At 42.6% G+C, this 144,179-nt stretch overlaps 4 protein-coding genes across 10 annotated transcripts; 2 read left to right on the top strand and 2 right to left on the bottom strand.

Moving 5' to 3' along the window:
* Positions 1-11,877: 11,877 nt before the first annotated feature.
* On the bottom strand, positions 11,878-52,682 carry LOC139532235 (gamma-aminobutyric acid receptor subunit gamma-3-like). Of its 2 annotated transcripts, none has more exons than XM_071329608.1 (9): positions 51,857-52,682; positions 51,117-51,268; positions 41,224-41,291; positions 33,236-33,456; positions 31,245-31,327; positions 20,576-20,713; positions 18,187-18,339; positions 14,773-14,981; positions 11,878-13,659 (listed from the first exon to the last, which is right to left on the bottom strand). In XM_071329608.1, the coding sequence occupies exons 1-9, from the start codon at positions 51,907-51,909 to the stop codon at positions 13,348-13,350; spliced, it is 1,389 nt and encodes a 462-aa protein (XP_071185709.1). In that variant the 5' UTR covers positions 51,910-52,682; the 3' UTR covers positions 11,878-13,347. The 2 variants fall into 2 exon arrangements, with proteins under 2 accessions (XP_071185709.1, XP_071185710.1); XM_071329609.1 differs by having other exon boundaries at positions 11,878-13,629; positions 51,857-52,680.
* A 1,341-nt stretch (positions 52,683-54,023) lies between these two features.
* LOC139532242 (gamma-aminobutyric acid receptor subunit alpha-5-like) lies at positions 54,024-84,100 on the bottom strand. 2 transcript variants are annotated; one of them, XM_071329617.1, is made up of 11 exons: positions 83,094-84,100; positions 82,383-82,467; positions 82,074-82,198; positions 80,512-80,579; positions 77,490-77,710; positions 72,977-73,059; positions 64,685-64,891; positions 62,360-62,503; positions 59,478-59,630; positions 57,248-57,459; positions 54,024-56,951 (listed from the first exon to the last, which is right to left on the bottom strand). In XM_071329617.1, exons 1-11 carry the CDS (start codon positions 83,110-83,112, stop codon positions 56,646-56,648), a joined length of 1,623 nt encoding a protein of 540 aa, XP_071185718.1. In that variant the 5' UTR covers positions 83,113-84,100; the 3' UTR covers positions 54,024-56,645. The 2 variants fall into 2 exon arrangements, with proteins under 2 accessions (XP_071185718.1, XP_071185719.1); XM_071329618.1 differs by lacking the exon at positions 64,685-64,891 and having other exon boundaries at positions 83,094-84,094.
* A 642-nt stretch (positions 84,101-84,742) lies between these two features.
* LOC139532243 (gamma-aminobutyric acid receptor subunit beta-3-like) lies at positions 84,743-115,904 on the top strand. 4 transcript variants are annotated; one of them, XM_071329621.1, is made up of 10 exons: positions 84,743-84,839; positions 85,515-85,606; positions 85,745-85,812; positions 97,364-97,584; positions 102,817-102,899; positions 104,758-104,895; positions 107,330-107,482; positions 111,045-111,292; positions 111,463-111,546; positions 112,191-115,904. In XM_071329621.1, exons 2-10 carry the CDS (start codon positions 85,534-85,536, stop codon positions 112,545-112,547), a joined length of 1,425 nt encoding a protein of 474 aa, XP_071185722.1. In that variant the 5' UTR covers positions 84,743-84,839; positions 85,515-85,533; the 3' UTR covers positions 112,548-115,904. The 4 variants fall into 4 exon arrangements, with proteins under 4 accessions (XP_071185722.1, XP_071185723.1, XP_071185720.1 ...); XM_071329619.1 differs by lacking the exon at positions 84,743-84,839 and adding an exon at positions 84,892-85,428; XM_071329622.1 differs by lacking the exons at positions 84,743-84,839; positions 111,463-111,546 and adding an exon at positions 84,886-85,428 and having other exon boundaries at positions 111,045-111,339; positions 112,061-115,904.
* A 16,245-nt stretch (positions 115,905-132,149) lies between these two features.
* LOC139532245 (NEDD4 family-interacting protein 2-like) lies at positions 132,150-140,466 on the top strand. Of its 2 annotated transcripts, none has more exons than XM_071329623.1 (8): positions 132,150-132,604; positions 135,917-136,097; positions 136,434-136,570; positions 136,960-137,047; positions 137,498-137,622; positions 138,598-138,664; positions 138,895-138,999; positions 139,243-140,466. In XM_071329623.1, exons 1-7 carry the CDS (start codon positions 132,575-132,577, stop codon positions 138,996-138,998), a joined length of 732 nt encoding a protein of 243 aa, XP_071185724.1. In that variant the 5' UTR covers positions 132,150-132,574; the 3' UTR covers position 138,999; positions 139,243-140,466. The 2 variants fall into 2 exon arrangements, with proteins under 2 accessions (XP_071185724.1, XP_071185725.1); XM_071329624.1 differs by having other exon boundaries at positions 132,331-132,604; positions 136,437-136,570.
* The last annotated feature ends 3,713 nt before the right edge of the window (positions 140,467-144,179 follow it).

Consider the following 144,179-nt stretch of genomic DNA (forward strand, 5'->3'; position numbering starts at 1 on the left):
AGGAGGTCATATTTTCGTTCCAGATATCACTCAGCAATATAATTCAAGAGTTTTATCTGTAGGAGTGAAGTAGAGAGTATTATACTGTATATGGGGATGTCTTTGAGAATTGAGGGTGTCAAAAGTATAGTGACCATAAGAGCATTCTGTGACTTTTCTTTATAAATCGATCCATCACTCATAGTTCTGATCTCCCTAGACAGCCCTCCAAGGCTGGACCTTCAGATGGACCTTCAAGCTACAATACAAAACACTGTCTAGGAACTGTTCTCCTATCCAATCTACCAAGTTAATTCCACACATATTTTCATAACTGCCAATTCTGTAAGAGTTTTTCTCTTAATCTCTCGATTTACTCGTTCCAATCCAGTCCCAATCACAGATGAAGATGCAGCTGTCAGTCAGTGCATAAATTGTAATCACCATCAGTAATATAGAGCATCGCTCAGTAAAATGCAATGAATTGCAATTTTGCTGTTGCTTTTCCGTCCGACTCTTTTCCTGAGATATTTAGTACAGTGTCCATTTTAAGACACCCTCAGCCTCAAGCCGAGTGAGGCAGAGGGTATCCTAAAATGGACACCGTAAAGGAGCTCTACTGCAAACAGATGCGGGGCTGTATGCATTTATCTTCTCTCAAACCAATCAATATGCCACTGTAACCCAAGGCCATGCTATCGGAAAATTGCCACCGCAAATCACAATACCAGGTAGCAGGAAACTCAACAGAAACTCACTTTATTGCATAGGCGGCAAAACAACAAATTACTTCTGTCTGTGCATGGGTTGGTCAACATGCCATCAATACCCTCGGGCTACAGACTGAGGTTTAAGGCATCTGAAATCCATCCCACTTTAGGCCTGGGATCCGTAGCAATCGACCCTTTGTGTGACCGCACCATCTTGCCTTGCTGTCGGCGACTGGTACTGGTTCCCATCGTATTTTAGTCCTATTATAGTGTCGCTCTGGAATCTCACCAACCGAACGTTTACACAGGTATATCTAAAGGGCATGTCACATTTCTACACTGGAGGGATATTGCGGAAGGTGCAAAGTCGGCATTTGTACCATAAAGTGGGGAACAAATAGCCCGGTCCCAGATTTGTTTGTATTGTACTCCTATGGCAATTGCTTAACAAATGTTTGGCATGACAATGAGAAGGAGTTGGCAATACAGCACACACAGATCTGGGACCAGGCTATGGAACAGATATTTTGTAAAAATAACTGCACTCTAATTTATGCAGTGAACATCTCCTGTGTATCTTTTTTTACATAATAGTGGCGCTGTAAACTACAGTATAAATCAGTGTTGTAGTGAAAACTGGGGACTTGGGATTCGACTCGTGACTCGACTCGTGACTCGGACTTGGACTCGAACACTGGGGACCTGGGACTCGACTCAGCCTCGAGGTTTAGTGACTTTACTACATCACTGATATAAATTGCTTGCAGCTGAAAATCAATCCGATCCATTCAACATACTGTAGAGCCAGCCAAGCTTGTCTTTTGATATGTGTCGAATGAGATTTTACACAGGTGACACTCAAGGCAGCTTGATTTGAAAAACGTTGATGATTGCCACGAGACAAAGAATTTTACAGGGCAGTGACAAGCAAACGAGTTGGTCCTTTATGTGTATAGCTAAATATCTATTTTCGCTGCTGATTCTCCTTTGAGCCCCGCCACCTGCGGCTGTTGTTTTCATGCAGGCGTCAGAGGCAGATCTCTTGTGGTTTCACAGCTTTGGTAGCATCAGCAGTGCCACTAGAAAAAGAGTAAAAGGAACAAATACATGGCTGATTGAGTTATAAATAGTCTTGACGGGGGTCTCTGCCTCATGAAGCGCCTTTGAAGCACAGAGAAAAGCAGAGTAAAAGCAGTATGCATTCAGAGTCACACAGAAATGTCTTATTCTACCTACCATATATGCTGTAACAGTCTTTTGAGTAAGAATACAGTAGAGTATTTTCGATCTTGTCTCATCGCTACGACTCCCCAACGGGCTCGGGAGGCAAAGGTCGAGTCATGCATCCTCCGAAACATGACCCGCCTAACCGAGCTCTCTTAACGCCCGCCCGCTTAATCCCGAAGCCAGCCACACAGACCCGGGATCAAACTCAGGTCTGTAGTTACGCCTCTAGTAATGCAATGGAGTGCCCTAGACCTCTGTGCTACTCGGGAGGCCCGAAGTGATCTCACTTCTAAGTGAGATCAATCATGAGAAGCAACAATCCATGAAGGTATTCATTTTATTTTGAGTATGACTGTGTTCTGGGGTAATGCATTTTAGATATCTCATTTGCAAACTGAGAGACGTGATATGATGTGACACACATAAAGTATGATACATAAACTGTAGGTGTTTAGTTATGATACATAAGCTATGTGTGTTAAGCTATGATACATACGCTGTGTGTGTTTAGCTATGATACATAAGCTGTGTGTGTTAAGCTGTGATACATAAGCTGTGTGTGTTTAGCTGTGATACATAAGCTGTGTGTGTTTAGTTATGATACATAAGCTGTGTGTGTTTAGCTGTGATACATAAGCTGTGTGTGTTTAGCTATGATACATAAGCTGTGTGTGTTTAGCTATGATACATAAGCTGTGTGTGTTTACAGGGATGCAAACTAGTCATGTTTTGGCAAAATTCGCTGTTTTGAATCCAAACTAGGTGATTTGTGTATTTCCGATGAGAAAATATTTTGGGGGGGTGGGGGAGGGGCTTTGGATCACTACTGGCTGTAAGCAAAAAGTGATGCGTGTTTCGAGCAATCCTGGCTGTATCAAGTTCAGCCAATTGTTCACATAACAACAGAATGCAGCACACGGCTGAAGAGAGAAGAGACAACCAATTTGCTACTTACAGCATCAGCGTGCGCTCTGGAAAGACAGCAGAGAGTGGAAAGGCAGTTTGCCAGTTACAGCAGTTAAGTTACGTCCCCTGAACAATAATGAAGAGGTAGGTGAGAAGCTTGACCATGGAGACGTGGGTGAGAAGGTGATGAAGCGTAATTCATGAGCTTTAACCGAAAAACAACTGGCATTTGGAAAGTTTGAGGTAAGGGAGAAAGTGTGGTGGAACAAGTATTGTTAGCATTGTTAAGTATCTTGCTAGCTGGATTGAATTCTTCATTAGCTAGCCAGATAAATGTTGAGCAACATTAGCTATCTTAACTGATCAACTAATTGAGTTTATGGTGTGAAAATTAGCTGGCTAATGAAGTCAGACTGCTAACGTTAGCTAGCTAACATTACAACATCAGATGGGCTGGGCCTGGCTTAAGCTGGATGCCACTATAGAGGTGAAAGGAACACCACACACTTTCCCTCTATCTCACTTTTTCAATACAGTGGATAAAAAGAGGTATGCCAGGTGTACTCTCTGCCTGAAAGAGATCAATTATGCCAACAAAGAGTATCATTCTCTGCTGGCACATTGTAGAACAGATGTCCACAGGCAGAAAGTGTACAATGTTATAATGTGCAGTGTAGCCCAAAGATATTGGTTTTGTTGTGTTCAACTTGACAGTAACACTTGTGTGTGAGTGAGCGGGGATTATTACATTTTTTACTCAGTAAACATTATTTTTGCACACATGTAGCCTTGTGCACTTGATCGATCCACTAAAATAGAGCAAAAATAGAATGCCTGTTTGTTTCATTCTATTTCTACTTTAAGATGTTTTTTCCCCCAAGTGCAATATTTAGATGTGTGTGGTCACGAGCATTCTATTACAAAGGCTGTTATGGCTAACTGCAATATTTATCACGTTTCAGGTATGACCCAGATGCAGACAGTGTTGAAGAAACAAAAGTTTATTTCTAATACAGGGGCAGGCAAACGACAGGTCAAAGGGCAGGCAGGGGTCAGTAATCCAGTGAGCTAGGGCAAGGTATAGAACGTCAGGAAGGCTCAGGGTCAGGGCAGGCAGAAGGGTCAAAACCGAAAAGGACTAGGAAACAGGAGCAAGAAACAGACAGGAGCAGGGGAACAAACGCTGGTAGGTCTCACGGACAAAACAAACTGGCAACAGACAAACAGAGAACACAGGTATAAATACACAGGGGATAATTGGGAAGATGGGCGACACATGGAGGGGGTGGAGACAAGCACAAAGACAGGTGAAACAGATCAGGGTGTGACAATATTAGTGTATTGTTTTTTCTCAAGACTTGAGTGTCATTTGCAGTAAAGTCTAGGCAACAAATAACATTGGATTGCTTTCTTAATTTTTTTAGCTGTGAGTTAGGTTCACATTACCCACTTCTTATTTTACACACAAAGACTGTTCATGTAGATAATATTATTTGTGGTTTAATTAGTTAAAACCTGCATTTCCCCCTAGCAGGATTTTTTTTGGCATGTTTCAGTTTGCATCCCTGGTTTAGCGCTTTTGTCTGGTTTTATAGGTATCGCCTGTAGGTATCGCCTTCTTCCCTGTCCTCTCTAGGAACCAATATGCACACAACACACATACACACACATTTGTTTTACTATCCAACAATTGATTCCCATTCCAAATATTTTTTCCCCTAACCCCAACCTTAACTCCAAACCCATAACCCTAAATCCTGCACCTAACCCCTAAGCCTAAAATAGTATTTTTCCTTGTGGGGACTGGCGAAATGTTCCAACTTTTCCTTGTTTTACTATTCTTGTGAAGACTTCTAGTCCCCACAAGGATAGTAAAACCGAACACACACACACACACTTAGAATCTCCAATTCCAGGAAAGGCCTTTGAGGAAACAGCTGGTCCATGCGATGATATAGCCTCGAGTCTCCCAACAGATTCCAGAAAACTAACAGGGTGATAACAGATGCAGGGCTAATGGTTCATTCTTCATCAACACTCTCCCCATTATTGGCCAATACAATTTAGAGATGATAATCATTGTGGGCACCTAATGTCCTTAGAGATATCAACATACTCCGTTTGGCGTGGTTCTCACTAGTTTGGTGTTGAGAGAGGGACATCTGAATGTTTGTACTGATGCATAGTTTATGTATATGGACAGACTGTGGGTTGATGTGGGCATTGATACCACATACTTTTGTAGTAGATATCAGGCAGATACCGCTGAAAACAGTACTGTAAATTGAAGTGCTACCCACAATATTGCCTTTATTGACAGAAACTCACATTGGAGCAAGTTAAATTTTTTTGTCATGTTCTTCTCACATTTTTCAGATTTGTTTTCATAGAACCTTAGTGTCGATAGTTCAGTTGGTGAATGTCAATGAATGTCAAGATTTGAAATGCATTACAGTAACTAGTTGACCCACATTGGAGATTGGCGGAAAAAATCTATGGCGTCTTCCCATTGAAGCATCAACAATGAATACTTTTTCCATGCGTGCAGCTCAGTAGCAAGCCTGGGTCAGATTTGGTCATACATTTCAGACCTGTTGGTGAATTTCGGTGAATGGAGGCCCTACTGTAGGTCAAGAATTTGACCTTAAGTCACATTTGTCAAGAAACAATTGGTCACAATGTTCATTAAGAAGAAGACACATTTGAGAGGAGCCAGAAAGGCCAATGAGAGCCTGTGGGAGGTTGACAAACACACAAAGTCAACGACACTTTGACAAATGATGAGTCTCAGCCTGCACGTTTTTGTGACATGTACACAAGTAGACATTAGGTGGCCAAACAGGAGAGCAATTTGCAAAAGGCAGCAACTCCGACAAGTGAGGAGGAAAATATTGATTGGAGGTGAGAACCGTATGGTGCCACATTTACACATGTGTCTCTTGAGAGGACAAAGGAGAGAGGCTTCCAAGTCTGGGTTTGCTTCAGCTTGTTGTTCTCACTGTGCTTCGACTCAACTTCTGCTTGTGTACACAATTTACAAAACGGCCTGACTGGCATGGCATTATTATAGATATGCCTTCGCAAACGAAGAGCTACAGTAGCAGAGTTATGGGGCAGATTCTAGTGGACTGACAGGTGTGCAGCATCTAATTTCTGCAGCTTAATGTTATGTTGTCGACAGCCTTGGAGTTACACTTGTTGGTTGAATTCACGTTTTTTGGAGCTGCAAGATATCTAACTTGTGTAACATTGTGAAATACAGCCATTCTCTCAGTTTATTTCTGTTTTGGGGCAGTTATGTATTAAACCTTTATGTTTTCATTATGCCATGTCAAAGTTGGATTATACCCAGCCTCTTTTTTTCCAACAGGCAAAGGGACACTCAATAACACTCACAGTGGCCATTTGGGTATCCAGGTGTCCTCAGGAAACAGAAGGTTATAAAGAGGAACGTATCTAGACAACCTTGCTACACGACTGCTTCTGAATGGGGGTGGCGTGAGGGGTCGGCAGGGGGGTGGGTGCAGAACTCAGTCCGGCTTTAAACTTACTCTTGAAAGTTGTCAAAGTAGAATGCACAAGGTGCAATTTCGAAGTTGGGTAGTGCATCATCAGTTCCTCTTGTCATGTTAGTCATCGCAGACCTTAGAGTGTTATAACTTTATAACTTGTCAAAATTGTCCAGATCAACTAGCCCATGTCAGCTGACATTTTGTATTTCGTTTTTTTTTGCCCTTAGATATTGTTGTAATTTTTTTGTCACTCAAATATCACATGAATACACATTGGACATGGCAAAATGTATAGAATTGCAAGAAAAGTTCAAAATGTTTGTTGCACCCCATGACAAAATGTGTAGAATTGCAGGAAATAAGCATTAAACCTGCAAAATTCTCCCCACCAACAAGAGGGATGTGAACAGTTTGTATCATGAACAGTGCGTATCATGAACAGTGCAAGGGGCGGCTCGGGATGTTCCCCAATGCTGGAAGGGGGGCCCCCAAGTGAAAAAGTTTGGGATCCCCTGCTGTAGGCGACACAGTAAAAGTTGGGATTGGCTCTATACTCCAGCATTTTGGATTTGAGCTCAAATGTTTCATATGAGGCAACAGTACAGAATGTCACCTTTTATTTTCATACATATCTGTTTAATGAAAAGCACTTAATGCAGGGGTAGGCCTTCCTGGATACTGGAGTGTCACAGGCACTTCATGTTTTTGACTTAACTGACCTAGAATACCAGGTGTGTTGAATTTAGTCAGTCATTGAACTGATCAATTAGCTCAGTTGGTCAGGCGTGGTGCCTAGTTAGAACAAAATCCTGCAGTACCTGCGGTACTCCAGGAACAGGGTTGGCTACCCCTGACTTAATGTATCTAGTCGCCCCCATGTGAAGAAGTCAAAGGTATTTGGACAAATTCACTTACGGTGTAATTAAGTATGACTCAGGGCCACTTTTTCCCATCTAACATGGTCATGGATTCTCGTAATCCTTTTGGGAGAGCAGCCAGGCATATGCACAGTCTTTTGTGTGCCCTTCATTTACTGCTAATTTGTAATTTGTAATTACAAATCAGTTATATGAGCAAAACACGATAGACTAATGTATTCTTTTTTTAGTGAGTTTGCCCTCAGCCCTGTTTCTGGTTTTCCAGGATGTAAATGATTTGTGTTTTTCTTGCTTTCCATGGGTTATGATTCAGTGTTTGGGAACAATACATGTTTGTGATCCATACGGGTAGTTTCTACTGAATTTATTAAAGTCACAATGGACTGGAACAAAATCTGTATGCAATCATGTATAAACAATGATTCATATGTACAGTGCATTCGGAAAGTATTCAGAGCCCTTTCAACATTTTGTTACATTACAGCCTTATTCTGAAATTGATTAAATCGTTTTGTTCCTCATCAATCTACTCACAATAGCCCATGATGACAAAGCAAAAACCGGTTTTTAGAAATGTTTGAATATTTATAGAAAATAAACAACTGAAATATCACATTTACATAAGTATTCAGACCCTTTACTCAGTACTTTGTTGAAGCTCATTTGGCAGCGATTACAGCCTCAAGTCCACTTGGTTATGACGCTACAAGCTTGGCACACCTGTATTTGGGGAGTTTCACGCATTCTTCTCTGCAGATCCTTTCAAGCTCTGTCAGGTTGGATAGGGAACGTTGCTGCACAGCTATTTTCAGGTCTCTCCAGAGATGTTCAATTGGGTTCAAGTCTGGGCTCTGGCTGGGCCACTCAAGGAAATTCAGAGACTTGTCCCGAAGCCACTCCTGCGTTGTCTTGGCTGTGTGCTTAGGGTCGTTGTCCTGTTGGAAGGTGGACCTTTGCCCCAGTCTGAGGTCCTGAGCGCTCTGGAGCAGGTTTTCCTCAAGGATCTGTCTGTACTTTGCTCTGTTCATCTTTCCCTCGATCCTGACTAGTGTCCCAGTCCTTGCCACTGAAAAAACATCTCCACAGCATGATCACCGTAGGGATGGTGCCAGGTTTCCTCCAGACGTAACGCTTGACATTCAGTCCAAAGAGTTCAATCTTAGTTTCAACAGACCAGAGAATCTTGTTTCTCATGGTCTGAGAGTCTTTAGGTGCCAAACTCCAAGCGGGCTGTCATATGCTTTTTACTGAGCAGTGGCTTCCGTCTGGCCACTCTACCATAATTGCCTGATTGGTGGAGTGCTGCAGAGATGGTTGTCCTTCTGGAAGGTTCTCCCATCTCCACAGAGGAACTCTAGAGCTCTGTCAGAATGACGATTGGGTTCTTGTTCACCTCCCTAACCAAGGCCCTTCTCCCCCGATTGCTCAGTTTGGGCGGACGGCCAGCTCTAGGAAGAGTCTTGGAGGTTCCAAATTTCTTTCATTTAAGAATGATGGAGGCCACTGTGTTCTTGGGGACCTTCAATGCTGCAGATATTTTTTTGGTACCCTTCCCCAGATCTGTGCTTCAACACAATCCTGTCTCGGCGCTCTACGGACAATTCCTTCGACCTCATGGCTTTGTTTTTGCTCTGACATGCACTGTCAATTTTGGGACCTTATAGGTGTGTGTTTTTTCAAATCATGTCCAATCGAAATTACCACAGGTGGACTCCATTCAGTTGTAGAAACATCTCAAGGATTATCAATGGAAACAAGATGCATCTGAGCTCAATTTCGAGTATATATAGCAAAGTGTCTGAAAATGACGTATTTCTGTTTCTTGTGTTAGCTAATCCAAGTTTATCATTTTAAAAGGCTAATTGATCATTAGAAAACCCTTTTGCAATTATGCTTGCACAGCTGAAAACTGTTGTTCTAATTAAAGAAGCAATAAAACTGGCCTTCTTTAGACTAGTTGAGTTTCTGGAGCATCAGCATTTGTAGGTTCGATTACAGGCTCAAAATGGCCAGAAACAAAGTAATTTCTTCTGAAACTCGTCAGTCTATTCTTGTTCTGAGAAATGAAGGCTATTCCATGCGAGAAATTGCCAAGAAACTGAAGATCTCGTACAATGCTGTTTACTACTCGCTTCACAGAACAGTGCAAACTGGTTCTAACCAGAATAGAAAGAGGAATGGGAGGCCCCGGTGCACAATTGAGCAAGAGGACAAGTACATCAAAGTGTCTCGTTTGAGAAAGAGATGCCTCACAAGTCCTCAACTGGCAGCTTCATTAAATAGTACCCACAAACACCAGTCTCAATGTCAACAGTGAAGAGACGACTCTGGGATGCTGGCCTTCTAGGCAGAGTTGCAAAGAAAAAGCCATATCTCAGACTGGAAAAAATTAAGAAGGGCAAAAGAACACAGACACTGGACAGAGGAACTCTAACACAACGTGCCATTGGAACACAGGAGGGATGGTTGCTGATAATGGGCCCTGTATGCCTATGTAGATATTCTATTAAAAATCAGCTATTAGTCATTTACAACATTACAATGTCTACACTGTATTTCTGATCAATTTGATGTTATTTTAATGGATTTTTTTTATTTTTTTTATTTTTTATTTTTTTTTACTTTTCTTTCAAAAACAAGGACATTTCTAAGTGACCCCAAACATTTGAATGGTAGTGTATACAGCTGTATGTCATAAAGTAGGTCAGCAGTAGCATCTGTGAGAGCCTGCTGTTCCAGGAGAATCTCCCTAAGTGGAGGAGGACGTCCCCAGTTAGTCTCCAGATCCAGCTTTAAATGTCCAACGCAGCCATTTTTATCTTAATATCAAATCGTTTCTGGGTGACAATTAAATACCTTACTGTGATTCTTCCAATTAAAATGGTCAAAAAGAAAGAAAAATAGCTTCTTATCAAAGGGAAATTTTGCTAGGACTGTCTGAGTGTGGAGGGGAAACTGAAATTAGCTGTTATTGGCAGAGAGGTTTCAAACTCTCTTTCTTATTGGTCTAATTTACCGCATAGTGATGTCACCATTGAAGGCTAAAACTCCATCCCACTAAAACAGGCTGAGATTTCAGGTCGTCTTCTCAAACAGCTTTAACACAAAAAGGGAATTCTCGTACTTTTCACAATTTCCCAGTATTATTCCAATCTCATAGCGTGGAAATGTATATAAAACATTAGAAAATCACATTTTTGACTGCACTGGACCTTTAACACCCACACAACCCCCATCATCTCATATCCCTACTCACACAAACACCCCTGGGATTTCCTGTCCAGGTGTCCTATCTCTCAGAAAATTGTATGCATGACTAAGTTAATTTGTTAAGTACTGTATGTGAGCATATTTACACCCCCCCCCCCCCTTTCAGTTGAATGGGATCTCTCTATTGTAGGCTACTATTTTGGCAAGGTTTTATTCCAGCTCTTTGATTGAGTTCTCGCTCAGCACTGCATCCACTTTTTGATAGCGTTCCACTGATTTCCTTCTCTTTGTATCATACTCAGTGTTGTCTCAATCTAGGTCAGCAAATATACAGTCAGTCTATCAGTGACGCACTTTTGCAGATCTCACCCAGGGGTATCAACATACCAGGGGTATCAATATACCAGGGGTATCAACATACCAGGGGTATCAATATACCAGGGGTATCAATATACCAGGGGTATCAACATACCAGGGGTATCAATATACCAGGGATATCAACATACCAGGGGTTTCAACATACCAGGGGTATCAATATACCAGGGGTATCAACATACCAGGGGTATCAATATACCAGGGATATCAACATACCAGGGGTATCAATATACCAGGGATATCAACATACCAGGGGTATCAATATACCAGGGGTATCAACATACCAGGGGTATCAATATACCAGGGGTATCAACATACCAGGGATATCAACATACCAGGGGTATCAACATACCAGGGGTATCAACATACCAGGGGTATCAATATACCAGGGGTATCAATATACCAGGGGTATCAACATACCAGGGGTATCAACATACCAGGGGTATCAATTACCAGGGGTATCAACATACCAGGGGTATCAATTACCAGGGGTATCAATATACCAGGGGTATCAACATACCAGGGGTATCAATTACCAGGGGTATCAACATACCAACATATCAATATTCTGTGATGAGCTCCAGGACCGCATTCAAAAAGTATCTCAGAGTAGGTGCTGATCTAGGATCAGGTGTCACTTGTTGTATATGATCTCATGTGATCTACAATGCTACTCTGAAATTTTGTGAATGCAGGCCCTGAACAATAACATTCGGTTATTTCTATATGGGGATGCTAATTGTATAATGATCTACTCTGCAATAGACATGAATCGTGTGTAGAGTTAATTTCCTTCTGTGGGAATAAAAGGGTCTGTTTTGGATTTCCTTAGCCTACTTCCTAATAAGTGTGATTATTGTGCATAATTTTGCCTCCTTACTTCGAAACAACAGGATGCAGTGTGAGGTTTGAAGTGGGCTATCAAAACCACGTCAGAGACAAAACCATTCCTACATGTTGAAATATATTTCCATCTAAATAACTCTAAAGTGTGTAAGAAAGATCACAGTTTGCTAATGATTCAAATGACCTACACACACGCACCTACACACATGCACACACACACACACACTCCAGACCTTAAGCAAAGATTGTTTTATTAATTTAAGCAATACCACAGACTGAATTCTCTAAAAAGCATAGCTGTACCTAGACAGTGGTTCTCTCAGATCTGCTGTAACAAAAGGGTGCGTTCCATCAGACATAGAAAATAGTGTTTGATTTATTGTAAATACATTATATCAAACTAAGACACTTATGAAGTGCAATATTTTGTATTGTTATACAGAGTTGAAAACCACTATTTGTTGTTGGTCTAAAGTATGATCTACATTCAACTATGAAAATAGCATGAAAACATCTCTCACATACACGTTCTCTTAAAACATAGAATACAGGATACTACCATACTTCTAAGTCAAACCACCGCAGAAACAACAGTGTCACTTACAGTACAGTAAATCAAACTATTTTAACTCCATAAACACACCTTCTACAATTATTTGTGGTGTCTGTTTTGGTGCAACAGCTACTGTATGATATAACATGAATTATACATGTTCTTGCTCAAGAAAATAGCAATAGTGTTGCTGGAGAGAAACCATACATTTTTTATTAGTACTGTACTGAATACTAGCACAATATATACAGTACTGTACTGACCCAAATGCTACCCTGGCCCTCAGCCTATGATGTATTGTCGGCCTGCTGTATGGAGATAAATGTATGTCCAGATTCTGTAAATTAATTAAACAACATCATCTATCTCCATACCAGTTTAGTTTGAAACCTCACCATACCTTGTCCTCAGACAATTCATTTAATTATCAAATAGTCTATTAATACTCTCTGGAAAACTCTATATGTTACAAAAGAAAACATTATTAGATACATTATTTTACAAAAGTAGTATTTTCATCTTTAAATTATTATGTTATGGTGTGTTGTAAGGTAAACTATGCATGTTCTTGTTGTATATCACCCTTGGTAGAAAACATCATTCACATGTTTATGATATAAATGTCTATTAATCTAAACCAAATCAATGTGATCAATGACCTAATATTTAAGACTCTGTTGATGCCTAAACTAAACCATATTGAGGTTCTATATATGTCAAATGGCTTGCAATGACTATGCAACTGACTAACTAATAGAAAGCAACAATAGAATCATTTCATAGTGCAGTCCACCCTAGCTTTTCATTGTTTTTAATGAACAGTATAACATAGGTTGAAATGACGTATGTGGGATAACCTATGTAGAAAAAACTTCAAAGCTTCTAGTCCCCTTATTGCACCTCTGTATAGGTGATGGCCCCTTCCTGAAGAAGGCACTATGGATGCTTCATTATCTCTTATCTGGCTAGCATCCTGGTGTTAGTGTCTCACAGCTGTCTATTGGCTGGCTACACTAACCCACCAACCAATCAAGTGTCAACGTGCACAAAGCTGCCACTGAGTGACATCTTATGTCTTGTGACATCTCCTCTCCCCATTTGAGTCTTTCCATATTTGTCCAAACGAATTCTATCAAATCCAACTGAAACTGCTAAAGGTAGAGATAAGAGACCCAGTAGACGATGTTGAACAGGAGGAACGACGTAGGGAAGAAGACTCTCGAGTAAGCGTCCAGCTCCTTAATGTCGACATGGATGCGTCCTTTCCTCCACCCTCCCCCTTTGCACTCCTCGTAACAGCAGAAGAAGCTCTGGCAGTCCTTCCCATCCAGACACTCGTACACGTCCTCATAGTCCTGCCAGTATGAGTAGTTGTTGTTCAATGGAACCACAGTCGTGGGGGACCTGGGCCCCATGTCTAGCATCGAGTAGGTCTGTGGGAGGGGACAGAGGAAGGCCATCTCCTTAGATGGGTAAGCGATAAAGGGAGAGAAAGAGAGGGAGTGTGAGAGAGGGTGAGAGAGTGAGGGTGGGAGGGGGGGCAAGAAATGTGATGAGGGGACAGAGGAAGGAAGGCCTCATAATTAGATACTGAGAGGGAGAGAGTGAGTCAGCAGGGAGGGGGCGGGGGGGACAACAAAAGCCAGACAGAAGACAAGAAATACATGTGGGCAAACAAGGGAGAAAGACAGATGGAAAGATGAAAAGAGACAGAGAGAAAGAGATGAAGAGAGAAAGAGATCTGATACGTTGTGAGTGGAGCTGTGCTGTCATGCATTAAAGCTCCGCAGCGGGCCGTGTCCTCCCACACCCAGCAGGACACTGTCATAGCCCAGGCAGGCAAAGAGGTAGAACCCCTCGGCTTAGTGCTCTACCGAAGCTAGGACTCACTCACTGGCTCGACAGCATTACACGACATGACATGATGACATGACACGCTATGACACGCCATTTACCAAGTACACTGTGTGACCGGTCGGCAGTGCAAGTGAATGGGTATATGGAGGATGGTGGATGGACCAGACCTCAACCCTCACCGGGTGGCAACCTCCCAATTTGCTACCATGCAGGTCAGAGCCACTGACTGTAATACTATCACAGCCCATGCACAGTGTGACTGATGCAAGAGGATGGAGATATGAAGGATGGACTAGACCTCCACCCACTGAGACCATAATCGCTACCATGGCTAGAACTATTGACTGTGACAACACAAACAACCTCGGTCCATGTCAATAACATCATTACACTGCATTGAGAAAAGTTACACCATTTCGTCATACGGAGGAAAGGTACACCATTACATCGTACGGAGGAAAGGTACACCATTACATCGTACGGAGGAAAGGTACACCATTACATCGTACGGAGGAAAGGTACACCATTACATCGTACGGAGGAAAGGTACACCATTACATCGTACGGAGGAAAGGTACACCATTACATCGTACGGAGGAAAGGTACACCATTACATCGTACGGAGGAAAGGTACACCATTACATCGTACGGAGGAAAGGTACACCATTACATCGTACGGAGGAAAGGTACACCATTACATCGTACGGAGGAAAGCTCACCAGTCTCTGCGTCTTGTTTGTCTTTTTGTAGCGGGGCTTCTGTGCCCTGTAGGCGTAGTAGTTTTGGATGGCGTACTCCATCATGGCCGCAAAGACGAACAAGAAGCACACAGTGACGAAGAGATCCATGGCCGTCACATAGGAGACCCTGGGTAGGGACGTCCTGGCCACTGTACTAAGGGTGGTCATTGTCAACACAGTGGTGATACCTGAAAGGACAAAGTCAGCATCATTACACAGATTTTTCACCTAGTCAGCTCAGGGAATCGAACCAGCAATCTTTCGGTTACTGGCCCAACACTCTTAACCTCCAGGCTACCTGCCACCCGGTACTAACTGTTTGATATCTGTCTTGGCAAAACGACGGCAATAGTTTTCTCTGGCAATAGTCTGAATATATTTAGCAAGTATGTTTTTAAGATATTTGATCAATTAACGAGGGTAGTTTGTGTCTCTAAGTAGTTTAACTTTAGAAATAAATGGACGTTTACATTAATACATTGTCAGCGCTTAAATATACTGAACAAAAATATGAACGCAACATGCAACAATTTCAAAGATTTTACTGAGTTACAGTTCATATAAGGAAATCAGTCAATTTAAATAAATTCATTAGGCCCTAATTTATGGATTTCACATGACTCAGCAGGGGTGCAGCCATAGGTGGGAGAGCATAGGCCCACACACTTGGCAGCCAGGCCCACCCACTGGGGAGCCAGGCACAGCCAATCAGAATGAGTTTTTCCCCACAGAAGGGTTTTATTACAGACAGAAATACTCCTCAGCACCACCCCTCAGAGGATCCCGTAAGTGAAGAAGTCGGATGTGGAGGTTCTAGACTGGCGTGGTTACACATGGTCTGCGGTTGTGAGGCCGGTTGGATGTACTGCCAAATTCTCGAAAACAACGTTTGAGGCAGATTATGGTAGAGCAATTAACATTAAATTATCTGGCAACAGCTCTGGTAGACATGCCTGCAGTCAGCATGCTAATTGCACTCTCCCTCAAAACTTGAGACATAAGTACACATTTAAAAGTGGCTTTTTGTTCTCCCCAGCACAAGGTGCACCTGTGTAATGATCATGCTGTTTAATCAGCTTCTTGATATGCCACACCTGTCAGGTGGATGGATTATCTTGGTAAAGGAGAAATGCTAACTAACAGGGATGTAAACCCATTTGTGCACCACATTTGAGAGAAATAAGCTTTTTGTGCCTATGGAACATTTCTGGGATCTTTTATTTCAGCTCATGAAACATGGGACCAACACTTTACATTTTGCATTTGTATTTTTTCTCAGTGTGGATATTGAAAAGTGAGCTGAATGTACCAGCTGAGATTTAGCATGTATAGAGCCTTTGATATAAAATGCTGGGTGTGACCCGCACACACACACACACACACACACACACACACACACACACACACACACACACACACACACACACACACACACACACACACACACACACACACACACACACACACACACACACACACACACACACACACACACTATATACAGTACACACACGCACGCACACACACACACACACACACACACACACACACTATATACAGTACACACACGCACGCACACACACACACACACACACATTCTCTCTCTCGCTCTTTTATGCACATCACCAGGAACCTCTCATTTGATGACTGAATGTTGTGCTGTTTTCAAGCAGTTACCATGGAGACAAGAAGGCCCATCTATTTTGAGCTGATATTTCATACTCAATCCCCCCCTTCCTTCCTTCCTTCAGACTCTACTGGCCACGGTGATTACCTTCACCTATTTCCCTTACCTTCTATACATACTTTGGCACTTAGTCAGCAGAGGTCCTTCATAACTTTCAAACAGGCAAGGTGTAAGAGCACCTTTAATTGGTTCCTCCAAATAAAATGGCAAAAAATGTAATGAATGAGAAAAAGGTATCGTTGTAAAAACACAAAATAGAACAGAAAATAAAATAGATACAAATAATGCATGTAGAAAGATGTCAGATGTCACTACATTAGGGACACAAAGACCCATAGATGTCATATGAACAGATACAACACATAGAAAATAATACAAATACAAAGAACATTGTACAAAGATATCAGTCTACAGTGCTGTTGTGACTCAGAGAGAGAAAGAAAGAAAGAGAGAAAGAGAGAAAAGAAAGTGACAAAAGAAGTGGGAGGGGTCACACTATATGAGTCACTGAACTGAGCATCCCTGTCAGGTATAGCCTGATAGTCATTACCATCTGTGGTGGCCCTTGTGAACCTGACTCTTTGGGAATGTCACCCACTACACCCCGTCACTGCCAAACACACTACACTCCCAGGGGGCACCTGCATGTCAGCACCTGCCTCCTCCTTAGCCCCCTACCACCACCACCAGCCACTCTGACATATCTCCTGCTCTTTGCAGTCAAACGCCCATTTTCCTTATCACTCCTCTTTCTTTTCAACCCGCTATCGATCAGCGGGAAGGCCCGGAAAAATCAACGCTGCGCTTTCATGCCCCAGAATAGATACTAAATAATTGATTTTATCAACGAGAATGGGATATTTCTCTTTACTCCTACAGTCAGCATCCTTGCCTGTTAGCTAGGGGAAAGACAAACATGTTTCCGGGCTTATCTTTGTACCGTGCCGTAACAGGTGTCAAGACAGTCGAGCGAGACTATTCGATGTGATTGGAGTGGATGGTTTGGTGATGAAACGGACTCGTTAATACACGTTCAGCTTTGACTTGTTTAACCACCATTGCAAATGTGCTTGTGTTGTCACTTAGTTAAAGGCCAGGTATAATGCTAATACTGTAATTTGGACTAAATGTGATATATTTGATCTTGAAGACAAAAAATGACCTGATCAAGGTCCGCTACAAGAGCTGCCTGGAGGAATTGAATCGTACTTACCGCAAAGTTCAACTCAAACTCCCAATCACCTTCAACAACATAATCCAGACGAATGTACATGCACTAATGGAAAGCATGCATCGGGGAAAAATCATGAATGAATTACAAACGTAAACAAAAAGGTAATTGTTAAGCCTTGATAAATTACAAGCACATCGCATAAACAAAATAAGACGGTTCAAGAATCTTGAAAGCAGAACATAACATTGCATAAACACATGCAGATTGTTCTCTAGTCTAAACAATAAAATATAGATTTTTCATGCAATCTTCCATTGTGGTACCAAGAGTTGGTAACCACCTTTTCAACAAACCAGCTTGAGATGTTTTTTCCTTTCAGAATAACACATGCAGTGGTAGTCATTGCTGAACACATACAGTACACTACATGAACACTGGTGGAACAGGTTTGATTGAACCCTTGGGTTTTCATCATCTACTTATTATAATATCAGTGTGTATCCTGCCAAATGGTATTCTTCAGATCAGGTACCTAGCGCTGTTCTGGCAGGGGCGGCATCGCTATTGATCCAGAAGGAGACCCAGGATAGCACCACGGTGAGGATACAGGGGATGTAGGTCTGGATGGTGAAATAACCCATTCTCCTGCTCAGGTCAAAGTACACTGTCATGACCACATAATCACCTGGGAGAGAGGGGGGGGGGGGGGGCGAGAGGGAGAGGGATAAAGAGGGGGGATGTATATGGAGTGAGGGTCGAGGAGGGGGAGGGAGCGAGGTAAGGAGGAAGAGAGGGAGGGAGGGGGAGAGTAGGGGGGGGGGGAGAAAGAGAAGAGATTGAGGGACAATCAGAGCGTCAGGTGGAACAAGAACAAGCCAGCATGGGGAGGGAGATGGGGGGGGGGGAGAAAGACAGAGAGAGATTGACGGAGAATCAGAGCGTCAGGTGGAACAAGAACAAGACAGCATGGGGAGAGAGGGATGGAGGGAGGGAAAGTAAGAGAGAGAGAGATAATCATGAGAGCTAGCATCAGGGGGAACCACAGAACAAGGCACCATACACAATGCTTCAGGGAGTCTACTTTGGTGGGTTTGGAAGAGGGATGCTGTAACAATAGAAAAAAAGGAGGCAGATATAACAGCGGTAGAACCAGAAGTCCCCGATGGCACGGTGGCATGGGAACTGTCCACTCGCCACTGTCCTCATTACCACGCTACAGCACAATACCTATTCATTTCATGCTGGATGAAAAACAAGAAGAAGAAATTTAACGCTTTGTTTTCAGAGTTTGTTGAGATGTAAATTAATGACATGCTATTTTTAGCTGCAGGAGCAAGCTAGCTAATCATCATGCAGCATGATGCAAGCTGGGAGTCAAGAAAAAGTGAAAACAAGATGAGAAACGTCTAATTTCCTTGAACAGAACTGAAGGAAGATCTGTGGAAGAACTCTAGCTTTCATGAGTTCTCCACTCAGAACTTGGTCTTGTATCACAGTGCACCATACGTAGAACACATCATTTATTGGATCACCTGAGTTTTCAAGACTTTATTTTCAATATGGAGATGAAATCATCGTTCTCCAAAACGAATAAAGTACAGCATGAACAATGTCACCTATGAAATTTGAGAATAGGGTCAATATGGGTTAATTACAGCTTGAGGATTCATACATGAGATCAATTTATCAGCCCCTTGAAACGCTGCTACATTAATCGTCAATGCTGTCATGAATGCATTACAAATGTATTACAAAGTAATTCCAGCAAGCACCACTCATGAGTATAATTAGATACCTGTTTGTAAAACACAACCTTAGTCGCAAGGAATGATTGTTGTAAATAAATAGATGTAGGATTCAGTATTAAAACCAAACTACATCATAGGCCTTTGAAAATAATTTAAGTGAATAATTAAATATTTTGAATCTTTAATCCAGATGGTTTGTGTAAAAATATGTTTGCCTTTATACCGGAGGGGACCTTCTGATGAGCTTCAAGCAATCTACAGAGAAACAATATGTTTAATGTCACAATGAATTATGAAGACAGGTAAATGCACTTTCATTGTGCCCTTTTTTATTACACAGTGAATGATAAAGACAACGTCTACTCCCTGAGCACTACTCTTAAGTCTACTACCAAAGTACTGCTCCTAAGTCTACTACCACAGTACTACTCCCAAGTCTACTGCCACAGTACTACTCCCAAGTCTACTACCACAGTACTACTCCCAAGTCTACTACCACAGTACTACTCTTAAGTCTACTACCAAAGTACTGCTCCTAAGTCTACTACCACAGTACTACTCCTAAGTCTACTACCACAGTACTACTCTTACGTCTACTACTAAAGTACTACTCCTAGATCCACTACCAAATTACTACTTCTAAGTCTACTACCAGAGTACTACTCCTAAGTGCAATTTCAACCTGTTTTCTGCCCTGCCAAATGCTGTCTTTGTCATTTCCAAGGTACAATAATACTACATATCTTGACTATCTTCCAAGAGAAGGCATTGTCTCTGCTCTCTGGCAATATCTTGCAAAACTGGCAAAGCAATTGTCTTTGCAATGCAATAGCTTACAAAGACTGGAAAATCAATTGACTTAAGCCAGAGTGGTGGCACCAGACCTCAAGACACCAGCTGGTAATGCCTGCTGTCTCCCCCTGCTAATAGACAGGAGAATATTACAGATAATTTACAGTAAATGCAGACCATTTGATTAAAAAACAGCTATAAATAACACTTTCTCCTTTTCCCTGGAATTTTTACGAGTCAGTATCTAATAATTCAGTGAGAAATTCGGATGGAGAACACAGGAGCCAACGAAGGGCTGTGATGAGGATTGATTTGATTGATTGTGAAAAACAGAAGGTCAGCTGTTTGGGTATTAAATGTACGATTACTCATTTACTGTACCTGCTGTCGTTTTTAGGACGTCAGTGGTATTCCGCAGGCCCATGAAGTCAAACTGGTAGAGGCGCCAGTACTTCTGGTCTGAGGTTTCGATGGAGTTCCTTTTCCATCTGTAAATCATTTCATCCTTGGGGTAACCATCTGTAAGTCAAGTAAATACACAGTGACCCTGTGACCCTATGGTAGCATTTCATTCTAATAAAATAAGATTTATGCTTCAATCTGACCAATACATGTTTTATTGTTTGATGGGTCTTACTGGACACATTCCTATGTATGTATTATAAAACCTACTAATTGCATACTGTTAAATATACCTAAATACGGGAACAGCACACGGACACGCACACACAGTATAGAGTAGATCACCACTAAAACATGGCCATAGTAAAGTGCTGTAAGAGCAGATGAAAAGGGGCACAACAGAGTGTAATAGGATACTTTGAGTTACTGTGAGAGAGCATTGTGTTGATGCCAGAGTTGACCTTCGCTTTTCACAGAGGTGCGTGTGTGCCTGTGAAATCTCATTTGAAAGCCATGCAATGGAAATGAATCACTTCATTGTGCTCTGATGATTTCAAGCAGGTGAACTGTATCCCATTAACATGTTATTATGAGGTGTGTCTCTCTCACACACACACACACACAAAGCGACAATGTTATTCACACTAGCAAAAGCTACAACAAAGGAACGCTGGTGAGATGATGTGGAGTGTGCTGAGTGCATGTCAATATCTTAGAAACTATTATGCCGTGAAAGTACAATACAATAACGAGGAGGCAGAAAGGTAAGTTTAGGCTAGGGCTCAGCTGCAAGTTGGGTATCAGGGTTTGGCTCTGGAGTTGGCACTTCCTCCTAAAGGCGTGGTGTCCAGGGCATCCAGGCCAATGAGAGAGGGTGCAGCAAAGGGGGCTGCAGCTTAGTGGCCCTGCAGCTGATCCACATGGCGGTGGTACACTTGACCATCAGGCGTCCGAGTCCTGTAAGAGACAGGTCCAGTGGCTTCTTCCACAACATAGGGCCTCCAGAGTAGTTCCTCATGTACACAGACTCGTCAGGTAGAAAATGCCTTAAATGATCACGTCCCCTGTCTGCATCACCCTCCTGCCTTAGACGCATGTCACTTGCCATGTCCGGGTGCAGCCGATCTAAAGCAGTTGTCAATCGCTTGTTCATTAACAGCTAGGCTGGACTCTTCCCAGTAGAGGCCGTCATAACATGTTGAGACAGCAGGAACCTTGACAGTCAGGTCTGCCAGTCACCCACCGAGATCATAGACAGAGCCTCCCTGGTTGTCTGATCCATGTGTTCAGCTTGGCCATTGGAGAACGGATGTTATGGGGCTGTGGTGACATGTCTGATTCAGTTCCGCCCAGCGAACTCCTTAAACTCCGCAGAAGTGAAGGCAGCTCCATTATCTGACACCAGGACGTCACACAACCCATGAATGGCAAACAGCAAATGGAGGGTGCCTATTACAGCACCAGAGGGCATCAAGATGACCATGGCTACTTCCATGCACTTTGAATGGGAATCTACCATAATGAGAAAAGTATTTCCTTTGAATAGCCCAGAAAAGTCTATATGAAGACAACAATTTCTTTGTTGTCCACTCCCATGGGTGCAAGGCAGCCTTGGGTGAGCCTGATGTGACTCCTGACAGGTGACACAGCTGCGCACCACAGCCTAAATTTCCATGTCCATCCCAGGCCACCACACATAGCTCTGTGCCAGTGCCTTCATCCTCACTATTCCAGGATGCATATCATGCAGCATGGAAAGGATCCCCTCCCTCGCCAGGCCAGGTACCACAACCCGACTGCCCCACAGCACACAATTCTTGTGAACCGACAGCTCGTTCCGACGATACCATTAAAGCCCAAACTCTCTGCCAGGAACTTCAGAGGCCCATCCATGCAGCACCCAGCGAAGCACTCGGGACAGGACAGGATCCTTGAAGGTCAGTGCGGCTATCCTAGAAGCATAGAGAAGGGCATCAGGCACCATCTCCAACGTCATCACTTCCCAGTGAGGTGGTGCCTCGACAAAGGGGTAGTGAGTGGCAGGCAACTCAGGGAATCTGCATTAGCCAACTGCTTCCCTGGATAATAGCTGAGCTCATAACTATGGGGTCCCAGTATCAGGCTCCATCTGACCATGCAAGTGAAAATATTTTTGGGGCATGGGCTTCATATGATGAAGCACGCCCAGCAAGGGCTTGTGGTTGGTGTAGACCACAAAATGGCGACCTCACAAATACTGATGGAACTTCTTGACAGCAAAAATGTTCGCCAGGGCCTATTTATCCGGCTGTGCAGAGTACTGTTCAGTGACAGTTAGGGTCCTAGATGCGTAGCACACAGGTGCCTCCCGACCATCAGATTCCACATGACTAAACAAGGCACCGAGCCCATATGGAGACGCATCACAGACCAGTAACAGGGGTTTTCTATCATCATAGTGGGCTAGCAGCCCATCTGCTTGCAGCAGCTGCTTTGCCTCTTTATAGACTTCTTCATGAGTGTCGTTCCCACTCCAGGGAGAGGCCGGGTCCAGTAGGCGATGCCAGGGCTGTAGCTTTATCAAGCAGGGGGAAAAAGTTGAGAAGCCTCAGAAACGACTGGAGCTCAGACTTGTTCTGGGAAGAAGGCCTTTATGGCCTTTACCATATCCTGGGTTGGTCGCACGCCATCCTTGTCAATGTGGAACCTCTGGAACTCAACACTGGGTGCAGCAAAAATTGACTTCTCCCTCTCAGGCTGTGGCCTCCCATGGATACTATAGACAACATACTTCTCAAAGTCTGGGTGACAGTTTACCAAGTGTGTCTGTTGTGTGGTCCTAGTGGGCATGACTGAGCTGCCTGAGGCCTGGGACTGGGACCTTTGTCAAACAAAGTCGAGCTATATGTCCTCTCCATTTACAGTAGTGACGGGTTGCAACACTAAACCTACAGCTGTTGGAATGATGGGCACCTCCACATCTGAAACAGGCTCTGAAGTCCTCTCTGGACTCTAGACTCTGACTGCCCCCCCCTCCGTGAGCACCGGCCTACTACGTTCAGCGAGACGAATGTCAGGCACAGTTGGAGGACCAGGGGCCTCATTTATAAAACTGTGCGGAGGATTCACGTCAAAAGGTGGCGTACGGACGAAACACAGAAAGTGCTTACGCACAAAAATATTCTGATTTATAACACAGTGTGCACGCACTTCCCACGCCAGTTTCCCTTTATAAATCACAATCAACTCAAAATTTGGTCTTGTCCTACCCTTTTACCGCTCATAGTTGCCTATAGATAGTCAGTGAAACGCCCCTAATTAATATTCAACGGAAGTTCTTGTAGGGGAGGTTGAAGCAAGAAAAAATATATTGTTTGGTGGACACAGTGTGAGCATTACAAATACCAAACAGGCGTCAGAGTGTCAGCATGTGGCGGACGCTGTGAATCCCGCTGGCTCAGAAGTTCAGACTCTCTCAGAAATAAGACGTTATCCAACATTAAAGTGGAGGCCAACAGGCGCATAGCCTTACACAGACAAAGTGTTTGTGCCACCGGAGCTCAAGCCACTTGATGAGCGATTGCCAGTATTATAGGGGAATCCCTCCAGAGTGGAGTAGTGACGGAGGTGGACACGGACATGCAAGACGCACCGGATGATCCAGGTATGTAATTAGTATTACCTCGTTTGAAAAGTGTAAACCAAACAGATTCAAGTTGTGTTTAAACATTTATTTACAAACAATTGACATCTATTTTCAGTCGCTGCGTGTTCCTGCGGGGTCGGTGGTGCTGCAGCTGAGCACGAGCTGAGTGCTCCCACCCCCGGCGTCTCCACCGCACCTCGTGCGTCACAACCCTCCAGCGGCCGTGTCCTCACAGATGCAGTCCTGCAAACGCAAAGAGACACCATCGACACTATTAACGAGGTTGCCAAGGAGTTGAAGTGGGACAGGCACGGCTTGGTTTCTGCGGGTGCTTCTCTGTAATGCTGGGCCCACTACAGCACAGAGATCCAAGAGAACAGCTCTTGGCAATCGGAACCGGCTCATAAGCCACTCATCATCATTGGCCAGTAAATCTCGCTGGTCTCTGAAAATTCGCTCTCTCCGAATTCTTCCATTCGCCAAATCTTCCAACAGTGCCAAAGCAGCCATTGTGCGTAACTACGCATTGTAATTACATGCCTTTTTATACCCACCCATTTGATTGTCAAAGATACCCAATTGCATAAAACCTTCAGGTGTGGTAATTACCCTGACAATGACTGGGCCAAAATCACATTGACAGTTCTGCGCAACGAACATGTGATAACAATATATGAAACTGTGCACTCGTATCTGCCTGATAAAGGCATCGGAAACGGCATCAGTTTAAACTGTTCACCTTATTATTTATGAAAATAAATTTCACAACATGCAAATATTGTTTAATAATTACAGATCCAATTAAATATGATTCCCGATTAAACTGTACAACATATTTCAGGGGTTCTTTTGCAAAAACAGATATCTCCGTTTGTATTTATTATCCTAAATCATGTTTTTTGTGTGGTTTTTTTGTGTGCACTCCAGGGAACACTTCATATATAATACATGAGATGTAATATTTCGATTTATTTTACACAATGGCATCAATTTCAAAGCATTTCTCGAGTTTCATCCATGTGCGTACGTATGGGTCAAAGTGTCTGTGGAGGACCGCACATTCTCCCGTCAAGTTTGTTTTTTATAAATCCCAAAGTTTGCTTAGAAAGTGGCGTACACCTTTTGTGCCTACGCAACGTTTATAAACGTTTATAAATGAGGCCCCTGGTCTTTCAGGGTGAAGCAGGCAGGCATTATTTGCAGCAGTCTCAGCTGCCAAGGCTTTTACCTCAGCCACTAAATATCAGATTGGGCTCAGCCAATAGACTCATCTAACAATTCTGTCAAGCAGCATCGGCTCCAGCTGATCTCCAAAATTATGGTGCACCGAAAACCTGCGCAGACCAGCAACGAAACTGGAGATATTCTGATTTGCATTTTGTTTACTATTATGAAAATAAACGGATCTGGGCTGAAAGGTCGCTTCAAACATGCCACTATGTGATCATAACTATTGCATTGGGCAGGGCTGGAGCGAGTAGAGAACCTAATGTACACTAAACAAAAATATAAACGGAACATGCAACAATTTCAAAGATTTTACTGAGTTACAGTTCATATAAGGAAATTTGTCAACTGGAATAAATTCATTAGGCCCTAATATATGGATTTCACATGACTGGGAATACAGATACAGATACCTTAAAAAAAAGATAAGGGCGTGGGTCAGAAAACAGTCAGTATCTGGTGTGACTACCACTTGCCTCATGCAGCGCAACACATCGCCTTCGCATAGAGCTGATCAGGCTGTTGATTGTGGCCTGTGGAATGGTGTCCCACACCTCTTCAACGGCTGTGCGAAGGTGCTGGATATTGGCAGGAACTGGAACACGCTGTCGTACAGTTCAATCCAGAGCATCCCAAACATGCTCAATGAGTGAAATGTCTGGAGAGTATGCAGGCCATGGAAAAACTGGGACATTTTCAGCTTCCAGGAATTGTGTACATATCATTGCAACATGGGGCCGTGCATCTTCATGCTGAAACATGAGGTGATGGCGGCGGATGAATGGCACGGCAATGGGACTCAGGATCTCTTCACAGTACCTCTGTGCATTCGAATTGCCATCGATAAAATGCAATTCAGTTTGTTGTCCGTAGCTTATGCCTTCCCATACTATAACCGCACTGCCATCATGGGGCACTCTGTTCACAACGTTGACATGAGCAAACTGCTCGCTCACACGACAACGTGGTTACACGTGGTCTGCGGTTGTGAGGCCGGTTGGACGTACTGCCAAAACGACGTTGGACGTGGCTTATGGTAGAGAAATTAACGTTACATTCTCTGGCAACAGCTCTGGTGGACATTCCTGCAGTCAGCATGCCAATTGCACACTCCCTCAAAACGTGAGACATCTGTGGCATTGGGTTGTGTGACAAAACTGCACATTTTAGAGTGGCCTTTTATTGTCTCCGGTACAAGGTGCACCTTTGTAATAATGATGTTTAATCAGATTCTTGATATGCCACACCTGTCAGGTGGATGGATTAGCTTGGCAAAGGGGAAATGCTTACTAACAAGGATATAACGAAATGTGTGAACATTTGTTTGGGAGAAATGAGCTGTTTGTGCATATGGAACATTTCTGAGATCTTTTATTTCAGCTCATGAAACATGAAACCAATGCTGAGTTTATACAGTACATGACCAAAAGTATGTGGACACCTGCTCGTCAAACCTCTCATTCCAAAATCATGGGCATTAATATGGAGTTGGTTCCCCCTTTGCTGCTATAACAGCCTCCACTCTTCTGGAAAGGCTTTCCACTAGATGTTGGAACATTGCTGCGAGGAATTGCTTCAATTCAGCCACAAGAGCATTAGTGAGGTCAAACACTGATGTTGGGCGATTAGGCCTGGATCGCAGTCGGCGTTCGAATTCGTCCCAAAGGTGTTTGATGGGGTTGAGGTCAGGGCTCTGTGCAGGCCAGTCAAGTTCTTCCACAATGATTTCGACAAACCCTTTCTGTATGGACCTCACTTTGTGCACGGGGGCATTGCCATGCTGAAACAGGAAAGGGCCTTCCCCAAACTGTTCTCTTGGCATCTACCAAACCCAGATTCATCTTTCGGAATGCCAGATGGTGAAGCATGATTAATCACTCCAGAGTCCAATGGCGGCGAGCTTTACACCACTCCAGCCAACACATGGCATTGTGCATGTTGATCTTGGGCTTGTGTGCAGCTGCTCGGACATGGAAACCCATTTCATGAAGCCCCTGACAAACAGTTCTGGTGCTGAGGTTGCTTCCAGAGGCAGTTTGGAACTTAGTAGTGTGTTGCAACCGAAGATTTTTATACACTACGCGCTTCAGCACTCGCCGGTCCCGTTCTGTGAGCTTGTGTGGCCTACTCTTTTGCGACTGAGCCATTGTTGATCCTAGACTATTCCACTTCACAATAACAGCTCTTACAGTTGACCGGGGCAGCTCTAGTAGGGCTTGTTGGAAAGGTGGCATCCTATGACATTGCCATGTTGAAAGTCACTGAGCTCTTCAGTACGGGCCATTCTACTGCCAGTGTTTGTCTATGGAGATTGCATGGCTGTGTGCTCGATTTTATACACCTGTCAGCAACGGGTGTGGCTCAAATATATACTTTTGTATATATGATGCATTTTTGTTCAGTGTAGAATAAGTCACCGCTCCGCACACACAGAGCAGCACAGTGCAATTATTTTAGTCATTTTCAATGTCATTAGCAACAACAAAAACATTCCAGCCTTTCAACATACTCCTCCCAAGAGCTATGCTTTTCATCAGCAAACTCCTTAATCTTCCCATAAAAAGCCATGATCACGTCAGAAAAGGAAAATCCACTTTTATTTATCCTTTATTCAGCTAGGCAAGTCAGTTAAAAAAAAAATCTTATTTACAATGACGGCCTACCCCGGCCAAACTCTAACCTGGACGACGCTGGGCCAATTGTGCACCCCCCTATGAGACTACCAATCACGGCCGGTTGTGATACAGCCTGGAATCAAACCAGAGTCTGTAGTGACGCCTCTAGCACTGACATGCAGTGCCTTAGACCGCTGCGCCACTCGGGAGCCCATTTTATGTTTACTCACGAATCCTCTTCAAACATTCTAGTTCGGAAAGGCAAGTTTAGGCTATTTACTCCATGGTGCAGGCAATAAACATGAGCGCCATGTTGGCAGGTGACTGAACTTTTACACCTCTGGGGCGGGCACGCTATATATGGGAGCGTCTAGGCGCACTCCTTAATGTGCCCACAACAACTATACCCAATACACAACTGAAACCACATACTCTCCCATCTCCATTAAGATGATAGGAGTACAGTCAGTGCACTGTAGGATTGACTCTTCACTGGTAAATGTCAGTTATTGACATATCCTACTCTGTACTGTAGGTTACATAGAAACGCGCCATGGTAGACAGCCCAGCCAAACTCCTCTCTCCTCCTCTGCACAGATAATAGCTTGGGTCAAAGCAAAGAGAATGTAAAAGGGCCAGATGTCTATGAATCCTTGTATAGCAGCCTATATCCACTGTGCTCTAGGTTTGGTCGTATAGAAACACTTCAATGGACAGAAATGACTCATCTCTTATCTGTAATTCTCTTTTTCTCGTTAGATTGAGGCACGATGCGCTTCCTCCCAAATGACAAAATGACATTGGTTTCCTTACCCTGTAAGCAGTATATGGACAAGGTATGATATCAATCCATGCTTTGGTTTAGTTTCCCTGGCACAGTTTCCAAATGCTAACGTTTTAGCATTTGTGGCACAAATCCCTTTCAAGTCATGGGACCGATATTAGCATTTTTCACGACTCATGTTCAAATCATCTATAAGTGACTTTGTTGAGCTTCACAATACATTTAAGATACTTTGGGATGATTTGGACGATGTACAAAAATGTGTAAAATCGGTCCCGTGACTTGAATGGGATTTGTGTCACAAATGCTAAAACATGAACATTTGGAAACAGTGCCAGGAAAGGTCAACCAAAGCATGGATTGCTGTCATTTCTAGGCTGCTTACAGGGTAAGGAAGCAAATATCTAATTTCATAACTATCCGTTTAAAGATCTGAAAGGTGAGAAAGTCCACATTGATTAACTAATAAAAGGTGCAGTGAAATCAGTGGAGGCCACTGAGGGGAGGACTGCTCATAATAATGGCTGGAACAGCATGAATGTAATGGCATCAAATACATAGAAACCATGTGTTTTGATACCATTCCACTTATTCCACTCCAGCCATTACCACGAGCCTGTCCTCCCCAATTAAGATGCCACCAAACTCCTGTGAGTGAAATGTGTTGTTTTACAGGGTCAGCCATAGCAGTATAGTGCCCTTAGAACAAATTATGTGCTTTGCTCAAGGACGCATCGGCAGATCGTTCACTTTGTCGGCTCGGGTATTCAAACCAGCAACTTTCGATTGCTGGCACAACATTCTAACCGCTAGGCTACCTGCAGCCATTATCGCCATGGGAACACAGCACGCCACATGTCCAATGTTCTTTTCCCTGGGGTAAGTGAAAATATCAAACAGCGAGGATGTGTCTGTTGGCTCTGTCAAGCCAGTGGGTGGGTGGTGTGGAGGACTGGATTGAGTTTTCCCGTTTTCCTTAAGTTAACTCTTCAGACCCCCTGTTTCCAGGACAGAGATTAAGCCTATTCTCTATTGAGCATGCTTTTTAAACCAGGACTACGCTCAATCTGTGTCTGGGCAATCAGACCAAGATGTTTACTTCCAACAACAACAAAAACAGTCAAACCATAATAATATGATAGGACTATTTTCTGAAGGTGACATTTGAGGAGGACTTACTGTATGGATGTACATAGAGTACATAGGCTGTGGATGGAGAAGCAATGGTGTTGCATTGGAAGGGTGGGGAAATGGAGGGGGCATACGTACACGGGGGGGCGGGTGATTTATTGTAGACTGAATAGAAGTAAGATCAAGGTCTTTATCTGGGAAACAGCTGGAAATCCATTAGCTCCAGCGTGCATGGCCTTCACATCCTGTTCCCACCAATCCTTAATAAGGGTAGAAATTCAGTGTTCTACTTCACTTAACAATCATGCTCTATGTTCACTTGCCATTCTGCCTGTACTGAATTTTGTCCCATTTTATTGCAGGTGATGTGCTGTTGTTGTGTTGTTAATGGACTGCCCAGAAAGCCTGGTTTTCAATATGGCTTTAACGAACGGTATAGAGGTACAGAGTAGCTTTGCACCAAGCTTTCACATTGGTGACTCACGCATTCTCATGAAAAGCTGCAGACAATCCTTCTCTTTCAGGCTACACACCTATATACCTTTCAGTGAATCTGCCCAACAAGCCTCCTACTCAAAACAGTTCCATGTGCATCGACCTCATACTGTGACAGAATACACACGGTATCGTTTGGATCTAGTGCAATGGACCTGTAGTGACCAACGGCGTTCATTGCAGGTACCTCCATCGTTTATATAAAAGTGAGTTGTAAGACTACAGTACGTGGGGGAGAAGGAAATGCCTGTGATATTATGGTCTGGCTTTTGGTGTCTATTGTGTAGCATACTGTGATTGTCTTGTGCATATATAAGACGTTGATTGTTGTGTATATATTAGGAGTATGTGAGACAAGGGAGATATACCTGTCCAGAGATGTTAAGTAGGAAATGGAACTGTACTAATTTATGAAACAACAATTTTGTCTGTCATTGTTCGTTGCCGCGACCATTGCTGCCTAACCTTGCTGCACCCCCACACCCCCATTCCCTCTTCAAAAGGATCGCAACAGAAATAATCTTTCAAGCTTTATTCTGTTACCCTAGATTACTTTCTTAAATTGTATGTGGCGGCGTCAATTATTCAATCTATATGAAATATATTACTTCTTCTCATGTATTTTTCGTACATCAACATGAAACATGATGTTTCCTGATGTATTGTTCATATATTAAGAAATATGATTTCCCCATTTATTTTATTATATGTTTATACAAAATATATGACATATGAATGGGTGACATTATTGCCTGGCCGTACAATACTCACAGCTAGAGAAGACCAGGGGACAGGAGTGCTCATCCATAGGGAAGTTGTGGAGCTGCAGCTGGCACTCTGCATTGATGGTCAACCTACAGCACGAGTCAGAGAGAGGCCGTGAGTGAGCATTGCCATCGTTTCTCACATAGAGTTCACCTCTGCTCCGAGAGAGCAGTGCTACAACAACCACCACTGCGCTAAACACATACACCACTGGTGATGTGAACGTGTAATTTATTGATGAAGACAGCATAGGGTGTGAAATAAGGGAAGGCTGGCTCTTGATGTTGTTCTCACATTCTGCACATGCTGAGAAAGCGACAGATAGCCATAATGCTGAATTTCGCTGCTATGCTGTTTCCATTTTTCTGTTGGTGTGAAAAGAATGAGCGATTGCGGGGTTAACAAACTGGCACCTTGTTGCATGCCTGTGAGAGACCTAATGGGCCACCTATTATCCTGACATGACTGCCAGTGCCAGGGGGCTGGAGATTGCACGTCGGCCGGCCGGCCGGTCGCCTCCGAGTCTGGTGAGCCCTGCAAATTGGTATTTTCCTTGAGTAACAAACTCCGACAGACTAGTTAAGAAAAATGAGCGGATTTAGAAATGCTCTCGTCCCAGAGTTATGTAGGTCATCGGACCGAATTTCACCCTATTCGTCTCCTCTTTTCTTTCTCTTCTTCTCCTCCTCCTCCTCTTCCTCTTGTCTCCCTGATAAAATGTCACTCTTGTTTACGTTGGCTTGACTGAAGTTCACAGTGAAGGGGAATTAAATGGGAGCTTAGATTCACTCCATTGTTTTAATCAGACCAGGATGCCACTCAAGAAGATTTATAGATCTGCTCAATGATAACGCTGATGAATAACGCTAACTGAATGCTTACTGAAAATGCTCATTGATAATGCAAACTGATATTGCTCACTGACAATGCTCAATTATAATGCGCAACAATAGGCATCACCGATAAATCAAATCACATTTTATTGGTCACGTACACATATTTGGCAGATGTTGTGGGTGTAGAAAAATGCTTATGTTCCTAACTCCAACAGTGCAGTAGTATCTAACAATACAAAACAATACACACATCTAAAAAAAATCAAAAGAAAGGAATTAAGAAATATAGAAATATTAGAATGAGCAATGTCAGAGTCCGGAATATAAATATATATGTATATGATGGTGTGTGTATAGACATTATGGGCATTATATGATGCTAACTAACAATGCTCAGTGATAATGCTCAACAATAATTTCAGTGATAATGCCCATATACTGTATAATGCTAAACAATAATGCTCAAAGATAATACACTAACCGATAAAGCTCACTGAGAATGGCTGATAATGTCGGATCTTGTATGATTCCGCCTTGTGGAGCAAGCCAGGTCAGTCCTGACAATAATTAACCTGCCCACACATTCTTTTCCTTTGTCCTGTGCTTTGCCTGTTGCCAAGGGAATACCTCAGTCAGTTATGCAAACAGCAGGGTGATGTCTCTCTTTTTCTCAGCGGAGGTGAATCCACGGTTGAAAAGGACTGAAAGGATGACATTTACGCCCTAAAAAGCATTATCTCCCGAAGACAGTGTACTACAGTGTGCAAAGCGAATGTACCAAGTGTGCTAAACCACTTAGCAGAGCAGTGATGAAAGATACAAAACAATGTTAGTCTTATCATAGAGTAGACTGATTTTTATTTTTGGTTATTGGTGTAGCATCAGTATGTGGCACAGATGTCAGCGTGTTTGTGCCACCTTCTTACACTGTGTTGAACTCTACCTGAGTTCTGAGGAAGTTAGAATATTCTAGATGTGATCTTCAGTACAAAGATGGGTAGTAATGACACTATTTTCATTTATATTGTCTATTTGTCTTTCCTTGAAAGGGAAAACCCAATGTTTGCTAAGATGTAAATTCTGAACAAAGATGGAACGATAGGTGGCTGTTCAAAACAACAATGTCTGTGATATCTGATAAAGAAAAGCCATTTATTTTACCTCAGCGTGTATAGTATCTTCCCATCGTTCCAGATACGCAGAAGCTGATTGGGCATCGTAATCCAATGAGAGTCTGCGTTCTTGGAGTTTCTGAAGATGGTGTCAGGGACCCAGATCATTCCCACCATGTTGCTGTTGAGAGTCAGGATCTTCATAGTGCTGTTGTATTGCAGACGGCTGTCGATCCACGTCTGTGCAAAAATGATGTCAATTTCGTATTCCTGTAACAAAACAGAAGAAACTTACCTTTAACCTACATATATTTTTCTCCCCAATTTCGTGGTATCCAATTGTTAGTAATTACTATCTTGTCTCATCGCTACGACTCCCGTACGGGCTCGGAAGAGACGAAGGTCGAAAGCCATGCGTCCTCCGAAACACAACCCAACCAAGCCGCACTGCTTCTTAACACAGCGCGCATCCAACCCGGAAGCCAGCCGCACCAATGTGTCGGAGGAAACACCGTGCACCTGGCGACCTTGGTTAGTGCGCACTGCGCCCGGCCCGCCACAGGGGTCGCTGGTGCACGATGAGACAAGGATATCCCTACCGACCAAACCCTCCCTAACCTGGACGACGCTAGGCCAATTGTGCGTCGCCCCACGGACCTCCCGGTCGCGGCCGGCTGCGACAGAGCCTGGGCGCGAACCCAGAGTATCTGGTGGCACAGCTAGCGCTGCGATGCAGTGCCCTAGGCCACTGCGCCACGCGGGAGGCCTATTATACATATTTCATATATTATTACATCTTTTATGATACATTTTGGTCCCAACTCTGGGGGGAAAAAATTATCTAAAATCCACATTCATGCTATATATTTAACTTTAAGATGTTCATTTTTTTTTTATTGAGTGAAGCTGCAGATCGGCTGTGTTGATGGTCTACCCGAACATAGAGACAGGACGAGACAAGACCTTTATTCTCTTAGACAAAACATACCATAAATGATTATATGATAAGACAAGCATAAATTATAAATTGCCTTAACATTTAAAAGTGCTGAAAAATAGAAGCATTTCTCTTTTCCTAATCCCTTATGTTGACGTCCCCCAGAAACCGCATCTTGATTCTGACGGGTGACCTTTTTGGAAACTTTTACAGACACATGGGACCTGACTTTAATACAGCCCTAATTAGAGTGTGATGGGAGCAGCACGACTGTAGCTGTTACCATGACCTTAAGGAGTAAAAGAACAGTCAATCACACAACACGTCAGTCTAAAGAGTCTATTCCTCAAGCTTCCCAGGCAATAGCCACTGTAATATATAAGGTCCTGTTTGGCTCAGTTGGTAGAGCATAGCACAGGTTTATGGGTTTGATTCCCGCTGGGGCAACCCTAAGAAAAATGTATGCATGCATGACTGCAAGTTGCTTTGGATAACAGCATCTGTTAAAAGGCATACATTAATGTATGAGAAATATAGTGAAACGGCTCGATCAGACAAACTAGTATCACAGATAAGGTAGATCATTTACCTACTGATGACTACATTTGAATTAATAATGCTGATATAACATTTTAACTATGTTATTTCACCCATGAGTTTCTCACTAGCTACGTTATGAAGATGAATGTGATATGAAATCAGTGATTCATCTCTAAGGAAATCTAAAAAAAACAAACACCAAGTATGCATTTATTCTGCTCTCTCCCCCTCTAACAGCCTCTGTGTAGTCCTGTAATACCCTTTAAATGTAAGATGGAGGTCAATAAACTGTATAAATATGAATAGATATTTCCCTCAGAAGCATCACAATTAGTTTCACTTCAGTAAATTCATTACAACCTTAAGACTGCAATGACATTTTCATAGTCACGAAAATGACCTGGCTTCCTTACATCATGAGGGTGTGTAGAGTTGGCTACGATGTCATCAGACAGGAATTCAGGGTGTCTTTTATATGTTTTATTTCTTTAACCTTTATGTACACAGCGAAGTCGCACTGAGATCTAAGTCTCTTTTGCAAGGGTTAGTGCTATCCGGAATCCTTGGGACGTCCCTACCCTAACCTTAACCCCTAGCATTACCCGAACCCTAACCTTAACCATTTTACATTTCTACATCAAAGTGGTGATGTCAGAGTTGGAAGTCCCTAGGATCCCAGTACAAAATGCACACATTAGGGAAGAGCTAATCAAACCAGGCATGTGCACTATTCACTCATCATGAGTAGCCTAGGTCTCTAATTAAGGTCTTAACACACCTGTAGGGGACTACGTTTTCCAAATTAAGTCTACCCTGGAGTCTATTCCATCTCTACACTAAATGTAAAGAATTTTGAAAAAGCCTTACTATCTACCTCAGATGAGGGCCATAAGCAGCGGGATATGAATGGGATATGATTACTACTGTTCAAATCATCACTCTGGCGATTAATATTTGGTTATAAAATACACGCTGTGCTCATACAGCTTATCAATGTAGGGATGGAAAAAACCACATCCTCTTTACTCGTTCTGTGTCATTAGCGATTATGGAAATCGTTACGAAAGCTCACACCCACGCTTTTAATGACTGATGCTACAAGACGAGAAAAAGGCAAAGCAACAGTCTTACCACGATGAACGTGAGTTCAAATTAAACATGTAAAAAAAAGAGGTAACTTGTGAATGTGTCTTGGCCTCTCCGTCCGTCGTTACAAGGCTAAGAATTACTCCCACAGCGCAACTTCCAGGCAAACACTAAGCGCCCCTCATGAATTTAGAGTCCAACAGCAGGCAGTAAAATGAGCATATCAAATGCCACATTATGAAAGGTCAAGTGAGGAAAAAAAGATGCTCTGAGGACTTACAGCATTACAGTACAATGCCACGATCTGTAAATCCACAATATCAACCCATTAGAAGTACTCACAGCCGTGTGTATGATTCATTACACTTGCTTCCACACATATTTATATTCTGCATTGTTTATTTAGCCTGGTCCCAGATCTGTTTGACCTTGCCAACTCCATTGCTGTCATTGTCAAGCCAAACTTTTTTTAAATCATTTTCTGTATTTTTATAGAAAGGCTTACAGTGAGAGAGGGACCAAAAGGTCAGTGTAAAAGGTTGGCCAACAATGGGCAGCTTGCTTGTAGAGAGCTTTGAACTTTTGCATGTTGTGTATGGCTGGCTGTGGCTTCTGCTATGGGTAGCCCCGTTGCCTTGGACACAGAGTGAGCCTCCCAGATATAGCCTAAAAATAGCAATTCCTTTCGCAGAGAATTGTGAAGATGTCCCTTCAAACAAAATGTGTCAATAATTCAACGAGTACACCAAGAAACCAGTGTCATTAAACAGGTGTCATTGTGGCTGAAATCTACAATCCAGAAACTCAGAATGTGTGGATACTTGGAGAATCTGTGAAAACAATTGTTGAAACGAAGAAAATGAGAAAATGTTGAAATGTCTAAAAAAAATATTTTCTGATATGTACTATAGGGATGGTATTGGATTAGTCCAAGGGAGCCATTGAGTTCCTGTGTTGGCTAACGATAAAAATAATATGTATATATTTTTTTACACTAATTGTAACTGTAAATCCTAGTTGACATCTGTCAAACTGTATGTGTATGGATATTGGATACCAAAGCTAATGGAATCCAACACACAAAATATTTCCTATGCTCATTGCTCTATGATGACGGAGGTATGATGTCACCAATTATTAGAAAGGAGAGATATGATCTGGGCCTGTAGCCTTCATATAATACTATAGTCCCATATAATCTATTAACGATCTATTGGAATCTGGAGGAGGGTAGACAAAGTCTAATGTTCCTACTAGCACACCACATAGAATACACACCAAATTATGAATATTAGTTAGTTAAGAATATTAGTTAGTTAAAACCATTGGGCCAGTAATTGAAAGGTCGCTGGTTTGAATCCCAAAGCCGATTAGGTGAAAACTCTGTCTATGCCCTTGAGCAAAGCACTTAACCCTTATGCTACTGTAAATCACTCTGGATAAGAGCGTCTGCTAAATTACTAAAATGTCAATATAAGTGGTATCATATGGATATTGAGACAGCTGTCAGATGTCATGGTGCAATCCTTTAGAGATCTATCAGAAACTGAAGTTTAGACAGACTGCTTAATAGAATGAGTTCTCTGTTGGTCGAGTAAACACTACCCACTGATCCACTGTTGTTCCCCTGAGACCTGGTGTCACATCTTAGATGTACTCCATTTTAAACATGGCGTTGTCAAACATCTCTCTTCCTCTCTGTGGGGTGGCTCCTCACTGGTTAACATTATGTAACCCGTTGTTATCTGGGCTAGACATTTAGGCCGACTCAATCAATCTATTTTCATTCTGAGGAGAGAAAACAACCAGACAGGTTCTGAAGATCTTATTTCTGTCTTTATTGGCACTAATCCTGTGGAACATAAAAATAACCATGCCCTGTGGAAGAATATTGATTCCTCATATTAACACAATCTGTTTTCACTCAGTGAAAATGCACCAAATAACATCATATATCCATCATTTTTCAATGGCACCACGGGAGGAACTGTAGCGTTGCGAGATCTCATGGAGAGAGAGTCATTATCTTTAACTGATGGACTGTAGGCCCGAGATTACTCTGGCATAGTGTCCTCTTTTGGTCAACTAATTCAACGTGCTATCTTTTCTGCATAGCACCAGCAACTATGACCACTGCGCTCTGAGTTAATGGTACTTAATCGGACATGCTCCCATCACACTCTGTCCTAGATTAATATCTTCTTCAGTGACGTTGACTCATCCGAGGACTCGGTCCCGTCGGTGTAAATAAACTCGAACCATTCCCCTATGGCAAAAAAGACTCTCCTTCTCTTTAGATCGCTAACAATGCCGATATAACATCAGGTCTGGGTGACTACATACTAGGCTTTTCTGTATATATGGTTTAAACAGAAACAATTACAATAGCCAGGAACATAGATTAGGAACATAGATGCCAGGAACATAGATTATCATGTCTGAGTGAGTAGCCTTCATTGGCTATATAAACCCAATACATACAGTTGAAGTCGGAAGTTTATATACACCTTAGCCAAATACATTTAAACTCAGTTTTTCACAATTCCTGACATTTAATCCAAGGAAAAATGCACTGTTTTAGGTCAGTTAGGATCAACACTTTATTTTAAGAATGGGAAATGTCAGAATAATAGTAGAGAGAATGATTTATTTCAGCTTTTATTTCTTTCATCTCATTCCCAGAGGGTCAGAAGTTTACATACACTCAATTAGTATTTGGTAGCATTGTCTTTAAATTGTTTAACTTGGGTCAAACGTTTCGGGTAGCTGGTGTAACTGAGTCAGGTTTGTAGGCCTCCTTGCTCGCACACGCTTTTTCAGTTCTGCCCAAACATTTTCTATAGGATTGAGGTCAGGAATTTGTGATGGCCACTCCAATACCTTGACTTTGTTGTTCTTAAGCCATTTTGCCACAACTTTGGAAGTATGCTTGGGGTCATTGTCCATTTGGAAGACCCATTTGCAACCAAGCTTTAACTTCCTGACTGATGTCTTGAGATGTTGCTTCAATATATCCTCATAATTTTTTTACCTCGTGATGCCATCTATTTTGTGAAGTGCACCAGTCCCTCCTGCAGCAAAGCACCCCCACAACATGATGCTGCCACCCCCGTGCTTCACGGTTGGGATGCTGTTCTTCGGCTTACAAGCCTCCCCCTTTTTCCTCCAAACATAACGATGGTCATTATGGCCAAACAGTTGTATTTTTGTTTCATCAGACCAGAGAACATTTCTCCAAAAAGTACAATCTTTATCCCCATGTGCAGTTGCAAACCGTAGTCTGGCTTTTTTTATGCCGGTTTTGGAGCAGTGGCTTCTTCCTTGCTGAGCGGCCTTTCAGGTTATGTCGATATAGGACTCGTTTTACTGTGGATATAGATACTTTTGTAACTGTTTCCTCCAGCATCTTCACAAGGTCCTTTGCTGTTGTTCTGGGATTGATTTGCACATTTCGCACAAAAGTATGTTCATCTCTAGGAGACAGAACGCGTCTCCTTCCTGAGCGGTAGGGCGGCTGCGTGGTCCCATGGTGTTCATACATCCGTACTATTGTTTGTACAGATGAACGTGATACCTTCAGGCGTTTGGAAATTGCCCCCAAGGATGAGCCAGACTTGTGGAGGTCTACAATTTTTTTTCTGAGGTCTTGGCTGATTTCTTTTGATTTTCCCATGATGTCAAGCAAAGAGGCACTGAGTTTGAAGGTAGGCCTTGAAATACATCCACAGGTGGATCTCCAATTGACTCAAATTATGTCAATTAGCCTATCAGAAGCTTCTAAAGCCATGACATCATTTCTGGAATTTTCCAAGGTGTTTAAAGGCACAGTCAACTTAGTGTATGTAAACTTCTGACGCACTGTAATTTTGACACAGTGAAATAATCTGTCTGTAAACAATTGTTGGAAAATGACTTGTGTCATGCACAAAGTAGATGTCCTAACCGACTTGCCAAAACTATAGTTTGTTAGCAAGAAATTTGTGGAGTGGTTGAAAAACGAGTTTTAATGACTCCAACCTAAGTGTATGTAAACTTCCGACTTCAACTGTATTATTGTACGGATGGGTATCACACAAAGTTCCAAATTATAACAAGTATATTATCATTCTCTTAGATCCCTAACTATGTCCATAGAACATCATAACTGGGTGAGTCCATTGACTACTAACCCTACTGTATATGAACAAGTAACAATTATAGTAGATGATCAATATGGATGCCCTGTTCCATACAACCCATCAACTTGACCTGCTGCTTTGTCTTCCAGAAACAGAGTTCTGATGATCTAAATGCGTTAAATGGACATTCAAGGCATGGGAGATCACTCCACAGTTCACAGGGTGACGCTCGGTGTGCACTGAAGTGTGACGGGGGTTTGCAGCCAAGCCGAGCTGAAGAAATCTGTTGTTTTTCTTTTCTTCCTGGATTTTGTAATGTTGCCAGGACAACCAGTTACAGGGGCGGGGCTAAGGGAGGGTGTTGGATGCTCCTATAGGCTATCATAGTCTAGCCAAAGTTTACATCGCGGTGGAGATCTGTGTGACTCACCAATCACGGTGTACCTGAAATAATCAGGTACAAATCCAAGGTGGGGTGAACCTCATTCGGTTATGTGATGGTCTGGTGACTCACTAGTAGGCGTAGCCGTTGATTCTAAACAAAAAATGGCTGTATGCTCTGAATGAACTGCACAACAATGAAAAATAACAGCACACTATACAACCCAAGACCAGCATGAAGTTGATTACAAAACATAGGGATATTACATATACGATTGATTAAGTATATAAGCAACAAGGGTTAAGAACCCCGATGTATATCATGAATAACACACTAAGGGTTGTTCTTACTACAGTGGAAGCCAGAGTTCTATTACACCATCATATGTATTCAATATTCATTATGATCTCACTACTAAGTATTACAATGCAAGGCCCGACACTGAGAAAACATTTAAAGTTTAGTCATGTACATTTGAGCCATTTACATTTGAGTCATTTACATACAGAGCATTTACATACCGATACAGTTACTACGGTATAACAAGTTGTCTGAGCACTGTGACCACAGGCTCTATTTCTCATTCCAACACCCACACATCCCACTTCACCACCAGATACAACTGCTTTCCTGTCTGTGCAGCCCAGCTTACTGGGGATATGAAAGATGATGGAACGTATCTTGCCTTAACTCTCTTGGCCCACAGTTGACCTTTATTCAAGCAGCACAGAAAAACAAAGTAATCAAATTATGTTCATGATAAGCGAGAGAGAGAGAGAGAGAGAGAGAGAGAGAGAGAGAGAGAGAGAGAGAGAGAGAGAGAGAGAGAGAGAGAGAGAGAGAGAGAGAGAGAGAGAGAGAGAGAGAGAGAGAGAGAGAGAGAGAGAGAGAGAGAGAGAGAGAGAGAGAGAGAGAGAGAGAGAGAGAGAGAGAGAGAGAGAGAGAGAGAGAGAGAGAGAGAAATATTCACATACCATGTCTATTGATGATACAGGTCCGATGCTATTGACGTATATGTCAACGTCGATAAGCGTTGGTTTAACTGTAAAAGACAGAAAGAGAAATCACTGTAAAAGCACATTTTAACCAGAACCAAGTGTAGCAACACTGCCAAGCCGAGGGTGCCATGTCAAAAGTGTTTAAAAGGACATGCCTACATATCTGTTGTTCACTCTGGTCGACTTTCAACCATGTCTGAGGGAGGAAAGCACCTGACACATATTGATTTTGGGGGTGAACTATCACTTTAAGTGACGCCTATACATGAAGTGGTTCACTGGTTCACCAGTTTCATTCCAGGCAGTCACCTTTCACTGGAGATGTAGGAAACTGTTTTCCACACGGCTCAAATCTATTGAATAACATGCCATACACGATTCCAACCCTACATTTCACAATTTAAAGCCTGTTCTCTATAACTAATCTCACAAGGCGTTGCTGTAATTAGCGGTTCACGCTTGTGTGGCTAAGTGCACCTCTGTCATTGCACATTAGCCTCTTTCATAGGCGTTTGGCAACTTCGGCAATTAACTGTTGAGGTGGTGCAGTACACTCACATCAGACTATGACAGAAAGATCCGCACAAAGACGTATTTAATTGCAACAGGGTGTAATGGACGAATAGATATTTGACAGTTTTGTAGAATTCAGACGCAAGAAAATAGCAGAGTACATCTTGTCTTTTTAAAAATGTGCATTGCTATTTAATTATTGTTTAGTTCAGTTTATTTAGTAAATACTTTCTTAACACTTATTTATTCTTAACTGCATTGTTGGTTAAGGGCTTGTACGTAAACATTTCACTGTAAGGTCTATCTATACCTGTTGTATTCGGCGCATGTGACAAATACAATTTGATTTGATAGGACATTATTAAGTTCCACTTTAGCCACTATCATCAAATAACACAATGTACATTTATGGCAGCAACTTTTTGAAGTCATTGGTAAAGTACTTTAATTCAGGGTTTCCCAAATTCAGGCCTGGGCACCCCTGGGTGCACGTTTAGTTTTTTGCCTTAGCACTACACAAATAACCAATTCATCATCAAGCTTTGAATCAATTGTGTAGTGCTAGGGGAAAAAACGTGTCCCCAGGAGGGGCCCCAGGACCGAGTTTGGGAAACCCTGCTTTAATTGGAGTAAAATGGCGCTATTGGAATATTATTCAAAGTAGTAGTACAGTAGTTTTACTGTCAAATTCAATATAATCATGACATATGGGAAGGTGAATGCACTGCCCACACGAATCCTCTGTAGAGTTTCCACATATGTTTATTCTACGCTGCTTTGACTTGAGTTTGTCCACTTACTGTTACTGTTATCAGAGATTTATTTGCACCAAGGCCGGCCCACACCCCACCACACACACACACACACACACACACACACACACACACACACACACACACACACACACACACACACACACACACACACACACACACACACACACACACACACACACACACACACACACACACACACACACACACACTTCGCCCTCCCTGCCTCCCCTTCCTTATCAAGCAAGCATGATTACAACCATCTGCAGAGTAAAATGCCCCCATGAGGGTTTTAATGGAGGAGCATCTTTTACACACAGTTAACCTGTCAACGTGATGAGAAATACATTTGCCCTCGTCAGCCCCGCCGGTCTCATTCACCATGACCGCTCAATTCTCCTAGTTTAATTCCCCATACATTGTATTAAAATGTTTTCTATTGCCTTTGCATTGCTGTTGTCTGGTCTGATCTTTTCTGAGCTGGCGTGTTTCAGGGTAGGAGTGCTGATTTAGGATCAGTTTTGACTGTTAGATTACATTGAATATGATTACATGGACAGTGGGATCCTGATCCTAGGTCAGCACTCCTATTTTGAGATGGTAAGAAGCTATGTGACAGGCTCTCCAGTGTCTCTGTAGCACATGGGGATGTGTGAAACGTACTCCTCAGCCTGAAGTGTCGCCACTTGCGCTGCTGAATCATTAACTGTTCGGTGGTGCCGACTGGTAAGATGATTTGGTGGGGTGGTCACGTGTGCAAGCAAAGCAGATGTCCTGGGTTCGTGCCTCGGTGCGCAGCGTGACGGACGTCATACCTTGTCCAAGGTCTGCATTTCTAGCCCGGTAAATGAGCACAATACCCTCAGTAAAGCCACTCTCGTCAGCCTCCAGTCGCTCTCTTCCCCTCTATCTCCTTTCAGCCGGAATCGTGACAAGCTAATTTCATCTTTCACAACAACAATCCAAACACAAACATCTTCAGACGAGTTCAATGGGCGCCGGGTGATATCTGTCATCCGTCTTAGGAGTCGTGTTAACAGTGTCTGCATCCCAAATTGCACCCTATTCCTTAAATAGGGCTCTGGTTAAAAGTAGTGCACTACAAAGGGAACAGGGTGCCAAATGGGATGCAGTCGGGGTTAGATCAAGCCTTACTGCACTCTGTCTAACTGTCTTCTACTTCACTCTGCCAGACAGACAGAGGTCATTAAAAGCGAGGTGGTAGACAGACATGACCTAGTGTGTTCTGGGAGTTTGGGGACAGACTGTATTAAAACAGGAAGTGAGACATCTCAGGTGGCTGTGTCCCTGGCCTCCGCTGCAACCTGAAACTAATATCCTCTACTTGTCCTTATCAAAAGAGAGACTAGCCAGAGAGAGCTGTAGTTGATAACCACAAAGTATGTATTGGTGACAGTATTGCCGTACAATTTTAAAAAGTACATTTGAAAATTTTAATGAGACCCAATCAATCATACATAGTGGAAAATAAATGATATGTGTATATACATAATGTAAACACAGTAAGGACAGGTGTAGTTTTTGTAGTTAATTTGCAGAAAAATACATATAGAATCCATATAGGATCTCTAAGACCTGATATGTGGTGTGTTGGTTTTGTCACAATTAACACTCTGGCCGCATTTACCCAGGCAGGCCAATTCTCATTGTTTTTCCACTAATTGGTCATTTGGCTAATCATATCAGATCTTTTTCAGAGCTGATCTGATTGGTCTGTTTTGGCTGCCTGTCAAAACGCAGCCTCTAACTAACATTTTGAGTGAACCTGCAATGTGTTTTCTCCTTTATCTGCAATTGATTGAATTAGGGACCCAAGTCCACATAATTTCCTGTTGCCTCTAACCATCGAATTGATTTTCATCTGCTTCCCCATGTCTTGTTAGGGTCCCTAACAAGACTTATTAGGCCATTTTCTTGAAAAGTAGACATAGATAGACTGGGGACACCATGATCTAATCTCACCAATTACTCACCAAATGGCATGAGGATATGGGGCTGCTTCGGAACAAAACAACAGCAAATTAATCTGTTGCTGGGTTCCAATGTTTGTGAATGCCCCGGCTAAATTGTTGAGCGTCCCTTTAACGACAGCACAGGGAATGGGTTAATAGCCTATCAATCCACCAGGCCCTGCTTTACTGGAGTTGAGACCTGTGAGGCCCACACTAACCGTATTAAGTTCAGCAGAATAGGAGGGGGCATACGGCTAGAGCTCATTATATGAGAGAGACTTGGAACTTTTTTTGTGCACCTCTGGCGATCCTATCTTCATTAGGATGTCTGGTTCTGTTTCAGGTCCTGCCTGAAACATTGTGGCTCCTGCTAACCTGATCACTGTAGAGCCGGAGGAGTTGGCTGAACTTTATCTGATGGGAAACAGGTGACATTAGGTCAAGTGATCTCTGTTCATTTCTGATGGAGGGGAATCCAATATGGATGCTCCGTTGCTTGATATGACCAGTGAGGAGTTTCCTCGATGTGTCTGTGGGTAATTTATAGCATCAATCTTGTATGGTCCAGAAGTGGGACAAGTTGGTTGATATACAGTACCAGTCAAAAGTTTGGATACAGCTACTAATTTTTTTAACTATTTTCTACATTGTAGAATAATAGTGAGAACATCAAAACTATGAAATAACACATATGGAATCATGTAGTAACCAAAAATCGAAATAGATGTTATATTCTTCAAAGTAGCCACCCTTTGCCTTGATGACAGCTTTGCACACGCTTGGCATTCTCTCAACCAGCTTCATGAGGTAGTCACCTGGAATGCATTTCAATTAACAGGTGTGCCTTGTTAAAAGTTAATTTGTGGAATTTATTTCCTTCTAAATGCATTTGAGCCAATCAGTTGTGTTGTGACAAGTTAGGGAGGTATACAGAAGATGGCCCTATTTGGTAAAAGACCAAGTCCAAGAACAGCTCAAATAAGCAAAGAGAAACGACAGTCCATCATTACTTTAAGACATGAAGGCAGGTCAATCCGTAAAATGTCAAGCACTTTGAAAGTCAAAAGTTCTTTGAAAGTGGGAAGTTCAACTCCCACCAGGGTCTGTGTCCCAAATGGCACCCTATTCCCTATACAGTGCGCACTACTTTTGACCAGGGCCCACTATGTGAGGAATAGGGTGCCATTTTTTACGCACACAGTGTCATCAGGAACATTAGGTCACTAAATGAATTACAGAATGACAAAAAAAATGCTTTCTTGGTGAATGTAGTAGCAGTAAAATCGCAGTAATATGGACAACCATGACTGATAAGTCCTTACAGGGTGTGTTATTGAATGAAAATAAATTAAAGCCTATATACACACACACACACACACACACACACACACACACACACACACACACACACACACACACACACACACACACACACACACACACACACACACACACACACACACACACACACACACACACACACACACACACACACACCACCCACCCTGAAGCATATTCAGTTCCATATTACATCCCCTCTTTCATAAAAAAAATCTGAATAAAGATTAGTTGTGTATTAAAATCGTCAGATGGCTTCCATTTGTATTATACTGTATATTTCACAGTCGATTCTGACAGAAAGTCTGGGGATTACACTGAGCTGGTTCCAAAGCCCTTTGCATTTCAACTGTGTAAATAATCATTCGTATTCCCCCCTTAAACACCCTAGTAATCCCTAACAATGGGAAGGTGGAAGACACTCTTAAGAAGTTGAACATCCATAAGGATAACTTCCAGTCACACCCTTGCACCTCAGCAGTGCCCGTATCAAACCAATCAAAGTCTTGCATGATTCTCTGGGCACCTGCTTGATTCAGGAAGTGGGGGTGGCCATGGTGGAACTAAATGAGGAGTCAGAGATGAGTGCTCCCCTGATCAGATGTGGGCTCCATTTAATTGAGTCTGTCTGTCTGGGAATCTCGGCTCTCCTCTCCGGTGGGTGATCTAATCTAATTAAATTTCGGGGGGCTTAAAATAGAGAAAGGGGTATCAGGCATTCCCTGTCTGCTGGAAGGTTGCATCAATGTGTCACTGTGGAGAAGCTTGAGAGGACTGAGTTCCTAGTGTAGCTAAGCCTATAGTATTCTAAAAGTCTACTAATCTACGACCATTATCCATATACTACACCTGAAGGAGCTACAACGACTAGACCAATTTTGTGGGCCCCTTGTTCTGAAATCAATTCAATAGAAAACTGGATTTTGCGAGAGGACTGAGACTATCCAGTGCAGCCAAGCGAAGCCTATAAGATTCTACAAGTTTACCACTCTCTGACCGTTGTCCATCTACTAAAACCCGAGTGGATGAAATGTCCAGACCAATTTTGTGACCCTCCGTTCAAAAATCATTCCGATAGAAGACTGGGTTCTGTGTCTCTGATGATGTCAATTAAAACAGGGGATAACGGCTCTGGAAGAATACATAGCTATCGTCAAGGATATTAACGCCTGATAGCCCCGCAAACAGCACAAGAAAATCAATGGCAATAGCGTCCAATAGCTAACAGTCTATACAATCCAGGTAAAGCTGTACCACTTCTGCGGCCAACCTTGCCGAAATATCTAAAACCGATTCCATCTGATTGTGATCCAGCCAATGCAGCTTCAGCACTGGAATCTCCATTCTGAAGAGATTGTCTAAAGACATTTGCTGAGGGCAAATGTGGAGGATGTGCAGTCACATCTGACCCAGTGTAAATGGGTAGTAGGTGTGCTGTACTGCCAGTCTCGCATTGTGTCTGGGTGAGCAAGGTTCATCTCCCTGAATAAGTGCCATCCAACGTTCAGTAAGAAAAATGAGTGTCGACCTTGGATTGCCTTCGTTGTGAATCTGGATGGTGTGATTATGAAAATGGTTCAGACTCAACGTGGGGTCAAACTTTGCATTGTGCCGAACTACAGCAATGCTACCCCCTCCAGAGTTATTGTCATAGATGAAAATGTATAACTATTGTTTAAAATGCATCTTTTGGGAGGGGATAAGCATTTCCGTTGAAGAAATTGGCCGCCAGGAACAGGGATGTTCAGAGAAGAGCAGCTGCATTCATTCTAAATCCATTCGTGTCTGAGGGCAATTTATATTTAACAGTGATGCACCTGCGTTTTTGTCAGAAATCAAAGTCCCTCTTCAATCATTTCCAACAGCAGCCTGACTAATGCCGGGGTTGTTAATTCACACTTCAAAAAGATAGACTGGAGTGAGGATCTCCTCTTACCCACCCACCCACTCTATGCAAACACACACCTTCACATGCCACACTCAAACACACTCACACACACCTTCACATGCCACGCTCAAACACACTCACACACACCTTCAAATGCCACGCTCAAACACACTCACACACCTTCACATGCCATGCTCAAACACACACGCACACTTTCTCTCTCTCTCTCGCTCACGCTAACACACACACACACACACACACACATACACACACACACATATAAAGCCATGTTTTAGTTACTTGTCAGAACTTTTTGGGAAGTAAATATGTATTCCCATTAAAAATCATAATCCTAACTCTTACCCTAACTCTAAATCTAACCTTAACACCAAACCCTAAACATAACTCTAACCTTAACCCCAAACCCTAAACCTAACCCTAACCGTAACCCCAAACCCTAAACCTAACCCTTGAACCTAAAATAGCATTATAACTTTTCAGGACATGCAAAATGTCCTGACTTTTCAGAATTGTTCTTGAGTTCCTGTCTTTTCAGGACATTCTGGTCCGGACAAATAGGAAAACAAGTTCACACACACACACAAACACAGACTGGTGTAGGTACGTGTCTGACGAACGTGACACTTTCCCATGTGCTACAACAGCTGGCAGTGGGTGGCCATGCCACTCAGAAAATTAGCAACATCAAGTGTTACTCACACTCTCACACCCTTCAACCTTGAAATAAACCCGTGACTTACATCTTTCCAGTGGACATGCCCTGACAGTCATCAAACATAGCCCAACACATCCAGCCTAGCCCCATAGAGCTCTAGAGAAGCAGCCGAGGTTCAACTCTGTTCTCTGTGAATCAATCCCTCTGAATCCTCCACTGTGCCCGTGCCTGCACTGGAGGAGTGCCACGTGAGGAATGCTACTTCCTGAGTTTGATGCTGATGTACCGTGGTGTGATTCCCAAACTGGGTGGTGCATCATCTTGGCATGCTGAGGAATAATATTCTGACCCACTTTGTCTAGGATCCCCTGACAACCCAAAAGGAAGCTGACATAATAAGGACACAAAAGCAGCCACTTCCCTCATGTGAGATGAACCGAGAGATGCATCAATATCCATAATCTGTAAGGTGATGTTGGAGCTCTGAACTCAGGGAATACAATGTCCCAAGGCGCAAAGCATTGTAGTATATGGCTTGTATAACAGGCATGTAATATATTCATACATGTTTATGAATATACAATGCATATTATGGCATTGTACAGCATTCAAAAGGAGCATATATCTACAGTAAATATGTGGTTTACATAGCCACATGAATAAGAGACAATAATACATAATAAAACTAGAATAAAGAGTACACTTGGACCTATTTGTAATACATTACATCTGACCTTCAGACATTACTGTAAAACCTCTACATGCAAAAGGGGCGGGATGGGACAAAGATTTGGTCCTGGTATTTTATCCACACCAGCCCACATCACTGAGCGCACTCCCAACTCAAAGCAAATTGCCACTTGCCACATCATCATGATGATGATGGTGGAAAATTACAATTTGCTTTTTGAAAGTTCTATATCTTGAAAACGTGATTGCTGACATGCAAAACATTATGGGACTGTATCAACAGTGGACTAATAAAAAAATAAAAAAATCTATAATTTTAAAGCGGTTTATTCCTTTAAGCTTTATACGTTATAAAAGCCAAGCTAATGACTTAGGATATATTGCAAATTAGAGCCTGTCATGTGTGTCCCCCTGTATCAACACATACACTAAGTATCAATTACTAATTACTAGCATTATACCATGGTGTAACTGGTGCCACTACCTTTCAAATCATGAGCAATCATCTAATGAAGTCATTCATAGTGATTTATTAAGAAGTGTTATAAATAGACTACTGAGGTAATCAAGTAATATGTTGTTTCATCCAACACATCATCTAATACATCCAATCAGGGATGATTCAATACATTTTGATGTGCAACCTAATACAGTGATTATCATGCATTTTTTTACCATATGCACAAAAAGCTTATTTCTCAAAAATGTTGTATACAAATTTGTTTACATCCCTGTTAGTGAGCATTTCTCCTTTGCCAAGATAATCCATCCACCTGACAGGTGTGGCATATCAAGAAGCTGATTAAACAGCATGATCATTACACAGGTGCACCTTGTCCTGGGGGATGTTAAAAGGCCACTCCAAAATGTGCAGTTGAGGTAGCATGCAATTGGCATGTTTACTGCAGGCATGTCCACCAGAGCTGTTGCCAGAGAATTGAATGTTCATTTCTCTACCATAAACTGTCTCCTATGTCATTTTAGAGAATTTGACAGTAAGTCCAACCAGGCTCACAACCGCAGACCATGTGTATGGCGTGTGGGCGAGCGGTTTGCTGATGTCAACGTTGTGAACAGAGGGCCTCATGGTGGCGGTGGGGTTATGGTATGGGCAGGAATAAGGGACCATAATTGCATTTTATCGATGGCAATTTGAATGCACAAAAATACCGTGACGAGATCCCGAGGCCCATTGTGAGGCCCATTTTTTTCTGACCAACAGATGCATATCTGTCTTCCCAGTCATGTGAAATCCATAGAATAGGGCCTAATTAATTTCATTAAATTGACTGATTTCCTCATATGAACTGTAACTCAGTGAAATCAATTAAATTGTTGCGTTTATATTTTTGTTCAGAATAGTTCAGTATAGTTCTATCATTTAGTTGTCAGACTCAGGGAGCTAAGAGAAACCGTATGTGTCTACTGTATGAAGAGAGCCTTGTGGGAAGAACTTCACTACCAAGCTAATTAACATACATATCCTGAATCTGTCTTTGGCTGCACGAGATGGTTGTGTCAAGTGCAAATGTTAATATTTTATGACCAGCATTGAGTTTCTGACAACTGCCTTTCATCTAGATTCCATTTGTAATCAACAAGGGACAGATGGGGAGATGGTTGTGTCACTGAAACTAACCTAAGCCTAATATACAATACAGTGCCCCACTCATCGTTACCACTGATCGTTAATGCGCTACTATTATTCCTGTAATCTGGGTTGGCCATGGACCGGTAAACAAAAATGCTGCCCAAATGTGTATCTGTTTATCTGGAATGATTTCCCCCTCCTGCTTGGTTGATTACGTTGTCAGGTGAAGCTCTGAGCGCGTTGGTGGAAAAAACACGCACAAAACCACCAGTGAGCGAGCACCGCGCCCGAGGAGGCCCTTTCAACACCATGGACAGCGCGCTTCCGACATAGCCCATTGAAGGTGCGCGTATCACCAAAGCAATTTAGACACTCCATTGAAAGTTTTTGTAATAGCCGCAGTAAAAAATACAGAAATGTAACTCACCTCCAATATCAGGGCGTAGTGTCTTGTCGTAGTCCTTAAGTAAGTTATTTAATATGAGCGTGGCCTCTGCCTGGTGGTTTTTGGGAGCCAGCATCTGACTGACAGTAGTGTCCTCATAGTCCCCATCGTAGTCCCTTGGGTCTGGGTCGGAACTAAATATCATATAAAAAAGAAGTTCGTTTAATTAATTACAAAATAATCTCAATATCACAGACATTAGATTATAATTCATGCATTAAAAGTTGATCAGTCTTAGTCTTACAGGCCTAGGTTTTTGAATTCAGTGCATAACAAGTGCAGATGAAACCAAACTTTAAACTGAAATCGTACAAGAAGTAATTTATTGAACAGAAAAAATTATAATCCAAAATCAAACACATCTCAACACAAAACCAATTATTACGGACGTTCCCGGTTTTACATACCGTATTTAAACTAGGCTACCTACAGAATTTAACTACTTAGGCTACCTATTTATTTTGTGATAGAATAGGCTATTAATATACAAACACGTTCGACAATTAATAATGCAAATGGTAAGTATAAATAGCTATTTGGCCAAACAATGAATATGAAGTTCAATTAATACTCTGCAAGCGCGTCGGTGTTGTTGCCAATCAAAGACGCGCGTGACATACACAGCACATAATAGGCTCTAATTGAATTAATTCATTTGACCACAATTCACATTTCGACTATGTAAAAACAACACCTATTATCATAACAGTCACGAGACTTACCGCACCCGTTGGACTGACAGAAGTAAGAAAGACACCAGCAACTTGGTTGTCATTGTTCATGAAAATGACTTATGATGAAGACGGTGGAGACTTCTGCGATGTTAGAGCGGTGAGTAGAGGGAGCCAGGGAGGAGAAGGAGCGGTATATATAAACTGGAACTATTCACCCAGTGTATAGTTTCCTATAGGAAATCCATCAAATCTCCTGATGATCGACCATGGATTAGGTTGAATTCATCCGCGTTCGGAGGTCGCCGAGATTGTTTGAGCCGCTCCGGTCCTTCTTTGCAACGTCAATGATCAATGTCTTAAACAGCAGCACCCCACCTCCTTCCGTTCCATTCAATTACAGTAACCAGTTTATGCACCGACATGATGACGTTATCGTTCACACGATACAGTAGGGCGTCTACCTACAGAACGAGACTCGTAAAAAGCCTTAAAAAAACATGAAAGTATGCAAGCAACATTTTAACTTTGACTAGCCTATTCACTTTCAAGTGTTTTTCATTACAAATTGTAGCTCCTTAGATCACATATCATTATCAATATTGCTATAACACGCTTTAACTTTAAGATAAATAATCACTTGATACATTTCAAGCAGAAAGCCATGGAAAATGGCACCATATCCTCTCAAAGTTGCTCCCTTTCTGAGAAAAGGCTGGTTCCCTACAATGCTTTCCCAACCAAAGTCGTGCTCTCCCTGTTTATAGGATACACGAACAATTTACAGTTAACTATCGCAGGCTAAACCCTGACACATAATGCTATTGGCCACATTCGTGTTGGTAGTGTTCGTTTTAGTAGCCTACTTTCGATTAAACCTGTAAAAATAATCAACAAAACGTGAGGAAGTTTGCACTGAGAAGCCAGACCACCTCCCTGCGGCTGGCGGCGGTACTGCAATTTAGGGCTACTATATGTGTCTGTCCAACCTGGTCTCAGAGCATTTCGCATTATTCTGTACGTAAATCTCATTTACTATTTTTGGTATGATATTTTACGTTTTGTATGGTATGTATTAATTTGTGAATGTCCACATTTGTGAATGTCCATGTTACAAATTACAATTCTTATTTTATGTTACGAGTTTACAAATGTACAATATTTACGGATTTGTAAAACGTACGATATGTTACGAATTCTTGCTAGGTAGCAAGTCGGCTAACGTTAGTTAGGGTTAAGCTTAGGGGTTAGGTTAAAGGGTTAAGATTAGGGTTAGGGCAGAGCAAGGGGAACCACTACTTCAAGGTCTCAAAGCGAGTGACGTCACCGATTGAAATGCTATTAGCGCGCACCACCGCTAACTAGCTAGCCATTTCACATCGGTTACATTCTCCCCCCTTTCGACCTCCTCCTTTTCCGCAGCAACCAGTTATCCGGGTCAACAGCATCAATGTAACAGTATAACTTTACGTCCGTCCCCTCGCCCCGACCCGGGGATCCTCTGCACACATCAACAACTGACACCCACGAAGCATCGTTACCCATCGCTCCACAAAGGCCGCGTCCCTTGCAGAGCAAGCGGAACCACTACTTCAAGGTCTCAAAGCGAGTGACGTCACCGATTGAAACGCTATTAGCGCGCACCACAGCTAACTAGCTAGCCATTTCACATCGGTTACACATATTATAATCCCACACCAATTAGAAGCAGGGCAGCAGGTAGCCTAGTGGTTAGAGCGTTGGACTAGTAACCGAAAGGTTGCAAGATCGAATCCCTGAGCTGACAAGACACAAATCTGTCTGTTCTGCCCCTGAACAAGGCAGTTAACTCACTGTTCCTAGGCCGTCATTGAAAATAAGAATTTATTCTTAACTGACTAGCCTAGTTAAATAAAGGTTAAAAAAAACATGCGCCCGTCTCTACCGTTATGTCCAGCTAATGCATTTTGAAAGATGTTCATGACATATAAATACATCTGTATCAGGATGTATTCATCCAAATCCTCCAACCAGTAGACCAGTACCCCTGCTTTCTCACAGGTTTGATTCAAATAGATGGATTATGTGGCTTTACTGTAGGGTACTGATATAGGCTACTGTATAGCATATCTACATGCAACATGCATACACAGAGGATATAGGCTACTGTGACTGAAAACCATCCATTCTACTTGATCATTTCTCCCCTGAAAACAGAATATAATAATAGGGTAAAAAGTGATTTCAGTGTACTAATTTAATCAAATAATGTACATACATTTATTGACACTTTTGGGTGGTAGTGTATGCACTATGCTAAGCTACAACCTCATAGCGATGAGCTATCATGTGTCTTTGTCTCAGCGTAGCATTGCAATTTTACATTTCTCCCTGCCTGCTGACACGCACCCCAGCTGTCCACTGCATAGGAGCACCACCATTTGTCATCAGTTAGGGCTTAAATTGGAGGGAAACACACAGGGCTCCTGAATGGAAAAGCAACTTAAGCGGAACTAAAGCCTTGACAAACAGATGTATGGCAGATGTGGCTGCCACAGTGACTGATGGGATGGAATCAGTCCTCTCTCTCCCTACACAACAGGACCTCATGGGCCAGTATTTCTGTAATCCATCGAGTCATCAGCGCAGTCCCCTCCTCTCCTATCCTTTGCTAGTTGCTATTAGTGACACGGGATAGCTCATACATGACACCTCCATGGGGTCATGTTCCATTTGTCCCCTTTAAGATGTACTTTACGTCTGATTGGTGGATTTCTTTTCAGAGAGATGCTTCATTGTCAAGTGCCCAAAATTTTTTTTCAAAGTATGTACATATTGACACCAGTACAAGGAGAATAGTACACATAACTAATTCATATACTGTATCTGACATTAAATTAAATAGGTTTGATTTGCAATGGAATGACAGCATTTAATGATGTGGCAATTTACTTTGTGAAAGTCCTTTATCTTGAAAACATGATTGCTGACATGCAAAACAATTTTGGAACTGTATCAAATGTGGACTAATGAAAAAATGACATACACGTTTTTTTGTGGATTATTCCTTTAACACAAGATGTCACATAGAGACATACAAATAAAGAGGTATTTTAGTCACTGTCTCTATATACATGAAGAATGTCTTTGTTGCCTAGGAGATTTGAATATAAAATAATTAATAATAATGCATGTACAGTTATTGTGTTATCTACAACATGATACTTTAATGAGAACTGTAAAGTCAGTGACATTTAAAGTATCCATCAGTCACTAATATTATCCATCATCATATCCATAATTATCCATTATTTTCTCTCTGTACATGCTGTGTCAACGAGTTTATATGATTCTCAGGAACAGCTTGTTTCATATAGGCTGTATCTCCATCTTTTACTGAAGTGGGGATTCTTTTTTCTCTCCAGTACGGTGGCCTTGAAGCACAAACGTATTATTTCATGTTTTATCCATTATTCTTCTTTCTCTCTTTAAAAAAAAGATACCGTATCTCGATCTCTTGAGTCTGTAACAAGAAAGTAGGTGTTACCACAGAGGCACCATGCCCCAGAGCCCTACCCACATGCTCTCCTTTCCGTACCCTGAACAAAGCGCTCTGGGCCTGGGGTGAGGGTGGGTGGTCAGTCCCATGTGGTTGGTTCTCTCTCCAGGGGCCATATCAGATAGAGTGTTTAACAGGTACAAGCTCATTATCCCAGGCTAATTAAATCCTAGCGGACTTCAGGGACTGGGGCCAATCTAGTCATGACACAATGAGGATAGGACAGCAGTGTAGAAGGGCTGTGTTCAGTAGGGCAAACTATGGCAAAATGTTTTGAAACGGTAAATGAAACAAGTGTTTCTTATTGAACAAATGCAGGAAGTCCATCCCTGTTTCAGTCCGTTTTTCCCCATTTGATGCCCAAGGAACACGACCCTGAAAACGGATCCTTTTACAGTATATGAGTTCAACCTTTCACAACAAAGGGCAGCTCAACACTTCTAAGTCGGCATCCACTCCCTCTAGCTGAGGGAAAACGCTTTCATTGCAATTGAAAATGTCAGACCTTATCAACCAACCATTTTATAACTTGGTAATGATTAGAATTTTCCCACTGTGCACTTTCACCTAGGTTGATTAGACTGTATCCTCAATTACATCACAGCGTTGTATCTTGCTAGCTTATTTGGCCTCTGTCTCCACAGTTAGAGCCAAGTTTGTCAAAAAATTATTAATCTGTACATTATATAGATAGAGGTAAGAAATAGTAACATTTTAAATTGTACAAACAGTACATGTGAGATGGGCAAAAATGACAAAAGTATAACAACATATGTATCCAATAGAGATAAGAGAGATTTGTCCGCAGTATTATACAAACTTTACAAATTGACTGGAAATGACACTGAAAATCATTATTCGCCACTTTCCTTACCATCCTAGCTTCCGCTATCTTACTTCATATTACTAACACAGCATGTGTTTCTCAGTCTCTTATTCTTCAAGATGACAGGGTTATAAACAACAACATAAATGCCATTGACCGTTTTCAATTAATTTGAGGCCAGGACAAATGTCCACACTGCAGCATTTCAAAATGTCCTTGTCGAGTTTCACTTTCAAAATGTCATTGATTTTCACTTTCAAAATGTCATTGTTGAATTAAAGCAATGTACAGTAGGTATAAAGAGGGAATATTAAGGCAAACATGGTTAGAGTATCTCTCTAAAAGCTTCATGCAAATGACAGTATGAGAAAGACAGAACCCATGACATCTCCCATCCTTTGTGACACAGTAGAATTTTCTTCAGCAGCTTGTAGGCCAATATGGTTGAAGGTAGGGTCGTGTGTTTGACAAAGACACTATGTTGGAGCCAATATGTTGACTCCTTTGATGACCGGTTCTCTGTTGAGGTAAGTAGCCCAGTACACAAGGTTAAAGGTTCCAAATAGGACAGGGAAAACTATCCGGGACATTTTGTCGATTTTGCTCACGCTGTTGTAGGTTTTCTTGGGGTCCAGGACTTCTGTTTCAGACGATCTTAGTTGTATGGAGGTGCTGTTGGAGATGGTGGAGATAGAGATATCCTTAGTGATGTTGGGGGTGTAGTTCACTCCTGCTGTACAGACGTTGTTGGGCTTCTTAGAAAGCACCATAGGGTCCCTTTTCTGTTGAGATAAAACATTTAAAATGTATCATTTAATATTTAATACGGTACTATTTGTGTTGGATGGATACAAATAGTCCGTGTTACATGTAGACCCTCACAAACCGGGGCTACATAAAACGTGTTTTTTTTATTTTAACTTGACGATTTCTGTCAGTAATTATTATGCATGTAGAGCATCAACGTCCATTACGTCGTCCCAAATTACGTCGTCCCAAAAACACGACCATAGCTCTCGCTTTTCAATAGTGTTTCATAGACAGTTTTCTAAATGGAGAGTGGGATACCTGGACTCACCTTTGGGTGCTGAGCCTCCATGGCCTTCTTGCCATCCCACGCCCAGCTCCTCTTGGTGAAATAGTTGACGGTGGCAAACTCGATAAGTGCGGAGAAGACGAACGCATAGCACACAGCGATGAACCAATCCATGGCTGTGGCGTAGGCCACCTTAGGCAGCGAGTTGCGAGCGCTGATACTGAGAGTAGTCATAGTCAGCACTGTAGTGACACCTGGTAGAAAAACAGACACGTGATGTTCATTAGGGCACACAGTGGGAAAAGGGTTTCAAACGTTTTGCAACAGAAAAAATAAAATAAGAGTTTCTAATTAGGCAAGGCCAGGTATTCCCTCCCTGTTTCAGTCCATTTTCTTCCATTCTCTGCCTAATTAACACTACCCCTGTATGATGAGTGAGCAACAGGTTGTAATATATTCTTTAGTATATGGGAATAAAGTGGTTAACATCATCTGTAGTGACGTGTGGAAGCTGTAGACATTTTGGGATCATCAACTAGATTCAGCCACGGGCCGATTTGTTATTGAGCGGATGGTCAGGGGGCCGGAACATAATTACAAATCATTTGTAGACTGCAAATTGATCGCAAGAAGACCAAACAAGTATAATACTTAATTAAAACATAATCATTTCAAACCTTGCTTACATTTGTATTCGATAACATACAGTATACACTATATACAACAGTATGTGGACACCCCTTCAAATGAGTGGATTCGGCTATTTCAGCCACACCCATTGCTGAAAGGAGTATAAAATCGAGCACATAGCCATGCAATCTCCATAGACAAACATTGGCAATAGAATGGCCTTACTGAAGAGCTCAGTGACTTTCAATGTGGCACCGTCATACAACAGCTCAGCCGCGAAGTGGTACGGTAGGCCGCACAAGCTCACAGAACGGGACCACCGAAGCACGTAGCGCGTCCTAGGTTGCAACACTCACTACAGAGTTCCAAACTGCTTCTGGAAACAACGTCAGCACAAGAACTGTTCATCGGGAGCTTCATGAAATGGGTTTCCATGGCCGAGCAGCCGCACACAAGCCTCAGATCACCATGCGCAATGCCAAGCATCAGCTGGACTGGTGTAAAGCTTCACGCCTACTCTGGAGCAGTGGAAACACGTTCTCTGTAGTGATGAATCATGCTTCAACATCTGGCAGTCCGACGGACGAATCTGGGTTTGGTGGAGGCCAGGAGAACGCTACCTGCCCGAATGCATAGTGTCAACTGTAAAGTTTGGTGGAGGAAGAATAATGGTCTAGGGCTGTTTTCCATGGTTCGGGCTAGGCACCTTAGTTACAGTGAAGGGAAATCTTAACGCTACAGCATACAATGACATTCTAGACGTTTCTGTGCTTCCAACTTTGTGGCAACAGTCCTGTTTCAATGCCCCCCGTGCATAAAGCGAGGTCCATGGTTTGGTTTGGTTTGTCGAGATTGGAGTGGAAGAAATTGAGTTGCCTACACAGTGCCCTGACCTCATCCCCATCGAACACCTTTGGGATGAATTGGAACGCCGACTATGAGCCAGGCCTAATCGGCCAACATCAGTGCCCGGCCTCAATAATGCTCAGGTGGCTGAATGGAATCAAGTCCCTATAGCAATGTTCCCAGAAAAGTGGAGGCTGTTATAGCAGCAAAGGAGGGACCAACTCCATATTAATGCCCATGATTTTGGAATGAGATGTTCAATGAGCATGTAGTGTATCTCTCTATTATGGGTGGGAATATTTTGGAATAGATTTTCAAAATTAAATTCACTTAGAGCTGATTTGCTGGTGTGTTTACAGTATTTTATGTCCAACAATAAATAAAATAAGTCTAAAAAACGATGTATTTATTTTTGCTCAGAACTTGGGGGGCCAAACAAAATCACCCTGCCAGTTGGGGAACCCTACTGTAGACATTCAGGGGTTTTCTAGGGACAAGAGAAAGGTGGTCATCACCTGTTATGTCTAGAATTGCCTGAAAATCTATTTCAAATTGGCATCATCATGGATGATATAGATAATTGTAGTTTAACCAGGTCGTTATTGTGAAAGATAATGTGTTCTCGATGACTTATCTGGCTAACTAAAGGTATAAATAAAAAAATCTAACATTCATTCATGAAAATTGTGATGAGTGTATGTGTTGGGTGACGGGGTAACACATAGTGTCCATTTTGAGTTGAAAGTACACTTTTAGTTCGAGTTGATTCAAGTGGTCGAGGTGCGGTCATACTAACCAAAGACGGTCCTGGCTGGTACAGATTCACGGTTGAGCCAGAAGGACACCTGGGACAGGATCACAGTCATGAAGCAGGGCATGTAGGTCTGAATGACAAAGTAACCAATCTTCCTCTTCAGGTAGAAGTGACACATCATGACGGTGTACTGTCCTGTTGGTTTAGAGGACAATGGGACAAAGATAAATGAATAATTGCAGTGGTGACAATGATAGAGATATACAGTAGAAAGAGAGAGTGAATCGCAAAGTCATCCTGCATTTTTATCTAATTGTATTATATATTTGATAATTATATCGAACTTTATAATAATATGCATTTTTGTATTTTTTTTAAATAAATTATATATATATATATATTTAAAAAAACACGACAAGGATGCAACAATCGCCAACAAATATAATTATCTAAGAAAACAATTATGCAGATGAATAAAATATGATATAAAATGGCTTCGCTAAAATATGTATGTTACACTCAATAATGTGACAGTTGCTGTGTGAGGTAAATGTGTTGTGGTAAAAAAGCGGAGAGAAAAAAAAAACATGATATCTTGTTAACCAACTGAAGATTGCGTTTGAAGCTTTAAAAAAATCCTTTCTAGCTTCCCACAGCCGGCGCCTGATAAACTATAGAAAATCCACTGATGACTGCTGCGTTCTCCAGGCAAAATCCGATTTTTGTATCTCACTAATCCCCTGTCACAATCTGCAACCTGCCATCAGGGAAAACGCTAGCTCAGTCCTGCCCACTCACTCAGCTCGGCTCTGCTCTGCTGTGCTCTGGCCTCGCGCACTCGACAAGGACGCGACGCTACCAAATCTCCAGCGACTGACGGACAGATATCTACAGACCTTAGCTCCTAGTTAATAACAATTCTCCCAGGGGTGTGATGGAGGGGGGCTGACCTGGTGCCCCATGGGAAGTTTGTGATTCTGTGAGCCAAACGGACGTAGGGCCAACGCAGGGACCATCATGTCTCCAGTCCCAGAAGCCCCAGCTAGCCGGCGTCTTCTCGGCCCACCGGGGAGACACCCATGACTCCCAGCCTCTCTCCGCCCCGAGCGACCGACTGACCGACCGACCATCCGGACTGTTTGCTGTTGATGCATGGAGCCCGATGAGACTCATAGAGGAATGAACATGTACCTTTGGTGGATTTTACTGCAAGGGTTTTGGAGCGTTTATGGGGAACTTCCATTCATTGCAGACAATAACGCAGCCATGTTGGTCAACTGGTGAGTACTAAGGCAACGGTGGTCGCAGAAAGTTTGTGAAAAACTTAAGAAAATGTCATTTACATGTAAATATGCAGATATAAAGAAAGAAAAGTGGAATGGGCTGGGTTTTGGGATATGTCCAAAGGAGACATTGCATAAAGGCACACTGTTCTAAACCCAACTAAGGGACTCCATTTTGCAGGATAAACTATATTTCCTTCTTTTACCAAACAGTGTACTATATCATTTTACGGTATTTATTTTCAGTGTGGTTTGCTGTAAATGTACTGTGAGGGGGTATAGGATGTCATGTCCCTAAACCGAGCTGTTGCTAATCTCGTCTTGATTTAGCCATAGAGGGATTGTAGCTAAGATTAGGCACATGCTAATTCAAGAACCGCAACAGAACTGACCCACCGGATTCCCATCGGGGACAGTGAACTCTACAGACTTGGCCCTGGGCCAGACAGACGGCCTACAGCCACCGCCTGACCTCCGCAGCTCCCATTTGTCACTGCTGGCAAGCAGAGAGGAGCCGGTGGAGGAAAGGAGATCCACAGAAACACACTTTTAGCTAGCGGGCCTACTGAAGTTCGGGGTCAGTCCACAAATGGACTATAGTTTACACTTATCAGTGGCCCTGCAGGGAAGCTTATAGGATCCCGCTGCCTACTTAACAGGCAGGGAGGGTTTTTAGGTCTTATCCATGATCAAGGGAGATTGCCATGGAGGGACTGTCCTGCCTCTCCTTTCCTTTCATGGCCAAGGAGTTAAACGGCCGTGATGATGACTTTCACGGCGCTGGATGGTTTCTGCCATTCGACGCACAATACCAGGGAAATCCACACTTTTAATAGCCATTCTGCAGACAGCAGCCGAAGTGCATTACAGTTCCGCTTTACATAAGGGTATTAAGCCTTTCAGTCCCACGTGTCTTTGCCCGGGAGCCTGGGATGTCCAATCCCTGCGGGCGCTGTGATGTCGTCCTCTTATGCAAAAGCCTGATGGGACAGTCAACACGGGATTAACCCTTGACTCCCAGGGAGCTCAGGACAGGAATAAGTGAGTCCATGTGTAGCCTAAGTGACAGCTGGCTACTTCCCTACCTGCTCTTGCTCCTTCTCCAAAATATTTCCTTTCCCCCCTCTAGCCTACAGTGAAGTACAGTGGAGTTTGGAGAAGTCAGACTAAAAATGACATTTGAAAGGAATAGGATACTTTCCCCAAAATATGAATTTCCCCAACGTAATCGTTAAGAGCATAATAACAAAATCCCCATGAAAATCGGTCAGTTTAAGATAGAGATATTTGCATGGGCTGTGTCTTAATCCATAGCGTCCGCTTATGATAGCCTTCCGCACATGCGGTGGAAGGTGGCTGAGCTACATGGGTGTTTGTCAGACCATGAGACATCCCGGTCTTATATATATATATATATATATATATATATATATATATATATATATATATATATATATATATTATTTGATACCTAAAGGGGTCCTACAATTCTAAATCAAAGTGTCTCAGGCTACATTCCATTCCAACATCCATATGTGCATACCAATTAGAATGCATGCCGTAATACATTGCTTAATTCTAAGGTATGCTAGTGTGGATATTGGAAGAGAGCTGGGAAAGGTTTTTGAGTATATACCTCACCTCGACTGGTGTAGATGTCCTCAGAGCCTGCAGTCTGGCCGATCAGGTGGTACTGGTTGAGACGGGATCCGTCTTCTGCCACCACTACAGACTTGGCAGCACCGGTTTGCCAGAGGTACACCACCTCAGAGACTGGATAGGCATCTGAAAGAAAGAAACAGGACACTGTGAGGACGCTAATGAGATATTATACAGGCCAGGGCACATATCAGGAACTAGCAAGTCTCAGACCAAAGTCATAGTTGAAGCTCAGATGTTGAGTCAAGCGAAACTAGGATGAAGCTATTACTAGGACTACACGTTCTTCTGGCAACACAATCGGAGGCCTATGTCGTGTACGCATGAAATGCATGCTGGGAAAGGAACGGAACAGTTTGTTACTTATGTCCAGGACACAAGGTTCCTCATATCCTACTCTAAGTGAAACTACATCGTGGTTTGGTGTCCTAGTTGATTTATTTAGCAAATGCAAAGTCTCAGTGCCAAAAAGTTGCTTCTGATCCTGCTGTGTTAAGTACAGCTAGGCACCCATTGCGTTTGTGGATTATGTGGTGAATGGTTTTCTCTCTAAGAACAGAGCTTAAGAGACAACATGGCTATACCCAATCTCTTTTCCTTTACCATAGTAGGACAATCCCCCGGAAGCTGTACAGTATAGACCAGAGTAAGGGACCCTGCCAGCTTTGCCCCTCTGGGGGCTTCAGGCTTAGATTGAGCTGTGGTTGAGCACATGTTTGCAAAGCAACACAGCTTGTTAATCACATAGCCACAGTGGCTGATTGGAGCTGAGAGTGTCAGCTAACACTGACCCCCAAGGTCTGGTCCAAATTACGCCTCTGCCACAGCAGAGAGGGTCATCAGGCATCGTGACATACAGAAAGACAAGGATGCATACGCAGACAGACAGACAGACAAATGGGCAGACGGATAGGCAGACAGACAGGCAGACACACACAAACACACCAACACCAGCTTCAGATTGCAGCCTACTAGTTTTTTGCTCAAATTGGTGATCTGTAATCAAATCATTTCCCGATTAATCTAAAAGCGAATGATTTCTCTTGTCAGCTCTCTGTGTCGATTTTCCACCCTTAGGACATCATCCCTCTTACCTAGAGGATTACAGGAGGGTCCAGTGTGGAGCTCACTCTAAAGCTGGGGCTAAGCCCTAAAGACTCATGACATCCATAAGGAGTTGCATTGGCTCCTCTCCTGAAACACTGACTCAAGATAGAACACAAAGGCCTGCCAACATTTAGGATCTCTTAATAAGCTGTATCAATAGAACAGTCTGGATCGAACAGTGATACAAAGTTCAGGTCAGGTCAGCTATAGTTTATTGTAACAAGGTAGGGCATGTCAAATATGAACTATTAATCAAAATATGAAGATGAATATTTTGGCGATCTGTTACAGCCAGAAACCCACTTTTTACACTACTCATGACAGAGAGTTATCATTTGAAGTACAAACGTATCTAATTTTCTTTTTAAATTAACTAACAAAAGCATTGTTACTATCAAATTTCCAATCATCAGACATTTACTATGTACATTCTACACTGAACAGAAATATAAATGCAACATGTAAAATGTTGGTCCCATGTTTCATGTGCTGAAATGAAAGATCCCATAAATTTTCCAAACACACAAAAAGCTTATTTCTCTAAAAACAAATCTCACAAATTTGTTTACATCCCTGTTAGTGAGCATTTCTCCTTTGCCAAGATAATTCATCCACCTGACAGGTGTGGCATTTCAAGAAGCTGATTAAACAGCATGATCATTACACAAGTGCACTTTGTGCTGGGGAAAATAAATGGCCACTGTAAAATTAGCCGTTTTGTCGCACAACACAATGCCACTATAACGACACAGGACAAGACCCAAATGCAGACAAAGGAGGAAGTTGGTTCGAGTTGCTGATATTTATTAATAGACAAGGAGCAGGCAAGAGGCAGGTCGGGGACAGGCAGAAGTTCGTAAACCAGGTCAAAGTCAGGTGGGTACAGGATGGCAGGCAGGCTCGAGGTCAGGGCAGGCAGAATGGTATGGCAGGCAGGCTCGAGGTCAGGGCAGGCAGAAAAGGTCGGAACCGGGAGGACTAGAAAACAGGAACTAGAAAAACATGCTGGTAGGCTTGACGAGACAAGACGAACTGGCAACAGACAAACAGAACCACCGATATAAATACACAGGGGATGATGGGAAGAAATGGGAGATACCTGGTGGGGGGTGGGGACAAGCACAAGACATGTGAAACAGATCAGGATGTGTCAGTAACCCGCTCTAGGGGCGCCACCTGGCGTCCTACCTGGGCGCATACCTGGTTGACCGGGATGCCGGCTGTGAAAGTCAGCGATGAGGGCCGGGTCCAGGATGTCCTTAGTGGGGACCCAGCACCTCTCCTCCAGGCCATAACCCTCCCAGTCAACCAGGTACTGGAAACTCCTGCCCCGAGGTCGAACACTCACCAGGCGTCTCACCATGTATGGCGGATGGCCATCGATGAGACGGGGAGGGAGAGTGGGGCCTGGAAACAGGAGACAAAGGGCTGTGAGACAAATCTTAGACACATGAACCGTGGGATGTATACGAAGGGAAGCAACAGAACAGTGGGACTAAGGATTTTAGAGATGGCAAATCCCAGAAACGAGTGAATCTCAGAAAACGTTGCAGCTGCACTCTAAAGGTGTGTTGGGGCCAATCCACCACCACTTTCACCTTGTCAGGATCCATCTGAACGTTCCCTTCAGTGATGACATATCCCAGAAAAGAGATAGTGGGGCGAATGGAATTCACACTTCTCAGTTTTCCCAAACAACTGGTTCTCCAGGAGGCGATGGAGGACTTGACGGACATGGAGGACATGCTCTTGAGCAGAATGGGAGCAAACAAGGATGTCATTGAGGTAGACAAACACAAAGCGATTCAGCATGTCACAGACCAGGGCCTGGAACACTGCAGGGGCGTTGGTGAGTCCAAACGGCATGACCAGGTACTCATAGTGTCCGTTAGCTGGGTTGAAGGCGGTCTTCTACTCGTCTCCTTCCTGTATCCGAACTAGGTGGTAGGCATTCCGAAGGTCCAACTTAGAAAAGAAGGTTGCCCCCTGGAGAGGTTTGAAAGCCGAGGAGATGAGTTGTAGAGGGTAACGATTCTTCAAAGTGATATCATCTTGTCCACAAAGAAGAAACATGTGCCAGCAGGGGAGGCAGAAGGTCAAATGCTCCCAGCAGGCAGAGAGTCCTTAGTGTACTCCTCCATGGCCTTTGTCTCAGGGCCAGAGAGGGGATACAGCCGCCCACAAGGCGGTGTGGTGCCCGGGAGAAAGTCAATGGCGCAATCATAGGGGCGAAGCAAAGGAAGGGAGTTGGCGTGAGCCTTGCTGAAAACCTCCAGGAGGTCCTGGTACTCCGCGGGAACGGCAGAGATATCCAATGCTTTTCCAGAGCCCGCAGGAGGACGTCCCGGGGCAGGCTGCACCACTTTAAGGCAATCCGAGTGTAAAAACAGGCTCCAACCCAGGATAGAACCAGTGGTCCAATCAATCAGGGGGTTGTGCCTCTGGAGCCATGACAATCCCAAAACGACAGGAACATGGGGAGATTCAATATGTAGAAGCTGTATGGACTCACTGTGATTGCCCGACACTCGCATGTTAGTGGGAACCGTACTGTGAGTGACCCTGCCAATGGAGCGTCCGTCCAGTGCTCTGACGTCCATCGGAATGGAGAGGATTTGTATGGAGATACCCAGCTCAGATACTAGAGTAGCGTCCATGAAGCTCTCGTCAGTCCCAGAGTCAATGATCACCCGGAGAGATTTAGACCAATCACCCCACAGCAGGATAACATGGAAAGGGGTACAAGTAATAGGAGTTAGAAGACTCCCAGTATGGCCCACCAGCATACTCATACCTACTGATGAGCCTGGTCTTTTACTGGACAGGTGGATATGTAATGCCCTGTAGAACCACAATACAGCCAACTGTTGGAGCTCAGCCTACGTAATTGTTCCATAGGCGACAATCTACCCAGTTGCATAGGCTCTGGAGTAAACGAGTCGCCCGTCCCCGATGATTCCCGAGGGGGCTCAGGTGACTTCGGATCCTCTCGGGAATGCAGGCGTCGGGGACTTCCGGGGTTCTTCGGAGGCGAGAAAGCAGCCATGGACGAGCGAGTGTGGCTGAGAACAGACCTCCTCTCCGTCCTGCATTCCTGTAGGTGCCCATCGCCGGGGTAGGCTGGACAAAATCACCACTGGTAGGGGGATTACTGAGCGTCCGGGAGGTCTCCGTTGTGGCATGATGCCTGATAGATAGTCCACGGAATTGCTCCAGTAATGATTTGAAACCCTGGTCATGGCATTCTGCCAAAGTATGTATTTCCATAAGGTTCTGAAGTATCTCCTAATTTCTCCCAATGGTGGCTCCATGCAGGGAGACAGTGTTGAGGAGCTGGTCCGAGTCTGCTGGGTCAGTCATGGCCAGTTCATTCTATAATGGCACAGGATGAGACCCAAATGCAGACACAGGAGGCAGATGGTTCGAGTCTCTGATATTTATTAATAGATAAGGGGCAGGCAAGAGGCAGGTCGAGGACAGGCAGAAGTTCGTAAACTAGGTCAGAGTCAGATGGGTACAGGACGGCAGGATGGCAGGCAGGCTTGAGGTCAGGGCAGGCAGAATGGTATGGCAGGCGGGCTCAGGGTCAGGGCAGGGCAGGCAGAAAAGGTTGGTACCGGGAGGACTAGAAAACAGGGACTAGAAAAACCCGCTGGTAGGCTTGACGAGACAAGACGAACTGGCAACAGACAAACAGAACCACCGATATAAATACACAGGGGATGATGGGAAGAAATGGGAGATACCTGGTGAGGGGTGGAGACAAGCACAAGACAGGTGAAACAGATCAGTGTGACAGCCACATATGTCTCATGTTTTGAGGGAGCGTGCAATTGGCATGCTGACTGCAGGAATGTCCACCAGAGCTGTTGCCATATAATTGAATGTTAATTTCTCTACCATAAGCCGCCTCCAACGTCGTTTTTGGGAATTTGGCAGTATGTTCAATCGGCCTCACAAACGCAGACCCTGTGTATGGCGTCATGTGAGCGAGCAATTTGCTGATGTCAATGTTGGGAACAGAGTGCCCCATGGTGGAGATGGGGTTATGGCATGGGCAGGCATAAGCTAAGGACAATGAATACAATTGCATTATATTGATGGCAATTTGAATGCACAGAGATCCAGTGAAGAGATCCTGAGGCCAATCGTCATGCCATTCATCCGCTGCCATCAGCTCATGTTTCAGCATGGTAATGCACAGATTAGGGCCTAATGAATTTATTGCAATTGACTGATTTCATGATATGAACTGTAACTCAGTAAAATCTTTGAAATTGTTGCATGTTGCGTTTATATTGTATGTAAAGTATAATTGCAACCTTTAGGGTAGTCAGTAACCTACTGTCGGGATTCAGGAAAGCACTGGCTAGGACAGTACCTGCAGTCCAACAAAAGAATTCAATCAAGTGCAGATGAAGGATTTACACTTTATCAGAAGTGTTAACCTCATTTCAACTGAAACAACTAGCAAGCTGTTCCTCTCCTGAACACTGTCACTGTTGAAACACTGTCGGGATATTGACGTGAAACCACACCTGTCCTAAAAATAGAGGGCCAACATTCTGAGAGAAACCTCAGAAACAGCACCTTTCCTGTCTGCAATCAATCTGAGGCCTAGGTCTCTTTAAGCATGCAGGGAGATGCAGAGGAAGGTGGATAGTGAGGAATAATGGGCCAGTCAGAACCATGGGGAATGAGTGGAGGTTCAGATATAGGATCTTCATTTACTATAGCAGGAACATAATCCTACAGCAACAGGACATTTGAATTGTTAATTGGATTGTAATTGACTGACATTTTTCGTGAGTTAAAATCCAGTCTAAAATGCATTTCTACGTGGAAATTACAAACGTCAGAAGCCTTTAAAATCCTCAAATACACTACATTTACAACCTCCTGCAACAGGTTGCTCAAATGAATATCCTACATCTCTATAGATTCCTCAGCTTTTGTAGATGGTCCGTATATAAAATAGAAAAACACAAAGGCCTAGAGAACCAGGTTAAGAAAGGGATGAGCCACAGGAGCCTGGAAGAAAGAAAAGGGAATAGAGAGAGAGAGAGAGAGAACACTGAGAGAGAGAAAGAAAATGTGAGGGTGAGTCATGTTCTTCAAGGCTATACACTGTACCAGTCTACTTCATTTCTACTTCATTTCCATGTTCCATGTACATTTTTTTCCTATCCTTTATTTTTTTCTTCTAATTATGGATGAAAAGAATAACTGTCGTTTAATCCCCCGGATGACAAAGTGTCTTTCTGGATTAAAGAAAATAATCAAAATGAGGTCCACTGTGAATGTTTCTAGGGACTAAACGAGCGTTTCTCCCTGGCTGTAGGAGGAAAATGAAAGGCATTTGTCATGTAAGGACTGTGTGTGTGTGTGTGTGTGTGTGTGTGTGTGTGTGTGTGTGTGTGTGTGTGTGTGTGTGTGTGTGTGTGTGTGTGTGTGTGTGTGTGTGTGTGTGTGTGTGTGTGTGTGTGTGTGTGTGTGTGTGTGTGTGTGCGCGTTGGGTGGGAAGAACAAAGAAAAAGAAAGTGATGGATCAATGTAAAGTGCAGTAACTAAGCAACCAAACTCAATAGCATGTCATAGCACTTTGCTGTAGTACTGGTACTACTGGCCATGCCTAGTGGGTTGCTATTTACAGTCAGACTTCTTGGATGGCTTTAGCCGAAAGCCAGGGCCAAAATGTAAAGTTGGGTGGGTTTAGAATCCTTAAGGATAATGATGCGGGGAATACCATGATTTAGTAGTAGAGCTAAAGGATTTGGCAGACGGGGCCTGTCACGTATGCCAACTTTACCGCAACCTCTTCCTGACTTTGAGATTGCACGGTACACACCCACCTATTACGTAACATGAACATTAGGACCTGCGATAGATGAATGAGTAAATGAATGAATGAATGGATAAATGAATGAATGAGTAAACAAATGAATAAACGAATGAACAAACAAATGAACAAATGAAATGATGAACAGATTTGATATAATCTTTGTTTACATACTGTCCACGCACCCATACATCTTAATCTGAAAACTTGAGCCATCTACTGTACCTGTGAGGAGAGTGTGCTAGTACATAATAGTAATAGGATGGTTTTACAGCATCTAAAACCCTCCTGTGATTTTACTTGACCATGGGAATAGAAAAGAGCTACACCGGGTATACAGAAATGCACTGATTGAGCCTTGCCTGTAGTATACAACCCATTTTAAATCAGCTTCGTTTATCAAAAGAGGCTGTGCCCAGGTCCCAAATGGCACCCTATTCCCTATATCGTGCACAAAATAGGGAATAGGGTGCCATTTGGGATGCATGCAGCCCTCTGTACTCTCCATCTCTCCACTCCATACAGATAGCCTTGGGTTAGTAATGCATGGATGACAATAGAGAACCCAGCTCCTAAAAGCACTTCAGTTCACCACAGCTCTAATCGGTTGAAGACTGAGAGCGACTTGAGTGTCATCATTCCACAGACTTCAATGACTGTTTATTACAGCACTCTTGTAGATTATTACTGCATCACAATATAGTTTTTACATCAATTTAACCATTTTATGAATTTAGATGTGGAATAGTGTCAAAAGGGCACATTTCTGACCTGTGATGTTTATTTGCTGGTGATTTCGATATTTTATTGTTCCTTGTAGTACACTACACTAGTTATGAGTTAATCTTAAAAAGAGTGTCTGCTATCAATACAATATACAGTAGTAAGTAAAAAAAGCAGAAGAAGGAGAAACCACGTCTCAATTATGACGTTGCATTGACCCCCGAATTTCGTCTTAGCAGCAGCAGCATGGTCAGGTCAGACATTTTCCATGCTTCTCCACAGACCTATACAAATGTAGGATCTTAATTTGTTCCAGTTTGCTATCGCAGGAAAATAATCCTGCAGCAACAGGAAATATAAATTATTAAATGGATTATAATTCATGGACATTTTTGTGGAGGTTGATATATTTTTCATTAGGGCAATCGAGTCAAACATTTCAAATTGGAATCGACAAACTTCATAAGCATTTTTAACTCTCAAATAGACTACACATTTTAAATGTCCTGCAACAGTTCTCCTGCAACAGGGTGATCAAATTACAATCCCACATCTGTACAAACATACACACACTCCCTCCTCCCCACACACTACCACATCCATCCTACTTATCATGAACATTATTTGATAAGACTTAGTTTTTCTGTGCTGCTTGAAAAAAGGTCAACTGTGGGCCAAGAGAGTAAAGGCAAGATACACTTTCCATCATCCTTCATATCCCCTGTGAGCTGGGCTGCACAGGAAAGTAGTTGTATCTGGTGGTGAAGTGGGATGTGTGGGTGATGGAATGAGAAATAGAGCCTGTGGTCACAGTGCTCAGACAACTGGCTAAACCGTAGTAACTGTATCTGTATGCTCTGTATGTAAATTATTCAAATGCAAATGTTTTCTGAGTGTCTGGCCTTTTTTGTTAGGACAAACCTAATCTGAAATGTCAAAGTGAAATTCTAAACTTTTAGAAGGCTTTTTAAAACTCAAATACACAACAAGTTTCTATTTCCTGCTTAGCAGAAAAATTCTCAGCAACAAAAGAGTGATCAACTTAAGATCCTACATCTGTAGGGGCAGTTCAATCAGCTAGGTAATCTGGCTATATACGTCCTATGGTGTGACAAAGCCCAGGGTTTACTATATTGTGACATGGCGTGACCCTGCTCAGGGCATTCCTATTATGCTTCCCTGGGACTATCCATCTGTGGTGTCCCTGTCTAAAAGGTCAAAGTACAGCTGAGCTATTTCAGGCCAGCACTTAAACCAGGCAGGCAAGCAACACCCACACCACCCCCACCCCCCCTGCCCCAACCCACAACACTTCAGGAGAATGTTAACATAACAGGATAAGATGCTTAGCCGCAGATGCTGGTGTGACTGCTGGATACCACAGTACAAAGCGGTTTCCAGTTCTGGAAGTCCTCTGGGTTTAGGAACTTAGGGTTCTCAATTTGAGAGGGGGTTGAGGGGTTTCAACTAACTGTTGAGAATTAGAATAGCAGAATACACGGGGTGCAATTTTGAAATTTGGTTGTGCATAAGCAGTTTTTCTCTTGTTATGCCAGTCACTGTCAGTCTCTCAATTAGGCCATGTCAGCATTAAAAAAAAGGTAAATAGGTCTAGCCAGCTATTTAAACTTGTAGTAGTGGCAGCAGGTAGCCTGGAGGTTAAGAGTGTTGGGCCAGTAACCGGACAGTTGTGGTTTGAATCCCTGAGCCGACTCTGAGGAAAATCTGTCGATGTGCCCTTGAGCAAGGCACTTAACCATAATTGCGGCTAAAAGTCACTCTGGATAAGAGCGTCTGCTAAATGACTAAAATGTAAATGTAGTAATCATGGCTGAATTACCGACCAGGCACGAAGGGCCATTGATTTTGTCAGTCACTCTCATTCAAATATTAGATTAACATGGCATAAGTCATTGCAAAATGTGTCAAATTTCTGGAAATTATCTTTAAAACGTCAAAGAATTTGCTCCACCGTACGGCAAAACGTGTAGAATTACAGGAAATTATCTGTAAAACTGCAACTTCTTTTTCTCCGCTCCATGGCAAAATGCGTAGAATTGCATATAATTAGTTATACAATTGCTAAATGTTCTCTCCGCCCCATAGCAAAATGTGTACAATTGCAGAAAATGTGCTTTAAAATTGCAAAATAAATTCTATGCCCCATGGCAAAATGTGTACAATTGCAGAAAATGTGCTTTAAAATTGCAAAATAAATTCTATGCCCCATGGCAAAATGTGTGGAATTGCAGGAAATGTACTTTAACTCTAACTTTTTCTCTCCGCCGTCAAGAGGGGGGCCACCAAAATGTTTTGCCAGCGAGGCGTGGGGGCCCCCCAACCAAATCTCGCAGAGGGCCCCCAAAAAGTCTAGGGGATGGCCCTGCCTGACCATAGTCTGCTTTTAGTTCTAATTGGTAAATGGTAATACAACCCTGGGAGCCCTGGCGAGGTGGTACAGTAGGATAGCCCAGCTGCTGATGCCACAGGCCATGTGCCAAGTTAGCAAAGGTAATTAAGGGCCTGGTTACCAGAGGTAATTAAGAGCCAGGTTACCAAAGGTAATTAAGGACACGCAATTTGATTAAAGGATAGATAGACCTTTTGGCCCTCCACCTAGTTTAACTGAACCAGGTTTAGCTCCGCCGGTTTCAGGATTCAGGTCATTCCTTATTGCGGCGCCGTCGTTGTGGCTGGATTCTGTGTTCTTTCCTTGTTCCTTGTTCTCAAAAGCTCAATTGTCTCTTTAGAGGAATTGATTTGGTAGTTTACTGAGTTGGAGGTTTGATAAATAGTGCTGTCATTGACTCATACTCAGATCATAGGAAGTCTGGGCCTAGTAATGTTTATATGTATGGGATCTGTGCCGTTGTATTATTGGTGTGGCAAAGAGTAATACACAAAATATCAACACATGGAATTTTACTCACAGCTTCCAAACTTCAAAGGGCAAGCATGAGCATCCATTGGGAAGTCCTCCAACTGCATGGGACACTCCGCCGATATGGTTAACCTAGAGAAAGACCCAAAAGATCAAGACAATAAACCCAAATCCCCTACAGATATACTACATATAATAATCCTGTTAATTTCAAATCCAGTGCCGCCGTCGTCATCAACATCTTCATCTCCAGTGCTAATGTTAGTTGCATAGATAGCACAATGCCTGTACGATTACATCACAGGCCGTTTTTTTCCCCTTGTAGTATTTCTAGACAGAATCACCAAGAATTCACCCTGATCCAAGCACATGGCATTACATTTGATTATACTGCCATCTTGTGGTGGTTGTATTATTTGTGAATTCCCAGCTGTCATTCACTTCAAATCCCCCATGTACTGTACGTCAAGAGTGTATTCACAGAGAACATGTCCACAAAGTAACCATATATAATGACACATGTAAATACATTGATAAAACAATGAAATGATGCCACCTCTAGTCCTTGAGGACCATATGGATATGGTTGTGTTCACTTCACTGCATCCTTATTCAATGTTATTACTTTGCTTATGTTGTGTCAAAGACAGCTGACCTGTTTTAAGATCTTATTGGATCATACGAAGACCAACTCTAATTCTCATTGGTCTGTACTGTGAACAGGGAAGGCTGCCATCATGTGGTTACAAGAGAAACTGCAGGACTGGTCATTGAAGAACCTGATTTTCTGTCTCACAAGGAAAGTATATTGGTATACAGGTTTGATTAGCTATTTCCTAATGTAGGTCCACGCATAGAGAGCTGCCTTTTTCCCTTACAAAATTAGGGCTACAAATCCCCCCTCAAATTACATGTAACAGGTGTCATCTATTCTAAATCATCCCCATTACTCAATTTTTTGCATTCACAATTATGCACCTGCATTTCTTGTGTGATTAACAGTATAACATTTACTTGTTACGTGTTGATGTCACCAGTGCACCTCAAAGTAATGAACATGGCAAAAAGACTGCACTAGTTTCTTAATATGCATATTTCCTGCATCAGAGGTACAGTTTGCCCTGGAAATACGAATACTACATGATGTTCACTTGCTTCAACCTTTTCTGAAGGTTTCTGAAAACTCTGTTGCTCTCGGACTAATGTTTCGGAATCGGGGGGTGAGAATGCAATCACATTTAGTCATTATCTCCACTGGAGAGAAGGAGCTTTCCCCTGATGTCGGTGGATTCTGAAAGGCTGGGCCATGCAATAAATCTAGGTAGAGCGCTAATCTCTTTCCTGGTAATGGAAATACATTAGGAGACAGTAGTAAAACCAGAGCGATTAAAAGCAGAAACGTCCTGATGTTTCATTTCCTGAGTCATTGGGAAATCTATTACCTTTTTTAAATTATGGGCCTGATATCTGCTTCTTCTTTCACTCATCAGACTTTGATTCCAGTGACGGAATCAAAGTCATCTATTTCTCTTGCATCTATTTATCTGGCATTAAGATGATTTTTAGCAGGTGGTATTGATCTGGAATAAATTATACCTCCTAAAATGATACCAGGAAGTCCTGATCTATTCGTATGATTGCTATTGGTTGTCATCACTTTCTGTTCCTGTCTATTATGAATTCAAGGGTGAATATTTAATCTTACCTGCCACATATTGGTCCGTGTCCCATAACATACAAAATACAGCATCACAAAGACCAAAATAAAAGAAAATTGTCTGAGCCTATGTTACCAAGAGCTGGGCTGAGTCGAATAGCTGTGCAGAGGCTTTTGTTACCTCCTACACACAGACAACAACAATAACCAAACCAGTTCAGGGCCATTTGTGAATCGTGGCTGGCTGTATTTCAGTGAGCGTAACGTTAGTTTTTCAGACACAAAGCTCAGATATTATCCTCTATAAGTCTAAGCCTTTGGGTGGGGTGGGGGAGGTTCAGCTAACATGTGGAATTGTTTTAAGATGGTCATACCATGGATCATTTAGCTATTTGATTTGGAATTTTAGGACCCCTGTAGGTATTCCCCAAAATTGGTCTTTACTACTATAACCTATAGAAACACATTGAATAACACAATCATAAATGGCCAAACAGACAGTTCAAAAATAAAAGGGGGAATAAGATTTTTAAGCGTCTTTCCTTTATCTAAGAGATATAAGAAAGCTACAGTAAGGAAATACTTTTGTTTTTTGGACACATATTTAACCCCCTTTTTTTGTTGGCACAAAACTAACTCCATACTTCCATTCATTTTTTTTTTTTACCAGTTACCTTCAGACGAGTGACACTTGCGGAGATCGTAAATCCAAAATGGAGAACACCATCATATTTGTGAGAATATCTCCTTTCCATAGCGGGGTCATATTAGTTTGTAGCCCAAATCGTTCAGACGCTACAGAGATTTTCGTGAGAAGACCAATTTTTCGGGATGTCACATGGTCTGAAAAACGCAGCCCATTCAAAGAAACATATACCTAGCTTAAAGGGGATATTTGTATTATTATGTTACTTAGTTTGACGCATGAGTGCTTCAAGACTGCTTCGATCACGTGGACTGGGATATGTTCTGGGTAGCCTCAGACAACAGCATTGACCTATACGCTGACTCGGTGAGCAAGTTTATTAGCAAGTGCATCGGTGATGTTGTACCCACTGTGACTATTAAAACCTCCCTAACCAGAAACCGTGGATTGATGGCAGCATTCGTGCAATACTGAAAGCGCGAACCACCGCTTTTAATCATGGCAAGGCGACTAGAAACATAACCGAATACAAAGAGTGTACCTGTTCCCTCCGCAAGGCAATCAAACAAGCAAAGCGTCAGTATAGAGACAAAGTAGAGTCACCGGCTCAAACACGAGTAGGGTTCAACGGCTCAAACACAAGACTTATGTGGCAGGGTCTACAGTCAATCACGGATTACAAAAAGAAAACCGGCCCCGTTGCGGACATTGACGTCTTGCTCCCAGACAAACTAAACAACTTCTTTGCTCGCTTTGAGGACAATAGCCTGTGGGCTCTCCTTCACCGTGGCCACTGTGAGTAAAACATTTAAACGTGTTAATCTTCGCAAAGTTGCCGGCCCAGACGGCATCCCTAGCCGCGTCCTCAGAGCATGTGCAGACCAGCTGGCTGGTGCGTTCACGGACATATTCAATCAATCCCTATCCCAGTCTACTGTGCCCACATGCTTCAAGATGGCCACCATTGTTCCTGTTCCCAAGAAAGCTAAGGTAACTGAACTAAATGACTATAGTCCCGTAGCACTCACTTCTGTCATCATGAAGTGATTTGAGAGACTAGTCAAAGATCATATCACCTCCACCCTACCTGATACCCTAGACCCACTCCAATTTGCTTACCGCCACAATATGTCCACAGACGACGCAATCGCCATCACACTGCACACTACCCTTTCCCATCTGGACAAGAGAAATACCTATGTAAGAATGCTGTTCATTGACTACAGCTCAGCATTTAACACCACAGTACCCTCCAAACTTATCATTAAGCTTGAGACCCTGGGTCTCGACCTCGCCCTGTACAACTGGTTTCTGGACTTTCTGACGGGCCGCCCCCAGGTGGTGAGGGCTGATCCTCAACACTGGGGCCCCACAAGGATGCGTTCTCAGCCCTCTTGTGTACTCCCTGTTCACCCATGACTGCGTGGCCATGCACGCCTCCAACTCAATCATCAAGTTTGCAGACGTCACTACAGTGGTAAGCTTGATTACCAACAACGACGAGACGGCCTACAGGGAGGAGGTGAGGGCCCACGGAGTGTGGTGTCAGGAAAATAACTTTTCACTCAACGTCAACAAAACAAAGGAGATGATCGTGGACTTCAGGAAACAGCATCTCCACTTTGACGGGACAGCCTGTTCACCCTGCTATCATTCAGAAGGCGAGGTCAGTACAAGTGCATCAAAGCTGGAACCGAGAGACTGAAAAACAGCTTCTATCTCAAGGCCATCAGACTGTTAAACAGCCATCACTAACATAGAGTGGCTGCTGCTAACATACAGACTCAAATCTCTGTCCACTTTAATACATTTAATAAATGGATTTAATAAAGGTATCACTAGTCACTTTAAATAACGCCACTTTAATAATGCCTACATATCCTACATCACTCATCTCATATGTATATACTGCATTCTATACCATCTACACCATCTTGCCTATGCCGCACGGCCATCGCTCATCCATATATTTATATGTACATATTCTTATTCATCCCTTTACATTTGTGTGTATAAGGTAGTCGTTGTGAATTTGTTCGATTACTTGTTTGATATTACTGCACTGTCGGGAACTAGAAGCACAAGCATTTCGTTATACTCGCATCAACATCTGCTAACCATGTGTATGTGACCAATAAAATGTGACTTGATTTGAATAGACCTGACACAATTCCCCACCCTACATTACAGGTACTTCCTATCTGTTCTATGTGATTCATTTCTATCTGAAATAGTACTGAACAGGCCCGTGGTTGGTACCTCATAGTGTAGAGCAGCGTTCCGTCATCCTTCAGTCTCAGTAGCTTGTTGGGCGTGGTCATGTTGTGGGCGATAGACTTTTTCCCGTTGAGGAAGAATGTGTCTGGGGTCCAGATGTTACTGGCCAGGAGGTTGTTCAGAGGCAGCATCTCCATGGGTCCTTTGAAACACAGGCGCTCGTCTTTCCAGCTTTGTCGGAAAAACACATCAATGGTGTATTCCTAAGGTGGAGAGAAGCATGGTGTTGATACATGGTGATAACACTCCGAGTCAAAGCCTGTGGACACATACAGATCTGCTATTTTAATTTGATCCCGCTGACTCAGAAAATGTTCCTGTGCAGGAGGAAGTGCAATGTGTAGTGTACCTGAGGTTTTAAAAAAGTTTTAAAGTATTTCATTTTGTATTATTTTATTTTATTAGATTTAGTATTTTTGACTAACCCTACCACCCCTCCCCTAATTGGAGTAAACTAACGAACAACAACACTTAGGCTTCTACTTCCAGCTTATACATGCTGCCTTTGGAAAGTTTTGACTTTTTCCACATTTTGTTACATTACAGACTTTTTTTCTAATTATCCTTCCCAATCTACACACAATACCCCATAATGACAAAGCAAAAATAGTTTTTTTGAAATTTTTGCAAAAACAAATATAAATGTAAAAAAACGTATTTACATAAGTATTCAGACACTTTGCTATGAGACTCACAATTGAGCTCAGGTGCATCCTGTTTCCATTGATCACCCTTGAGATGTTTCTACAACTTGATTGGAGTCCACCTGTGGTAAATTCAATTGATTGGACATGATTTGGAAAGGCGCACAACTGTCTATATAAGGTCCCACAGTTGACAGTGCATGTCAGAGCAAAAACCAAGCCATGAGGTTGAAGGAATTGTCCGTAGAGATCCGAGACAGGATTGTGTAGAGGCGCAGATCTGGGGAAGGGTTCCAAAAAATGTCTGCAGCATTGAAGGTCCCCAAGAACACAGTGGTCTCCATCATTCTTAAATGGAAGAAGTTTGGAACCACCAAGACTCTTTCTAGAGCTGGCCGCCCAGCCAAACTGAGCAATAGGTCGAGGGAGGTGACCAAGAACACGATGGTCACTCTGACAAAGGTCTAGAGTTCCTCTGTGGAGAAAGGAGAACCTTCCAGAAGGACAACCATCTCTGCAGAACTCCACCAGTCAGGCCTTTGTGGAAGAGTGACCTGACGGAAGCCACTCATCAGTAAAAGACACATGACAGCCCACTTGGAGTTTGCCAAAAGGCACCTAAAGACTCTCAGACCATGAGAAACGAGATTCTCTGGTCTGATGAAACCAAGATTGAACTCTTTGGCCTGAATGCCAAGCGTCACGTCTGGAGGAAACCTGGAACCATCCCTACAGTGAAGCATGGTGGTGGCAGCATCATGCTGTGGGGATGTTTTTCAGCGGCAGGGACTGGGAGATTAGTCAGGATCGAGGGAAAGATGAACAGAGCAAAGTACAGAGAGATCCTTGATGAAAAACTGCTCCAGAGTGCTTAGGACCTCAAACTGGGTTGAAGGTTCACCTTTCAACAGGACAACGACCCTAAGCACACAGCCAAAACAATGCAGGAATAGCTTCGGGACAAGTCTCTGGAATGTCCTTGAGTGGCCCAGCCAGAGTCCGGACTTGAACCCGATCTAACATCTCTGGAGAGACCTGAAAATAGCTGTGCAGCAACGCTCCCCATCCAACCTGACAGAGCTTGAGAACCTCTTGCCAGAAGAATGGGAGAAAGTCCCCAAATACAGGTGTGCCAAGCTTGTAGCGTCATACCCAAGAAAACTCAAGGCTGTAATCGCTGCCAAAGGTGCTTCAAATAAGTATTGAGTAAAGGATCTGAATACTTATGTAAAAGTGACATTTCAGTAGTTTAAAAAAAAAAGATAAATTAGTCACAAATTCGGAAAACCTGTTTTTGCTTTGTCGTTGTATTGTATTGTAGATTGATGAAAAACTATTTAATACATTTTAGAATAAGGCTATAACGTAACAAAATGTGGAATAAGTCAAGAGGTCTGAATAGTTTCCGAGGGCACTGTACATTTTACAGACACAATATATTTTACAATCTTTTGTTTGTTTTTACTCCTATCCTTCCACTACCCTCAACCCCTCCCGTCTATTTCTGAAGACCATCCAGATTGATTTCTATTTGCCATATATTTTTTAACTGTGCTTTTTCACAGAAGTTTTGAACCTATGTACATTTTACGGAAACAGTTAGATATTTACATGAGTTATCTTGTTGTTATTAGTCCCACCCTTCAACTCCAGTCAACCCCTCCCATCTATCTCTTAAAACACCATCCATGTTGGATTTCTTTATGCCATATATATTTCAACTGTGCTGTGATGTTTCACAAAAGTTCTGAACCTTTCTATTCTCATAGTTTCTACAGAATGGGTGATTTGCAAAGTCATAGTCAATCGATCAATAATATAATAATACTTTTTGCAAAAAATATCTTTAATTGACAAACTGTATGAACTATGAGAATAAAAAGGTTTAAAGTTAGCAATTTCCACCTTAAAACGTCAGACTTGATTTTCCCTAACGAAAAGTGTATCAACGCTCACAAAAATGTCCATTAATTATAATCCGTGTAATAATTCACATTTCCTGTTGCTGCAGGATTCTTTTCCTGCTGTGAGAAACTGGTAAATTTAAAATATTAAACTGTAAAACTAGTCCTGGACAACAAAAATAAATACTAAAAGAAGATTCTCCATTGAAATAACGTTTCAGTCCAGGACTGGGTTTAATCTGCATCCTGGAATCTGGCCTATGATCTATTTCTTTATAATATATTGATTTATTACTTAACAAAAAAATATGAATACATGTCATTATATGCGCCTAGGATAATTGCTGTGTGTTGTAACATTTACAGGAGGGTGTGGTGTTGCTCCTATCGCAAAGAATTACGTTAATGGACGTCGTTGAAATGGTGCATAATGAAATGGGCTGTAAATTGACTCACCATTTCAGTATCTGAAACTGGGCCAAAGCTTGTGACAAATATATTGGTTTTGATCTCCGTGACCTTTTCTGTGGATAGAATAGAATTTGGAATATGACCGTGAACATGAAGAGACAAGGGACAGGGACAAATTCAATTTATGAGTAATCATCATAGAGATTTCCATTTGAAATCTTTACACCCTTCAATGACAGAAGCCATTCTAAGGAAGTGAGTGCAGTTCTGTTCTCCAACCCCATTTGGCAAATCCATGTTGGATGTATCCATGTCTTACATTAGCGACATTATAAAACAAGATTTAGAAGGGGGGGAAAAGGATAAAAATCACTGTAAGACCAAATCGGAGGTAGAGCATTTTCTTTTCTCTAAGAGATGCAGGATATTTCTATCTATCTTCCGGTGAACACTCTTTGACTCCCTCTCTCTCTCGTCTGAATAGAGGTCTGGATCTCAAGGTTACTTTTTGCAGATGGAGGTGGTGGTCATGAGGGGGGCTGTGTGATATATGGCGTGTTGGCAGTGCAGTTCCTTCTCACTTAGGATTGATCTATTACTGTGATTGCTTTGCTCTTGGAATATATTCCAGTCAATGCAAATCTGTATATTAGAACAGTCTCTTTATTTTTCTCACTGAATCCAAGAAGTCTAGCGAGTGTTATTTTACAGAGGGGGAAAATGCTATGCTGGATCACAAATTATGTATGAGGCTAAGCATTGGCATACTGCAGTTTTGCGAGCCCCCCCCCCCACTGCAAGGTCCGATCAAGTTTAATAGCTTATCTCGTGTTATTCTAAACATTTTGCCATCAGACTGAGAGAAAATGTTGCAGTTTTAAAGCTAATTTGCTAATCATTTTGCCATGGCTTATGATGTGTTCATATGCTATCTGGGGAAGAGGGGGGGGGGGGGGCCTCCAGGGTGCCCCCAACCAAAAAGAAAACGCCCCAGAGCCGTCTCCCTGCAAGTGGGGGGGGTGTTTCCAAAACATATAGTTGGTCCCACGTGGGGTCACACAGCGCATCTCGGTATGGAGCACACTATGCATTTATCGTCTCATCAGCTGGTAACGTTTTGTCTTGTGACAGGTCAATTTGCTGCAGCATAACCTGCATAGCCTTTAGGCTACAGTAATATAATTGCATTAAATCAGTGCACACGCAGGCACACTCTCTTAGTATTTATCTTTCCATTCAAATCCCTTCAAGTTGCAAAAGAACCAAAATACATTCAGTATAAATTCAAACAAAGACAAACTGTACATTGAAACAGAAATATCCACATTTCACACTGTATTTTGGTTCTATGAATCTCCTGCATCAGCATGCTACACTGGTCCTGCTGCACCCGGCTTGAGTGTACTCTGAGGATATAATATAACGTCAAATAAGAGTATTAGTGAATGACATTTGCCCCAAGAAAATGAATACTGATATAATACTGTATTGTGTTGTATTGCATTGTACTGTATTGTACTGTATTGTATTGCATTGTACTGCATTGTACTGTAACCTCTAGTGATATGAGTTTGGATCAGAGTGGTCTGTAAGTCGGTATACGTTACCTCCAAGTCCTGGTCTGAGTCTGTTGTCGTAGCCGTCCAGCAGTCCGTCCAGTATCCGCGTGAAGATGGTGATGTTGTCATTAGCCTCCGCCTCTTTCAATGCCTCTGCTGTGGTCTGGCCACGACTGGGAAAGACAGAACATCAATCAGGCTGGTTAGTTCCACATGCTGTAACATGGAGACTGCTTGACAAGGCTAGTGTCGATGTAAATAAAGCACACCATAGTTGGATATGCACAGTATATCTACTGTTCAAATGAGGATGTAATGCAGTGTATAGTCAGATGGGATGGTACACGTTTCACTTACCCCACTTGACATGTCATACAAAGCAGCAAGACAGAGATCCACACGTGTTTCATTGTAGAAAAGCTGGGCATTTTGTCCTCTATGTCTGGAATAACAACATATAATCCACGATCAGTACTTTCAGTAGTATGTATTGTCATCATACTTCCACTCCTACTTCTCCTTCTACATTATACTCCTACACTATACTCCTACCAGAGTAGTATTACTACAGTACTACTAATACTATAGTACCATAATGATAAGTACTTTGGTGTTGTACTGTACCCCACCCTCCCCCAATACGCATACCTGACCACACACACTTTCAACTAGCAGCCCTATAATGGACCTACAAGAGTAATCAGTAGGCTAACCTTGATACAATAACTGTTTGAAACTGTGAATATGCCAATCATGTCTTTCTACATTCCTGGCCGACGTCCTTGTGTGCATTCATTTTGCCCAATGCTAAACACCTTGTTGCAGCAGTATTATAACATCTCCCCATTTTGCTGCAACTGTTCGTGTTCGCGTTGTATTGGTGATCCTCACTGCGTATGAATTCGCAGGCAGTGCAATAGGTTTTCAATGTAGGCTAATGATGTACCCTCGCTGTTCCCTTTCCCCAGACCCCCCCCCACTCATACCCCCCTAACAATAGAGGGAAGGGGGGTGGGGGGTGCTTCTGATGCCATCCTCGTGCATAAAAGAGGGTTGAAAATCAATTACCTGTAGAGAGAGCCATCATCTTGATTTAAATCCAGGTTAGAAAAGCGATACAAAACCCGCAGCAATGAAAGTCAAGGGTAGGCTGCTGCTCCTTCAGAGGGATATAGATATACTCCGCTTATAGTTGCCACCGCAGGCAGTCTCGATCGTGTATTGTTCTCTCCTGATTTGCTTGACTGACTTCCTACTCATGTCAAGCGGGTGTTTGCGTCTTGTGCCGCCACCTCCTTCGCGCCTTTTGGAGATGAGAGGTTTTAATGCCGAGCCCTCATCTTCGGTTGTGACAACAACGTTTTTCGTGTTACATACCCTTGGTCTCAAGTTATTTGTCCACTCAGAGCGGACTAGCGGCCCGGCGCCCCATCTTAGTCAGAAAACACACTCACCTCCAGTTGCCGCTCACGTGCACACACTGCAACGGTTTGCTAACCGGTGCGTTATCATAAGTGCGACAGTGAAAACGATCCTCCAGGAACTCCAAGCGTCACTTAACTTTCCCCTGTTATCTTACTTGCCACTGTAGGCTACTCTAGCCTATGCCTATTGCTGTGGTTAGTTAAAACGCCATCCTCTCCCGCAAGCTAATTAGCTGTCTAGTCGAAATCAATTTAATGAATGAGGGGCAGTGGGTTGATCCATCCAGAAGAAAAAAAATAAGGCTATATCCCAAGGACCCAATAAAACAGTATACCTATTCACCTACATGTCCAATTTTGGTCCCCTCTGTTTACCTAGCCTTTTCTCTCATTCAGTGGGAAATGCGTCAGCTTTGTTGAAAAGAGAAGTGCCGCTTATTATAGTTCTAATGCACATGGTACCGCTGCCTCCAGAGTACTGCCTTTGATTTCGATCCCGACCTATTATGCCACGATGACTCACCAGCCTAAGGTCCATCAATGAGAATTATTACGGTAATGATCAGAGGAAATCGAGAATGAACGCACTCAAATATGAAAAGAAGGATCGCAATACATCAATGTCTATCAAAAGGTGTGATTACACAATCTTACTGAAAAAAAACAAGTTTTTTTTTAATTTATATTTTTACAGTTAGCCTGCATCAAACAAAGTCGTTATACCAATTGCCATAAGAGGGTACTCTAACTCCATATTTTCTGACAGAACATTGTGCTGACTAATCATATTGCACTCTCCTGTAGCACGGTATTTAATTTCTATACCTTTTTACATTACAATCAATAGTTGACAGTTCAGTTTGACAGATCTATAATACGTGAATTATTTGCACCAAGTAGACACGTGTTGCACTGTCTTGTAAATTGCTAGGTATTATGTGAGTTATTTAAGTGGTGCCAAGGTGTTTCAGCCCCATGTTTGAACTGTACAGCTCCGTCCCCATAGCGCGTTCTGACCCTACGGTAATTCCATCGGGTGGTGCTGTCCACGGTGCTGAAACAAATTTGAGCCTGTTAAAATACTTATTCCTAAAGTACAATGCTTATCATATAAAGCACTATTATAAGAACATCACATGGTCCAAAAACAATTTGCCCACTGCAAAGCTGCTATAGCTACACCTAAAACTAAGTTGACTCAATTACAGACTTTACACTGCGTTGTATGTTGCCAGGTGTGAGTTATCACCGTATATGTAAATCAAAGTCACCATGTGTTACTGTGCAGGTGAAAATGAAAGTGTTGTACGGAGTCATATTTCCTCTTGTTTCCCCCCCCCAGGAATGCAGTCGATGGAAACAAGAAGTTGTTTGCAATCTATGATACCAGGTAAGTACGTCAGTCAGTCAGACTGACAGCCCCCACGGGCTCGAGTGGTCGATTTGATTATTGAATAGGACTTGGAGGAAGGGAGATAGAGACCCCTTATGACACGTTGCATCAGGTATAGCAATTCAGTCTAGGCCTACATCTATTTGGCCCATTATGTGAAATCTTATTGGGATTAGAACATATTCAGGTTTATAGTCAATTAGATGAATATCTGGAGTGAGAGGGGTTGGCTCCAATCCAAGCAAGTACCTTTACCGCCTCCACCGGTGGCGTCTTTGCCAGTAGCCTATATACATTTCAGTTAGGAGTATAGTTCCTTCATGTCTCCCGGTTGCATAGAGAGAGAGGAGAGAAATCCAAAATACGAGTGATGTCAAACCGAACAGATCTGAACGGTCTGAAAAGCCAACGACTTCCTCCACGAGAACTTGCCAATGGAATTATCTGATTTGTAAACACATTTGTACCGTTTTTGCGTTGCACGTTTTTCACCAAAACAGTAAGGAATGTGGGCTTTTCTGAGTGTAAAATTATTTAGTGTTCTTTCAGCACCAGTGATTGTAGCTGTCGTGTGCTGCGCACAAAGGTGAGTGATTTCTCTAGTAAAAGTGTGACGGGAAAAACGAACGTGCAAGTTTTGTAGTAAACGCAATCTTTTTGTTGTTGTTTCAGCGTGAATGAACCAGGGAACATGTCGTTTGTGAAAGAGACGGTGGACAAACTACTAAAGGGATATGATATTCGTCTTCGACCAGACTTTGGAGGTACGTTTTCAAAAGTGGGGCAACCATGTTGCAGCGTGTCCATGTTTACTATGCAGATTCGCTCATCTTGGGCTCATATTGCAGCCATTTTTCGAATTCACTGTCATTGTAAATTATACCATTGCATTTGCATTACAGGGGCCCCTGTTGCAGTTGGCATGAGTATAGATGTGGCGAGCATAGACATGGTATCGGAAGTCAACATGGTGAGTGAACTCGCCCCCCGATTACTGTAAACATTGGGACTCACACAATTGTGCTTTTTGCTTTGCTCACTTTCATATAGTACTTGAATATGTTTCTCCTGGGATTCACGTGATGCGTAAACTTTCATTCAAAATCATGCAATAATGTCCTACAATTAGAGTTATTGTGTGCCTAACTATGTTTCACAATGTTTGTATTCGGCCAATATCACGTCAGATACCGGCCGCTGTCCATCAGACTAGTACTGAAAACATATGGTCTACATTTAGGATGCCGGAGAGGTACTCTGCTCTCTTTTGTCAGTTGTCTTGTGTTTGTATGTGTGTTTTTACTCTAACTCAATTAACATTACTGAGTCATTCTCCCCTTGATCTTGTGCGTCAGTTGTGCTAACTCTGTTGGTATGTGGCATTGGAAATTGAAAAGTACAGTATGTTCAGCAACTCCAGCACTTCAAAGAGGAGTATTAGAAGCTTAGACATGGGCATTCTCTCCCTCCCTCTCTCTCCCTCTCTATCTCTCTATCTATCTCTCTCTCTCTCAATTCAATTCAATTCAATTTGCTTTATTGACCTGACGTAACAATGTACATATTTCCAAAGCTTACTTTGGAGATTTACAAGATTAACATAATTAAAATAATAATAATCTATTGTCAATGGGACAACAGTAACAATAATAATCAAGGGTCAAAATAACCAATAACAATAACAATGGCATAGAGGACATGAGCAAGGATGGTTGATCTGACAGACAATGTACCTCATCTTATGGCAGGCAGCAATGTAGTGATCTGCCGACACACAGCTCTCTGTGTCCTCCCCCTATAGGACGGGTAGTTTGTTCTCATCAGAGAGGTCTTTGAAACCTTGAATAAGGTATTTTTTTTCTCTCTACCCAGCTCTCCCTCACACTCTCTCTCTCTCTTTGTCTCTCAAGTTCTCTCTCTCACTGTCTCTCTTTCTCTCGCTATCTCTCTCTCTATCTCTCTCTCTCTCAAGCTCTCTTTCTCAAGCTCTTTCTCTCTCTCTCTCTCTCAAACTCTCTCTCTCAAGCTCTCTTTCAAGCTCTTTCTCTCTCTCTCTCTCTCTCTCTCTCAAACTCTCTCACGAACGCGCACACACACACGCACGCACGCACGCACGCACACGCACACACACGCACACACACACACACACACACACACACACGCGTACCTCTACACCCCCCACCCCGCACACACCTTTACCACCCCATGTATCTGTGGCTTGTCTGTGAATACACGTGCCTGGGCTCAACATCTTACAATTGTGCCTGTGCAGTGTGTATACTGGAAAGTGGCGCAGCATGTGCACAGCAGCTGTTCGCGTCTCTATCAGAAATAATGATCTCTGGGCTGCTCCCCTATCTGGGGAGGGGGGACTTCAGGTGAGAAGCCACTTTAGGACAGCGCCAACACATTTCAAGTTTCAACGTTTATTCGCCATGTGCACAGGATACAACAGGTGTGAAACAGTACAGTGAAATTCTTACCTTGAGAATTTTTTTTTTTTTTTTTTTTTTACCTTTATTTAACTAGGCAAGTCAGTTAAGAACAAATTCTTATTTTCAATGACGGCCTAGGAACAGTGGGTTAACTGCCTGTTCAGGGGCAGAACGACAGATTTGTACCTTGTCAGCTCGGGGATTTGAACTTGCAACCTTTCGGTTACTAGTCCAACGCTCTAACCACTAGGCTACCCTGCCGCCCCAATGCAGTGTTAATAATAACAATAATATAGATAACAAAAAAATATTGAAAAAATAACTAAGATGTGAGTTAAATAAATAAGAAAATTCAAGTATATACAGGTCAGTTCCAGTACTTTATTCAATGTGCAGAGGTACTGGAGTGGTTGAGGTGGGTTTATACATAAAACGTGACTGGTGTTAGGATATACATGTAACTATTCAGAGCCCTTGACTTTTTCCAAATTTTGCTATGTTTTATTCTACAATTTATTAAATTGTTTCCCCCCCTCATCAATCTAGACACAATACCCCAGAAGGACAAAGCAAAAACAGGTTTTTAGATTTTTTTGCTCATTTATATATACAGTATGTATAAAAAAAATTAAAAAGACATTTACATAAATATTCAGACCCTTTACTCAGTACTTTGTTGAAGCACCTTTGGCAGCGATTACAGCATCAAGTCTTTTTGGGTATGACGCTACAAGCTTGGCACACCTGTATTTGGGAAAGATGGGGACTTTCTCCCATTCTTCTCTGCAGATCCTCTCAAGCTCTGTAAGGTTCGATGGGGAGCGTTGCTGCACAGCTATTTTCAGGTCTCTCCAGACATGTTCGATCCATTTCAAGTCCAGGCTCTGGCTGGGCCACTCAAGGACATTCAGAGACTTGTCCCAATGTCACTCCTGCATTGTCTTGGTTGTGTGCTTAAGATTGTCCTGTTGGAAGTTGAACCTTCAACCCAGTCTGAGGTCTTGAGCGCTCTGGAGCAGGTTTTCATCAAGGATCTCTCTGTACTTTGCTCCGTTCATCTTTGCCTCGATCCTGACTAGTCTCCCACTACCTGCCGCTGAAAAACATCTCCACAGCATAATGCAACTGTAGCGCTTTTCTTCTTCTTCTGACAAGGAATATGAAGGATGGGACCAAAATGCAGCGTGGTACGTGTCCATGTTAAATTTATTAAACTGAACACTGAAAATACAAAATAACAAAGGTGAAACAACGAAAAAAACGAAACAGTCCTATCAGGTGAACCAACACAAAAACAGGAAACAACTACCCACAAACACAGGTGGGAACAGGCTACCTAAGTATGGTTCTCAATCAGAGACAACGATTGACAGCTGCCTCTGATTGGGAACCATACCAGGCCAAACACAGAAATACAAAACATAGAAACAAAACATAGAATGCCCACCCCAACTCACGCCCTGACCAAACCAAAATAGAGACATAATAAAGGAACTAAGGTCAGAACGTGACAGTACCCCCCCCCTCCCCCCCCCAAAGGTGCGGACTCCGGCCGCAAAACCTGAACCTATAGGGGAGGGTCTGGGTGGGCATTTCACCGCGGTGGCGGCTCTGGTGCGGGACGTAGACCCCACTCCATCTTAGTCTTGGCCCACTTATGTGGCGCCTCTGGAGTGGCAACCCTCGCCGCCGACCCCGGACTGGGGACCCTTACATCGGGCCCCGAATAGGAGGGAGACTCTGGCAGCGCCGGACAGGCGGGAGACCCTGGCAGCGCCGGACATGCGGGAGAACCTGGAGGGAGGAGACGGAGAGACAGCCTAGTGCGTGGGGCTGCCACAGGACCCACCAGGCTGGGGAGACCTACAGGAGGCCTGGTGCATGAAGGAGGCACCGGAAGGACCGGGCTGTGGGGGAGCACTGGAGCCCTGGTGCGCAGCCTTGGCACCACTCCTCCAGGCTGGATGACCACTTTAGCCCGGACCCTCCAGAGTGCAGGCACAGGTTGAACCGGGCTGTGGGGGAGCACTGGAGATCTGGTGCATACCACTCGCACCTCTCCCTTAGGCTCAATGCCCACATTCGCCCGGCACGGGCGGAGCGCAGGCATAGGGCGAACTGCACCCTCCCAGCGCCCCGGAGACACAGTACGCAGAGCCGGCGCAGGATACCCTGGGCCGAAACGGAGTACCGGAGACCAAACACGCTGAGCCGGCACAATACGCCCTGGCTGGATGCCCACTCTCGCATGGCACTTGCGGGGGGCTGGCCTATTGCGCTCCGAGCTATGAGCGCGTACTGGCGACACCGTGCGCTTGACCGCATAACACGGTGCCTGACCAGTACTACGCTTCTTCCGGTAAGCACGGGGAGTTGGCTCAGGTCTATCGCCTGACTCCACCAGTCACCCGGTGTGCCCCCTCCCCAAAAACTGTTTGGGGCTGCATCTCGTGCCTGTTGCGCTGCCTTACCTCATATCGCTGCCGCTCAGCTTTAGCTGCCTCCAGTTCTTCTTTGGGGCGGCGATATTCCCCAGCCTGTGCCCAGGGTCCCTTGCCGTCCAATATCTCCTCCCATTTCCATTTCTCCAGATCGCGCTGCTCCTCCTTACCACGCTGCTTGGTCCTTCTTTGGTGGGTAGTTCTGTAACGCTTTTCTTCTTCTTCTGACAAGGAATATGAAGGATCGGACCAAAATGCAGCGTGGTACGTAAATGTATTAAACTGAACACTGAAAATACAAAATAACAAAGGTGAAACAACTAAAAAAATGAAACAGTCCTATCAGGTGAACCAACACAAAAACAGGAAACAACTACCCACAAACACAGGTGGGAACAGGCTACCTAAGTATGGTTCTCAGTCAGAGACAACGATTGACAGCTGCCTCTGATTGGGAACCATACCAGGCCAAACACAGAAATACAAAACATAGAAACAAAACATAGAATGCCCACCCCATCTCACGCCCTGACCAAACCAAAATAGAGACATAAAAAAGGAACTAAGGTCAGAACGTGACAGCAACCACCACCATGCTTCACTGTAGGGATGGTTCCAGGTTTCCTCCAAAAGTGACGCTTGGCATTCAGGCCAAAGAGTTCAATCTTGGTTTCATCAGAGCAGAGAATTGTGTTTCTCTTGCCTTTTGGAAAACTCCAAGCCTGCTGTCATGTCCCTTTTACTGAGGAGTGGCTTCAGTCTGGCCACTCTACCATAAAGGCCTGATTGGTGGAGTGCTGCAGAGATAGTTGTCCTTCTGGAAGGTTCTCGCATCTCCACAGAGGAACTCTAGAGCTCTGTCAAAGTGACCATCGGGTTCTTGGTCATCTCCCTGACAAAGGCCCTTCTCCCGCGATTGCTCAGTTTGGCCGGGCGGCCAGCTCTAGGAAGAGTCTTGGAGGTTCCAAACTTCTACCATTTAAGAATGATTGAGGCCACTGTGTTCTTGGGGACCTTCAATGCTGCAGAAAGTTTGGGGTACCCTTCCCCAGATCTGTGCCTTAACACAATCCTGTCTCTGAGCTTTAAGGACAATTCCTTCGACCTCATGGCTTGGTTTTTGCTCTGACAATGTAATAGTGTAATAGTGACCGGTAGCAGGATAAATAGATGCATACAAATGGTAATGGCAATAAATAATCAATGGACTGCAGTGTAATGGAGTAATACCTCTAATCAATTTAAATTTATTACAGGAGCACGGAGAACAGTCCAAGTCTCGGGTTTATCATACACGTGATATTCTCAAGAACAAGACGCAAAAAGGAAAATACAGAGAGACAAACAGAAGAAAAAGATGAACTAATTAATTCACTGAGTACATAATGGATGTTCTGGATGATGTTCAATTAAGACAACAAGTTTTGGATGATGTAATATTCATCCTGGAGGATGTTCAAGTGTCTCAGGACGCTGATCGAGGATCTGTTTTGCCCTTTAGATCATAATAAAGGAGATGACGTTGACACGAAGGACCCAAACCTGGATCAGCACTCCTCCTTTTATGACACTTGACACATATGGACCCTGGTCCTGTAGTGATTGCGATCCTTCTAGTAAGCACTGTAACCCGACCAAGTAAACCATTAATGTGCTTTGATCTTCCTGAAACCAGGGACAGTTGTCTACCTTGGAACAGGAGGCACTTTTGCGCCGCGACAATGGAAGTAGCCTGTAGGAAATGTGCAAATGAGATGCTCCTCTTTCACTTTGATAGAAGAATCTCTTTGAAGATAATATGTAGTCCCGTGGGGACTCTGTATCTTTGAAATGGCAGAATTAGCTCTAAAACACTGGCTGGGCCTACATGTGTAGGTAAATTCTGCTTTTGTGTATAGTCAGTGATCTTTGGTTAATAAGCTGTTCTCTCTCTCTCTGTGAGAACCTCAGTGATGGCTACATTTGCAGTTTGTCTTCCAAAGGGATGTTTTCTCTCTACTCTTAACACTGCATGGAGGAGGCAGGGGAGTGACTGTCATAGCCGTAGCCATCAGTTACCATGGGAACTAGGGTAATTACGAGCACTAACTGTATGACTGTGTGTTGACTGCACCCAGGTGATGTAATAACTTGAAAAACAGTATTGACCAAAGAAAATTTATGAACAATCTGGATGGCCACTGTGCACTTCCTTTGTTATATTTCCGCAGTTTATTGAACAATAGATTTTTACTTAAATTACTGTCCATTTCAGGTTAGTTGAATCTCAGGCAACTGGAGAAGAAAGAGAAGAAATGTTTTAGGGTAGCTTCAGTCAAGTTGTTGTTGTATGACACGCTTATTGTGTGTCGTATGGAGGAGATACGAACCCGTAAGGGACTGCAGAAATAGATAACGCTTTGAATTCACTCTGAGATAGCCCGAGTAACCAGCCGTCAGTACAAGTCCCTCTGCAGAGTGTGTGTGGGTGTGTGGGTGCAGAAAATCTGTCATATGAAGTGGAGATTTTTCCTCTCTCCAACTGTTCCTGTCATTACTGTTTGCTTTTCTCTGTGTCTATCTGAAGAAATCCTGCCCATAGACCATACTGACCCTGTAATTTACATATAGGTTCATTTTAACGTTCCATCAGGGACTATGTGTAACCAGATGTCAAAGTGCACCATTATAACCCTTATGAATATTGACAGGTCTGCTAGGGGTTGTGAGGCAATTGGTCTCCTGAAGTTAAGGCCGTATTTCCCAGAGTGCTGTTGGAGAGTTAAAAGAGGAGTAATGGGGTTATGCTTCAACGCTGACCCCCACTTTATCATTTATGATTGCTATCGGACATGATTCTATCGATCCATGAAGCCAGCTCTCTGCAGTAGCATGATCCCTCTACAACGTCTATAGAGTGTGTGTGTGTGTGTGTGTATGTGTGTGTGTGTGTGTGTGTGTGTGTGTGTGTGTGTGTGTGTGTGTGTGTGTGTGTGTGTGTGTGTGCGCGTGCGTGCGTGCGTGCGCGAGTGTTTCCTTTTGGGCATGGCAAAAGCTGAAGATAAGTGCCCACATTTCCGGTGCAATGCTTTGGCCCAGCATCATATCATGTTGCTTGTGTCGGTGTACACAGGCAGTTATTTATCCCTTCAGTCTTCTGTGTAATTCTTGGTCACTTCCTGCCCCTTGTCAATCACTTGTAAATCCTGTATCAAGCCTTTTATCACCATTTTAATCCTGATTTATCTATCAAACCCCACTAATGCACATACAGAGAGATCCATTGTTATCGCAGCCAAAGCTCTGTGTGTTTAGAAGCCATTAGTATCCATTACATCTCCATATACAGTGAGGGAAAAAAGTATTTGATCCCCTGCTGATTTTGTACGTTTGCCCACTGACAAAGAAATTATCAGTCTATAATTTTAATGGTAGGTTTATTTGAACAGTGAGAGACAGAATAACAACAAAAATATCCAGAAAAATGCATGTCAAAAATGTTATAAATTGATTTGCATTTTAATGAGGGAAATAAGTATTTGACCCCCTCTCAATCAAAAAGATTTCTGGCTCCCAGGTGTCTTTCATACAGGTAACGAACGGAGATTAGGAGCACACTCTTAAAGGGAGTGCTCCTAATCTCAGTTTCTTACCTGTATAAAAGATACCTGTCCACAGAAGCAATCAATCAATCAGATTCCAAACTCTCCACCATGGCCAAGACCAAAGAGCTCTCCAAGGATGTCAGGGACAAGATTGTAGACCTACACAAGGCTGGAATGGGCTACAAGACCATCGCCAAGCAGCTTGGTGAGAAGGTGACAACAGTTTCTGTGATTATTCGCAAATGGAAGAAACACAAAAGAACTGTCAATCTCCCTCAGCCTGGGGCTCCATGCAAGATCTCACCTCATGGAGTTGCAATGATCATGAGAACGGTGAGGAATCAGCCCAGAACTACACAGGAGGATCTTGTCAATGATCTCAAGGCAGCTGGGACCATAGTCATCAAGAAAACAATTGGTAACACACTATGCCGTGAAGGACTGAAATCCTGCAGCGCCCGCAAGGTCCCCCTGCTCAAGAAAGCACATATACATGCCCGTCTGAAGTTTGCCAATGAACATCTGAATGATTCAGAGGACAACTGGGTGAACGTGTTGTGGTCAGATGAGACCAAAATGGAGTTCTTTGGCATCAACCCAACTTGCCGTGTTTGGAGGAGGAGGAATGCTGCCTATGACCCCAAGAAACCATCCCCACCGTCAAACATGGAGGTGGAAACATTATGCTTTGGGGGTGTTTTTCTGCTAAAGGGACAGGACAACTTCACCGCATCAAAGGGATGATGGACGGGGCCATGTACCGTCAAATCTTGGGTGAAAACCTCCTTCCCTCAGCCAGGGTATTGAAAATGGGTCGTGGATGGGTATTCCAGCATGACAATGACCCAAAACACACGGCCAAGGCAACAAAGGAGTGGCTCAAGAAGAAGCACATTAAGGTCCTGGAGTGGCCTAGCCAGTCTCCAGACCTTAATCCCATAGAAAATCTGTGGAGGGAGCTGAAGGTTCGAGTTGCCAAACGTCAGCCTCGAAACCTTAATGACTTGAAGAAGATCTGCAAAGAGGAGTGGGACAAAATCCCTCCTGAGATGTGTGCAAACCTGGTGGCCAACTACAAGAAACGTCTGACCTCTGTGATTGCCACAAGGGTTTTGCCACCAAGTAGTAAGTCATGTTTTGCAGAGGGGTCAAATACTTATTTCCCTCATTAAAATGCAAATCAATTCATAACATTTTTGACATGCGTTTTTCTGGATTTTTTTGTTGATATTCTGTCTCTCACTGTTCAAATAAACCTACCATTAAAATTATAGACTGATCATTTCTTTGTCAGTGGGCAAACGTACAAAATCAGCAGGGGATCAAATACTTTTTTCCCTCACTGTATGGCTCTGGGTCTCCCCTCTCATAGTGTATGTAAGATCATTTCTGGGGGTAATCAGCTCCTCCTACTAAAGGCCCTTAGAGTAGAACAGAGACCATGCATGCTATTTTTAATATGCGGCTGAGGTTCACCACAGAAGTGGGGAGAGAGGGTGATTTCCCGCAGTGAAAAATGGGCTTCCAAGAAGAAATCTCGTGGGGAAGCCTGTGGAATTGCTTTGAAAATGACCGACTGCGTCAAATGATTCTTGACTGAGTTTTGATTGATAAATGATGATCACGTGTAACCCGAATTGGCTGCATTGATTTGTTTTTATAACTGCATTTGCAATTTTGAGGATCACTGTTCGTGTAGGTTATCGCTGTTGGCCTTAGTATGCTGTTATTGATGGTTACTATGGTTATTAAGGTGGCTATTATTTCTCACACTATCCAAAGGTGTTTTAGCCTAGAGACTTCAGTTGAGCTATGAGCGACATACTGTACTCGACATAGAGAATGTTTGCGATCAGTCCGTCACAAACCGTTAGCTGACTATTGCCACTGCACTATGAATATCTCCTTTGATTTACGTCAATCTGTATGATAATATATAGCTAAGGACCGTACAGAGGTTGTGTTTGTGTAGACAGTACATGATGGCATGTGGGGACCGCATGAAAATAAGCCTGACATAGCTACTCACAATATCAGTTGCTATTGTATTGGCTAATGACCTTGGGGGCTACGCATAAATTCATCTTTCTACGAATGCGTGATGTCATAAGGAGCCCGTTTGTAAATGCACTAAAAGTACACAGATTTACGTCAAGGGGTGTGACCATAGAATTACGGACGTTGTTGGTGGGATGGGGCCGGTTCCATAAAGAGTGGTTTTGTGTGAAAGCATGATCATGATAAGCTAGTTTGATAACGAGGAGCGTCTGTTGGAGACAGGGAGCAGATGCAACGACAAATGAGACTAGTAGGCTACTGCGTCGGTCAGTATGCAGGGATCATCACACACTGTAGGCTGAATAAACGACGCCACCAAACAAGAGCAGGTTCAACTCCCACCAGGGCTGTGTCCCAAATGGCACCCTATTCCCTATACAGTGCGCCCTACTTTTGACCAGGGCCCACTATGTGAGGAATAGGATGCCATTTGGGACGCACCCAGTGTCATCAGGTCATTAGGTCACTAAATGAATTACAGAATGACAAAAAAATGCTTTCTTGGTGAATGTAGTAGCAGTAAAATCGCAGTAATATGGACAACCATGACTGATAAGTCCTTACAGGGTGCGTTATTGAATGAAAATAAATTCAAGCCAATACACACACACACACACACACACACACACACACACACACACACACACACACACACACACACACACACACACACACACACACACACACACACACACACACACACACACACACACACACACACACGCACACACAGCTAAACAGTGTGCAGTAAAATTGTAAAGAGCCTTCCCCTCAGTACTTCCAGGTTGATACTTTGAACGGAATTGAAACTGCAGATTCCTCCTTTAAGGAGATTACCACAATTGCCACTGTAGCATGACAGCATCAGTGTGATAAACTGTCTGATTCAGAGTCAGACTTCACAAGGTGAGCAACTACTCCTTTATTTGAAATGATCTGTGATTGTCCGCGTGCAAGATTTATAAGAATTCCAAGGCAGCTGCTGCTTTGAATGCAGGACCCGGCTACAGTGGTTATTTAAATCATTCATGCTCTTTCATGTAAAGACTTATCTAAAACTACATCCCTGACTGGTTTACAATTCTCACCCCTGGAACACTCCCATCTTGAAATACCTGAAATAATCTCCAGGGACATCATTGAACAGCTGGTTGGAGGTGTAGAGAGTCATACATTTAGTGTACATTTTGTATCTCTTTATCCTAAAAACTGATCAAATGGAGGGAGTACGTGCCCCCTCAGTTTCAATTGGCATGACGTCCTGCCTCTGGCTCCCCTCCATAGCGAGCTGCAAGGACTGAGTAGGCTGTGCACTGAAATATTGGACCCAATACCACACAATGTAATTGGCTTTAGTCAGAGACCATGTGGTTGGCTCCACTCATAACAGTGCTGCTGGCGTAGAGCGAGAAACACATTGCTGTCGGGTATTTTGGAGTGTGTGGCGGAGCCACTTGGACAGACTCCTGGTACAGCCTGGCCCTGCCTACAGTATGGCTGTTGTGTAATCACCATTAGGACTGTGGCTGAATCACACGGCCATGCCACACACAGCCATGCCACTGCTGCCTGGTGGGAAGCCTTCTACTGCGTCGGCCATTTTGACACAGAGGGTCGGTATTGAGGAGGAGTGGAGTGGGTTGAGTGGGTCTGAGATAAAATTTGGAAAACCAGTTTGGTAGGCATGGGGATGGGTCAGAGTAGAGTACTGTGTGCCACCACGTTGCAACCTTACCCCTCACCATTCTGACAGCTTGTGACTGTAAACTCCACAATCATTCTCAGAACTATGGGGTGCAGCCTCAAGAAACACACACACACACACACACACACACACACACACACACACACACACACACACACACACACACACACACACACACACACACACACACACACACACACACACACACACACACACACACGCACTGTATGTCAATCAAAAATAAGGAAGTGAATATACTACAGTATACTAACATCACCATATGTTAATCTCCTTCCAGGACTACACTTTAACCATGTACTTCCAGCAGTACTGGAGGGACAAGAGGCTGGCGTACTTAGGGATCCCGCTGAACCTCACCCTGGATAACCGGGTAGCAGATTCACTCTGGGTCCCTGACACCTACTTCCTGAATGACAAGAAGTCCTTCGTCCACGGTGTGACGGTCAAGAACCGCATGATCCGCCTCCACCCGGATGGAACAGTGCTCTACGGCCTGAGGTGGGTTCCAAAGCAGTGGAATCAATGGGTTCTAGATGAATGCATCCAAGACTGATTCATTTGAAGGGATATCATAATCTTTAATTTGATTATTTTATAGTAATAAATGCTGTGTGGTGTATGAGCTGCTAGGTTTTTTATGTGTTTTTAAAGAAGTGGGGCATTTCCACTCCTCTCTTTTTTGTCTGTTTATTGGATAGCATAGACAGAGAGGAATACTAGAGGAGAGAGCCCAGAAATAGCAGTGGACCAGATTTTTAACCATGCTGCAGTGATCTTTGTGTTCCGGAGGCAGTGGCTTAGACCACTGGACCACCTCTAGGCCACCAGCTGCTATGTTTTTGGCTAGTAAATATAATCCCTTCCTATAGGCTCAGTTTAGCTTTCCCCTCGACATATTGGTGCAGTAGCGTGTACATTGTCATGCTTTGTTGAAATATGTATTTTTCAAATACAGTGGGGAGAACAAGTATTTGATACACTGCCGATTTTGCAGGTTTTCCTACTTACAAAGCATGTAGAGGTCTGTAATTTCTATCATGGGTACACTTCAACTATGAGAGACGGAATCTAAAACAAAAATCCAGAAAATCACATTGTATGATTTTTAAGTAATTAATTTGCATTTTATTGCATGACATAAGTATTTGATACATCAGAAAAGCAGATCTTAATATTTGGTACAGAAACCTTTGTTTGCAATTACAGAGATCATACGTTTCCTGTAGTTCTTGACCAGGTTTGCACACACTGCAGCAGGGATTTTGGCCCACTCCTCCATACAGATCTTCTCCAGATCCTTCAGGTTTCGGGGCTGTCGCTGGGCAATACGGACTTTCAGCTCCCTCCAAAGATTTTCTATTGGGTTCAGGTCTGGAGACTGGCTAGGCCACTCCAGGACCTTGAGATGCTTCTTACGGCGCCACTCCTTAGTTGCCCTGGCTGTGTGTTTCGGGTCGTTGTCATGCTGGAAGACCCAGCCACGACCCAGCCACGACCCATCTTCAATGCTCTTACTGAGGGAAGGAGGTTGTTGGCCAAGATCTCGCGATACATGGCCCCATCCATCCTCCCCTCAATACGGTGCAGTCATCCTGTACCCTTTGCAGAAAAGCATCCCCAAAGAATGATGTTTCCACCTCCATGCTTCACGGTTGGGATGGTGTTCTTGGGGTTGTACTCATCCTTCTTCTTCCTCCAAACACGGCGAGTGGAGTTTAGACCAAAAAGCTCTATTTTTGTCTCATCAGACCACATGACCTTCTCCCATTCCTCCTCTGGATCATCCAGATGGTCATTGGCAAACTTCAGACGGGCCTGGACATGCGCTGGCTTGAGCATGTGGACCTTGCGTGCGCTGCAGGATTTTAATCCATGACGGTGTAGTGTGTTACTAATGGTTTTCTTTGAGACTGTGGTCCCAGCTCTCTCCAGGTCATTGACCAGGTCCTGCCGTGTAGTTCTGGGCTGATAACTCACCTTCCTCATGATAATTGATGCCCCACGAGGTGAGATCTTGCATGGAGCCCCAGACCGAGGGTGATTGACCGTCATCTTGAACTTCTTCCATTTTCTAATAATTGCGCCAACAGTTGTTGCCTTCTCACCAAGCTGCTTGCCTATTGTCCTGTAGCCCATCCCAGCCTGTTGCATGTCTACAATTTTATCCCTGATGTCCTTATACAGCTCTCTGGTCTTGGCCATTGTGGAGAGGTTGGAGTCTGTTTGATTGAGTGTGTGGACAGGTGTCTTTTATACAGGTAACGAGTTCAAACAGGTGCAGTTAATACAGGTAATGAGTGGAGAACAGGAGGGCTTCTTAAAGAAAAACTAACAGGTCTGTGAGAGCCGGAATTCTTACTGGTTGGTAGGTGATCAAATACTTATGTCATGCAATAAAATGCAAATTAATTACTTAAAAATCATACAATGTGATTTTCTGGATTTTTGTTTTAGATTCCGTCTCTCACAGTTGAAGTGTACCTATGATAAAAATTACAGACCTCTACATGCTTTGTAAGTAGGAAAACCTTCAAAATCGGCAGTGTATCAAATACTTGTTCTCCCCACTGTATGTGGGTGCATGAGCTTGACCCCGTGTACAGCTCATGTAGAATTGTGTTATTAGTTGTGTGTGGGTGTGTGTGTGTGTGTGTGTGCGTGTGCTTATGTGGATAAGTGTGTGTGGTTGTGAGTGTGCGTGCGTGCATGTACTTCCTGTGTGTGTGTGTGTGTGTGTGTGTGTGTGTGTGTGTGTGTGTGTGTGTGTGTGTGTGTGTGTGTGTGTGTGTGTGTGTGTGTGTGTGTGTGTGTGTGTGTGTGTGTGTGTGTGTGTGTGTGTGTGTGTGTGTGCGCGCATGGTTGCACGTGCGCATCCATCTTGTCTATTAGCTACTAGTTTCTGACAAACACACTCGTCTGGATTTAATGCAATTCTGAGATGACAGTATAGCTATTTGATCGAGCATTCTTATCCATAAAGACATATATGACGTAATGTTTTAGATTGTGGAGCTTGAACTGTCTTAATGGTCACAGCTTCACTAACGGAGTCCAGGAATTCAGCAACTTGTGCAAACATGGTTCGTTTCTGACTTCTTCAAGCCGAGGGCACGTGAGGAAGATCAATCGCTGTTGTACCGGAAATATTCAACCGCATGACCTGACCAAAAGGACAAAGCCCCTAGTGTTCATATCTATACCATTTAACAGACGCTTTTATCCAAAGCGACTTACAGTCATGCGTGCGTACATTTTCCGTATGGGTGGCCCGGGGAACGAACCTATTATCTTGGCGCTGCAACACCCTGCGCCACCAACTGAGCCATACGGGACCACAGTCCACTTGTTATTATCCCAACTCAATCAATCACTCACCCTGAAACATACGGTCCAACTGTGAGTGATAATGTATGGAATGGAATGCCAGAGTAGGATCTCCAGACATTACTATGTGGAATGTTCAGATGTTACATTACCTGTCCAGTAAAGTAACCGAGACGTGAGTGTACAGTGATGATGAGTTCTGGTTCTGAATTTCGTCGTATCTTAAAACTTCTTGTCAATAGGGGGGGCCATTTCGACTTTGTAAAAAATTTGTTCCCAAATTAAACTGCCTCGTACTCAATTCTTGCTCGTACAATATGCATATTATTATTACTATTGGATAGAAAACACTCTCTAGTTTCTAAAACCGTTTGAATTATATCTGTGAGTAAAACAGAACTCGAGTTGGAGCAATCTTCCTGTCAGGAAGTGAGAAATCTGAAATTGGAAACTCTGTTCCTGGGTCAGTTAAATAATTTGCAATTATTCTATTGGTCGACAAGCACTGCATGCGATTTCCCCTAGATGTCAGCAAGCGTTGAGAATTGGAATGTGGTTGCTAGGTAGATCTGAGGCAGTATAAATAGGCTTGGCACGAGGGGTGCACCCTTTTCATCGTTCGCCATGACGCAAGACAGACCTCAGGATGGCATTCTGAGAAGCTCACGTTATCGGCGTTAGATATATCCGGCTCTGATTTTATTCGATATAGGTGTTAGAAACATCATAACGTAGTTATTTTAAACCGAGTTATATCAGTTTATATGAGTATATTGCGATTTTCTGAATTTTCTTTGTCCTGCGTTTTGAAGAGTTGGGCATGTCTGGGCCACATAGCTAATGTTTGCTGCTAATTACACGGTTGAAGACAACATTCTACAGCCGAGCAACGATTATTATGGACAAAGGACAACTTGCCCAAGATTCTGATGGAAGCTCATCAAAAAGTAAGAACTATTTATGATGTTAATTCATTGTTCTGTTGAAAAATGTAAAACTACTATTCCGCCATTAATTTCGGTGCGGTCTCGCTTTAACGCACGCTGTATGTCGTAGTAACGTTAATTTTAAAAATCTAACACAGAGGTTGCATTAAGAACTAATGTATCTTTCATTTGCTGTCCAACCTGTATTTTTTAGTCAAGTTTATGATTAGTTATTGATTAGATTAGGTGCCTCTCCAAGATGGCGCCGGACAGATTGCTTGAAGTTTGGCTACTAATCACATTGTATAACCACGATTTGTGCCGCTACATTTTCGAACAAACCCTATATGCATTGTGTAATATGATGTTACAGGACTGTCATCTGATGAAGTTTATGAAGGTTAGTCAAAAATTATATATCTTTTGCTGGTTTGTTACGATCGCTAACCTTTGCTGCTGGTAAATGGCTTGTGTTTCTGGCTATTGTGGTAAGCTAATATAATGCTATATTGTGTTTTCGCTGTAAAACACTTAAAAAATCGGAAATATTGGCTGGATTCACAAGATGTTTGTCTTTCATTTGCTGTACACCATATATTTTTCAGAAATGTTTTATGATGAGTATTTAAGTATTTGACGTTGGTCTCTGTAATTATTCTGGCTGCTTCGGCGCTATTTCAGATTGCAGCTGCAATGTAGAACTGTGATTTATACCTGAAATATGCACATTTTTCTAACAAAACATATGCTATACAATAAATATGTTATCAGACTGTCATCTGATGAAGTTGTTTCTTGGTTAGTGACTATTTCTATCTTTATTTGGTCGAATTTGTGATAGCTACCTATGCAGGAAAAAAATGGTGGAGAAAAAAAAGTTGTGTCTTTTGCTATGGTGGTTAGCTAATAGAAATACATATTGTGTCTTCCCTGTAAAACATTTTAAAAATCAGAAATGATGGCTGGATTCACAAGATGTGTATCTTTCATTTGGTGTCTTGGACTTGTGATTTCATGAACATTTTATTATATGATATCCCTGTGGCTTTAGGCTAGGCTATGCTAGTCAGCTTTTTTGATGGGGGGGATCCCGGATCCGGGTTTGTGACTCGTTAGAGGTTTTAAGGTAATCTGGTCTACCTGGCTGAACCTAATACCAACTGCACATATATATGCACATATATAGTTTCTCTTCAACAATTATAGTCTATACTGGAATGTATTCAGTTTCAGCTCTTCTTGCTTACAAGTGGGAACAGAGAGCTGTCCTTTCTCTCTGTGGAGTTGACTGTGGTTATTCAGGAGATCATAACGTCACGGTGAATAACATTACACTGTAATTATATGGTTTCATGCACAGATGAGAAGTTAAGGTGGATCCACAGCAGACACTCTGGATGGAGAATGTGTGTGTGGGCTCCGGTAAAGCTTAAGTTAATGTGATCCTCTTCCCCCTTGTGTGTGTGTGTGTTGACCTCAGGATCACAACGACGGCAGCCTGTATGATGGACCTGAGGAGGTACCCTCTGGACGAGCAGAACTGCACTCTGGAGATCGAGAGCTGTGAGTGACCTCAATACCATCAATCTCTGAAATGACTATTTCAGTATTACATTTCAGTATTTCAATATTTCAGTATAAAAAAGAAATCAAGTGTAAGATTTCAGTATAAGTACTATTTATAAACTCAGCAAAAAAAGAAACGTCCCTTTTTCAGGACCCTGTCTTTCAAAGATAATTTGTAAAAATTCAAATAACTTCACAGATCTTCATTGTGAAGGGTTTAACACTGCTTCCCATGCTTGTTTAATGAACCATTAACAGTTAATGAACATGCACCTGTGGAACGGTCGTGAAGACACTAACAGCTTACAGACCGGAGGCAATTAAGGTCACAGTTATGAAAACTTAGGACACTGAAGAGGCCTTTTTACTGACTCTGAAAAACACCAAAAGAAAGATACCCAGGGTCCCTGCTCATCTGCGTGAACGTGACTTAGGCATGCTGCGAGGAGGCATGAGGACTGCAGATGTGGCCAGGGCAATAAATTGCAATGTCCGTACTGTGAGACGTCTAAGACAGCGCTACAGGGAGACAGGATGGACAGCTGATCGTCCTCACAGTGGCAGACCACGTGTAACAACACCTGCACAGGATCGGTACATCCGAACATCACACCTGCAGGACAGGTACAGGATGGCAACAACAACTGCCCGAGTTGTTATACCAGGAACGCATAATCCCTCCATCAGTGCTCAGACTGTTCCCAATAGGCTGAGAGAGGCTGGACTGAGAGCTTGTAGGCCTGTTGTAAGGCAGGTCCTCACTAGACATCACCGGCGACAACGTCGCTTATGGGCACAAACCCACCATCGCTGGACCAGACAGGACTGGCAAAAGGTGCTCTTCACAGTACTTACTGCAGCTGGTGGCCACACCAGATACTGACTGTTACTTTAGATTTTGACCCCCCCCCCCCTTTGAAACAAAAATTGACTCCCTGGGTGTGGTCGGAGTGGGGAGGGGAAAACGGAAAACTGTTAATGGCAGAGATGTTTGGAACTCTCTTTCTTATTCGTCTATGATACTATTTTACCACATGGTGATGTCACCAGGAAGGCCAAAACTCCATGCCACCAAAACAGGCTGAAATTTCAGGCGATCTTTTCAAATAACTCCTACGCTAAAAGGCTATTATCATAATTTTCACAATTTCAGAGTATTATTGCAACCTTTGAATGTGGAAATAAACACTGATTATACAAGCATTAGGAACACCTTCCTAATATTGAGTTGAACCCCCCCATCATAACAGCCTCAATTTGTCGGGGCAAGGACTCAATTCATCGAGGCAAGGACATCCAGCCAACTTGACAGTTGTGTCAAGTTGGCTGGATGTCCTTTGGGTGGTGGACCATTCTTGATACACATTGGAAACTGTCGAGCATGAAAAACCCAGCAGCTTTGCAGTTTCTGACACAAACAGGTGTGCCTGGCACCTACTTGCATACCCCGTTCAAAGGCACTTACATTTTTTGTCTTGCCCATTCACCATCTGAATGGCACATATACACATTGCCATGTCTCATTTATCTCAATGCTTAAAAATCCTTCTTTAACCTGTCTCCTCCCCTTCGTCTACACTGATTGAAGTGGATTTAACAAGTAACTTCAACAATGGAGCATAGCTTTCACCTGGATTCGCCAGGTCAGTCTATGTCATGGAAAGAGCAGGTGTTCTTATTGTTTTGTATACTCAGTGTATATAAAACACAGGCAAATCATGTTTTTGATGGCACTGGGCCTTTTTAGCAGTTCAATTGAGTGAGTGGAGATTTAATGATCTGTGACTTAGTTTCGTCACATGGTATCCAACTCCAGTAGGTTCATTCTAACCCTGTCTTTCTTTCTGTGGTTCAGATGGATACACGACAGATGACATTGAGTTCTACTGGAAGGGAGGAGACAATGCGGTGACGGGGGTGACACGCATTGAGCTGCCACAGTTCTCCATAGTGGACTACAAGCTGGTGTCCAGAAACGTTGTCTTTTCCACAGGTAAAGCCCTTTTTAAAAAAAAATCACATTCTCAGAAAACACAAATCTTTACCATGTTATTTTCCATTTCGCTTTTTACCCAACCAGTGCTCCACTATGAAACTCCTCACTGCTACTTCAGTTTTCTAGTGGCTGTATCTTCCAGTTCGGATGAAATGTTATCGGTATCCTTGACATCATTTGGTGCGTGGGTGCGTGCATGTCCGTGTATGCGGGCACATGCATGTCAGGTTGTGAGAGTTTGTATTTACAGTATATGCACTTGCTTGTATGTGAGAACCCCTCACCATCCCTACCTTTTATTTGAGTCCCTGATGGCAGCCATTAAAGTTTACTGTCCAGTCTGGCCCCCTCTATACTCTTTCCCCTCTCCCTGGCTCCTCAGTGTGGCCCCCTGTCTCCCCTCTCCCTGGCTCCTCTGAGGACCCCTGCATCATACTTCAAAGGCCTGTCTCCCTCCCCGAGCCTGGCTAAAGACCAACTTTCCTCCATGTGCTGCTGTTGCTTGCTTCACTCACACAGACCCACACAGGAGCAGTGAATGATGGTAGGATGGCAATTACCCAGCTGTTTTCTTCAGCTCTTTAAAAGAGAGACACCATGGAGGAGCAGCCTGGGAAACAGGGCATCAGAAATGTACGTGGAAAATCAGGCCCAGAGCATCAATTTTTCTCCTCCAAGCTCACAAGGAAACATTGCCATAATGATTTAAAGTTTCAAGTTTTAATGTCATGTGCACGAGTTCAGTGAAATGCCTTTCTTGAACCCAACAATGCAGTCATCAATAACAATGTAGTGCTACAAATGACAAAAAAACACACAGGAAATAGAAATAAGAAAAACACAAGAAAGTAAGTAAGCATACTTTATACAGGGTCAGTCAGTTCCAGTACCATATTTACAATGTGCAGTGATACTGGAGGGGTAGAGGTAGAGGTAGACATTATGAGAGTTTTCACGTCGTGGTCGTCATGGATGTTGTCATGGTTACCATATCACCATCATCAACACCATCCTCCTATTCCGTCCTCTCCTCTCCTCCTCCTCATCCCCCTCTTCCTCCTCCTCATAACATACGGTGTACTCTCCCACTCGCTGACAAACGTCCAGAGACACAGCTAGTGTGAACGCTTAGTTGCACACCTACATCCTCTGTATCACTAATCTTCTTTCAACACCTACTTTCGCCTCCCACTATTTCTCTCATAATGTTACCATTCTTAAAGGGACAGTTCCCTTCCATGACGAATGTGCCTCATCTCACGTATATAGTACATGGACAGCAATCCATGGATCCAGATAGTTTGTGATCCGAGAGTTTTGATTGGTTTGTTTAGGAATTGTCGTGTGCAAATCAATGGGAGTGGTATGATCCATGTTAGCGTGATTCAAATCCCATGCTTAAATAAATAGCCAGAATGAATACACCCCTGATCACACAAACACAGTTCACTTTCATGGCAGCCACATTGTATTCCTTCTCGCATCTATGGGCTCTCCTGCTCTCACCTTTTCCCTTCGCTTGTGGACTTCAATGCACAACACATCAGCTGTATGAGACCAGGCGAAAAAACCTTTACAAGCCAAACCAAATCATAACCTCTACACACAGCCTACATCGTTGTCACCATATTAGCTAAAGTAACGTCATCAGTCCAACAGTTGCAAACAAGAGTGTCTATTGGACAAATTCAGGTATGTTAATCCCCGTTTCATTCCATTTAAGAAACGTATTTTTAGGTCAACTTGTCGTAGTAACAGTGGTGTATCGCTTAGAGGTGTACAACTGACACCCTTGAGTTCCGCATTCCTTCTGGTACTCATTTGTCCTTGGCTCTTAATGGATCAATAAGTGTCATTGATTGGCTGAGGAGTCCACACACTTGGATACCCAGATGTTAAATCGTCTCTGATTAACAAGGCAAGACATGGACGAAAACCAGCAGACGCTACGACCCTTGAGGACCAGAGTCATGCATCACTGGTTTAATGCTATACAGAGAGGAAGGAATGTGCAATATACATTCAACTCAAATGGTCATTTATGACGACAGATATGTGATGAATCATAAAGTGTGTTTTTCATAAGCCAGGTCAGAGAAGAAATACATACATTACCAAATGCCTAACATATCAAGCGCCAAGACTTTTATACATGCATAAATTATAAAATAATATATGTCGATTGAAAGTGCAACATTTTCTATCATCACAGTTAGTATTGAAATATTTTATTATTTGCCTCGCATTCATAGCCAACGTGTGTCAAATTGTTGTGAAGTATGGTTCAAGGATGCTTGTTTCCATGGTGATACATCCAACCCATGCTGCCATTGCCATAGAAACAAAAACAAAAACACGAGGTGTTCCAGTATGCTCCTCGAACCAAGAAGTCGTTCATTCTATTCAACCTCTCAACATCCTGTTTTCATAGGTGCCTACCCACGACTGTCTTTGAGCTTCAAGCTAAAGAGGAACATTGGCTACTTTATCCTGCAGACCTACATGCCCTCCATCCTGATCACCATCTTGTCCTGGGTCTCCTTCTGGATCAATTACGATGCCTCGGCTGCAAGAGTGGCATTAGGTAGGTGTACAAGCACCATATGTTACACATTGTACAATATTAACAAGTATCTGAATCCCGTTTCCCTATTATTGTGACTGATCCCAACATCCCACTAGTTATACAGTCTTAGAAAAAAAGGTGCTATCTTGAACTAAAAAGGGTTATTCGGCTGTCCCCATAGGATAAGCCTTTGAATAACCCTTTTTGGTTCCAGGTAGAACCCTTTTGCATTCCATGTAGAACACTTTCCACAGATGGTTCTACATGGAACCAAAAAGAGTTCTTCTACCTGGAACCAAAAAGGGGACAACCGAAGAAAGCTTTTGGAACCCTTTTGTAGGGTCACAAAAACAGTCTAGTCCATGAGATAATTATATTCTAATTCTATTTTGATGGTCTACTCTGTATTACTGAATGGACAGATTCCCCTGCACTCTCTCATGAACATAAAGCAGAGAAATGGGAGGTCTTTGCAAAGGCATGCAATATCCGGTGGCTTGCTAATAAGGAGTCCACCAGAGAAAAACATTAACTCCCTCAGTGATGGATCGTTATGGGATTTCCCTTGCCACCCAGAAGGGTGCTTTGTGGAGGCTGCATGCCGGTAAGAGCAGCAATCAAGATATCAATGCAGTGGGAAAACAATTGAATTGTTTGAAGGTAAAATTGATTAGGGAGCAGTGTTACAGTGAATTCCAAATCCAGACGACCCACTTGGCCCTAATCTTGTTCCAGCACATTTTCTTCACTCTCTCGTGGTGTACCTTCACTCAATAACTCTGAGCAAAAGAAATGAAACTCCCCATTCAGTTTCAGTATGTACATTTTAGCAGACTCTCTTATCCTGAGCGATTTTAAAGTAGTGAGTGCATACATTTTCATTTACATTTTTTTTTTCATACTGGTCTCCCATGGGATTTGAACCCACAAACCTGCGTGTTGCAAGCATCATGCTCTACCAGCTGAGCCACACAGGCCCTACAGTGTGTTCAGTGTAGCTCACCTTCTGCATGCGTTCAGTGGTGTACAGGATGCAAGGTGCAGGTAAAGCAGGGTAACCTGGCTAACCAGGTTACAGGGTAACCTGTAACCTGGACCTGTACATGCAGTGTTCAGCGATGTAACACTCCGAAAGTTTGTTCAAAGTACCAGAGCTGTTCCGTGTACTGGTGCTGTTTAAAGTACTGTATTCCTTTGGTTAATGTCCTCTAGAGTTGCTAAGGCTCTGTGATCGTACTTCCTTACTTTTAGACTAGAGTATCTTCTGACACTTAGAGACACTTATGTGTGGACCAAATCTCATTTCTTGATAACCTCGTAACCCCCAATTTCAGAGAACAGACGATGGGAATAATGTATCGATAATGCCGTTAGCAAGCAGAGTGCTACAGGATCTGAAATGCGCGATGCTTTAGTGGCTCCTTCGTAATGATTATGCAGCAGAAATAGAGTAGGGAGGCTGTCGGAAACATAAAATGAGATAGACATTAAAGGAGCAGTCTGGGATTGGTGGATCCATTTTTGAACTTTTAAATGAGTGTATATATATATATATACCCATTGATTCTTATAAATGCCTCATGAGCTTACTGTCGTACCCCATCAGAAACCAATGTATTGGCTTGTTTTATGCCATAGTTTGTAAACAATGTAATGGTAAACATACACTGTATAGCCTAAAAACATGGCTGCAACTATCATTTTGGTATCATGTATGGTCAGTCCTTAGCACTAAAGTGACTTACAGTCATGCGTGCATACATTTGACATATGGGTGGCCCTGGGAATTTAACCCACAACCCTGGCAGTGCAAGTGCTATGCTCTACCAACTGAGCCATACAGGGCCACATACTGTAGGCTCTATAGCACAGTATAGGCTCTATACCACAGTAATTACCAGTAGACTAACCCATATAGTTCATTGTTTAGTAGCAGACCAGTATGTTAGCAGATGTGGAGTACTTATCACTTTCTCACTCTGGGAGGTACTATTTAAATGCAAAATGCCTGACATTTTTTCCTTTGAAAGTGGCTAGAGAGAGCGAGAGAGAGAGTGAGAGAGCGAGAGAGAAGAGAGGAGAGAGAGAGAGAGAGAGAGAGAGAGAGAGAGAGAGAGAGAGAGAGAGAGAGAGAGAGAGAGAGAGAGAGAGAGAGAGAGAGAGAGAGAGAGAGAGAGAGAGAGAGAGAGAGAGAGAGAGAGAGAGAGAGAGAGAGAGAGAGAGAGAGAGAGAGAGAGAGAGAGAGAGAGAGAGAGAGAGAGAGAGAGAGAGAGAGAGAGAGAGAGAGAGAGAGAGAGAGAGAGGCTCCATAAAAATATATTTATCCCCAGAGAGTCCGGTCTCCTGATGAAAAAGAAGGGAGGCCCACGGGCACATGGCCCTGTGATTAAATTGTCAGGTCGGCGGGTGCAGTGAAGGACAGAGAGTAATAGAACCACAGAGGGAACACCGATAAAGAACATGGCTGCCGTTCAGCAAAACCCCAGAGATCGCTGCAATGAATAAAAGCAAAAGGGGAGAATGCTGCTGTTCCTCAGAGAGAGAAAAACACACACACACACACACACACACACACACACACACACACACACACACACACACACACACACACACACACACACACACACACACACACAGCAAACCCATAATACTTAAAACTGTCTCCTTTAATGTTCCAATAAATCAAGGAAAGGGCCAGATTGATCCTACACTCTAACTACCTCCAATGTTGCTTTATGACAGTACTAGCTACTGATGCACATGGTTTATATTTCTTGTAAAAGAAAATACATGTTACTATTTTGCTGGATGTCAGTTTTCCTACATATGTGTTTCTGCATGGACAACAGATAAAGCATGTGCAAAGAATGCATTGTTTCCATTTAGGGGCCTTTCTTTAGGACAGAATGTGTAGTATAATTAACATGAGACATTCAATTCAACTCCTTCCATGGTTAAAATGTCACTCACAGCTGGAGGCTGAATGTACACAATTATTCAACGAGTTATTTGAGGTTGGTGGTGTCCGAGGGGCAAGTAGAGGACTAACTTTTGAATTTCTATTCGGGGAGATTATTATCTCCGATTTTGGCTCAGAGCACAACAAGACTACCAAGTCCCATTCGTTATATACTGTAGCCAACTCTTCTACCATTGTCACGCCTTGCATGTTTTGGAGGAGGAGTTAATTGGCCAAAGCACAAACAGACTGAGCACCAGGCTACAACGAGGCAATCCGAGGCTAAAATTCTGTCAAATAATATTCCCCTCTGTTCTGGGAAGTGGTTTGGTTGGAACATAAGTACAAATAATTAGTAGACTGCAAATTGACCACAAGAATCTCAAACAGACATAATGTTTGACTAAAACATAATTCTTTCAAACCTTGCTTACATTTGTATATGATCACGTGTCTCTCCATTAAGCATGGGGCTACTTGGGAACAGATTGATTTAATTAAAATCACTTGGAGCTGATATCCTGGCTTTTTTACAGTCTTTATGTCCAACAATGAACATTTCTCAGAAAACTTGGGGGGCCAATTGGGGAACCCTGCCTTAAACTGTCAGTTGTAATCCAGGGATCACCACTGTGCTCACCATGACCACCATCAACACCCATCTGAGAGAGACGCTCCCCAAGATCCCCTACGTCAAGGCCATCGACATGTACCTGATGGGCTGCTTCGTCATGGTCTTCCTGGCCCTGCTGGAGTACGCCTTCGTCAACTACATCTTCTTCGGCCGTGGACCACAGATGCAGAAGAAGCTGGCAGAGAAAGCCGAGAGGGCCAACAACGAGAGGGCGGCCAAATATGACACCAATCGGGTAAGTCTTCATGAAGATCTCTGTCGAGACGCTCTAACTTCTTCAAAGTTCTTCCAAGTTTCTTGGGTTTCAGGTTAAGAAGTTGTCGGGCGTTATCTTTGCGGTCCGCACACTCTTACGACGGCAGATCAGAAATTCTATAAATATGGTGTTGTGTTTCTTGTGGTTAGTCTCCTCAGGAAGGAGGTAAAACGTCATCTCTTAAGCTGACTAAGCAGCCTAATAGAGCAAAAACGCTCCGTGTCTCACAGTCGGTGAGTCTTGACCAACGGACACCTATTTTTTCACTATCTGTCTGACTTGTTTGTCACAATTGACTGACATTACATTTTTGTTTTTTTTCATGTCCGCATGAGAATTTAATGAGTCTGTACGTGTCGCTTGTTACCCAAGTTGTCATTGTCCTTTTTTCAACTTCTGGTTTGACATTTGCACGTCCAATGCAAGTCTGCAAGCCCTATGTTCTGTAGTGTTGCTACAAAACAGATATTGTGCTGTGTTATCCATTCAAACGTTCATTCAAAGTGACTTCTTCTCATTCCTACATAGTCTCATATCCTGATTCTCCAATGTATGTCATTGGTCTAAATCAGTGGTTCTCAATCCTGGTCCTGGGGACCCAAAGGGGTGCACATTTTTGTTTTTGCCCTAGCACTACACAGCTGATTCAAATGATCAACTCATCAAAAGGCTTTTGATGATTTGAATCAGGTGTGTAGTGCTAGGGCAAAAACTAAAATGTGCACCCCTTTGGGTCCCCAGGACCAGGTTGAGAACCACAGGTCTAAATGGGTCTATAATGAACATAGTTCCGGTTCTCATCTCAACCTGTCCAGAGCAGGACCATCATGTTGTCGTAGCTCCAGATCATGCATCAATCCTCTACTTCTATCTCCAGGCGGAGTCCCACGGTAATATCCTGCTGACCACCCTGGAGATCCACAACGAGGTGGCAGGAAATGAGGTCACCACCAGCCTGGCGGACAGCAGGAACTCCTCCGTCATGGGATTTGACAACACCAGCACAGGTACCGGCGTCCAGTGCAGGAAGGCGAGCCGGGCCTCGGGTCCTCGCCACAGCCTCGACAGGAACGCCCAGCTCAAGAGGCACAAACTGCGGCGGCGCTCGTCGCAGCTCAAAATCAAAATCCCTGACCTGACGGACGTAAACGCCATCGACAGGTGGTCGCGGATTATCTTCCCCTCCGTTTTCTCCCTCTTTAATTTAATCTACTGGATGTATTATGTCAACTGATTGACTGATTTTAGGGTTAGGTGGTGTTGTCATATTTTTTCCCTCCTTTTTTTTTACGTGATAGGAAATGTTTTGCTATCGAAAAACAAAGGACTGCCTCTATGTAACACGGACAAACTGCTTTGACCCCTTTGTTAAAGTTTTTATATTTGCAGTCGTACTCAAATTGTGGATTGCGGTGGATTGCTAATTCTTAAAACTTTGTACAGAACTATGTAGATAAATACCCATACTGTAGGACTGGGACTGTATACTTCCCAGTCTTTTTGCCCTCTCTGCAGTTTGATAATGGAGATCTTTATACCCAATTCAATATGTGCAATTTGCAAGAAAGAAAAGGTAACCATAACATTTTTTTTTTTTTTAACAAACCCAAATAAAATACAAATGTTATGTAATGTATTATGCATATACACAATTAATTGTAATGTATACTTTATCATTATTTACATATTATTTGTTATGAATGCGGATCAATGCAAAAATATATACTCATGTTTTGTGATGCTTGCCATCTTTATCACGTATATATATTTTTTGTCTTGGTCAGATAATATCATTTTCAAGTGCACATACAGTATTTGCATATTTTACAGTGAAGTGGTCCTGTTTATGTATGTCTATACAGTGTATTATTATTATTAGTAGTAATAGTAGTAGTAGTATTGCTATTATTATTAATACTATTATCATTATTATTACATACTCAACTATAACATTTTAACACAGGTGAAAATTAATGTCTACTGTTGAGGGTTATAATATCTCAGGTTCTGGATTTTGCTAATTGGCATCCATTACGTTTTCAAAATCCTGTCAAACAGTCTTGAAATTGGAATATTGATTGGTAATCGAAACATACCCATCACTGCCCTCAATGAATCTGTCACGGTTCACATCTTTTCTATTTGATATTGTGAATGCTTGACAGGATTTCACTCAGTAAATTGACGGCATTCCTATAAATCAGCTCCATCTTTGATCGCTGTCGAACTCTCCTGCCAACGGCCTTGTGCTATATACTGTATAACATGTCTTTGTGAAATATTCGGATATTTTTGTAAGGTGTAACGTTGACTATAACTACAGTATGTTAACTCCCTCTGTTGCACACTAGCATTGTAGGAAATAGATTCCCTCTGTTCACAACATTCCATGGAAGTGGCAGGGTTGAGGGTTTGTTTGGTTTGGAGCATTTGGCTGATCTGTACTGCTGAAATGACCTCCAAATGTAAATATAATGTATATAACAGATTTGATGTAAGTGTGCACATTTTTATTTGGAGTTGTCTAATTAGTTGTCTGTTTTAAAAGACAATGTGAAATACCGATGACATTTCTGTCCTCTTTAAATGCTTGAAAATCTATTGAATTAACATATTGTTTTTATTTTTTATTCCTTTCTTCAGATTTATAAGCAATGAATGCCATGAGAGACTATCTATCAAATGCACAGCCAATATAAATAATACAACAAAACGCATTGTAAATCAAGGGCATTGTGACCGCTGATAACGGCATAGCGTCATCATCCATTTCTATATTTCTATAATCTACTCTGCACAGCTATCAAAGAAGCACATACGTTGTATTAGTCTCTCAGTATACAACTGATGCATGAATTCTGTTCTACAGGGCAAGGACAACGAGCCATAATCATTAGATTGTAACAAAACGTCGAACACATCCCATTAGGATATGTAATCAACGGCATGGAAGTAGCTAATATTTGGTGAAACATTGCCATTGTTCATATCATGCTGCTCTGGGCGAGAGAACATGCCAAGATGGCACTGTCTCTTGTTTCTCTATGCATGTTATATCGCATGAGTAGTGGCGATTAGAAAAAGAACCTTAACCCCTATCATCTTACACCTGTATCTCAGGTTACAAGTACAGTTCAAGAGATTGTGATAAACTGCCATTCTCTGGTTGGTTACAGAGCAACCAGCCTGGGGTCAATGGCTGGGATTCACAACGACAGTCTTCAAATATATAACACATTTATATACGCATAAAGAATAAATTGTGCGCCCATGTATTTTACCATTACCAACTTGCAGCCAATTGCTTATAGTAGTGACATGTATCTCTGGTATGTAAATATACTTTGCTACTTGATCATTAAGCTTGTTGTGTGTTTTGGGTTTGAGTGATATAATGGTAGAGTGTGTGTGGTTACACACGCTGGCCTTTAAACAGTTACAGACCCTGGGGTTTTTCTTCTCTACTGTGTAGATGAGGCAGTGTTGGCTGGGTCTTGGTGTAAGATGACTAATATCCCTTGTTCTTGGTGTAAGATAGGAAATATCTCTTGGTCTTGGTGTAAGATGAGTCATTTCTCTTGGTCTTGGTGCAAGATGAATAAAATATATTGGTCTTGGTGCAAGATGAATAAAATATCTTGGTCTTGGTGTAAGATGAATAAAATATCTTGGTCTTGGTGCAAGATGAATAAAATATCTTGGTCTTGGTGCAAGATGAATAAAATATCTTGGTCTTGGTGTAAGATGAATAAAATATCTTGGTCTTGGTGTAAGATTAATAAAATATCTTGGTCTTGGTGTAAGATGAGTCATTTCTCTTGGTCTTGGTGCAAGATGAATAAAATATCTTGGTCTTGGTGTAAGATGAGTCATTTCTCTTGGTCTTGGTGTAAGATGAGTCATTTCTCTTGGTCTTGGTGCAAGATGAATAAAATATCTTGGTCTTGGTGCAAGATGAATAAAATATCTTGGTCTTGGTGCAAGATGAATAAAATATCTTGGTCTTGGTGTAAGATGAGTAATCTTTCCCGAGATGCAAAGACTTGAGTTAGCCCTTCAGAGCTAATGCCTAGTCTTTAGCTCAGAGGGCTAACACAGTCTTGTGGCATTCAAGAGACCTGGGTTTGAATCCCGGTCAGTCACATTGGCACATTCAATCTGACACTGTTTCATGCATTATGTGCACTCATCGTTGCTGGCTTCTAATGTTGTCTGGCCCATTATGGAATGTCAACATGTTCTGTTCTGCCATAAATGTATTTAGGTATAGATATCTGTGTTTGTTTTTCTCCCTTACTTCTTTAGGTTATAATGTTGCTCTATTAATGAAATAATATTAATTGTATGACAGCAATATCGGGTTTTGCATCCATTCAAATCAATGCTTTCTGTAACACATCTGTTATACGCTATAGCAACAGGATGAACAATGGACAGACTTCAGAGGCGACATTTCTTGTTCTTGATGCATTTCTGTTGAATGATTGAATCTAGACAAAACCCAATAGTTTATGATTTATATGTCAGGTGAAGATAAACAAATGATTACCAGTATTCCTGGATTGTGATTAAAACTGTATTCATCAATGAATTTGTGTGTGTTGGATGTTGGATGTTCTGATATGCCTTCGGCGACTTTAAATGCACAAAATAGGTGTTCATAGCCGTGTACACTGAATAGAATTGCAGTCTACACATGTACACACACACATGTACACACACACACACGGAAGTGTTGTTTTTTCAATACTCAAAAGGGTTCATTTAACACCGGATTAGTGGGATTCATGTGTACACTGAAAGTGTTACATTTAGCACTGTCCCAGTTTAATTTGCTATCTACAATTATGATCTTCGACGGCAATCATGGACTGTAACTCTGTGCCTCCTACAAATTGGGTATTCATGTCCAAACAATGCTTCACACTCTGCCTCTCCACCATCCAGCCATCTAGCTTGATTAAAGCAAGGGCCCTGGGCCGTGACCTATAGTATAAGTCGTCCATTAGTCTGAAGTTGGACCCGCCAGACCTACTGTAAAATTGTCAGAGTAAGGAACCATCCACACTATAGGTCAGCCTGCCTGGGGGGAAGCCTTATGCAGCGGCACAGAACCAACAACACACTTAACCCGCATGGACCCGAGGGATTAGACTAGTCAGAAAGTGCCCCAAAATCAACAACCCATTGCAAAAAACAACCCTTTCCCTTGAAAGTTATAGTACGTACGGCATCAATGAATCATTGAGTATTTGACCCCACCTCCTGAATCTATCATACCATACTGTTACTAGTACGACCAACAGGGTTTTGTATGCCAAAGTGCAGCCTACTCATCGTGGTTGCCGCCAACAAAGCAGCACATCTAAGGAGACATTGAGATGTAACCAATAGAAATCACTCATACAATATAGGCAATATAACACGATGGAGTCATAACTGTTATGACTCTGATTATTACCAGTACCCTTATGGGGCAAGTGGTGTGATTGTGTGGGTTGCCATAGAGTAGGACTATGTTGTGTAGGAGGTGTGGTTGATCAATTGGTTGTGGTAACGTGCTGAGGGAAAATGATTCTGTATTTCCTGGAGGGGATCTCAACCCAGCATTAGAGTGTACAGCTGTCAGAAAGGTGACAGAGGCAGCTGTGGAATAAAGGTGATACGCAGGCATTGACTAACCAATAGGCACCATTGGGAACTAATTCCCACTTTTCCCACTTTTATTACACCAATGATCAATCTCATTTGATCCATTACTATTATGATTCTTGAATGCACTAATCCCATGACAAAATACAGCTAATCACAAGCACTCTACGTTGTGATTAAACTTGACATAGTATCGGTATATAATATCCCATATGCAGTGGTTTCAAGAGTTAATCATATACAGTATACAATATTTATCCACCCTAAGGTACCGTGAGGATCTGCGGACTACATATAGACTGTGGAAATGATGAATTTCTTCACAGCCTATCAGTTCTCTCAGGTAAAAAAACAATAGTGTATATGATTAATTACATGGGAAACTGCTGCGGTAGACAGTTCAATCCCCAGGCACCCCCATCTTCAATAAGGTTGCTCATGATAGACTTGTATACTTTCTTACTTAAAACTTCATAATGGGATCCATGGATCTCAATCCCAAAGTTGCATTGCGTAACATACCATTATTAGTATCATCTAAGAATAACAGGACTCAGCACTTTGAGCAGACAGAGGTATGGTAATTTGCCCACCCAGCTTGTTTCATGAAATAATTATCAACACATCCAACCCTGGATGATATTCCTGTATTTTTTAAATAAGGCACACTTTCTTTGAGTCACCCACATTTAGTCTAGGATACGGCTACTCTGTTTAATTTCCACATTCTCCCCATACAGTACACTCTCTTCTCCTCCCTTCCCTTCTCCTCATACAGTACACTCTCTTCTCCTCCCTTCTCTTCTCCTCATACAGTACACTCTCTTCTCCTCCCTTCCCTTCTCCTCATACAGTACACTCTCTTTTCCTCCTTTCCCTTCTCCTCATACAGTACACTCTCTTCTCCTCCCTTCCCTTCTCCTCATACAGTACACTCTCTTTTCCTCCCTTCCCTTCTCCTCATACAGTACACTCTCTTCTCCTCCCTTCTCTTCTCCTCATACAGTACACTCTCTTCTCCTCCCTTCCCTTCTCCTCATACAGTACACTCTCTTTTCCTCCCTTCCCTTCTCCTCATACAGTACACTCTCTTCTCCTCCCTTCCCTTCTCCTCATACAGTACACTCTCTTCTCCTCCCTTCCCTTCTCCTCATACAGTACACTCTCTTCTCCTCCCTTCTCTTCTCTCCAACTTCCATGCTAAAATAAAATGGTGTTCCCACTCATGAGAACACTAATCATTTCTGCCAATCTGAGTTGCCTTCAACATTTTAATTCCAGATATTTTTCTTGGACTTCACCTCTCTTTGACCTTGTGATACCACCTCAATGCCTTGCAAATAACCCCGCCAACACGACGAGAGCCAACCCAAATTCCATTACCAGCTGGGTTGCTGTTTCCAAAGCCTGCCAAATGAACTGAACTCAATTACGAACATGTCTTTGGGGCTTGAGGAAATGGTGCAGTTCTCTGTAACATTATCCCTTGCAAGACGTTGAAACGCCTCCTAGAAGGGTCCTATGTTTGTGTACAGTCAGCTTACTTTTCCTGACCATTCACAGCCTTTCCTCTTGACCAGAACACCCTGTTCTAATCCATTGATCTGCTAGATTGACAATACCTGCTTTATGCTGGATTCTGTCATCTAATTCACAATCTCTCACCGGCGTTTACCTGGCCCTACATCAATCAATGTGACTATATCCAAGTGCATCAAACACAGATCTTTGTGAAAGCAAAAAGCCAGTAGCTTGCAGGGCACCAGATAACAGCAAAGCTGTTTTGAACCACAGGGATCACTATCCAATAAAGCTTGAAAAGCTAAAAACATGTTGTTGGCCTGAGAGAAGTCCTCATCTGACAAGACAGTACATGGCTTGTCACCAAGGGAGTAAGAACATATTGACGTTGAGAGTATGAGAGGAAACTGTGTTCGCAGTCCTTGCATTATCACATAAACCCATTCATTGGTGTCAGAAAACATTTTGAACTTGAAATTGCATACATTTGCCATGAATTAGAATACAAATTAGAACGTCTACGCATTTGTGCAGTTATTTCATGCAGGGTTGCCTCTGAACTGAATAGTTCTATCGTGAGGTGTTACAGTTTAGGGTTTCCTATATTCGATGTCGTATGTGATGGCTCGTGTATGTCACTGGTTTCGACCTCCATATGGTCAATATTTGTTGTGGTTTCTGAAATAGCAGTCCTAGTTCTTGTCAGGACATGTCACAACTAATAACAACATTACAGTTTCCTTTAATCTAGGGACCTTCAAGTTTGTACATTTTTATAGGCACAAGGGGGTCTTTGGAGGGATGACAGATATATTGTGATAGATGGCTGAAATGTTTGGCAGAGGAAAGTCACAAAAACCACTCTAGAGGTCAGTAAACCCCATGTTGTGGAAGAAAAATATCTACTTCTGTATCTACGGAATCTACCCCAAAGTTTGCCCTTCACCATATTCTCATTGAAAAAGAGACCAAATTCCAAATCCTACCTACACTCTTATGTTTATAGTAGACAAGACCCTATGGATCAGAAATGAATTGTGTAAGGCATTTAACATTTAAGCCATCTGCACGACTCTTGCACTAACACCTGATTGTCAAACAAACAGAATACACCAGAGACACATCTCATGTGTTTTTCTACTTCATCGCTTCAAAGAGATGGCATTGAACATGCTGCACCAATTAAACCAAATTGGTAAGAGTGCATTCATATTGCTGTTGTATGTTTTGGTACGTGTTTGAGTCCCCCGAAGAGCCTAATACATCTCATTGGCTTTATTGTGATAGGCTTTTCTTCAAATAATCCTTCTTGTATGTCTTCTTTGTTTCTCCCATTTCATTTGATTTGGGGGTGTTTCTGTTTGTGGGATGCCAATGCAGATATTATACCATGCAGTTCTGAATTTGTCAGTCCCTGCACTAAATCCATTATGGGCCAAGCCACTCTTTCAGTGTTGTGGTACTGACTGAATCCCCATTGTTACGTAATGACGGAATCATTGTCACAACTGGGAGAAGGATGCGATCTAAAATGGTCAGGGTAACTTTGGTCCACAGTTCCAGATTACTGACCTCACAAGTCCTGCTCATAGTCCCAAAATCCACAGGAAAACATTCATGCTAATGTATAATTCCAGCCACTGAAATTGAGATTTAGTTCTATACAGAACCCCTCTGAATAAATTCTATCTGATGTTTTTCTCTTTCTCTTTTTTTCCAGGCCTCCTGACACACTTTCTGCTCATTCATCAACAGCGTAGTGAGTGAGAGGGAGGAGGGATGGTTCTGCATCAAAAGGCTGTCTCGGTGACTGGGGGAATACATCCCTCTCTTCAGTGTGTGTTTGATGATGCCTTTCTGTTTTAAGAACTCAATGACACACTTCAGCTGGGTATTAGCCTACTTACTCATCTTTCCTGTGTTGTCTTCTATTCAGACCTGGGTTCAAATACTATTTGAGTTTTTTTCAAATATTTGTAGTGCTCGTTTTAGTCTGCCTGGAGTGCCAGATGGGCGAAGTTAGCACTTTTGCAACTATTCTATTGGTTCCATTACACCAGGTAAACTCAATCAAGACCATATCAGCAATAATTTCCAAAAGTATTTGAACCCAGGTCTGGTTCTCTTTGACATACAGACAAGTTTCTGGATTTTTCCTCTTACTGTATAATGTACATTATCTAGTATGTCAGAAGTTATGTCCTAGTTCATGTATCGTATCAGTATACTTGAATATAACTGGAACAACTTTTAAGGTTGACTTTCAACTTCAAAAGATGCTACCTTAACGGTGCGCCTTCTGTTGCAAAATAACATCCTCTTATATAAGATCATCTTGAAGAGCGGCCGTAACGAAGCCTGAAGCTACCCAATGGAGTATAGCTTACTGATCTAACTTAAAAGGGTAGTCCCATGTGATACCAAAGCAACGGAAACCAGTGAACATTGTTAGTAGAAGTGATACACTATTTAAGTTTGATGCCAACATTATAGGCTTGTCTTTGTCATAGGGGGGAGGCTCTGTGGATTTGGAGAGGAGAGTGTTGCCCAATGTTTTCAAGTGATACCCACTCAATAAATTATTTTTGTGGCAGACAAAAAGACAAGATTGTGGAGGTTGTGTGTTTGGATACTGGGTGACGTGGGAGGCTTGGCCACAACTGCCCCTGACTGATTAAAGGTAGAGGATCGTGTCCCTGGGTCTAAATGCACTGTATAATCAAAATAATGACTTACTCTTTAGCAATACAACGCTGGCTTATTCAAGAATCCATTCCACACTAAAAAAACAACCAAAGAGTGGACCTTTACTGAATTACACAGTCTGGTTTGGCTGTCTTAATTTCAATGGGAAGAGGATGCTTCAGTGTTTTATTAGTTAAAGCTGCGCTATGCAAAAAATGGCTCCACCATTTCCTGGTTGCAAAAATTCGAATAGTTCCCCTAATTTCCGTTCGAGAAGTAAGTATATGTTTGAATTTTTAATTTTCCATAACCAAAAATATTGTATTTTCAGCTGTTTGAAACTGGTGTACAAAACTGAAAGTAAAAGACACAAAAACTAAACTTAAGAACAGGGAGCATAGAAATAGCGTACATATAGTGTTTCTTAGATTTTCTTTCAATGAGAATGACAGATTTCTATGTGAATTTGGTCGGGTCGCCCAAAAAGTGAAATATTGCAACTTTAAATTACTGTGGTTTCTGCTTTACCTCCTGTTTCTGCATTCGTCTCAACCAAGGTTGCCATATAACCGTCACTATCCTTGATATACTGCCTTCTCTCAACTCATGTAGATGATGAATCCATTGTGCTGTCCAGTAAGGATATAGGATTAAAGACATGCTCCTGAACTTTGGCGACTACTAAGTATTTTTTAAATCTCCCGCTTTGGGCTGGATATGTCAATGTGTAGTTCATACATGCATAATCTATGAGCAGAATTATTGTCTTACCACCAAATCCCTAGTTTGAAAGCCACTGTATTTCTGAAAGCTGTGCTGCCCTACTGTCACGCCCTGACCTGAGTTATCTCTGTTTTCTTTATATTTTGGTTAGGTCAGGGTGTGACTAGGTTGGGTACGTTAGTTATGTATTGTCTAGGGTTTTTGTATGTCAAGGGTTGTTGTAGGTCTAGGTGATTTATATGTCTATGGTGGCCTGATATTGTTCCCAATCAGAGGCAGCTGTTTATCGTTGTCTCTGATTGGGGATCATATTTAGGTAGCCATTTTCCCTTTGGTGTATGTGGGTTCTTGTCTATGTGTAGTTGCCTGTCAGCACTTATTTGTATAGTTAGTTTTTTTCACGGTTCGTTTTGTAGTTTTGTTCTGTGTTCATTCTTATAATAAAGTAGAATGTACGCATACCACGCTGCGCCTTGGTCTCCTCCTTTTGATGGCCGTCACAGAAGAACCTACCACAAAAGGACCAAGCAGCGTGTTCAGGAGGAATGGACCTGGGAGGAGATCCTGGATGGAGCAGGACCCTGGACGCAGTCTGGGGAGTCGCCTAGGAGCAAGAGAGGACAGCAACGACGTCGGGGAGGTAGACCACACAAACCCCAAGAACATGTTTTTGGGGGGCACATGGAGCAGTCAGCGAAGTTGAGGGGTGAGTCAGAGACTGTCGAGGAGTTATTGGACAGATTGGAGGAGAGTGAACGGAGGGGAGCGTATGAGACCTTCGAGGAGTTGTTGATTAAATTGGAGGAGAGTGAAGAGAGAGAGTTGTTGGTTTGGCGTAGTATGCACGGCATTCGCCTCCGGCGATGATCCACGGTCCGGTTCTACGAAGGCGGGGGGATCAGCGTAAAGAGGGGGGGCTGCGTCCAGAACCGGAGCCGCCACCGAGGGTAGATGCCCACCCGGACCCTCCCCTATAGGTTCAAGTTTGTGGCCGGGAGTCCGCACCTTTGGTGGGGGTACTGTCACGCCCTGACCTGAGTTATCTCTGTTGTCTTTATATTTTGGTTAGGTCAGGGTGTGACTAGGGTGGGTACGTTAGTTTTGTATTGTCTAGGGTTTTTGTATGTCAAGGGTTGTTGAGTGACACACAGCAGAGAGAGAGAGAGAGAGCAATGACGTGGTGCACATGTCTGCAAATATGTGATGTAGTACGCAATTTTCTGGGACCACTTTTGGCTCGTGGGTGCTACTTTCAGAACTACTGGCTAAAAAGTAATCTAAAGTACCGGAAAAATGTCTTTAAATCCTTTTTCACTCAGTGTAAGGCGTTACTTGCAAGAGGAAATTTTAGGATAGGGCCTACTGTATGATACTTGTAAAAGTCACATCATAATCTAAGCTTTGGACATTTCTGTTGAAGTCTTTGGTGGCTTTTTTAATGGATACATGCTAAAAGAGACATCTGGCTTGTTTACGGACAGAATTCAAAGGCGAGGTTTGTAATTTAGTTGCTGCCAATCAAGAGTGAATGGAGGAGCTTGACACAATGGAAAACTGATAAGTCTTAGACAAGTGATACATGCATTTTCAGTTTGTAGTACAGATTTCTCAGAGATTCCGCTCAACGTTAACCTTGAATCACCAGGCCTTTCTTCAATGAAAGCATACATATTTCTCCACCAGCTCCATCCAAAATCGTTCATTCTGTACATTTATCCCGTTTCTCCATTCTCCTGTGAGTCTTTAAACAACATTACGGCAGATTGATTGGTGACTTCGCCTGGATCAGCATGTTTGAACCGAGCAGCACTCAGAGTGAACACTGTAGCGGGCTTCCATTTGTTTTCCCCGTGACAGAAGCAATATCTATCCTGTAGACTCATTAGAAGACAGGGAACAGAGTGAGTAGCAGCTGGGCTCAGGGGAGAAGAGGGGTGGAGGAGAGGGATTGGGGGGGGGGAGACATTTCTTGCAGCACATGCCTTGAGATGATTTAATGTTAGCCCTTTGCTGATAGCACCTTGGCCTCATCTATCAGCCATTGTGGGTTTATTTATGGGTGTCTCTGAGGCTGTAGTCGCTGTGACAGACAGTGTGGGGGAGTGAGAATAGCTCTATCTTGGTATCACCGGGTCTTTGAGTTGATCTCTGTACCCACCAGGAGAGAGCTTTGTTTCAGCTGAAGTGAATAGGCACAATGAGACTCTGACACTGTCCTAATATGGACACCACGTGTATTGACTACCAAATGTATGTAATGGTAACCAAGACACTCAGCCAAAGCTGGAACACAATGTACTGGCAGTCAACTCAACCAATTCATGCTTAAAGGTATTCTAGCTTTCCAAGGCCGGACAAATAAAGAGGAATTATTTTGATGCTCTTGCAAGACATACTGTATATCCAAACTGGTCTCAGAGCATTTCATATTATTCTGTACGTAAATCCGCGATGCTACATTTAGTATGACATGTTACGTTTCATATGGTATGTATTCATTTGTGGATGTCCATGACCCATTTAGTATGATATGTTATGTATTACAATTTGTATTATATGTTTTGAATTTTCAAAATGTACAATGTGTTACATATTTGCAAAGCGTATGACATATTACGAATTCTAGCTAGGTGGCTAATGTTAGCTAGCTGGCTAACATTAGCTAGGCTAGGGGTTAGGAGTTAGGGTTAGCGTTAGGGTTATGTTTAGAAATTAGGTTAAAGGGTTAGGGTTAGCTAACATGCTAAATAGTTGCAAAGTAGCTAAAAAGTACTAAGTAGCTGAATAGTTGCTAATTAGCTAAAGTTGTCTGAGATTCGAACTCACAACCTTTGGTTTGCTATAAGTCCAAGTTATACACCCAGTCATCCACCCCGACCAACCACCCTAATTTCGTTTCTGTCTTACGTTGTCACGACTCCCACCGAAGTTGGCTCCCCCGCCTGTTCGGGTGGTGCTCGGCGGTCGTCGTCATCGGCCTACTAGCCGCCACCGATCCCTTTTTCTTTTCGGTTAGTTTTGTCTCATTAGTTACACCTGTTCCTATTTTGTGTGTGCTTGATTTGCTTCCCTATTTAGTGTGTGGAACCCACCCCTTTGTTGTGCGGGATTATTTTCATGTTCACGTTTTGTGTCGTTGGTGTTGTTTGTGCTCTGGACCGTGTTACCCGTTGTGTTGGGTTGGTCAGTGTTTTGCGCCCTGCGTGTTTGGGCATTTACTTTTGGTGCCGCATTAAAGTGCATCTTTCCCCTGGACCTCTCTGCTCTCTGCGCCTGATTTCTATCTACACACCTAGTCAGCCGTGACATACGTAACCATCTGTCTTATGTAACCATACGAAATGTAACATGTCATACTAATTTGAGAGTCCCGGATTTACTTTTACTATGTTACGTCTGGTCTATGAGACCAGGCTGGTACATCCTGTCCACTGTTTATGCAATTCTCTGAAACAGTAAACAAACTGGAGTCTCACTCCCTCTGCTGTACACTCAAGGTAAATGTGTAGTGTGTGCCTGCCTGCCTACCTCCTTTCTAACTGTCCACCATATTCATACCATCAGGACCTTAATTAAAAGAGAACCATACTCAGTAATTATGAAATGTTCTCTAACTATATCTAGCTAAATACAGTATTACAAATAATCTACTAATGAATACAAACTCATTGAATTCATTAGGCGACATGATGTGTATGTTTGGACATTTCAGTAGATTCAGCTATGTGATAATTACATATTTAATTCATAGCAATAACAGATGGATGAAACCTGCAGTTGAAATAGATGACATGATGACCTTAAAACCTGATGAGGACCAGGGGGTGCTATTTTCACTTTTGGGGAAAATCGTATGATATTTAAACGGCCTCGTACTCAATTCTTGCTCGTACAATATGCATATTATTATTACTATTGGATAGAAAACAGTCTCTAGTTTCTAAAAGCGTTTGAATTATTTCTCTAAGTGAAACAGAACTCTTTTTACAGACATTTTCCTATCCGGAAGTGAGATTTCCAAATGCAAAGTCTCTCTTTAAGACCTTGTCTATAAAAGGGCATGTCACTTATGACTGTAGAAACACGTCATACGCCTTCCCCTGGGTGTCATGCGGAAGTGAGAGCAGAAATGAGTTGATTATCTCGTTCAGGGGTTGTATACAACCTCTTGGAGTGAGAAGTGCGCACTTTATTTTTTTTGGAAGGCGCGAAGTTGGATCTGGAGTAGCCTCCTGGAAAACCGTCGTTATAGGTGAATATGATCTCTGGCTTCGATTTTATTTGATACATGTCACAATATCATCCTAAAGTATGTTTTTTCAATATACTTTAATTATATTATTGAAATGTATTCTGGACTTTAGACGTGATGCGACGCAAGAATTTTGTCAAGACGGAGAGGTTAGCACAGCACGGCCAGTGTGCTTGCTAATTCAAGAGGGAAATCGTTCGTTCTGGTTCCAAATAAAGACGGTTCTGAACAAAGGACCCCTTGGAGAACATTCTGATGGAAGATCAACAAAGATAAGGACCCAATTTGGGATACTATTTCATATATCTGTCGAACTGTGCTATCGCTAGCGTTTGACTAGAATCAATGCTGCTGTGTGTTAGCTATTGTAGTAAGCTAATATAACGATATATTGTGTTTTCGCTGTAAAACACTTCAAAAATCGGAAATATTGGCTGTATTCGCAAGATATTTGTCTTTCATTAGCTATCCACCATATATTTTTCTGAAATGTTTTATGATGAGTAATTAGGTAGTTGACGTTGGTGTCTGTATTTACTCTGGCTACTCCCATGCGATTTCTGACTGTAGCTATGATGGTAGCTATGATGGTAGCAGTAATGTAAAACTGATTTATAGCTAAAATATGCACATTTTTCGAACAAAACATAGATTTATTGTGTAACATGTTATAGGACTGTCATCTGAGGGAGTTTTTTCTAGGTTATTTAGGTTGGTTCTAGGTTAGTTAGGTTAGCTTTGTGCATGCTACTTGCATGCTACCGTTGCTGTGAAAAATGTCTGTCTGTCTTTTGTATTTGGTGGTGAACTAACATAAATATATGTGGTGTTTTCGCTGTAAAACACTTCAAAAATCGGAAATATTGTCTCTATTCACAAGATCTTTCTCTTTCATTAGCTATCCACCATATATTGTTCTGAAATGTTTTATGATGAGTATTTCGGTATGTCACGTTGGTGTCTAATTATTCTGGCTGCTTTCGGTGCAATTTCTGATTGTAGCCGCAATGTAAACTATGATTTATACCTGAAATATGCACATTTTTCGAACAAAACATAGATTTATTGTATAACATGTTATAAGACTGTCATCTGATTAAGTTGTTTCTTGGTTTCTTTGGTTTGTTCTAGGTTAGTTTGGTTGATTTTGATTTTGCTACCTGTGCTGTGAAAAATGTCTGTGCTTTTTTCTATTTGTTGGTGAGCTAACATAAATATATATTGTGTTTTCCCTGTAAAACATTAAAAAAATCGGACATGTTGGCTGGATTCACAAGATCTGTATCTTTCATTAGCTGTATTGGACTTGTTAATGTGTGAAAGTTAAATATTTCTAAAAAAATATTTTTTGAATTTCGCGCTCTGCCTTTTCAGTGGAATGTGGGAGGAGTTCCGCTAGCGGAACGGGGGGGTGGTACAGGTTAAAAGAGTTTCATTGGTTCGTACACTGCCTCTAGACAACTGCTGACATATTTGTGTGGACAGTAATGCAGCCAGAGTTCCCACCATTCATTTTCTAAGCAATCTCCTCTCTTCTCCTCTCAAGGTAATTATATTTATTTGGAGGCTGCTATTATTCAGAGTAAAACGCTTTCAACCTTGCAAGAATCAAGAGAGGGTGTCTTTGTCATGGAGTACATCTCAAATGGCACCTTATTCCCTGTCTAGTGCACTACTTTTGACCAGGGCCGATAGGTGCCCTATGTAGGGCAATAGGGTGCCAATTGGGATGCACTCAAGGTACAAGCCGCTGAACAGAAATTAAATCAACTCATCTTTTGTTGGGTTTTCTAAAGTCCAGTTACCTTGTCATGTTGCCAGGTAACTGCAGCCATGTGTGAGGGGTTTGTGTCACATACATGGTTAATGGCATTACTGGGCACTGAAACAGAGTTCTTAACAGACGCCCTGTGAAATGACTTGAAGCCATCCTCTCTTGATACCTGCACGGGGTGCAACACACACACCATACACACACACATACGCGACTGCACGCATGCACTTGGCACACAAACACACACAGAAAAAATACTAGAGCCCTACAAAACCCAGAAACATATCACTACACCGTCATCCCCAATACCCCTAATGTCTTCTCCTCTTCAAAGGGCAAAGCTCATCCCCCTCTCTTTAAACCTGCTGATGTTGGATCATAGGAACTGAAGGGAGGCTCTAAGCAAAGGTGTCTGAGCTAGTTAGCTAATACAAGTTCCAGGAAGTAATCCATTATTATAAAGCAATGGGATTAATGTAAGGCTTATTTCAATATCCCCTATGTAGTCATGATTCACTGTATTTGATGTGTTCGCCAAAAAAAGAAATCAATTGTGAGTAAAAGGAAGACTTGACATAAGTCAATAACAAAGCTAATCCCCTTTATTCTCGCTGCAACAGCACACCAGATACAGTTATAACATGCTTATGCCAATAACATTCAATCTCCAAATCAACTTTTGTCAGAATTCTCACTTCTGTACTGCACTATCAATATGTTTTGTGTCTTTAAGGGAATCCAGGAATGTGCTTTAATGCGATCTGACAGTCATTGGATTATACTCACTTTACAGAAAAGGATAGATTTTCTTGGGTGGACATTCAGGCTTTCATTTGGTTCACGAAGAGGTAGGTCCAGTTTTGAACTGCTGTGAGTAGATATCCGTCCCAACTCTGTGAACCTTCAACAGGGCATGAGTCTGCCCGATAGCTACCTGGGAGAGTCCAGAACCTAAAATCTCCATATTTAAGTTATCTTGAGTCTGTCCACTCCTTTCCCTGTTGAGGTTGGTGATATTCCTATCACAGACACCCACCTGCCAAAAGCCAATGTTTCTTGACCCTTCACAGGATTCCATTGGGGTCTCTTTACTCAAATTTCCAAAAGTGTTAAAGCTGAAATCCTTAATTGAAACAATTATCAAGTGGCCACCCCGCCTGCGTTTTTTGGTAGAAAGCTGAGGGACGGAGCCCAACAAATCGAACCAAGTCTCAAATTCAAAGAGAGAGCTATGGATGCAAGGACTGACCATCCATGATATCACAATGATAGTTTCAACTATGTTTTGAAGCTATATGATATTTGGTTACATTTACAGTGGAGTAAAACCAGCTTATATTTTGTGTTCTGATGGGGTATGACAGTTGAACTTAGCTCACGAGGATTCTAGCTTTGATAAACCACCTAATTGAAAAAGAGACAGCTAGTTGTTAGTATTCAGTGCAACGTGTAAAATGCCATACAGACACATTTCATTTCACTGCTTTCTGTTTATATACAGCCTCCCTCTTCATGCCCTTACAGGAGGGCTGCTTAGCGAGGGCTTGCCATCTCTTTTGCCTGAAGCATTACCGACCGAACTCGGATGGAAAACCATTTTGGGGTAGGCTTTGTAAGTACCTGAGAGCGTTGGGTGCCTCTGTAGCACTCTGACGGGTTTGGATCCGACTCTGCGTTTAGCTCTGTGGGTGTGATGCGGCTCTCGTTTGAAGGACAAATGTAGAATGCGGGCTCTCAACGTGAAGTGTATCTGAAGAAGTTATTGCCATGGGCTGTGTAATGTTCATTTTATGAAGAGAACTGCAGGTAAAGCATTAGTCAATACAGCCTAGTTTAGTGTATCTATCTGCATGGGTTATCATGATTCATTGAGGGGTAGCATCACTCACTGTCCCACCTACTCAGCTAAAAAAAGAACCCTGATTGAAGAACCCAGTTTGTAATGGATACACATGAAAACAGTAATAGCCTGGAGAAAACAAACAGTAATCAGATCACTGGCTCAGCTGAACACATTAAAACAAGTGAAAAATGTGAACGTCATGGAATACCCAGTAAAATGTTCACATCATAGGTACAATAGCGTTTTGTATATTTGTGAAATAATTTTGTTCAAGTAGGACTCCCACTGAAATGAAGAAGAATACCTGGTATTCTGTGTGTCTTGTCTATGCCTACAAGGATAAATGAAACAAATCTTCTTGAAAGTTGCATGCATCATTTCACATAGCATCATGACACTACACTTTTGGTTTCAGTACACCAAATACATGAAGCATATCAAGATTTTGCTCAGTAGTATGACGTCCTTGCAGTGTTCAAAGCAGACCTGGGTTCAAATACTATTTTGAATCTTTCAAATCCTTGTTTAGTCTGTCTGGATTGCCAGATGGGCGGGGTTTGCTATTTTGCTTATATTCTATTGGTTCCATTACACGGAGGAAACTCAATCAAGCCCAGATAAAATATTTGAAATTATTTCAAATAGTATTTGAACTCGCCTGAATTGTTTCAAGTGGGAAAAGCTGTTTAACAACACCATTTGTACTGATCAGCATAATGTAAGCAGCTGAGTCAGCTTGTTAGTCAAGGCTAAATGGCTGCCATGAGCACTAAACTTGGTCAGACATCACTGGTCTCAGTTGTAAGGCAGTCAGCATTCAGTAGCCTCAGGGGTGAGAGTGGTATATCTATAAAACTGTGAAAGCAACGCATGTGGGTGGAACTCGGAGCCGTCTAGACAAGCAGACCCAGCTCTGCTGACAACCTGCCTGTGACCCACAGGTCATAGGGCATCTGGGCAGAGCACTCTGTTCTAATGACGGGTTATGATACGTCTCACTATGTTCATGTATCTGGATAATTGTGCACTCATCTCATCCATATTGTACTTCTTACATAAAAGGGCAGCTGTGGATGCATTCTAGAGATGTTCATCAGTGAAGGTATTCAGCTGTTGCATGTTTGCATCTGTGCCTCATCATGTTTGCGTGAGTGCCCTCCTCAGATGGTCCCAAACTCCCAGCGGAGTGAGTTAGTCTCAGGTGCCTATAAAATCCCATGGGTTCTGACCCCCAATCCCCTCTCTCTCTAGATGATTTATATGCACACAGTTCTCTTATAATCAGGTGAGACATAAACTGGCCTGGAATAAAAACCTGCTCACACTATAGTTGTATGGGACAGCGTTGGTCACCCCTGTTGCATGTAGTCAATGTTTTACATACATTTTCCGACAAGGACACCTTTACTAATTGGTAAGACTATGGTGACTCCCTGTGGTCATGCATGAATACTGCAAGTAAAAGCAAGAATCAATTCCTCTCAAACTCACACACTTGTTGCGGTCATGAAGCTATTGATTTACTTTTGATATGTGGCAACTATCCAACAGTTCCAAATGTAACAGAAACTGGAAATGTTGCTCTTATATTTGTTGTGTCGTTTGTAAATGTTCTCTTCTCTATTTGGTCTGATTGAATAGCTATAATCTCTTGCTCAGTTTCTCCCATTGTGTTTGTAGTACCCATGAGCCTAGATAGACCATGTCTTGCACAGCCTGCATTGCATATAATTTACAACTGTCTTAGTCGAATTAAAGACAGAAACAGCTGTGCAATTGAAAGCTCTACCTCCTTCTCTCTCTCTCCCTTTCTCATTTAATGGCCAAACAAATATTTCACTAACAAGCACTTGCAGGGAAAGAAAATAGAAGGAAATTAGAAGTTGATTGGGTCCTCTGGGTTTGTTTTGGAACTCTCACTCCATGGTGGTAGGAATACCTTGGAACAATCAATTGAAGATGATTTCCTGGTGCTTTTAGTCTTTTATGTCTAGCAATGAAAATTGTAAATATAAAAATCATTTTAAAAGTGTGGCTCAGAACTTGGGGTGCCAAATAAAACCAGCCGCAGTCCAAATTTGGTCCGCGGACCGCCATGTGGGGAACCCTGGTTTCCAGTTACAGCAGCCCATCCAATGAGTCCTGATAGACTATAAACCAAGAGTACTGCCAAGTAGACCTACCTGTCCAAATGCAGAGTCCCACAACCAAAAATGGGGAATTAACTATCTTTCCGACATCTACGGTGAGATTATAGCGAACAGTGTGTGTGTGTACTGTAGGCTTCTGACCGTCCTTCTCCGCCTCTCTGAATAACTATTGAGTGTTTGCACCACCTAGTGGTCAAATATGTTCCAGTCCCCGGTAGAGTAGAAAACCCAATTCCAATTCAACCACTAGCACCTATTTCCTAGTCTATACACTGTCTTATCTAACGTCAAATCGTATGAGATTTGATAGGTATTAAGAATAAGACGATATCTTATATTTCACTTTATTGTTTACATTCATCCAATATCTTTCAGATCTTCAGGGATGAGGGAAGTATAGTGGATAGGAGTAGATTTGGAATTCGGAGGCATTGCGTCACAAGTCAGAGTCCTCTGTGTTTCCACTCACTCGACGTTTCCTATGAAAAGGAGTTTTGCTTCAGTTGAAGCGTAAATCTACGTTTTTTTGTACGTGTATATTTAATATACTTCACCTGAATGCGGTCCATTAAAAAGTTAAATTAAGTGACGAAATAGCTAAATACAAGATTGTCGACTTTTCGTTTGCTGGCCAGCTCCGCCAGCGGAGTCTAACGTCAAGATGGACCAGGCAGTGAGTCGATACCAAATGGTGAGCCAAAACAATCGACATTTTCAACTGTTTGGGAACTCCAACTAATATAAACGATACAAACTACTTAAAACATTACTTGGTGTCAAACTAGACTAGAAATGTTTAAGTTGACGGCTTGTAATCAAACTGATGTTCCTCGTGCTAGTCACTTCCGCATTATTCAGCAGCAGATCAACAGTACAATAGCTAGCGAACCTAGCTAACTTAAACGTTAGCTAAGCTAGCAAGTTCCAATTCAATTTGAGTTCAGTGTTAGCTATCCAAATGACAGCACTTTAGCTCTTAGTTAACTCCGCTTGTGTTGGTTTTCTGAACGGATAACTAACTTGGCTAGCTAGCGTACGTTATTTAGCTGCATGTCAGCCAGAGCCAGGTAAGCTAACACAGGCTAGAGTTCAATTATATACAGCCATTTGTGGGAACGTTAACTACCAAATAATCAATGGTGGGGTTTGGGGCCGAACATTTTAGAGGCACTCTTCTTGCGCCATAATGTTGCTGTTTTAAATATAATTTCTAGCAATTCTACACAATTTACCATGGGGTGGGGAGAACGTTTTAAAGCATATTTCCTGCATTTCAATGCATTTTACCACGGGGCTGATAGAAAATGTGCAGTTTAAAAGGTCATTTTCTACAATTATACACATTTTACCTTGGCTTATTCTGTGTTCATGTGCTGTCTGAGTGACTCAAACATAACATTTGTTTTATTTTTATTTACCCTGTCTAGTTTTTATTTAGGTAATTGTAAGTTCTCAAAGATTATCTTATTAAAAAATATATAGCTCCATTATGTTATCTACATACATTATTTCTGGTCTTAGTCATTTAAGTAAGTTCACACTGAAAACATTTTAACACCTCCCCCCATTTTAATTTTTTATTGCTAAATATAAAGGATATAGAAATTACAAAAAAACTATTTATATATTATATATATCACAACATGTAAAGTGTTGGCCCCATGTTTCATGAGCTGAAATAAAAGATCCCAGAAATGTTCCATATGCACAAATTTGTTTACATCCCTGTTAGTGAGCATTTCTCCTTTGCCAAGATTATCCATCCACCTGACAGGTGTGGGATATCAAGAAGCCGATTAAACAGCATGGACATTGTACAGGTGCAACCTTGTGCTGGGGACAATAAAAGGCCACTAATTTCTCTACCAAAAGCCGCCACCAATGTCGTTTTAGAGAATTTGGCAGTGCGTCCAACCGGCCTCACAACCGCAGATCACGTGTATGGTGTTGTGTGGGTGAGCGGTTTGCTAATGTCAACGTTGTGAACAGAGATCCCCATGGTAGCGGTGGGATCATGGTATGGGCAGACAGAAGCTACAGACAATAAACACAATTTTATTTTATTGGTGGCAATTTAAAAGCACAAAAATACCGGGACCGGATCCTGAGGCCCATTGTGAGGTCAAGTTTTATTAAAGGTATCTGTCTGTGACAGGATAGCATATCTGTATTCCCAGTCATGTGAAATCCATAGATTAGGGCCTATTGTATTTCTTTCAAATGACTGTTTTCCTCATATGAACTGTAACTCTGTAAAATCAGTGAAATTGTTGCATGTTGCGTTTTATCTTTTTGTTCAGTGTATATATTATAAATAAAAAAACATTGGAGTGGAGGTTGCCGTTGAGAAGTGGCGGCACACCGCTTCTAAATTCATTTAGAGGAAACGCTGGTGTTTTAGCGTTGGATGGGTAATGGATAGGGGAACATTCTTCAACCTACCTTTTATTTGGCGATACTTCCTTAATTCTCAATTTGGTAGGCACCGGTGTCTTATAAACGCCTTTTTCTGGTTTCAGATGGAACTCCGGTAACAAGGAAATATTCAGAAATCCACTTTTTGTGCTCAGTGAAAAATGACTCTTACATGTGTGTAAATACTTGTTTGGGTCGTGCTGTGTGACGCGCTGTCATGTTCTACACTTGGCCTCTAGCACCAGCTTTAGCTATGCTGCTGGAGGTTGGCTATTGCTTGTCTGTCTAGTTGTCAATGTGAATGCTGTGTATCCAAGGCTAGGGTCACTCCTGGTTTAGTCCTGTATCGGCCCCTCACTCTCTAAAGCCGGAAACTTTACCTTTCATAGTCGTTATCATGCCATGTGTATTTAGGTTAGCAATAATTACCTCCATAGACTGATTGATTTGATATGGGATAAGTTAATTAGGTAGTTGTAAGCCATTGAATAATGTAGCCTACTGGCCTTAAAAGTCCAAATGCCCACTGCTGCACTATGCTGGAATGCTTGCTGACATCAGACATACCATGGTATGCCGTTCCTTTTTTGCTTCTTGATGTGCAGAAGTTTTTCAGCCACAGCCATGCTATTTTGATCCTGCCTCTGCACTTTCCTCAGTCGCTAGGCAACTGTGGTTTTGCCTCAATGTGTCATCTTCCTGTCAGGCTTTCAGTTTTGAGGGCAACCTGTATTTAGATGCATCATACAGGCTGTTTTTACAATGTAATCTCGCCAACCGTCCTTGTTATTTGTGTACACTCATTCTGAACAGGTCTTTATTAAACATGTAAGCCTAACTTATCTAGTTGGACTTGTTTTTTTTTGTGTTGAGATGACCTCAGGAGTTCTTGTTTAGGCCTTGGTGTGCTGATGGTGAAATAACTAAATCACCCCTGGCCAGTTATGCAGTTGTTTAGCTCTTACATAACTGGTGTCCTTGACACCGGATAGCATCGCACTCACTCATTCTCCTGGCTTTGCACATTGACCCGCAGTACGTAGAGTGCTGCTGGACATGATGCCAAACTTCATCTACAGCTAAGCCACAAGTTAAACCCTGGTCTGTTGACCTACGCAAAAGCCACAGCCTCAAGTGAGCTGCAAGACTAAAGCGACATTTGGCACTGCTGCCACACCGATCAAGGCCTAGGCTATGTATCCGCTTAGGCTACATCATTTGTCATTGGCCAGATATAAGGCTGTGTTGTCTTCTCTAGAATCTTACTGTCACCCTTCTGTTTCCCATGACCATGTTGTCTTCTTCCAACTGGATGCTATGCTGGAAATTAGCCTAGATCACATGCTGTTTTGGATGTCTTCAGCACTCTTAGCACTGGAATCAAATGGTGCCTACTTAGTTGATTACGAAACACCAGATGATCTTTCAGTGTTGGGCCATGACCATATCTCTCCAAGCGTCTCAGTTTACAGGGCTTCCCTCTCCTTCCTCACCTTTGACAGTCTGTGTTGTGAACTTGTGACGTGGGTTTTATTGAAGTGACACTTAACTCCTTCTCTATACCCCCCCGCCCCCCCTTCTTTCTCAGTTTGAGAATGATGAAGACGACTCCTGTGAGCCCTCCACCAGCGCCCAGCAGCCGTGCACCTCGGCCCAGGCCAGCTCGTCCTCCCAGGCCTGCCCAGTCCCAGTAGCCCTGGAGGGGGATGCAGAGGCCCCACCTCCCCCGTATGCCAGCATCGCCCTGGGAGACACCGCTGCCATGCCTGGTACAGAACCAAAGACTCCATATTTTTTTAATCCCCATTCTACACTTCAGTTTAGCTTATGTCTTTGCTTCTGCCTTTTTCTGTGTCTCAATCTCTGTCTTTCTGCCCCTTTCTCCATCTCATTCTCTCGCAGCGTCTGTAGCTCTTTCAAACATGCTGGAACCAGCCAGTTGCCCTAAGTATAGGCCGATAGTTCACACGCCTCCTGTAATTAAGCCGATGTGATTTCCTTATTTGATTGAATTGATTTCCGAACTTCATCTTCACCTTGTGAACTGTGTTAATTTGCCCTGTTGTAGTTTTAATTGGCCATGTCTCTTCCCTGTGGTCCCCCAGTAGAGAGCAGTTGTTACCCAAGTGATTTCCCCGTGCCGCCGCCCTACAGCGTGGCCACCTCTCTTCCCACCTACGATGAGGCAGAGAAAGCCAAAGCTGCAGCCATGATACTCTCTGCTGTGGAGATGATACCAGGGGTAGGACACACACACACACACACACACACACACACGTACGTACGTGTTTAAGTATGGGATGTTTACCCATGAAAACAGGATTATTCTGCTGGAATGATGTAAGGAACTTCAATGCTGCTATTGTTAACTACACAGCGTATAACATATTTCAGGACCAAAACATAGCTACAACAGTATTTACAGTATGTAGCTCTATTTTATGTAGGTTTAGTACAAATACCCATTGAACTGTGTGTCTGCTTTCTCAACAACGCCAAAAGAGAAGGAAATGTCGACACGCAACAGTACTATACTGCTCATCTCCTTATTCATTGGGATGACCGAGCTATTGCGATGTTTCTGCAGAAGAGATGGATGAGTTGTTTACCTGTCCTCTTTCGCTTAAACAGGAGGATGACTTCCCTCCAAGGGATGACTTCAGCGACGTCGACCAGCTGAGGGTGGGGAACGACGGCATTTTCATGCTGGCCTTTTTCAGTGAGTGGCTCTGTTTGTGCACGTAACCCCCCCCCCCCCCCCATTCTTCAACAAGTTGACAAGCCAAATAGCCTCTTTCACTGAGCGGACTGGCCCATTTCAGTCTGAGCAGGGGAACATAACAAAAGTTTGCTTGGATGAAAATGTCAGTAAGCAGTTGAAGGTGTTTTCTATGGATTCACCACAAGGTGGCAACAGTCAGACTCATTGAAGACAACATGATCTCTTCCTCCAATAGGAATGGAGGTGGGAAAGGTCAAAGTAAGTCAGCTTAGCTATTCTCTGGCTACATTCATATGGCCTCAGAATGTATTTTTTAAGTATGTATAGAAGGACATCCAATTTGTAATATACTGAACAGTGACTCACTCAACAAATGTCAGTCAACCTTGAGAGTGGTGTCTGTCGGTCTGGGCTTGTAACTGCATGCTTTCTTCTGTCTCCAAACAGTGGCCTTCCTGTTCAATTGGATTGGGTTCTGCCTGTCATTCTGCCTGACCAACACCATCGCTGGCCGATACGGGGCCATCTGCGGCTTTGGCCTCTCTCTCATCAAGTGGATTCTCATCGTCAGGGTAAGTGCAGTATTGGCTTAAAGGGGCCTAATCAATGCATCTAAAATAACGTACAGAGTTGATTTTCAATAAGGGACAGGACATACAGTCCGTAACTTTAAAAGCAGCCCATACAAAGAGTGTCTACTTCAAACATCAATGTTACAAATGGTTTACTGTAAATTAATTGGCTAGCATTATCCTGCTTAATAGGTAGCCTAGCAGTTAAGAGCATTGGGCCAGTAACCGAAAGGTTGCTGGTTTGAATCCCCGAGCCAACTAGGAGAAAAATCTGCCAATGTGCCCTTGAGCAAGGCACTTAACCCTAATTGCTCTTGTAAGTCGCTCTGGATAAGAGCATCTGCTAAATTACTAAAATGTTGTTGTGTTTTTACAAAAAACGCGAAATGCTTCACTTGACTAGCATGTTATAATGAATTGAATGTTACAAAATTAATTTCAATTATGCCCCGTACATCACTGCATATCCCAGGCATGGCTTGTGCAGCAGGAAGCAGATGCTTGTTAGCCCTAGATGTGTGGAGGACACCCTTAAGAGCAAGAGCCCAGTGTGCTCTCTGTGCTCCGGGCATCAATCAAAGCCCTGTAGAATTTCCACATGAAGAAGCAACACACTGGTGGATGTAGTTATTAACCCCGTGGCTTTTATCATTGATCTGGTGCACACAGCTCCTCCCACTGGATGTTGTGCAATACTAGGCTATACAGTAGTTTAGGCCTTTATCCGAGCAGTGCCAAATCAAAGGCCTGGTGTCCGGGAATTGGGTTAAAAAAAATTGACCTTGAAACCTGGTCTCAATTAGGACACCCAACATTTGAGAGCTTGGGGAAGTCTAATCCTAACTCAAGGAATATTTCTCCCATCGTGATTCTGACCATCTGTATGTGTTTACAGTAACTGTCATTCAAAAGTATTGTCCTGTGGTAGGAAATGTTGTTGAATGTCCGTTCACTGTAACTTCCACTTTCCCACAGTTCTCGGACTACTTTACTGGATACTTCAATGGGCAGTACTGGCTCTGGTGGATTTTCCTGGTCCTTGGTAAGTTTACAGATCTGTATAGCAAATGCTGCATTCTTCAACTAGCCAATTGCTGAGGAATTAAGCTGTACTAATGTATCTACTTAGAATGTTATACACCAATGCCATCTGGTGGCTAAAATGATGTACTACTAATCTGCCCACAATAAAGTGAATTCCTTGACCTTGGATGAATAGTGGTGAAGTGTTTAAAAGAAAATTGTACTAATGATTTCGAATCCCTTCCTCAGGTCTCCTGCTTTTCTTCAGAGGGTTTGTGAACTACCTGAAAGTGCGCAACATGTCTGAAAGCATGGCTGCCTCACACAGAACACGCTTCTTCTTCCTGTACTGAGGTAAATGAAGACCTTAGGACACAGTCACCGCATACTAACATGTATAGTAGATAGTATCCTTGACATTGACATTCATATAAAGGCATGCATATAAATTAAGTTATTGTTTATGAAATAATACTATATATTGTTGTTACCAATTTGTATCTAAATGGCGATGTTGTAACATCCGCTACCCGTAGTCTGCGAATTCTACAACAGTAACTTTTTCATATTTTTTTTCTCCCACTTCCTCTGCTCCAGGTTGTTTTACCAAACATTCCTCCTTAATGTGAAATTCCCTGAGGATTTGCGACCCTCTTCTCGAATGACCAGGACAACAAAAAAACACCCGTGAAAAGACGTGAGGAAGAAAAGAACCAGTGCGTCATTACCGCTGCGAAAGTCTGCCGTCTTTCATTAAAAGCAAAAACAGCTGACTCATCTCTTTCAGAAAGTCCGTACAGTACAGATTAACCCAGCTAAATATACCCTGTGTGTTTTTGATATTTCCACCGGCTTTGTTTGGCTCTTTAGATTTCAATTGCCTCCCTGATCTAACCCCTGTTATAGTCCCATCCTGCTTAATATCCCAAGTCTTGTACATTGAATACACCTTAACATGGGGTAGAATAGTGCAGTGTAGTAGCTGGGTCTACATGTTGTGGATGTTTATTGAAAAGTACACACAAGAACATGAGAGGTCTTATGCAATTGTGTCCTTTCCTGAACTGGATGTCTGCTCCTAATGAGCATGATGATGAAACAGTTAGTCTTATTTTTTATTTAACTTTTAGAGCTCCATTGGAGTATCAATTTGTATTTTATCACATGATATTAATCCCCATATTTAATTGTCTTTGGTATAAACATGTTATTTGATGAAACTCATGACTTTTATCGTGAAAGGATTGAACTGTATCACAGCTTATGCCAATTTATTATATTTGCACTTTTCAAGAACCTCTTCAGTTGTGAATTGCTTACTTGTCGTAGTGCGTAGACTGATCTCTCTGTCAATCCGTTTTGAACTGGAATTTGTATTTATCCCAAAAAAGGATATCTGCCTTTTTGCACTTTTATTTTAAAGAATTACATTTTCATTGAGTTGATTATTGCAATTAGCCTGGACTGTGACATTTTAAACTATTGTCGAGTTTAATGTTTGAATGATTCCTTTCTCATTTTGTTTCTGTTACACAGAAGCCTCATCAGCAATATCAAAAAACGTAACTTAAATGCATGATTAGTCTGGCCGAGTTGGTTATTATAGTATTCAGCTTATAATAGTATTCAGCTAAAGCAACGTTATTAATATTCTATTTGTATGTTTGTAAAACAGCCAAACTAGTTTTGTCAGAAATGATTCTTGGAACATCTCTGGTACTCCGAGATGATGATGATGATGCGTGCTTGTTAACCCTTTAACCTGAAGTCTTGCAAAATGCCAATAAAGTTCCAAAGGCACCCCTTGACTGCCTCATGTTAGGCCTATTCGACATCAAATTCATTCTATTGTGAGCGCTGGAGGATGTTGAATAGCCTCTCTTTTTTTAGGGCTGTGTCTGAAAACACTACTAGCTGTTAAATCCTTGCTTCCTCCGTTCCTGTTTCCTCAATTGCTCTCAAAATGCATTGGAGGACAAGATACAAGGTCCCTCCCTCCAACCTCTTCCTCCAGTGGTCTGAGAGGAATTGAGACACAGCCCATGACACTGATTCTCTCTAAACCCTCAGAGTTTATAGTTTGGTTGTTGGTTTTGTTAAATGTTAGCACATTTACCTCACTATTTGGCATTTGTGCAACCAAATATGTTTCATCGAAATTACAAAGTATAAACTTCTTCCTGAAAAGCTCATTGTTTGCCGTACAGAGGCCTGCTTCTACTGAATGCATGTGGGTTTTATTTGTTCTTTTGGCTGTCCCCAATCCAGCCTCTTTATAAACTGTTAATGAGTGACCCATTTACAGAACTCCCTTCCGGTTGGCAAATGTTCTTTTTTTTAATGGGGCACTTTTTTTTCTTCCTTTTATTAGGCCGGGATAGCTTAGGCCCTACTTCTCACAGCCTCAATACTCGCCCACCTCCATCCACCCTTTAACTAGAGCGATTTGGAATAGAGGCCAGGGCACAAAGTAAACTCAGTCACACGCACCGGCCCAGAGGGAACAGTGCTGACAATTGCTGTCGACAGCATATCTGAGGTCTCGTTAGCCTCTAGCTACTTACGGCCAACCTAAGCATGTGCCTGCCCTGCTCCCCGCTTCTCGGCCCGTTGTGGATGCTACCGGGGCTTTAAGTCAACAGACTCTCCTCACTCAAGGGGTGATCAAGCTGAGCTCTTAGAATCAGTTGACTCAGAGATGACACCTCCCTCCAGGGCACAGGAGAGAACGAGAGCGGACGGAGTTGAAACTAAATAGTAGACGGTAATAGGGTTGCTGTGTGTGCTTCCTGATGACTTTGGAAGTCGGTGTGTGTCTTGGTGTAAATTATCGGTGTGCGTGGATGCATAATGTAGTGAGTTGGAATGTATGCGATGTTGCTGATTTCTATGGTTGTGCCTGCATACATGAGGATTTGTGTGTGTGTATGTCTCTGTGATAGTGTACACGTAATTAGCATACACAACGAGCATGTTAACAAGAAACGGCAGGATATGTAATCTCAGCAGCACAAGGCTGCTACAGCTTTCAAGTGGGCATGGAACATGCCAGTGTGGAGGGAAGAGTGGCTTGGCTCACCTGTTGGTTTGGCAGGTACACTCTTGTCTCTTTACATCAGAGTAAAGTAACCACAAATAGAAGAGCCTTGGGCTCTTTCCGCTCTGTGTGGAGGGTTTGGAAGGATTTCCTAAATGCATGCATGCCTGTCTTCAGTCAAAACGGGCTGTAGTTCTTAGTTATTGTCATACAGGCATGCTAGAATTCTCATGCATACTGATGACTTAAAATTGGGTTGTTGCGTTTCACTGTGTACACATTTAGCTAATCAGCACGAGATCAGGAAATATTCCTTCTCACTGAATTAACTGACATCAAGTGATGCTCATAAAGAATTGCACTTTTTGTGGCCATTATCAAGCACATTTCCAACTGCAATCAAATCCAAAGGACTTATGTCTGTGTGCTTCCGTACGTGTGTGTGTGTGTATAGCAATCCAGCCAGGTCTAAACCTACATAGGAACTCTTGAGGTCATTTCACACATCTGTGGGCTTTGGAAAAACCCACCACAGCCTGACCATATGGTCATCTCTATACCTCAAGAGGAATTCTACACCTGGCTGCAGAAACCAGTTCAAAGCTAGCCTTTCCGACACTGCATGCCAAACTATCAATAGCCCTGAGGTGTCAAGGTACAGTTTTAGGTGCAGGGTTAGACAGGACGGGACTAAATATTCATCAACCTCTATTTAGATGAGAAGAATTTCAGGTGAGAGGAGAAGTAGGATGCTGAATTAAAGGATAAGCACATTATGGCTGAGGTTCGGATAAGAGTTAGATAGAGCTGATTCAAAACGCTATGCCCATAACAGCTAATCTAGGGTTGTTTTATTTGCTAACCTCATGATGTTTATGGGTTTCACTGAGGTATTGGAGGGCTGATCCTAGACCAGTCGTTAATGGCAGATTATAACCATAGCCAATATAAAGACTCATGGAGAAGCCAGGCCTCAGATCTGTTGTGGGAAGTGGTGGTGTGGTGTTGGCGCTGGCAGGGAGTTGCTCGCGCTCACTTCCCAAGCGCTCTCCACTTTGACAAGGTTAATCTGCTCTGACGATGAGCAGTTGTGCTTGGCTCTGCTCCTCCTAGATTCCTTCCCATAACCGTAACATGAACTCCTCCAGCGCGATAGGGAACCTGGAGTAGAAAGTAGTGTGTGTTTTACGTTACTTCCTTTTGATGTGATCAAGGGATGCATCCTGTTTTGGTGGTGTGTGTGTAGGTTTTCATCAAGGGAAAGGAATATGGAACAAATAAATACATTCTATGTGAGGTCAGACGTAGATTTAGTCCCAACAGATTTGTCTTGAAATGGGAATCATTTTAACTTGCATCAAATATTTTTCTGAAGATTTGTCAATGGAGTCAAATCAATCACTTTTAGAGGAACATAATCTACAGTATAATCTGCAAATATCCACCTATTCCTGTATTATGAACTGAAACCTCTAATAATAAAAAGTACAATAGGTTTCTTGCATAATAAAACATACAATACATGTTAAACAGATACAAATACACAGATATTATGTGTCACTTCTAGCCCCACATAGAAGAGTTGTTCTGGCAGAGCTCCATCAGGAACAGGTTCTACATGAAGTGAATCAAACCAGCTGTTGCTGAGCTGTCGCCGTGGCAACTGCCACACAATATTTGTATTAGGATGTGCGAGAGACATACGATACAGACAGTTCTGCTCGTGCCGGCCCTAGAGTACACAGCGTTACGCACAAAAAAAGCAGGGCCGCTTTTCTGTGCTTTCGATGACGAGCTTGTTTCAGTCAGTCGCATTGAGTCATCTTGAGGATGGGTTCACGAAACAACCAAAGACATGTTTCCAATTCCGGAACCCCAATGTAACTGTTGCTTTTCTCTTGTTTGCCTTCCACATCATTTACCTCCTGTCTGTTGAGTCATCCATCCAGCAGCAGAGCGAGATATCAGCTCAGCATCTGCAAATATTGACATTCTTTGGAGGGTGCCACCTGGCCAACCTGTTGAGTAGTATTGCCCCACTTACAGACCAGACCCTTTCAGCCACACCCCAAATGACAAGGCTTCCTACTGTAGAGCTTGATGTATTGTAGGCACACAGAGAGAATATCCTTCCTTTCAAACACATTTATACAATATCATTCCTTTCAAACACATTTATACAAACAGATGTTGATCTAACGTGCATTCGACATCTCATTAAAGAGTGCCTTGATTGGATAAGTAAGCCCCTATATTTTAGATTACCGAACCATCTCCCCCTTTGTTTTCTCTAAGTCCTATAGACTACCCTTTCAAAGAGCACATTGCATAGTTATAGAGCTATGCAAGTTTTACGCATTTGAGAGCTCTGGCACATTGTCTGCATTTGATAATATTTCCTATTTGGCAATATAGTGATGTTTCATCTTCGCCTGCCTATCTTGGCATATTTCTCTTGAAGCACACCATGCAAGACAATTTGTCCTCTGCATAATAA

This window comes from Salvelinus alpinus, chromosome 10, assembly GCF_045679555.1.
Source record: "Salvelinus alpinus chromosome 10, SLU_Salpinus.1, whole genome shotgun sequence".
NCBI lineage: Eukaryota > Metazoa > Chordata > Actinopteri > Salmoniformes > Salmonidae > Salvelinus > Salvelinus alpinus.

Coding starts and splice junctions, on each gene's coding strand:
- LOC139532243 (XM_071329622.1), top strand. CDS start 85,349: ATGTGGGCTTTTCTGAGTGTAAAATTATTTAGTGTTCTTTCAGCACCA. Junction 85,607..85,744: donor TCTTCGACCAGACTTTGGAG/GTACGTTTTCAA, acceptor TTTGCATTACAG/GGGCCCCTGTTGCAGTTGGC. Junction 85,813..97,363: donor TGGTATCGGAAGTCAACATG/GTGAGTGAACTC, acceptor ATCTCCTTCCAG/GACTACACTTTAACCATGTA.
- LOC139532245 (XM_071329623.1), top strand. CDS start 132,575: ATGGACCAGGCAGTGAGTCGATACCAAATG. Junction 137,048..137,497: donor TTTCATGCTGGCCTTTTTCA/GTGAGTGGCTCT, acceptor GTCTCCAAACAG/TGGCCTTCCTGTTCAATTGG. Junction 138,665..138,894: donor GTGGATTTTCCTGGTCCTTG/GTAAGTTTACAG, acceptor TCCCTTCCTCAG/GTCTCCTGCTTTTCTTCAGA.
- LOC139532242 (XM_071329617.1), bottom strand. Junction 80,580..82,073: donor ACTCAGACCAGGACTTGGAG/GTAACGTATACC, acceptor TTCTATCCACAG/AAAAGGTCACGGAGATCAAA. Junction 73,060..77,489: donor ACGCTGCTCTACACTATGAG/GTACCAACCACG, acceptor GTCTTTCTCTAG/GTTAACCATATCGGCGGAGT.
- LOC139532235 (XM_071329608.1), bottom strand. CDS start 51,909: ATGACAACCAAGTTGCTGGTGTCTTTCTTACTTCTGTCAGTCCAACGG. Junction 31,328..33,235: donor AAGATACTATACACGCTGAG/GTAAAATAAATG, acceptor CTCGTGCTGTAG/GTTGACCATCAATGCAGAGT. Junction 20,714..31,244: donor TCCCCTGGTCTTCTCTAGCT/GTGAGTATTGTA, acceptor CTTGACTTACAG/ATGGTTACCCCAAGGATGAA.